The sequence below is a fragment of the Balaenoptera physalus genome (assembly GCF_965194825.1).
Source record: "Balaenoptera physalus genome assembly, chromosome: 3".
Taxonomy (NCBI): domain Eukaryota; kingdom Metazoa; phylum Chordata; class Mammalia; order Artiodactyla; family Balaenopteridae; genus Balaenoptera; species Balaenoptera physalus.
The window spans coordinates 107,087,114-107,223,895 of NC_138890.1; the positions used below are offsets into that span (position 1 = coordinate 107,087,114).

Consider the following 136,782-nt stretch of genomic DNA (forward strand, 5'->3'; position numbering starts at 1 on the left):
CCTAAAATGTTGTTATGAAGGCCAACTTACATAATGTATTTGAAAGTAGATTTTTTAAAAAATTTGCTAAGTATTATACAAATGTTAATTTTTGTTGTCATTAAAATTACTAAATAGGATCTTAATATCATTAAAATTGTTAAAATTAAAAGACAATTTAAAATATTATAATTTCTTTCTGCTGAATAATAATTTATCCTAGAAAGTGTTTGCTTAACTCCCAAACTTAATCAAATCATGCAGTTGTTGAATATTATAAATCATGACCTAGTATTTTTTTTTTCTTTTTTTCTTTTTTGCTGTGCCACACGGCCTGTGGGATCTTAGTTCCCCGACCAGGAATTGAACCCTCTGCAGTGAGAGCACAGAGTCCTAACCCCTGGACTGCCAAGGCATTCCCGTGACCCAGTATTTTTAAAAACTTATTTGTGAATATTTAAATTTTTAGCAAACCAAATCTATCTGCTAATGATTATTAATATTACAAATTTATTTTCATTTTTAAAATGATCTGTTACAGACTTCCTTTAATCACTCACCCCTACTCTATGTTAAATATGTGATTTAATCAATAATTCCATTTTACATGAATTTTTAGGATCTCGCTGCTTTTTGAAATCATGATAGCATAAAATGTTTTCCTGTAATTAAAATGAACAAATTAGAAATATTGATGAATTCCTGTGGCTGAAGCCCCACAGGTAATCTCTTGAGTTGCAAAGTCTGCCCTGGTGACGCTTATGTACGAAGTAAGGTAGAAGACAGATGGGACTGATGATGTCAGTGAAATATCTGTGGAGGAACTGGTACCCCAGTGAAATACTGAAGGCAAAGAGGATGAGAAAGGAGAGGGTAATGGCCTGTGTAAAGAAGGAGAACTGGGGTGACCAGGCATTTTCAGAGACTCAGACCGTGGTGATGAGAAGAAATAGGAAATCAGTTGCTTGTGGGAGTCACTGTTTCCCAGGCTTAGGAGGGAGTGAACAGACATTGAGGGTTTTTAGCAAAAGAGTTGCCTACTAAAAGTGAAGTTCTGGGGGATTAACTTGTCAGTGAAGTCTTGAGCTCAATAGAGCGGAGAAAGACAGAAAAACTTCTCAGAAGAATATCAACAGTTTGGGTATGACTTGAGTATAATGGCAGTCATGGATAAAAGGTTAGGAAGTGAGTTATTACGAAAAATTAAAAACAGATTGTACTTGTCAGCTGATCCAACTGGAATACAGGGAAGTCAGAAAGGGAAGGAGTTTGGATTTTCTTTTCTGGGGTCAGGGGAGGGACTCGTGGATGGTATGGTCCACTCAGGTATAGAAATGTTGTGTTTAATCTGATGTGGCATCCAATTAGACTAGTCTTGTAGCAGACTAGGGCTGGAGTCTTGAAAGTGGCCTAGTTCTATGAAGGAGAAAGTGTGGGCTTGTATAACTAACCCTGGTCTCAGATGCAGAGCTCAGGAAGTAGACTCGTGTGCCATAAATCTTCCATTGCTATTGTAGTTCCATTGTATTGAAGACTTTTCTCTAAGAGGCCCTTTTGTTCAAATTATCAGGTAAACTTTCTAGTTTTGAAAGTCGTTTCAACCTTCACACTGTCAACCAACATACTTATATTCCGTTAAGTTCAACACCAAGAAAAGCTGTAGGTTTTCACATTTATTGTAATGGAATGTTCTTTGCAAAGCTTTAGCTTTGGCCACTTAAATGTCAACATTGTTAACAATACTGTCTCTAAATTAGATACCTACAGGAAAGCTCTTTTAGTTGGAAGACCTTGCATGTTATAATGTTCCTATACTTGAATGTATTAGTAATAAGAGGTAGATTCCAAAGTATATGTGCTTCTAGCCCACTATTCTAATCAGCTGGGTTTAAATTCAGTTTTGTACTTAAAAACTTTATGATTGGTTAGGAAAATCACCCCAAAAATGAACACATCCAAAGAGAATCTTAGGATTTTAGGCATTTAAAATGTCTTACATTAATCTTGGAATTGATTTTAATAAAAACACTGCTTGAGTTAATTCTCTATGTTAAAAACATTCAGCTACCTCCAGCCACTTTGTCAGTTTAGCAAAGGATCAGGATTTCTCCTTCCCTGCCAAAAATGGAGCTCTGGGTTTGTGGCTTTTTCCTGATATGATCCTGTTGTGTCTCTTTCTTGGGGCCATGTGTTTGTGTGATGGAAGATAATTGAGAATATAGGCTCCTTTCTCCCTTCTGCTTTACACAAGTCACATATCACGCTCCCACGCTCATCTCCATTAGTCTTCCTGGTTTCCTCCAGGTAGATTCTTGGGTCACTGAGAAAGGTACCTCCTATCAGTTGGGGTGTTCCCTTTTCAGACGTCCAAAACCTACCAGACAGTAGACACAGTTCTTCTAACTTCTGAATTTCTTTTTTTTTTTTTTTTTAATATTTATTTATTTATTTGGCTGCACTGGGTCTTAGTTGTGGCACACGGGATTTAGTTCCCTGACCAGGGATCGAACCTGGGCCCCCTGCATTGGGAGCACGGAGTCTTAACCACTGGACAACCAGGGAAGTCCCTAACTATTGAATTTCTTAAAACCAAAACAAAACAAAAGCAAAAAAAAACTTCTACCTTTCTTTGTCATCAAGCTAGAAAGGGCCAAGAAAAATTTATATTCTCAAAGTCACATCCTTTAAAATTATGATTTTTTAAAGTTATATACCTCCTCAAATAGCAGGAAGTTTACATTTATAGATCCTAGTATTATTGTTATCCCAATGCCAGAATCGTAATAAACATTTGTACATCTAAAACCTAATATATTTTAATTGTCCTGGCATTAGTCAGAATAGGATTTCTCACCAATGCTCACACAAACTCAATAAAAATAATCAGTGGTTGCTGATTTTCTTCCTTTTTACACACTTGGACACGCTTTAAAACACATAGTTGAAGTAGAATCTCTGGTTATTTAAAGTTTACGTGTAACAAAAAACTACCTACATCTCTACTATCTGCATATCTATTTCTACATATCTGAATATACATTGACCTATATCCATATCTATATACTATATATGTGTGTGTATGCATGTGTGTCCACACATATCACATTTATTTATTTTTTTATATCTTAAAATTTGCTCTTTATTTTTACCCAAGTTATACATGCACACATACCACATTTAGCAGCACTGAATTTATTCTTCCAGTCGTCCCAATGTTCAGGCAGCAACATATTTTAAAGATTGGATAATTTATGGTTTTCTTAATACGAAAACTGAAACTTCAACTGGAGTTTAAAATTGGAGTTACATCTAGAGTCTTCATTGTTGCCTCCTTTTTAATTATGGTAAAATGTAAATTGAAAAATAATGACTGAATATTTCATCCTGTCATATTTCACATGGCCTCAAGAGTGTGTGTGCAGAGTTGGTATAGGAATGTTGATAAATAAGTGCCAAGGATTAGCCAATAGCTTGTCCACTTGCAAATGTAAAGCATCTGCTCGGTTGCAAACCTTCCTGGAGGTCAAGGCGCATGGACAGGCTAGGAGGTGGAATTCCTGCAGGAGCCGCCTGGCCCAGGCTGCAGACGAACTCTTCTTGCAGAGGGACCTTACTTTCCCAATAGACGTGCTTTGGAGCTTATCCAAAAATGAGTCCAATTGAGCAATATTGACCTAAACAATTCTTTTTAGCAATACTTGTAAGAAGTTTTCAATCTAAAAATGACATGTAAAGTAGAAATCTGCATTCTTATTCTCCTCAAGCATTCGCACTCACTACTGGCTTCAACAAGGAAGAAAGAGGAACTGCTCAGTGTATCACTGTATATTGGGGCAGCCAGCCCCCAAAAGCAGTTGCTGAACTCAGTCTCAAATTAAATTGATAGGACGTTTTTCCTAAAGTACCTGCTTTATCGCTCAAGATGTCACCCATGTGAGTGAGATCACTCTCGTGATTGAAGTCCTTCCCTTTCACTTTAACTGGAGGAGCTCTGCAGGAATTTTCACTAGCCCCAAAAGGTTTGCAGTTTTTCAGCACAAGGCTACAGGATGTCTCCTCCTCCACCACCTCTACCAATCACTGTTATTTTCAAGCTATTGTAAATTGAGCACAGCATCCTTTATTCAGGGAAGCTCTCCTGGCTTGTGTCAATTCAGCCACATTGTTCTCTCTGGCAGGTAAGACTAATCCTATAGCTTTTTAACTTCAAACCTAAAAGAGGAAAGCAGCATCACCAAGACACACGTGAATATCGTTCATCTAAGTCAGAGGGCTATGTTGCCATTAGTGTAATCCAGTCACGAATGCTACCTCGAATTCCTGGGCTTCCCTTCTATTTAGAATGACTTCTATTTTCACACGCTAACACTCTGTGCCAAAATGCAGCCTGGGACTGGCCCTCTGACAGAATCGTGGAGAAGTTGTAATTATTGCTTAGTTAGGTGTCTGCTCCATTAGACCTGCATGAGTCACTTTTGTTCTTTTCTTTTTTTTTTTTGTCACAAGCCTCCTATCCCTTCAGATTCCTTTTCTCTGTGTAAAGGGTGAAGTCTCTGTAGACTGTTCCCACAGTGTCCTCAGTCCAATAGGTCACAAAGGTACTAACACACTAAATAGAAGTGGTACCCTTGGGAAAATCCATTTCTTCTGAGCTTGTTCCTGTTCCAATGAATGAGGGCCTCTTTGAGGTTACAAATATGTTTAGCAACATCTCCATACACATGATTACAGGTTATTTCATTCAGACTCCAAGGAGAAAGGCTTCCTATCCTGGACATGCATGAGGTGATGAATACACTCTCTTGGAACAAGGAAGCCTTATTTAAAGGACTCTCTGTATTCTGCTGAGTACCCTAATGAGCTATCCAGGCTGGCACATCAACGTGGGAGCAGGCAGAGAAGGCCGTTACCCTCTTTTCATTAGTCCTGCTCTCCTTTGTAACTCTGCTTGTTGTTGTCTCACAGGACTTCTCATTCCCCTGACTGAACAGAGGAAAAAACATGACTTTCATTTTATGGCCCAAACCACCAAAACCATCAGCTTTTATATATGGCACACAGGACATAAGAACCTGATCTCTTGCCTCTCGGCCTATATGAGAGAGTCTCTCCTGGCAGGGATTTTGCTGCTTCAAAGATGGATGCAGAAAATACCAATCTGAAAGCTTGAGGGATATGCTTGTTTGTTACGTTTGCCATATTTAATGATCCTCAAACCACGGGTGAATCAATTCAGATACAGTCAGTCAGGTTGGATCTATATAAAGAAAGTGAATCATTAAGATACTTATCCAGGTAACTTGGGCCCAGTGCATATTTCAAGAGTAACTGTTTGGAGTTTGCATTATTCAGATAATGCCTCGATTCTTCATTTCATGTAATATTTGTAGACTTGCCCTTAATGAGAATGTTTTCTTATCCTAATAGTCATGGACTTGAATTCACACTGCAGTTCATTTATTTGAGACAAAATTTATAATTACACATCTACAAATTCGTCGTATTTTAGTAACATAGAGCCTGTGGAGAAATAAAATCCAAAATTAAATCCACTTTCAGATAAAGGTGAAATAAGTTTCTTGCTTAAAATAGGCAGATATTTAAGGCCAGATGTAAGATTTCCCACATGATTTATGCTGATCTTTGCCTCGAGTCTCCATTTTCCTTTGTATGTGTAAAAACCTAAACTATACACCGGCATGATACTCAGAAACACTGCTACATCTACAGAGATCCAAGAAATAGACATTTAGACCACACGAGTATAGATAATTTATTTTTGTAGAGTGTCATTTGTGCCAAAATATGAAACACCTCATGGTTGATTTGATTACAAGAAAAAGAAGTAAGCGTGTCGCACTATTTCATTCAGCTGGTAGCCACAGACAGATGTAGGCAATTCAACGTGGAGCGCATCCTCAGCCCTTGAATATAATTTTACTCAAGGAACTGAGAAGCTCAGTGACTTTTTATGGCATTTAGCTATACCTTCATTTTTTTTGTGCTTGCCCTGCCTATTTAATACTTTTCCTTTTGAATGACAGGCTGAAAACTTTTGGCAGAGAATATAAACAAATTAGAAAAGTTGTGTACAGGCAAACTCAAAACCTCAAAACACCATTCTCATACTTCTCGAAAAAAGAAAACTGTAATTCTTACCTCAGAATTAGTCAGTCAGTGTAAATTACAGGATGTATTATAACATACACCTCAAACCTGTACCTCTTGAGGCAAGAACACAAAAGGCCTTGTTTCCTCCCGCCCATCAGCAGCCCCTCAAACGTCTTGGCATTCCGTTCTATTTGTTTTTTTGTTGCAACCTCAGTTAGAATGAAACCCTTGTGAATGAGGGTAAGCTGCCACTACCTGAGCCCAGATCAGTTTGCCTGGAGTTGGTGTGCAGGAATGTATCATGAAAGATCAAACACCACACGCAGCTGACACATTCTGTGCTAGTCCCTAGCAACTATGTGTCCACTGTATAAAACCTGAGCTAGTAATTTAAACCTCTGTACTTAAAAAGGCAGCTCCCAAAGCAAATGAACATGGTGTTTGAGGGTGAAGTGATAGGAGCCCTACCAAAATAGGCGATGAAATCCCAAATCCCGTTGTGTATTCCTGTGTTTGTGACCAACGTGCTAATTACACTAAAGAATTAACAGGGAGAAAATGGAAGATTCAGAGCTCTGAGTGAGGCCTGATTGTATTTACAAGGATAAAGAGACATGAGATGGGAGAAGAGAAACAATGGGTAAAAACTTCTCCATTTAGTCTTGATAATTAGTTAAGAAACATTTAAATTAATAACACAATCTGAGTAATGCAGCATGTGTGGCATATATCACATTTTAAATTAATTCTTGAAATAGTTACTGGTGTCCTACTTTATTTCACTTTTGATAAATTAGCTTACAGTCACTTTTTGATGTGTGTCCCATAAAGTAAAAATTAGTATGTCATCTGCCATTAACTACTCTTCTTGTAGCAAACTAATGTTAACATATATAAAGGGGAAGATTTAAAATAGATATTGAAAGTTGACCCTATTAATTTATAGGTTTAACAATGGCATTTGAGGGGAAGAAAGGGGGAACAACTTTTATTAGCTCTCTCGTATAGCTCTTTAGCAGAAAATCCCCTTGATTGTCCATGTTTGATATAAAATTGGTCACTTGCCTTCCTTATTCTTCATTGATATGATATAATAGGCATCTCTGGTATTTTGGAACTTGGAGAAAAGGCCTGAAATTATAGGACTGCCTTTAAGTGGCTAGCTTTTGTACTAGAATTGTGCAAAAAATTTACAATCTGCTGATTACACTGTTAGGGAGCTGCAGCCTCATTGACCTGATGTCATAGTTACCTTTGGAATCCTTAATGTCTCAAGGTAGACTTTCACATGATCAAGGGTTGTGCTTCTAAAAATTCTCTAATTTGATTTTGTCTGGATCTATGTGTGTATACGCATGTGTGTGTGCATGCATGTATTTAAGTTTGAGGAATTAGAAAAAAAACACTTTTGTGTGACCCACTTTTAAAAGCGGTGATCTTTCAGCCTAGTAGTGAATCCAGCTACTTTTCTTTGTGTTTATTTTTTTATTTAGTATGCTTTCCCATCAAAAGATGCAACCAAATCAAGCATAGGTAACAACTGTAGAGGACCCAGTATAAACTAAATAGTTATCATACATAAAGCTCAGACAAATGATCTAGGCACAATCAAGTGAATTTAAGAAGTAGCTGGAAGAATCATCAGCTTTATTTCTAAGTTTTCTAATTTGTCCCTAAAGGAAAGTGTTACAACTCAAGAGTATATAAGCACATTTTCATTAAATTGGTGGGAAAAAAATCAGAAATGTTTCTTTTGATTTACAACTCTGTCATCAGTGCCTGCATGTTCATGAGTACGTTCTTTTTAAAATATTTCTTTAAGGACTAGTTAATGATCTCTCACGTCTCCACACCCAGCTCCCCATCTTTGCATTAATTTGTCCATTCTAACAATATATATGTATGTTTTAATCATATATATTTAACCTACTCAGCCTTTCTTAAAGGACATATTTATGCATCAGAAAACCAAATAATTCCACTTTGTTCTGACAGAACAACTTACATTTCATTCAAGTGTCTCTTTTTCGGTGATATTCTTAGCAAGGGATTTTATTTACTAAATGACATTTCTGCTAACCTGGAGAGGAAGATATCCATTCTTCAAATACTGTCATTACCCAGCTTTAAAAAGACTTGATTGTACCATATTAGGGAAACAGTGTCAGATTTTCCATCAAACTTTCTCCCACTGTAATAACTGAGCATAAAAATGATCTTCCAGTGATGAAATGACTACAAAGCAAATTAATGCAATCAAGTCTTTAGTAACAACTCTGTCCATATCTGTTAAATATTTTCAAACTATTCTAAAAAAACACACCCAGAAGGCAAACTAACAGTGAATAGAAACAAAATGGTCAGCAGCGTGTGTCGCATGTTATTTGAATGGAAAGTAATTTATCGCGTCTGAAATAAAAGCTGTTTATTCTTGTGTTTCACTGTCTGTAACAATCTTTACCATTTATCTGTGAAAAAGTGAGAAACTGTACCACCATTAGCATATGAATACTTGACACATCAAATTGGCTGTACAATAACAGAAGGACATTTGCTATTGGTGTATGCACACAGACAAAGCAGCCATTTTGAAAAAAATGAAATGGGGTGGGTGGTTTAACCCTTTACTTATCTTTTAGGTTTCCCACTCCTGATTTTGACCGGAACAGTTTGGCAGTTAGAATCAGAATATTTTTATAACAAAAAAAGAAATCAGGGGCCATTATGCTTATGATAATTATATTGATACATTCACTCTACTAGAAAAATAGAAGCAGAATGACAATAAAGGAGTTTGTGTGAGTGTCTGCGTGTACATGCATGCGCAGGGTGGGGGGAGGGAGTGGAGCCTGGCGGTGAGTAGACGGTACAGAAATGAAACAATGCCCACGTACAGTTTTATTTCATGGCAACAACATAGTGGGCCTTGGGTCAGATGTGTGAAACTATTTCTCAAAGAAGCTGCATACATAATTGAGGCCCTCGAAGGGTTCCCAGTTGAAGTTGCCAGGCTACATTCATTTCAAAAGCAGAGCCATTTGTTATCAAATTTAAATTAACTCTCTGCACACTGAACTTGAATTTTAGAGCCCTGCTTACTCACAATTCTTGAAATAGTCGAAAAAGGAGGAAACGTATCTGGAGAGTGGAAATAAGATAGTCGCCACAAGGAACTGCAGTGATTCCTATGTAGGCCTGCAGTGTAACAGTCTTTTACAGATTAAACTGAGAAAGATCTATTTGGAATGACTAGAAACAGATCTGAATTTTCCCATGTGATTTTTGTAGATCCAGATTTATTGCAAAATCTTTTTATTTGTACATCTATATTTCAACTACATTTTTACCTTCATCAAGGGTACTAACTACATTCCCTCCCCCGATTAATTACCCTTTGCTGTGAAACTTAAAGACAATTTATAAAGTTGTACGATAGTTATACTATTTTAATCTAATATGTCAATTTCAGTTCTTCACTGTAATGGAATTCAGATTTTTTCCTAATCTGCATTGCTTTATGCATTATTTTAAGCAAACTTTATGTAACTCACTAGATAATTTTTTGGGTAACTTTGGCAATTGTAGATCCATTCATTCAAACAAACAAACAAACAAACAAAAACAAACCTAGTGGAATGTGTAAAATGTCTTGTGTTGGGACCTCTCCACAGCTACACAGAGGAGAAACTTTCTCAGCAAAGAATGGTGTGCATGTTTTTTCACAGGACGCACCGGACATAATTGCACATAATTCTCTGTGTCTGGTAAATATTTAAAGTTGAAGCTATCTCGATTATCAGAATTTTTTCATCACATATAAGTTGCAAAAGTTAATTAAAGGATGGACTTTTATTCCTAAATTTAATACACAAAACTAAATAGTCCATTCTAAATAATCCATGTATTTTTCCTCTGTTTTGAAAAACAAATTTAAAGGTTTTAATCACCATTCCTTCATCCTTATAAGATACTGATTTGCTATAATCAGGCAAACCTGTTTTCATTGTTGTAATGAAATTTTAACTTTCCAGTCTGAAATGCATAGTAAACTTTGCTTTTAAGGAACTAAAAAGCAAACAAACAAACAAAAAACAAAGGAAAGCAAAAAAAAAAAACCCACACAAACATGAAATATTATTAAAGGCTGTGATGTTAAGTGTAATCTTCCAAATATCTGCTGAAAGACCCCCATAGAACATGAAGAACATTTATTGTTCTCTTTAGAAATAATTAGTACTTGTAGAAGTACTATTATAGCCGTAGAAAACAGGAACTGATAATTCTAATGGCAATTTCTGTTAATGATACAAGAATAATTGATATGCAGTGTGAAAGTAGAGAAGAAAAAGATTTATGCAGTTTTAAATTCCTCTAAAATTGCTGAATGAACACATAGAAGTGGCTATTAATCTAATTTCCTTTTCTTCTACTAGTATGTGTTATATTAAAACCACAAACCATTTGCTTATTTAAAGCTCTCTACAGCTAACAATGCTAACGCTCTCTACAGCTAACAATGCTATAAGGTTAGTATGTCCTCCCAAGTGCTCTTTGAGAATCTTGTTTACTTACTGGTGGAAGTGGTGTCCCATACTTGTGAATCCTTGACAACATCAAAACATGGTGGAGAGTGCTAGATCTTCCTTCCTTCCATCCTTCCTTCCTTTTTTTTTTTTGGCAAGACACCAAATCTTATTAAATAGTAAAAGCTTTTCAAAAGATGAAACATAAACTTGATGGGAATTTGTGTGCTTGTGGTGACACATTTCTGCTATTCCACAGCTATACCCCAGTTTATCTATTGACTGTAAAGAGGCTGAACGGTAGAAAAATTAGAATAGATAAAACTTTGTAAATTCTCTTAGATTTTTTTCATCATAGAAGTAATGTGATTTGGCTGTGCAAGATTGAATAATTAACAATATTAGTTTTATATCTAATACTTATATTAGACTTTTGTCCTTTTGAATGTTTCAAATTACTTTTCATATGTAAAATTGTCTTAAATGACTTATCTTTTCTAGGGGATTATCAATATATTTGATTATTAACATTTAGAAGCGATTTCCTACCAATGGTTTGCTCCCATTTATATCTTATATTTTTGTTAGAATATTTTAATGTGCAGAATAGAAACTTTCAAAAAAGTATAAATTTTCCTTTTCAGCCTTGTTTTTGCTTGCCAAAATGATGTTTTTATTATTCTGCAGAATTATTTTAAAATTTAGAGTTATTTCAGTAAATCTAATAAGTACTATGTAAGCAACCTCTTTATCCTCCCATTTGATGGCTAGAATTACTCATTTGGTCCAGCAAGCTTATTTTGCATTTGAGGTTTTCTGTTTTGGAATTTGTGAAAATATGCTAACTTTTTCTAAGTCCAAAATTAAAATTTAAACTCAAGTGGTTATTAATGTTTGTTTTATTTGGTAATTTTATCACATATCATAGAAATAAAGTCGGAGATGACTAGATATCAAACTATCTCAAGTATTACGGCACATCCATATGATACCCTCATTATTCTGGCATTCAATATCTTTGGAAATTACCTAGTAGTAGAAAACCGACTACAATATGACTGGAAATTTTCTTATTAACATTCACTGCAAACGGAAGAACTTAAGTTTTAAAAGGACAATGAAAAAAATTCTCATTTCCTTCCCCTTTCTCGTCTTCTCTCTCTCTCTCACTCTCTCCCCATCTTTTACTTCTTTCTCAATCCGTTTCCTGCTTCTTTTCCTTCTCTGAGTCTCTTAAGCTAAGCCAATCAGCTCACGTGCGTCATGCTCTGGAGAAACTGTGGGACACATATGGCAGGGAACTGGTTTGGTAAACATATGTCTTCTCAGGCATTAGATGTCTTGCCAGGAATGAGATATTCCATTTTGGGGAATGAGGGTGGGAAATGCTTAACCACCTACAGATGTTTTGCAGCAAAAGCGAAAGAATTGCAGTCAAAGAGCTGCAAAATGTGTAATTTGGAGTTTTTCCAGGCTTCTTTTTTTAATAAGAAAAAAGTTAACAGCTTTCCTATTCATCTCTTTTGAGAAAATTTACAGTCGTTTCCCAGTTCTGCCCCATTCTGAAATAAGGACAAAAGGCTGAAACCGAAGCTGCCCATCTGCTCCATAACAGTAATGTTATAATGGGTGCTGTCCATTTTTATGCTATTGCTCCTGTGTGCCCAGGGGACTGGAACTGTTTAATTCACTGATTTCACAGCTCTGTTGTGTGTCACAAAAGGTTAAAAAAAATCCAACACACTTTTTAGCACCCTGTTTACAAGGACTCCCTGTAAATCTAACTGAAGTAACAGATTCCCACCCTGCCCCCCATGCCAACCTCTATTTTTCCTCCTGATTTGGTGCATTCAGATAACAGGTAATAGATGGAACTCACACCACGAACTTGGCCTTTACCGAAAGTGGATATTTCAGCTCTGCTGTGACTGTTACTTTCCGAAGCTCACAAATTCCAGGAGTAGATTTGAAAAGAAGGATGTTTGCCTTTAAGATCTCAGGATTAAACAACTCTGTTTTCCCAGAAGTCCAAGAATTAATGCTCTAGATTAGCAGAGAGTTGATGAAAATCTGCAGAGGAAGACTGACCCGGTCTCTTCCTCTCCGCTGGGCAGGAGGCTGAGCAGTGCCACCACGCACAGCTGCTGTGAGCTGGTGTTTTGCCAATGCCGTAGTGAATCCTCTGCTCTCGAGGGCATTTTCCTAGGGAGACAGAGGTAGCCAGGAAATACCCACTTGGGTCTATTCTGTGGTCTTCTCAGAGCAGTGATGTGGGGTGTTGAAGCTGGCACTATATTTGCCACCAGAGAGAGAAGGTGGACCTGGAGTCAGGGATGCTTCTCTCTCTTCCCACCAAAAAGAGCCTCCACGAGAATGTCTCAGGGCATCATATCCTTCCTGCAGCCCACATGTCATAATATGTTTGTCTAATATTTCAGACAGTTAAACTATTAGCCATAGATAATGTGCTATCTTGGTGCAGTTATCACTTCCATTTTTATAACATTAACCCAATTCACATCCAACTATGTTGGCTATAAAGATACCTATATATTCCCTTGAAAACTAGTTCATGAGTGAACAAGTGTGAAAGGGAGTGGGGCTCTCTTCATATGCCACTTTAAGAAATGTGAGTGTTAAAAAGTCAAACGTTTTCATTTCTTTTTTAGGTAATGATAGCAAATATTTATTTTGTGTTCATAGGTTACGTGAAGCTATTGGATGCTGCAGGCATCGGGAAAATATAAATTAGAAATGCTCTCTGACCTTAGAAAAGTTCCATAAAGTAGTATGTTTGTCTGTAAATACTTCTCAAACTCAATTTGTTCATTTGTTTGTTCGTTTATTCATTCATTTATACATTCATCCAAACATTTCTTGAGCATCTACTGTATGCTAAGCCTACTATATTTTCCTTCTTTGAGCTCTCTTAAGTATCTTCATGTACCAGGCAGACCTGTTCCACTCTATTAGATCTGAGAAATCCTTTATTTCATTCAAACTTTCATTCCATAATTATTGGAACCTCTGTTTCCTCCAAACCCCCTTTCCCCAAAACAAAGCAATGTCATAATACCTGGTATCCCAGAGTACTGAAAGATGAAGTTTGGCAAGCATCAGTGTAATATGGAGAAAAGAGGGGCAGTTAGGACTATTCTTGTTGCGTTCATTTCTAGGGGTAATTCTAGTGGACTTGTTAACCAGAATAACATTAATAGGAAAGCAAGTGTGTTATACTTCTTGAACGTGGATTCCTTACAGAATCAAAGTTCTGGATCACCAAGTTAGAAGCCTAGAATCCTAGAACTACTGGGCACATTGAGAGGGAGAGAGTAGTGGAGATGAGTAAACTGATTTTTGCATATAAATTCATCAACTGTTTCAACCAGGTAGACAAGGATAGAATTTATTTCTTGAAAAAATTGTTATGATGTTTTCTTTTAAGACGTATTCTTTCAACAACATATTAAACCTCTCTTAAAAATGCAGAGGTGTGTTAAATTTTTAGAACTTGAGGTTTGGACAATGAATAAAAAAAAAAATTGGTCTAGCCAATATGCCTGGATACAGGGCAAAATAATGGTATATTCCTGGTCTTTTATTTTTAAATTTGAAAGTTTTGTTTTTACTCTATCAGAGCTAATGTTACAATGAAATATGTCTTTGTGAATAGCTACTTTTTCTGGACCACACAAATTTTTTTGGTGCTCAGGATAAATGATAGTTTGAGCTGTCAATTCAACTTAGGATGCTATGCTGAAAGGAAATTAAAGTATGTACTTAACAGATCATGACAGTAAGAATGATATTCTACAGATCTATGTCATTTATGAAGAAAAGGGATCCAACTGGAGAAGTTTATGAATCTCCAAAAAAAATAAAGATCTCAACATAGAACTATTGCTATTATCCTTCTGATATTTTACTGAAAGTGAAACACATTCACCAATTCTCCAAAGGCAATTTCTCTTCACCTCAAATAAATCTTTCTTATAGGCCATATAAATAGAATTAAGCTAGTTTGTAATGTTTCCAGAATAAACTCATTAACATTAGTCTATTAGAAAATGATATTAAAGGATTTAATTGCCTGTGCATATTAAATATGCTTAAAATTTATGAAAATAAACATTTTGAAATTGAACAGATATTCTGCAATAATAGAAATGTGAATGTGGACTTAATACAAATCCATAAGGTGGTGTGGACACACAGTGCTACGATATATAATGTGTACCGCTAGGAAGCACACGGAAATTCCAGGGTATAGAATCTAGACCAAACAAGGGCAAAACTCTATTTTGAGTAGCATGTGTGGAATTGCTAATGGATTATAAATGGCAATTTAGTTTATTTAGACAATGTCTTTGGATGAATTATCGCATTTATGATAATGATATATTTATGACAAAATAATTTACAGCAATAGGCATGGTGTTCTGTTGGCCGGGCACTTACCCCCAAGAGAGAATGTGTATTTGAACATGTGTCTTCACACTTTCAGAATAACGTTTCAAACTTGCCTGACAGCTGCCAATTATCAAAAGTTTCTGTGAAATGAAGAATCAGTTAACAATTTAACACTAATTGGGAGCATAAACAAAACTAATGATCAAGTAAACTTAAGTCCCAAAGTCCTGGAACCTATCCTTGACTTTTGTTTTCTCCAAAGCTTCTGGGAGGATTCTTTTATGTTTTAGATTTGACGGCTAGGCAATAGTAAGAAGGAAAACTTGAAACTATTTTGGAAGTCAGGTAAGCATTTTTATACAAACCTTGCCTTTATTCTCACACAACATCTATGCAAGACTGTCTAATACATTTGTGAGAATGGAACAAAATTGCCGGAATAAAATCGGTCCAATTCAGAAAACTGAATCCAGGCTTAACTTTGTAAGGTAATTTTTTTCAAAACAGGGTTCCTCAGGACAGTTTGAGTGGGAACATGAATGATTAGTTGAATTCTAATTTTCTATGTGTTCTGTACTAGGGGCAAAAAATTGAAGAAAGAAACCATGAAAAATATACACATACTTGGGGAAATTTTGGATTACAAATACAAATAGGTTTTTCCAGAAAAACATTAAACCACAGAGACATAAAACTTTGAAGATGCGGTTTGTTTTAAAAAAGCCGTTGTGCTTTCTCTCTTCAGTTATTCTAAAAAACAAGACAAAACAAGCTTCATGAAGTAAGATGGGCCAGTTTCTGTGACTCTAATTTAGAAGGCAGAAGTTTCTGTTGCATAAGTGGTGCTGGGTCTAGTGTTCCTTTGATTTACATGTTGCTGGATTGGTTTTTGTCTTTTTTGACACCATTTTTCCTGTATTTCACTTCCCGGAGAACACCTCTGTTCTGCTTGAAGCTGCATAAATAGAACCAGAGCCAAGATTCCATCATGTGATGGGCTATGACCCTTTTACTTTCTGTCTGTGATTCAGCTACAGGACTGCTCGAGCTGGCACGCTCTTTGAAGGCAGAAATCGTGCCTTGTCCATTTCTGATTTCCCAGTAACTCATATGTAGCCCATGGAACACAGTGGATGATCAATCAATATTTTCTGAAGAAACTGAGTTGATTTCACAAAGCTTATAGAAGATGTCACTTAAACCTGGGCAAGAGGTTTCAAGGGCCCATGCTTGAGAGCAGTGCTGTCTATTGGAAATTTCTGCGATTATGGAAAGGCTGTATATCTGCAGAGTGACTAATCTGGTCACCACTAGCCACATGTGGCTGCGGAACATTTGAAATGTAACTCGTACAACTGAGGAACTGAAGGGTTAATTTCACTAAATTTTTATTAATTCAAAATTTACTTTAAATAGCAACAAGTGACTAGTGGCTAGATAGTTTTAAAGGATTCTGCTCCATTTGTCCCTCAGCTATGCCCCTCCCACCGCGGGAGGACACGTCCACTATAGCCCATTCTCTCCCTTAGAGACCCTGCTTCAGACGCCCAGAACGCCAGTGTTCCCCACCCAAACAGTGTGTTCCCAGCAGGGCAGGCCTGCTGCTAGTGTACATGCCCTGTGCCAAAGGAGTTTCCAGAGGGTGGCAGTTTGCTGTAAGGGGTGGCTGGGTGGAAGCAGTGTGACCAGGGCTTAGACAAGCAGCTGGACTGTCCCATATGTATGCATGCGGCCCCTTGCAGCACGGGAGGCTGGGACAGGAAGCTAGGCGTGGGGCGGGAAAGGGTGCAGCTCTCCCTAAACTACCATGTTCCAGCATCTATATTTAGCAGTTTAGTGATTTTATTACAAAATATATGCAAGAGATAAATTAACTCTTAGTACGTCATAGGCATTATGATCCAATGACCATTCATTTGTTCAGGCCCCAAAATATTTATTGAGCACCTACTGTGTTCCAGGCACTTATTCTAGGCACAAGAGATACAGCAGTGAACAAAACAAAGTCTTTGGCTTTCATGGGGCTTATATTCTTGTGAGGAAGATAAAAAGCAAATAAGCTAAATAAATGTGGATGTGCGTGTGTGCAGGAAAATTAAGGCATCCTGCCTTAAGGATAGAGAGTGACAGAGGTGTTCTTTTAAATAAGTTGTGCAGAGAACACCTTTCTGAAGAAAGGTCTGCATGAAAGGAAGAAGCAATGAAATATCTGGGAGAAAGAGTTTCTCAAGCAAGGGAACAGCAAATGCAAAGGCCCTGAGGTGGGGACATCCCTGCCATGTTCCAGAAATAGCAAGATCAGTCTGCTTGGAGCACAGGGAAGCTGACTGAAAGGAGGCAGGGCAGGTGGCTCGAGTTCAGATCACGCCGTGTTGTATAGGCTGAACCAGGAACTTGGATTTATTCTAAGTTTGATGGGAAGACACTGGAGGTTGCCGTCAGAGTTATGACATTTGCGTTTTAAAGAATTGCTCTGGCTGCTTTTTGGAGAACAGGTGGTAGAGGTGCAAGGGTGGAGGTAAGGAGATAATTCCCGTGGCTCTTGCAATAATTCAGGTGGGAGATGCCGGGACTTTGAGCTGTCACAGTGATGTCTCAGTGGCAAGACACTAGTTTAAAATGACACAATGAACTTCTTTCAATCCTGGCAGTATGGCTCTGCAGCTGCATGTGTGACCTCATTTGGAAATAATGTCAAAAGTCTAAATTTGAGATCTTCGTGACTGTGATTGCAGGGTTGAAAGGACCTTTTACTTACCCCTCTGAAGACTCTGGAACTGGCTATATTAGCCTCATAGAAGTGGTCGTACCTCTGTCTACATACCACGGCTGTTTTGTAGGTGCCAGTGGAGCCTGGACCCCCTACATTCCAACACTCAGTGGTCTGCTCACAACACTGCTGTTTCCAGTGCAAAGGCCCTGTGGATCTTTCTTGGGGTGACATGAATCTCTTGGTTTAGACATGGGTACAAAACCAGTCTCAAGCACTTTTCATGCCTTCCTGTCCCATCGCCTCTTCCTCTGCTCAGGCTTTCGGGTCAAGTAGAAAGATGTGCTCACACTTTGTGGAGAGAGGGGAGGATTAAACTATGCCAAGGCCCATATTTTCCCACTACAAAGTGTCTCCTCTAAACAACCAGCTTGAAGTAGCTTTCCCTAAGTTTTTCAAAATCTCCTGTAAAAGACAAGTAAAACTCTTTTTTTAAAAAAAGGAAAAGAACAGTTTTGTACATACATTTCTATGCCTTTTCTGAAGGTTTTTTATATTAATTTTTGTATTTTTTGAGTCACCCACTGTGATGTGAAATTTTTTTCCCTTCCTACTTTCCTCCAAGGACATAATATTATTGCAGCCTTTCTACTAAAAGATAAAATTACTGCCACAAGTAGCACGAAGTCACAGAGAGATCATATTCCAGATTGAATAGTTTCTGAACAAAGAGGATGCTTTTTAAAGATTCTACTAAATGTGACTTTTCAAGGGCCAGTGTAGGCAGTCTAGACGCTAAAATTACTTAGCCCATCTGCAGATGGGAGGGGCCATGGCTCTCTGGGATGACCTCTAGCTATACACAGGGCTGTGGGCTGACAGTAGGAAAGAGCTTACTGAGAGCTGAACTTCAGAAACATTAGTTCTCTTTCCTGTCCTATCACCTTGATTCTCAGTGACTTTCATATATGAAATATTACGTGGAAACATTTTTTAAATGTTCTATTTATCTTGTAGTTTCAGTGTTTCAAAGTACTCTCACATTCATTGCAAAGAAACATATATGAAAGCATCTTGTAAGTTGCAAAGCACTATGCAAATGGAAGTTGTTAGAATTGTTACTGCCTCATTTTTTTTTCCTCATAAAATCCTAGGAAAGGCAGGTGTTAATACAACCCTCATCATGTAAAAAAGAAATTGGGACAAGATCAGAAGATGTTAGCTCTGTGTCCTTTTAGTGAATGATTTGGGGCTTACAGAGAGCCAGTTAAACATTCTTTGTATCAACTTTCTTCTAACTATAAAACAGGTTTGATGGTAAATCTGTTTATGAATAGAAGAAGGATACTGTGAAGCCAGGAGGGAAGTGACATCATCCAATTTGCATTTGCAAAGACACAGAGAAGACATTACAAAAGAAAAAAGCTGGAGGCAGAAGAACCAGTTAGTAGGCGTTTGCAGTAGGTCGAGAGAGAGAAAAAGGTGGAGCTTGGTGAGGTTGGTAGACACTGGGGTGCAAAGAAATGGAGGTATTGAAAAGACATTTTGAAGGTAGCATTCACAGTTCTTGTGATGGATAGGAGAGGTTTCTGGACATAATTGGATTGTTGGTGGTGCCACGTCCTAAGATATAAAACAAAAGAGGAGGTACGGTTTAGGGAAAGAAGATGATAAGTTATAGTTTGGACATGTTGGGTTTTAGGTGTTTGGGGGGCATGTGATAGAAGTCCAATAAGCAGTTGGATATAAGAGTCTGACATAGAGGACAACAGATCTTTGCTGAAAATCTAAATTTGGGAATTAGCATGTTGATGGTAAGTGAATATTATACTACCAAATTGTGTGGAGCAGGAGAGGGTCTCTTATCTTGTGAACCAACTTAAATAATGCACAAAACCTTTTTGTATGCATCTATGTTCATTTTTCTGGAGAATGAGTGCATCGCTTTTTTTTAGATTCTCAAAGGCATCAGTGACTCCAAAAAAGAAAAAAAGTTGAGAACTTCCAGTATAAACTGAGAAGAGAAGAGGGCCTGGGACCAATCACTGAAACACACCCATTTGAAAGAAATAGTATTACAAGTATGTTTTGAAGGAGTGGCCAAATAGGTGAAAGGAAATTGAGAATCATGTAAGTCAAGGGGTGACAATCTTTCAAGAACACAGGTGTTGCCAATGAGGTCAAAAATTGCCAAAAGCTCAAATAAAAGAAGGATGGAAGGGATCCATTGGGTTTATCTTCAAGGTACTTATTGTGACCTTGTCAAGAGCGATTTAAAATGAAATGGTGGGAACAGAACTCTTTATGTTGAGGGGCAGATGAGAAGTGAGAAAGGGGACTCTCAAATTTTAAAACAAGAAAAGCCTAAAGCTTAGCTAATTTCAAGATTAATAACCAGGATTGATTTTTGTATTTTTCAAAAGTGGTAAATCAACATTCAACCTTTCTTGTACTCATTCTCCTTTCATTTTTCTTGGAACTCCTGCTTATTTCCCCTTATTATTTAGTGACATTCTGTTTCCTCTCTGAAAGAAAAGTCAAAGAAAAAAATCTGCAAGCAAAACCTTGTCCTTAGGCCTATATATAAACTAAAAACAGTAGAATTTATATTGGGTCTTAAAAACAAACAGACAGATGTATGTTTTCATAGCTACAAGACAGTACTCAAATGATAATTGAACTGAATTCGGTTATATTGAGGGAATCACCTGGCTGGATAACGGGAACAAACTCAGTAACTTCAGAGTTTGGAGTTTTCGGGCAAGAATCTAGACTAAGTCTAAATCATGCCCAAACTACTTATTGTAATTATCAACCAAATGGTTTGAAAAAGAACATCCTGGTAAACCAAAAAATGAGTTGTTCAAATTTTTATTTTTTTAAAAGATTGCTTTGGCATCATAGAGGCAAAACATTGTTAAAGATAGCTTTTTAAAAATAAAACTATTCAGTGAAAAGGATGAGGATTATGCTGAAAATGTGGTTTGTTTTCCTTGATAACACAAAGCTTTAAGACACTTTTTCTATGAAGTCTATTAGGACGGAATTGAAAATTCTTCCCTCCCTTCCTCCGCATACTACCATCTTAGTTCATGAAATACTTTCATGTGCTTACTCTTTCGTATGTCCGTTTCACTCAACTACATCTTAAGCCTCTTGGGAGCAGGCACTGTGTCATATCATCTTTATATTCCCAATCACTAGCACATGGGACATAATAAATGCATCGAATAAATAAATGATTTTTTTTACCCAAATTTATGAGTCTCATTTTGAATTTCCACTTGTGCAATAAGAATTGGAGTTTTTCTATTGCCTTGTAGTTAGCGATGACTATTTTTCCCACAATGCATTTGGATCATTATTAATAAGACAATGGAAAAGAAAATGTCACAATTCACTTGAAAGGCAAAGAGCAAATAAACAGCAGTTAAATAACAGACATTAAATGTTGCACATATGTCAAGTAATAACAAGAATACTTTTCCTAGAATTTGAAACACTGATGAGTGAGATTGTTATGGCGTTAGAATTTTTTTAGGCTAAAAAGGCGCCTGATGCAGATTAATAGTTATGTGCATTAAAAGAAAGAAGAGAACAGTGAATTGGTAGAATTAGTTCTACTGACAGAAGACTCCATGACTTCAAAGCTTGTTATTTGACATTGTACAAGAGTGATTGGAATGCATATGGCTGGGAGAGAGAATAAGGAGTTTTCTTTAGTTGCAGTAGCTACACTTTTATAACATCCTGCGTCCTCGGGGATCACAAGTGGACCCCTTCAGGAAGGACTTACTACAACACTAAAACAAAACATAATTCAACAAAGAACAAGATATGTACCCACCACTGGGTAATTCACTGAATTGGACATTTATTTATTTGTCCAACTCTATCTTTAGTCATAATGAAAGGGGCAATGAAAATTTTCAAGTGATTCTGATCTAATTATAATTAGCAATGACGCATGGAAATACAAAACCTCTTTTTCACATTCTAAAAAACTTTAATGTGGCAAGATGCACTTGGTTAACATTAAAAAACCAAAATTTGTATAACATGCACCCAAAAATTCTTGTCGAATTTTAAAATATGGAATGATGGTTTTAGCACAATCATGTAGGGTCACCAAGTTATACATCTCTGCAATACTTAAGAGAATTTACTAAAAAGTGTCAAGAAATGACAGTGGTCTTTTGTCTATTATGTCATCATACATCTTTTGGGTGCCAGGCCCTGATATCACTCCTCTAGTGATAACAAGCAAAGAAGCAATTTTAAAGACGTAAAATGTGGGGTTTTTTTTTTCTATAGAAAACCATGCAAATATTTATCTGCTTATTGGAATTCTGTGTGCACTTTTCTATCTATAACATCTGCCAGGAAATCTTACAAGAATATGTTTGCTTGTGGAATTTCTGACCCTTGTTCTTGGATGATATACTGTGATGTCAATAATATTTGCAGCTACTGTGTGAACAGCTTTTCCTACGGAGATTCTTAAGTCAGAATCTGAGAGTGAGGAGAAGGTTCTCTTTCCCCTGATCACCTAAGCACTTCAAAATGAAGTTGCTATGATGGATTTTCCATCGTTAAAATTAAAGTACTTGGCAAAGGGTTACCTCAAGAGGATGGCTTTCTGCATACACCTCTACTTTCGGAGCAACATGGCTAGACTCCCTCCCCAATCCTCCCACCCACAAAAGAGAAAACAGATCATATTGAGTGCTATCTTTAAAAATGAAGATTTGAATGTATTGTTTTATTTTATCTCAGTTATCCTTCCATATTTATATAGCTAGCCCTGACCTCACCTGACCTCCAACTCAAAGGCCAACCGCCTGCTTGATAGCTCCACTGGAAGTTTCACAGGCGTCTCAAACTTAACAAGTCCAAACCTTGATGCTTGGCCTGCCCCTTCCAACCACTTCCTTTCCCATAGCCATCTCCCTTGTAGCCAACTGCACCACCATCGACACAGGAGTCCAGGCAGAAAATCTAGGAATCATTCCTCACTAAATAATTCCTTTATGTGCAGTTAACCCTTCGGAAATCTTATTAGTGGCGCCTTCAAAACACATCCTGAATATGTCCGTTTGTCAGCGTCTTCATAGCTACCACCTCAGTCTACACCACCATCTCTCACTTGAGTGATGGCAAAAACTGAGCTTCCCGCTTCCACCTTGGCTGTTGTATAGTTTATTCTATGCTCAGTAAAGAGTCTTTTACAAATATGAATTAGAGCGGACATTTAAATAAAACCCTCGAATGGCTTCCCACTGCTGTCGCCTTCCACAGCCTGTGTGCCCTACATGATTTGGCCCTCACCTGCCTCTCAGACCCCGATTCATTCCCCTCTTCCTCTCCACTCACTGTGTTCCAACCAGAGGGCCCTCCTGTGAACACACCAAGCTCACAGCTCCTCAAGGCAATTGGATTCCCTCGAATGCCCCAGATGTCCACATTTGGCTGCTTTTTTGGGGGGTGGTACAGGGGGTTGGTCATTTGGGGGTCAACTCAAATGTCACCTCCTCAGATGTCTTCCATGACCACGTAATCTAAATCTTAACCTGAAAACTTTCTATCCATTACCCTGTTGTTGTTATTTTTCTTCTTAGCTTTATCATAATCTGATATTTTCTTTTTTATTTCATTGTCCAACTCTCTTAGCTGAAAAATATCCTCCATGAGCACAGGCATTTGATCTGCTTAACCCCAGTATCCATAGCAGCTGGAACAGCTTTGTCCCATAGTAAACACTCGTTAATATTTGCTGAATTTATAAATAAATGGATGGAGCCCCAGAAGTTTTAAATAAGTGTATTTAGAAATTTAGCAATGAATAACACTATACTAAAAGTAACGTGAGGCTGAGCCCTTGTGGAATAATTAATGTTTCAACTGCAAATGGCCTGATAAATCCAGGTGACAGTATTTTGGTGGTCAAAATACATTGTACTAGCTCTGGGAAATGGATCCTGGAAGTATCATAATACACAAAATCAAAACTTTTGAGGTTGTTGGTTGAGATGAACCATTTAAAATTTAAAAATCTGGGAATGGGATAAAAGAGACTGACCAGAGAACAGATACATAGAATAGAGTGAGAGCTGTTCAAAGTTCTGACAGTGAATGATAACCAGGGAAGTAGAAATTCACCAGGTGAAAAGAGCAGCCTTTAAGAGAATCTGTATCGAGGCTGACTTGAATTGGGTTGTGATTATGATGAAGGTTTAGGAGGAAGATCAAGAATTATTCTTATGTAATAATGTCTTATAAATACAGTAAGTATTAGAAAGAATTCTCTTTTTAAAAGGATCTCTCACTTTTGATCATGATCGGTAACTCTCCCAGAAGCAGAGAAGATAATACTCTTAGAGTATGAAAAACAAAGCTTCCAAAAGCAAAACACAGAGTGTATAAAATTTGTGAAAGGAAGGGTGATATCCTGACAAGGTCCAAAAAAGGATATAAAACATTAGATGGTGACCTGGACTCCTAAGAGTCGATACCAAATTCAGAGTTAAAGACACACACAAACAGTCCTAATTACCCGTGGCAACATGGCCAGTGTTAACCCTGGATGCTTCTCATCACCCAGCAGTCAGAACTCAATGTGTGAATTTGGAATAGAAACTCATTTCACTCCCACACAACATAATTATGAGGTAAATTTTCTGGAAAAACAATGCATGTAATAGATTCCAAACTCGAGTGGAAGTGATTTTTAAATTATTTGCTGTTTTGGGGTTATTCAAAACAACCAAACGTTGATTTCATAGCTATATCATCACATATTTGAAATGAATGAAAGAATAAATGAATTTATATACAGTGAAACATTAGATTGGGTGGTAATTGGCTGCAAATAGAAAGATGAGGCAGTACGATATATAAGTTCTCATTGCTAGTATAACCGCGTTTTAAAATTTATGAATGTTATATATAACATATGTATACATATATAAAACCAAATGAATTTCAGGCTAGAATGCACCTAATACGTTATCTGTCCAATCCTTCATCATTGTGGGCTTAAATATTCAGTTTTATCATTAAACATGTACTCAAACATGTGATCAAAATTACTGTGTAAAGTGTGACTAAGGAAACTTAACCTGGAGAGGTTCTGGGTTTTGCTCAAGGTCACACTGTTGGTTTAGGGTGGAGCTGACATGGCTCTTGACTCCTATGGGAATAGTCTCCTAAGAAAAGTACATCATCATATCTATCATTAGATAATCCAAACCTATTTAGTTAGAACTATTTGAATACATTATTTCTCTACCAGGTGATTATTTTTAATTACATTTGAATTACCTTTTCATTGTCTTCTAAAAGCACCTGTTAGGGGAAAAAAACAAGAAGTTTAGGCCATTTTTCCCAACATTCTATTTACAATAATTCAATAAAACCCTAATATTTGAAGGGAGTATTTTTTTAATTTATTTTATTGAAATACAGTTGATAATGTCGTGTTAGTATCTACTGTACAGCAAAGTGATTCAGTTATACATATATAAACATTCTTTTTCATGTTCTTTTCCATTATCACAAGATACTGAATATAGTTGAATATAGTTCCATGTGCTATACAGTAGGACCTTCTTTTTTATCCGTTCTCTGTATAATAGTTTGCATCTGCTAATCCCAAACTCCCAATCCATCCCTTCCCCACCACTCCTTCTTGGAAACCACAAGTCTGTTCTCTACGTCTGTGAGTCTGTTTCTGTTTCATAGATAAATTCATTTGTGTTATATTTTAGATTCCATATATGTGATATCATATGGTATTTGTCTTTTTCTTTCTGGCTTACTTCACTTAGTATGATAATCTCTAGGTCCATCCATGTTGCTAAAATGGCATAATTGGTGAATAGTATTCCATTGTATATATGTACCACATCTTCTTTATCCATTGACGGACACAAGTTGTTTCCATGTCTTGGCTATTGTACATAGTGCTGCAATGAACACTAGGGTGCCTATATCTTTTTGAATTATAGTTTCCTCTGAATATAAGCCCAGGAGTGGGATTGCAGGATCATATGGCAACTCTACTTTAAGCTTTTGGAGGAACCTCCATACTGTTTTCCATAGTGGCTGCACCAATTTACATTCCCACCAACAGTGTAGGATGGTTCCCTTTTCTCCACACCCTCTCCAGCATTTGATATTTGTAGACTTTTTAATGATGGCCATTCTGACCGGTGTGAGGTGGTACCTCATTGTAATTTTGATTTGCATTTCTCTAATAATTAGAGATGTTGAGCATGTTTTCATGTGCCTGTTGGCCATCTGTATGTCTTCTTTGGAGAAATGTCTATTTAGGTCTTCTGCCCATTTTTTGATTAGGTTGTTTGTTTTTTTGTTATTGAGTTGTATGAGCTGTTTGTATATTTTGGAAATTAAGCCCTTGTCGGTCGTATCATTTGCAAATATATTCTCCCAGTCTGTAGGTTATCTTTTCATTTTGTTTATGGTTTCCTTTGCTGTGCAAAATCTTGTAAGTTTGATTAGGTCCCATTTGTTTATTTTGCTTTTATTTCTATTGCTTTAGAAGACTGACCTAAGGAAACATTTTTTTTAAATTTATTTATTTATTTATTTATTTATTTATTTATTGTCTGCATTAGGTCTTCATTGCTGAGCGTGGGCTTTTCTCTAGTTGTGGCGAGCAGGGGCTACTCTTCATTGTGGTGCGCGGGCTTTTCATTGTAGTGGCTTCTCGTTGCGGAGCACAGGCTCTAGGCGCACGGGCTTCAGTAGTTGTGTCATGCAGGCTTCAGTAGTTGTGGCACACGGGCTCTAGAGCGCAGGCTCAGTAGTTGTGGCTCACAGGCTTAGTTGCTCCATGGCATGTGGGATCCTCCTGGACCAGGGCTCAAACCCGTGTCCCCTGAATTGGCAGGTGGATTTTTAACCACTGCACCACCAGGGAAGTCCCAACCTAAGGAAACATTGGTACAATTTATGTCAGAGAATGTTTTGCCTATGTTCTCTTCTAGGAATTTTATGGTGTCATGTCTTATATTTAAGTCTTTAAGCCATTTTGAGTTTATTTTTGTGTATGGTGAAAGGATGTGTTCTAACTTCATTGATTTACATATGGCTGTCCAACTTTCCCAACACCTTTATGAGAGACTGTCTTTTCTCCATTGTATATTCTTGCCTCCTTTGTCAAAGATTAATTGACATATAATTATTAAGTTCCATATAAATTTTAGGATTATTTGTTCTAGTTCTGTGAAAAATATCATGGGTAATTTGATAGGGATTACATTACATCTGTAGATTGCTTTAGATAGTATGGCCATTTTAACAATATTAATTCTTGAAGGGAGCATTCTTAAGTTCCAGACATATCTTTATTCTCTGGCTCACCTAACTATGGAAGAACTTGTATACTTAACAAAATTATACTGTAAATTCAGCGTCCTTAAGGTAAAAAAATATGTTTTAAATATGCTATAAGAATTTGTCACTTTATCACAGATTTTTTTGAACCAAAGGTATATGTCTTTATTTCTTTTAGGAACTCTGGAACACAGAAGCGACTGTTGACACCTGATGTCCTTTTGGCAGATGACCAGATAGAATCAGCATTAACAACGTGCAGAAAATGCCAAATCCAGGGGAAATGACAGATGTGCCAGATGATTTAATATGGAGTAAAGATAAAGGTTAACAGAAATGATCTTTCCCTCTTAGTTTGCAAAATAAGTTGAAAGTGCTTTTTGCCTTTGCAAAATACTTTACAAAGCATGGCTTTAAAATGAAGATAGTGGTTTTTATACATGTTCTGTAAAAGCACTGTTATATACCTGATAGTCACACAGCAGTTTCTATTGGTATATGTTTAATAGTGAAAAAGGATATTTAAACCCAATGTTTGGGAAAAAGCTAAATAATGATAATCAGAAAATAAATTTCTTCCACTAGGTTGAGCAATCTTAATCAAACCCGAGAATGTTTCAGGGATAGGCTCATAGCCAGTCCTCTTTTCTCACTTGTCACCAAGGGAGCTTGGTGGCAGAAGAGGGAGGATGGGCATGAACCCAGCATCAGGCCGACTGACAAAGTACTGGTTGTTGCCTCTGTGCTCACTTATTCCTCTTCCGTTTAATGAGGTGGTCTTAATAACTTTCCTTCGATTTGAAAACTACTAAACAGCCAATGCAGAGAACTTTAAAAATGCAGAAAAGCACAAAGGAAAAATGGAATTGAAAAAGTCATCATCAAAATCTTCCTACCCAGATATAATTCCTGTTAAGATCTTGGTATATCATTACCATTAAGTTATGCCATATATTCTGCTTTTACTTTTCTTATCAATTACGCTGTAACCAATTTCCCATTTCAATAAATATTCTTCCACAACGTCCCTTAACGTGGCTGCATGCTATTCCATTATATGGGTATACTCTAACTTACTTAACCAGTCTCCAATAATTAGAGATCTGGAAATTTATTTGGGGGTATTATTAATAATGTCAGCACATTAATTTTTATACTTTGGTATTCTAACTTTTTTCAAATAAGGATACCAAGTAAAGGAAGAATAATTAAGGAAGGAGCATCTATTCTGTTTTTATGAATAAATGCATGAGTGGTTACAGAAGTTATGAAAAGTGTCTTTTGTCATTCAGCACAGCTTGATATAATATTGAATTAATCATTAAATTAGTTCTAGTTTACTAAAAGAGACCGGACTGGATTTTTTTCAACTCTGTGTTATGGCTCTACCATGTAATCACAGTATTAGAAAAATCAGCACAATTATTTGTTGCTGATGTTTTTATTCTCAATAATAAATGTAAAGTTTGTACAAGAATCTTCTTTAGAAGCCTATTAAATACAGAGGCACTGGGGTTGGCCTTTGAATTAAAGTGAAGTTGGAAAAAAGTTATGGATCCCTATGATCTCCTATGACAAAGGGAACCAGTAGGAATCATATTTTGTTGCCATTCTTGTACCAAACCATATATTTTTAAATGATATTGCAGTTTTTAGTAAAAAGGAAGGAGTCAGACAATTTTAACAGGAAAAGGAATAAAGACTGTTCCACTACAACGCCTGTTAATGGTGGCTAAATACAGTGATATAGTAGAGCTCTATTCAAAGGTGGATATAGGGAGTAAGGATAAAACCCAAGTAAATACAATTTCTGAAATATAATGATTTTAACCATAAGATAACTGAATTTGTTAGCAAACAAGTTTCTTTCCAAGTTTATTATTTGTAAAACTACAATATTCTTTCCCCCCAAAACAAGACTGACTTTGCACTTTACTAAACTATTATATGTGAACTCGAACACACACACACACACACACACACACACACACACACACACACACGCAAAGAATGTCTGCAAATCTGTAAAATCTTTCTTTACTACCTTGACGAGTTCCACTGTAGTCAATTATCTTTATAAACTAGAACATTATGAGTAGGGAAGTTCCCATATTAGAGTGATGAAACTGTTAATAATTTCATATTGGATGCTATCGCTCTTCCAGGCACATGTATTTCATAGCCAATAACACAAAATCAAGAAGTGCATCCACACCAAGAACACATTTTGTTGCTATCTTCTAAGAAAGGAGATATTATTTCTTTTCCTGGAATTAATTTCTTAACTCACAGCTATAGTAACTTCCATTTTCTTTCACCAGACCTAATACAAATTCCACACATATTATGGATCAGAACATAAGCTTTTTGAAAAGTCTATATGAACCAGCTGTTTGCAAGTTTCCTTTTTTTGTTTTATTGGTTAGCTGCAAACGGGTTTTTACATAGACCCAGAAATTCAGAGAGAACTCTCTGTAGCCACGTCTAGCACACGGTGTGGTATGATATTGGAAGAAGAGTACATATTGTTTGCAAGACCAGATTCTTTAAAGCAGATGCACAGTACAATAATCTGATAATAAATACCCAAAAGAAGCTGTACATTATCCCGTCTTTGAACACTTTTTTCATTATACAGGTCATACAAATACTGTGTGCATTTTGAGACTATCATGACCAGTGGATAATGATGTCAGCAGCACTACAGTATTAAAAATATGAAAAAATATTCCCATTGCTTTTACTCTCTATTTGGAGTTAAAATGTTAGTATCAACTTGAAAATGCTATATTCTTTGTTACCAGAATATATCTCCATAAGCAACCACTGTTTAAGACACTAAAACACCAGCATATATATATGTGTGTGTGTATATATATATATATATATATATATATATATATATGTTATGTATTTATATAAAGAAAGTTACATGCCATTTATATCACAAGTTAAACTCATACTTACTGCTTTTGCAAAGGATTTTTGAATTATAATGACAATTTCTTAGTTTATATGCAAGGTGATTTTTTTCCCTGCGTCTGTTCCCAATCTTTATATTCTCTAATCACACAAGCAGAAGTGCATGTGATGCACAATAAAATGTTAGCCATAAAATCTGAAATAATTCTTGCATCTTGATAATACTGTAGTTTAACACAAAAGCAATGCATTCAGCCTTTTCCATTCCCTGAAAACCGCAAACCCCTATTAGCCCTCTCAGTACACCTGCAGGAAACAAGGTTGGTAATTTTAAAGAAGTAGTCCAAAATTCTAATAACATAGTTGGAGGGATTCTAATTGAATCCCTGAAAACAGTAAAAAAAAAAAAAAAAAAAACTTTTTCCTTACTGAAAAACAGTAAGGAACTTAATTTCTACAAAGTAAGTCTCTTGGATAATCATTAAACAAAAACTTACATAGATTAGAAAATGAATAAATGAGTAAATAACCACAGCAGCCGTGCACTTTATAACTATCAACCTGGAGTCAGATAACCTGACTATGAGTTCTAGGTGGAGAAGAGGAGAAGAGGGAGTTCATGGATGTTGATTTTCTCTGCTCTGCTCTCTCCTAGGTGTTTGTACGTCTCATCTCACGTCTCTATAAGGCAGACACTGTGTGTTCCATTCAACAGTCATGCTAATGGAGGCTCAGTGATTTGATGTAACTTGCTCCTAAGTGGCAGTGCTAGGACGGGCACCTGAATTTGCAGGCAAGAGCCATCCTTGGTCCATTACAATATACTTAAAATTGAACTTTTTGTATTTTGTTTCCTCAGGTGCGAAAGAGGGACAGGAATGCTGCATTACCTATCTCCTAAGGTATTTTAAGGATCAAATGCAACATGCAACAACTTTCAAAACGCTGTGGAGCTCTACAGAAATAAGAATGAGCGGAATAAACAGCTAGGTTTTATTAGCAATAAAAGCCACAGCCCATACTCCACAGCACTTCCTTCTCCCTTTACTTTTTCCATTTGTTCTTCTAACACCTCTCCTCTGATTCGCCACTTCCCTCCATGGTGAAAATCCTTCTTTTTGGCAGCTTAAGTTTGCCCACTAGGAATACTGAGCTTGGACCCTAGAATGTACCATTTTTCTCTCTTCCTGCTTAGTCTGCAACTCACTGTGATAGGGCTTTGCCCCCCACACCCCCCGACTCTACTGAAACCCTCAGTTTCTTCATAAGCGCATTTGGTGCCTTTGTCCCAATTAGGAAAAATGCATCCCCTCCTCTGGGGGATGATTTCATGAGCAGAATGAAGGCTGGTATCCTGGTTCAGTCAACAACTTGTACAACTATCTTTGGCCAATGAACAGTGCTTTGGCAAGGTCATCAATGACCTCTTACTGGCAAAATCCAATGGACATGTTTCAAACTTCATCTTACTTCTTTGTGACACTTGACACTGTGGAGAATTCCCTCCTAGAACCAATCTCCCTTCCAAGTGAAGCTGATACCAATGTTTCCTGATTTTCATCCTAAAGTTCTGGCAGTTTCTTAGCCTTCTTCACGGGTTCTTTTTCTCTAGCTCAGTGGTCCCAGACCTTTTTGGCACCAGGGGCCAGTTTCGTAGAAGGCAATTTTTCCAGGGCTGGGGTAGGAGTGGGGGGGATGATTCAGGCGGTAATGCGAGTGATGGGGAAAGGCAGATGAAGCTTCGCTCGCTCACCCGCCGCTTACCTCCTGCTGTGCGGCCCGGTTCCCAACAGGCCACGGACCGGTAGCATCGGTGGCCTGGGGATTGGGGACCCCTGCTCTAGCTGCTTCTAGGTTCTATCTGTCTTGAGCCTCTTGTTTCTCACTCCATGCCAATAATGAGCTATCAAAAGGTGACACTATATGGGGTTTGGGCTAAGTTTTGCAGCAGGCTGTAATCTTTGGATGCAAGGAACCACCCAAACCCGGCCCTTGGTGGAAGAGTCGGCGTGCTCTGAAACAAGGCATTGGTGTCACTCCCATTTACATGGTTCACCCCGCCTCCCTTGTATCACTCCACCCAGTAGGGTCCTAGAGGATGTCCTGTGGCCATAGTGTGGGGAGAACTAGTGGTGACCAGGACCATCCCATTCATCTTCATAACTAGCACTTGTCACAAGGCCTGGTACACAATAGGTAAGGGGAAAGTTTCATTGACCTGAATGAATGATTCTAGCCATACCACTGGGAGGTGCTGAGTGACCTAGGAAAGGCCACTTCAATCCCTCTGGATTGCAGATTCCTCATGTGTAAGATGGAGAAAATAGTAATAACAATGCTTTCCTGGGGTTTGTGATTTTGAGAATGAACAAATATTTTTGAACTTTGAATTGTTATACAAATGGAAAGGTTAAAAGATTAGGAAATTGCCTCTGTTTTGTTTGTTAACAAACGTGCCTAGAGTGTAATCATTTAATGACTAAAAGAAAAGATTCAATTTTCTCATTGACAATTTTTTGTTCAATAAAGTGGATAACCTAAATGGTAAGAATTCATATTATTTTCTATGGAATTCAATTAAGTTACTTTCAGCTTGAATCAAGCAATGATAACCTTTTAACAATTCTCTGTTTCCTGAATTCATCCTGAGGTTGAATAATGTACTCACCTCTGCTCTGTCATTTCCCTGAGTGGCGCATGAACTTGTGGCTTCTGCTGTCACCTCTGTGCCGCTGACTGTACCTATTGCCATCTGGCTTTTGTTCCCACGAATTCTCGAAGTTGTTCTCATCAAGGTGACCAAAACATCCTTTCTGCTAAATCCAGTGGACACCTTGAGCCTGCGCCTTCCTTGACCATCTTAGCAGAATCTGACACAGTTGACCAGCCCTCTTCATTGAACTTTTGCTTAGTTTGGTGTCTGTGATGTTGCACTCTCCTGATTTTCCTTCACATTAAAAAAAAATTTCCCCTGATTCCTTTTCTGCATTAGTTTTCTCTTGGGGTTATGTCCTGGGTTTGTTGGTTTTCACTCTACATCCATTACCCATGCAGTCTCATGCATTTTTAGGCTTTTACTTATGATCTACATTGGCTATTCTCAAATCTCTTCTCCAGTCCAGACCAGTCTTCAGAGTTTCACAACCAAATAACTGTCTTCTCGACAAAGCCAGTTGTCCACAGACAGTTTAAGCTCAACGTGTTCAAAATTGAACCCTGAATTCCTGGTGTAATGAATGGGCTCATGTAGAAGTTCAGGTTCCCTGCAGGGAGAAGACACCAGCTTAAGTGTCTTGTCAGCAGAAGGAACAGAATTCAGAGCGGCTGCACATGCCATTCCTCCCACCCGGAATCCTTCCTCCATGCCCCATCCCCTGGTACCCTGCCATCTTTGTTCAGTTCATTCCTACTAATCCGAAATTTCTAATTTCGATGTTACCTAGTCCTGGAAAATGTCCCTGACCCTCAAAATCTGAGTAAAGTGCCTTTCCTATGTGTTTTGTCAGAAATCAGTCATTGATACTTTTCCATCATTGATGTTTGTCACATTTTATTGAAATCATAAGCATTTCTGTCTCCCTCATTAGGTTTTAAGCTCCCTGAAGGCTGGGACCAAATCTGTTGTGCTGTCTCTGCAACCACAACTCCTAACACGGTGCCTGGAGTGGGCAGTTCTCAGGAAGAGGGGGTGGACTAAGCACTCAACCAAAAGACATCCTCTACACACTCCTGAACTCTACCCAGGCTGCTATCGTATAGCCTAAAACACTTTTTTACACTTATTTTTTTTTAAATTTTTTTTTTAACTTTATTCTATAAGTTTATTTATTCATTTATGGCTGCGTTGGGTCTTCGTTGCTGTGCACAGGCTTTCTCTAGTTGTGGTGAATGGGGGCTACTCTTCACTGCAGTGCGTGGGCTTCTCATTGCGGTGGCTTCTCTTGCTGTGGAGCACAGGCTCTAGGCACACGAGCTTCAGTAGTTGTGGCACACAGGCTCAGTTGCTCCGCGGCATGTGGGATCTTCCCAGACCACGGCTCGAACCCATGTCCCCTGCATTGGCAGGCGGATTCTTAACCACTGCACCACCAGGGAACTCCTACACTTATTTTTTTATATATCTTTCTAATGGACTGTAAGCGGTTTGAGGGCAGAGGCTATGACTGGTTCATATTTTTATGTCCCAGGGCCTAGGACAGCACCTAAGACAAATGAGTGCTCAGTGAAATGTTCATTTACTGCATGAATAAAATGATAGAGGGGGAAAGAACTGGAGTAATCATCTAGCCTATTATCTAGCCTATTATCCTTACGTGTGTTGCAAGGAGCACTAATCCTATAAGACATTTTACGTGAGGGGTTGGCAAAACTTTTCTGTAAAGAGCCAGATAGTAAGCATTTCAGGCATTGTAGGCCCTCCATTGTTGATTTTTTTCTAACTCCCTGACTTTGTAGAGGAAACCAGACCCAAGGAAGAAAAATAATTTTCCCAAGGTCACAAAACTGTTCATTTCAGAAGCAGCAGTGAATCTCCAAATTCCAAACTCTCACAGCAATGTTTATCCATATGAAAACTTTCACCTTCTTTATAGACGTCCCACTTCCCCTACAATGGCGAACCTCAACACCTCCTATGAAGATATGCCCAGTCCTTATCTGTGCCCTGCAGGCTGCCATCTGGATTTTATTCCCAGTTGCAACTACTGCTTTTCTGTCTAGCTAGAGGAAGTCAATTGACTACTTGACTGTTGAACTGATTATTTATTTGCTCATTTATTAATTTTTTCTTTTAACAGAAGTATTTAGCTGGCACTAACCAAATTTCCATCTCATATTTGTTAAATATTCATTAAATCTCCACATATTACTATGCCTTTTCTTTTTAAAGAAATGTTAGAAATCTTTGATGATAGCAATATTATCATCTTGCTGTAGACAAGTGTCTGTTACTGTTTTAGATCCTGACAACCTGGGCCAAGGTGACCGTGTTCAGTTCCTAGTGGGGAAATGTATCCATTTTCTTGGCAAGGATGTAAGAATGCACAATGGAGAAGGATTTCTAATTTTTTGGACTGAGAACAACTTAGTCTCCTAGCTACTCGTGACTTTCTCCAGAGGTGTCTGTGGTGTTTGATTCTGTTCCCAGCTATCAACAATGGATTAAAGAAATGAAGTAATAACATTAGGATTAAGTGACTTTTCACTGAGTTAAATTCTCTGTAAAGCATTACACCTACAAATTTCACTTTAGACATGTTGTCAATTATTTTTTGAAAGGACAGAAGGAAATATGTGCCACTTGGTGTTTTTCTAGCTTCCTAACCTTTTCTTTGCTTTTCTTACATTGTCCTCTTAAGTGTATCCTGACCCTAGATTCCCTCCCCACCCAGCAAACTCAGAACCCCAAAGCCCCCTTGGCATCCTCCCCAGCGATGGTTGAAGGCTGCTTCAGGGTAAGTTCTGTGGGGACCGGTTGGTCCCGCAGTGAAGGGAGAAGGAAGGGTCGCTCCCTTCAACCTCTCCAACAAACTGCTGTGCTTGCCACACCCGGGCCAGAACCCACTGTCAGAGTGCATTCATTTCTTTCCTTGCCTACCCAGAGCTACTGCCTCTGTTCGAAAAAGTTAAGTTTTTTTTTTTGAAATGGAGATGAAATGTACAAGTTATTGCTGACCTCTGAAGTTTTGCTTTTCCCATTGCTGCTAAATTTTTAAAAATAAGGTAGATGTAGTTTTATTTCCATCTGTTTTTAATTTTAGTAGAGGTAAATTGTGTGCCTATCTATCTATCTATATCTATCTATCTTCTCAAACTCCTTAAGTTTAACTTCTTATCCCAGCACCTTCTGGCTCCATGATTTTAAGCAGGTTATTCAACTTCTATACTTCTCAGTTATCTCATCCTTAAGATGGGGATAATATTAATGCCTTACATCTAGGGTTGTTATAAGATTAAATGAGATAATACTCACAGAATGCTTGGACCAGCATGTAATTTGTAGTAGTAAGTGTTAGTTATTTTTATTATTGTTATTATTATGATTACTGGTACTTTATTATTATTTAAGAAGTAAGTTCTGTGTCTATTGTGAAACAAAGAAGGAGATAAATTCTAGCAGAAACAAAGGGAACAGTAGTAGGAAGAAAAAGGTAGATATGTCTAAGTCACCAGGAAGTGAACAAAAGGAAAAAGATATAGACCACTTTTTTTTTTTTCTCCAATCAAACCACAAGAGACTGTAGCACATCCTTCAACCAAGCCCCATCTTTAAGTTTTCCCACACAAGGGGATTAGATTCTGTAGATGGAGAATACTCAGTTGAGGAATTCTATGGTTAAGAAGGCTTCTGAGGACTAATTTAGTTAACTCACTATTATGCTTAACATTACTTCTATGGGGAAATGCATTCCAGATTATAAACAAACCAAACTAGAAAAAAAATTTTGAAATGAGACCCATCAGTAAACTAGGACAGCCAATAAAATACATTTCTGATTGAGAAGTAGAAAGGAACATTGGTGCCATTTAGATGGTTATGGTCTTGTCACCATCATGTTAGATGTTTTCTTCAGCTTTTTTTTTAAAAAGGAAATCAACATGAATTTTAGAATGTTAATTCAATTTCAAACAAGGGTAGAAATAATGTCTTTGCTAAAAATTTGTAATTGAAATACTTCATTATATTTGTCTTTCTAATGGAATAATAAAAACTTTAAACTTTTATTCAAATGAAAATTCTTAATGTATATAAAGTATATAATGAATTTGTCATTATAATGAAAATCAAGAAATATTTCCAATTTTAAAGACATGAGAAAAGGAGCAAAATCAAAATGATGATTATCAATCTTTGCAGAATAATCTGAGGAAATAATTATTCCAAAAGTGTACAGTTGCTGCTGACATTGAGTGCTGTACAATGTAAATGTACAATGTTCTTCTTAATTTTTTTTCAAATTTTACTTTTAGAAAAATTATAATTTAACTTTTCTTGGTTAATATATCTTGATATTTACATGATAGAAAAATAATATACTTAAGGAAAGATTTAGTTGAGATTTCAGAAGTTCGGTCTTTTCAATTATTTTCAATTTTATGCAGATAATAATAAAATACTATGGAACATTGGGGTAGAATATCTTTTTTTAAGCTAATAGTAGCTCATGAGGCATCTCAATCATTTTTTTTTGTATTGAAATTTGTTAATTATATTCCATTGGGTAGATGCAGATGGGATGGAATAGATTGTGTTTCTAGAATGGGAACACTACATCTACAAACATCAAGGCCATTATAGCAGAATCACCTTTGGAGATACAATCCCTGAGTTACACTTTGCCAAGGGCTCTTCTAGTGTGGTAGTCAGCCCCCAAGATGGCCACGAATGATCCTTGTCTCCTGGTATTTATGCCCTTATGTTAATTCCTTACATAATGAATAGAGTTAACTTGTGTAGCAAGTAGGATACAGGCATACCTCAGAGACATTGCAGGTTTGGTTCCAGCAAATAAAGGAACCACCTAATATTGCAGGTTTATTCCACCGCAATAAAGTAAATATATCAATAAAGTGAGTCACGCAAATTTTTTGGTTTCCCAGTGCATATAAAAGTTATATTTATACTATATTGTAGTCTATTAAGTGTGCAATAGCATCTAAAAGAACAATGTGTATAATTTACAAATACTTTATTGCTAAAAAATGCTAACCATCATCTGGCAATGCAGGATTGCCACAAACCTTCAATTTGTAAAAACAATACCTGTGAAGTGCAATAAAGCAAAGCACAGTAAAATGAGGTATGCCTGTACTGTGGAAATGACAGAATGTAACTTCTGAGTCAAGGTCAGAAACATTGAAGCTTCTATCCTGTTCTCTTGTATCACTTGCTCTAGAAGAAGTTAGCTGTTATGTTGTGCAGACACTCAAGCAGCCCTATGATGAGATCCATGTTGCAAGGCACACCTCACACTTGAAGGACCCTGAGCCAGAACCACTTCTGAATTCCTGCTAAGTTTGAGGAAATTTGTTATGCAGCAAAAGATAACTAACATCCTCTATCTTCAAAACACCTGTGGGAATTCCCTGGCAGTCCAGTGGTTAGGACTCCACGCTCTTACTGCCAAGGGCCTGGGTTTGATCCCTGGTTGGGGAACTAGGATCCACATGCCGTACAACATGGCCAAAAACAAAACAAAAACAAACAAACACCTGAATTGTGGCCTGTCTTTGGCCATGGTTTCTTCTGGCTACTATTTATACAATTAATAACATCTTTCAGGTTGCAGTGATGCTTGCCCTTTGTCATGTCAAATGTCTTCCACCAATCTCTACATGTTGCCCTTTAGCCTCTCTTTCCTGCATTTCCTTGAAAGTTTACATTTTAACATCTAGCCTATTAGGGAGTTTAGGTGAAACCTCCAGAACAACCATTTCCAACATTTGGTTTGTCATAATTACTCAAAATTCTTCACCAGAAATAAAGGCAGAACTAAAAACAACTAAGGGAAGTACCATTAAAGAAAACATAGAATGGCATGTGAATGTTCACTGGCTGAAAGCTTAAAGTGGCACTCATATGTATTGGCTGACTGGTGGTGAGAAAAGACTATATATTCTTTTTTTTTTTTAATTTATTTTTATTTATTTTTATGGCTGTGTTGGGTCTTCGTTTCTGTGCGAGGGCTTTCTCTAGTTGTGGCAAGCGGGGGCCACTCTTCATCGCGGTGCGCGGGCCTCTCACTATTGCGGCCTTTGTTGTTGCGGAGCACAGGCTCCAGACGCGCAGGCTCAGTAGTTGTGGCTCACGGGCCTAGTTGCTCCGCGGCATGTGGGATCTTCCCAGACCAGGGCTCAAACCCGTGTCCCCTGCATTGGCAGGCAGATTCTCAACCACTGCGCCAACAGGGAAGCCCAAGGCTATATATTCTTTATATTATATTTGTATCAGTCAGAATAGGTTAGATTTTGCTGTAATATAAACAATCCGCAAATCTCAGAGATTTTATAAAACAGATTATTTCTTTCTTTTTTTTTTTTTTATACAGCAGGTTCTTATTAGTCACCAATTTTATACACATCAGTGTATAACATGTCAATCCCAATCGCCCAATTCATCGCACCACCACCCCACCCCCTCCGCGGCTTTCCCCCCTTGATGTCCATACGTTTGTTCTCTACATCTGTGTCTCAATTTCTGCCCTGCAATTAATTATTATTAATAATAATGAGATTATTTCTTGCTCACTCTATTTTTCCATGGGTTGACTTGGAATTTTGCTCTGTATCATCCTCACTTGAGTCGAACAGAAAAGTAGTTGGAACATTTCCAGTCACCATGGCAGAAGGAAAAAGCTATAGCAATTTATATTCACTTTTACTCAAATTCTATTGACCAAGTAGTCACATGGCCATGCCTAATTTCAGTGAAGAGGAAATACAATCCTATTGTGTCCACAAGGAGAATATTTTATTAACAGCACATATGCCACAATATGTATACAAATTAATATCAAATATTTCTGAGATGACTGTATGGACAGTGCTGCATGAGACAGACTTATAATGTGACTTTTTTCAGGCAGAGGGGAGGAGGGGTTGAGATGGAGACAAAATGCAGTAGAGAGAGTACAAAAGAATCAGAAAAGGTTACAAGGACAATTAACTGCATTTATTTGTTATTTTGTGTATTAAAGACCAAATGTCTTAGGGCACAGGGAAGAGGAAAGGATGACAGTAACTAAATGTTTGAAGAATCAATGGATGAATGAATGAAGCCCTAGAATTTTGCGTATTTCATTAATGGCTCCAGGACCCTATAGTTGACCCAGTCCTTGTAATGGTCTCTTTATTGACTGGCTACCAACCCTAGGGTGCTCAGTACTAGCAGTGACCTCGGTCAGTCTTGAATCCTTGAATCCACAGAAGATTGTGTTTATTCAAGTCTGGACCATACTGACTTTGGCACCTAGTCAGCTTGGCCATTTCTCAACACTCTGAAGACCTTTCCCAATAAAGTTGTGGCATTTTCTTCCATTGCAAAATTCATGAGAGCCATAACACCAGCCACATGGAATATCTACCATTAACTTATGAACACGATTACAAAAGGAATATATTTTCTTTGTATAGTCATTATATTGAGATAGATGATAATTCTGCTCGTATCTTTTCTCTCTTATTTTCCAATTCTTTGACTTACTCTACTTTCTGAATCATTTTCTTAACTTTATCTTTTTACTTTTCTGTTGAATTTTTAATTAAGACTGTATTTTTCATATTCAAAAGTTATTTCTTTTATTTCTTTTTCATAAAATTCTGTTCTTGCTTCTTGGACACAATTTTTTTCTCATATATCTGAAGATACTGACTATAATAATTTTGAATTCTTTTTCTGTGTTTTGTCGGTCACTATCTTTCCCTCTGTCTTTAGATTTTCTGTTTCTGTCTTTCACATGGAAGACTTTGCTTATGTGTCTGGTGATCCTTAGTTGCCTAGTCATATTTTAAACATAGAACATTATAAAGCTAAGGGAAAACTCTGCATGTACAGTGAGAGCTTACTGATGACTATACTTCACTGTAGGACTAAACCAGCATTTTCTTGGGAGAACCCAAATTTCAGTTTGTATAGGTCTTTTCTTGGGGATCATGCAATTTCTCTAGAGACTTCTCTTGAAGCCTCCTACCTAGGAAAGCATGTTTCTGGTTGCAAGCATTTTGAGAGCAGAGCCAGAGAAGGGGATAGAAGTTTTACAATTTAGTATGAAACTTTGATTTATTTCAGTCCTGTGTGTTAGCCTCAGTCTCTGCTATGGCTGGGATCCTTGAAACCAGAGCCAGTATAGTTCATTTGCTTTGGAGAATAACCCCCTCTCTTCTGCTGGGGAGAGAGTGAAAGTAGTGTGTGTTTGTGTGTGTGTGTGTAGGGAGAGAGGAGATCTGGGAGTTCACCCTGTCTGTATTCAAGCTTTTCACCCCTCTAGTTTCCAGCCCTGCACTCCACCCTCCCTTCTGCATTCAGTCTCTCAGGGCTTTTGGGCACACTCCTGGCTCCGTTCCTCTGATCTGTTTATACTTCTCTATCTGCTTTTCTTCCAAATAGTTATTGAAATCCCATGTTCACTATTTTTTTCTTTCTCATTTTCTTTTCTTAGAGGCAAATACCTTTGCTATTCTTTTACTATCATTTTGGCAGAGGTTGTGAAAGGAGAAGAGATAAGTGCATGTAATTAGTTCACCATTTTTTAACGAAGAGCCCTTTTGGTTTTTTCTCCACAAGCGTCAAGACAGTCAGAACTTTTCACAAGAGCCCTTGATCCTTAAATTCCTTTGCCCCCACCATTTTGCAAAGTAGAAAAACAAATTTACTCTTTGACCTAGTAACATGGATGAAAAATCTACATAAATAATTGTCCATGATAAAGGGCTTTCCTCTTCAGCTGTTTAATAGTACACCCTATGCACACCCACCACAATATTATTTTACGATTACATAGTTTAAGATTATCAAATAGGTTAAAAATGCTATTAGCCTCTGAATAAATGTCATACTGTTTTGCACTATTTTTTTTTTTTAATGGACCACAAAAAGGGAAAGATAGAAAAGAATTCTGTAAGTAATTTAATTTTTTTCTACCAATCTTTTCCAATCTCTCTGGAACCATTTAAAACAATTAGTATTTCAAGATCTCAAATTTCAGTATTTCATATATATATATTATAGTATATATATAATTTTCATTTAATAATGTAATAATATAATTAATAATTCTATATTAGCATAATATAGTTATAATTATTGTTAATATAGTAATTATAATTATTAATAAATAATAATCTCTTTGCTTATCATCTTGCTTTGTACCCAAGGTTAAAGCACTGCATGTATGTAAATGTTGATTGCTCAATACTTGCTTTGTTATAGAAAGGTATTTCAGTAGAATGTTTAGAAATATTCCTGATATATATGTAAATTTAGACTATTTTCTGATCACAACTGCCAGACTGACACCCTTTCAAAGTCAGTAACTTATCTATAAATACAAATTTCCCAGTAGAAGCAGTCTCACAGTTTTCAGTAATTTATCATTATTAATATCATTGCAAAATATTTTTAGAACATATTCTAGAGCATAAGCAAGTTTTCATCTTAGGGAAATTATAATTTGAAGTATGATAAGACAAATAAACATAAAACAATATAAATAATTGCTAGGATGAGGAACGAATATTCTCCCCAAAAAAACAAAGATGTGAAAAGGGGTTGACCGAGCTGGTAGGCACTCCTGTCACAGATGAGAGCATCACTGGAGAAAATACCAAGGATGAAAAGCTGAATATCTCCCGTTTCAATAGTTGATCATTTTCCCCACCCTTTGTCTGACCCAGAAAAGCAAATTAAAGCAAGCAGGAAATGAAAGGGTGTGGGTTCTAACAGTGGGCCTGCTTTACTTGGGCAAAGCACCTAGGTAAACTATCACTCATTTTTCTCCATCTCTAAAGTAAGTTGATCACTTACTTTATCACTTTTAGCACACCAGTAACAGCGAATAGTGTTACATGAGTCAGGTAAAAGAAAACCTTAGCCAAAACAAAATGAAAATATTTTGAGATTAAAAAAAAAAAAAAAAATAGGCTTTTCATTTCAAATAAACCTAAGGCACTACAAAAGGACCAGATAACATTATCAGCATCAGCTGGAGCACCTGTTGTTCTAGAGTCTGAATTGAGCATATCCAGAAGGTCCCCAGGCTCTTAGTTCAAGTTGCTTCAGATTTAACAACAAATAAGAGCTTCAGATGTCAAGATGCTAAAGAAAGTGTATGTTCTAATAAATGACTGATTATAAGATTGGGAAAAGAAAAAGTTTGTTCTGATTAGTAACTTTTCACTCTTTTATTTCTATCGTAGAATGCTGGTTGTTTATAATATTTTACCTAAAGTTTTGCTTCCAAAGTTGTGTCAAAGACCAAAAACATAGAATCATATGAGTATGTAAAAGGAAACAAACCAAAGGGTGACAAAGAGTAAAAATACATTCAGCCATTGTGAAAGGCAGTGTCTCATCTCTAGATTAATAATGTCATGAGTTTAGGACTTTAGGGGCAAGATAAATAAATTTTGAGACTCCATTCCAGAATATATAGACACAGTTACACTGAAGTACAGAACTCAAAGATTCTCAATCTTTTTCTCCTCAAAGTATTAGGCAACTACCTGACTGCAGATCCGCTCCCCTGCCCCACTCACGGAGACACACACAAAGGAACACTTGGAAACAGAGCAGGGCTGCCTTCATCCCATAAAGATGATGGCAGTTTTCCCAAGAATGGCACTTAGGGTTAGAAAAACCAATGATGGAGAATGCCTTAAAAAGAAAATCCACAAAGAGATATCTGACCCTCACCTCAGCTGTGGGCGCTAGAGAGAAGAGAAACAAAGATCTAGTTATTCAGACAACATTAAAACAAACACATGTACAACACTGATAAGCGTTTTGCTTAAAGAGAGAAAAGAACAGGAAGGGCTGAAAGTCTCCACACAGACCAATCTGTTTGATGAAAACATATTTCCTTTTTTCTTCTGGTCTCCTCTATAAGACAGTGTACAAAGTGCTCATTTATATATTCTTTGTTTTCATCCCAAAGCTAGAAGATCAAAGAGTTAATAAAACCTCCTTGCTATAGAAGGTCATTACAAAACTAAATGCAGCAATTCAAAGTGGAAAATAAAATGAATGCCAAGGAGATGTTTAGAGAAGTAACATTCTAGATGTATTCTTTGAAGAACATTTGCAGACTCGTTTGATTGCTTTAAAGCACGCAGGGCACAATGCGTGCTGCGCGGAGCTAGCATTGGCTGGCGGTTGCGTGCTTCGGCGCCCCGGCCAGGCCACTTGGAATCACAAGCGTATTTGATCGGGAATTACCTAATATGGTGGAAACATTCTTGAGTATTTTACACAGCAGAATGGTATTAAAAAACTTCTGTGTTTTTTCCCTTAAGCCTAATTAAATGTCCAAACATAAGACATGAATCTAATCATTTGAAAAATAATTCGAAGCACTATTTTTCCAAGAATTGAGTTGGATGCCAAGATAAGAGATTAGCTTGATGTTTTCCATTCACTATTGAGATCCTTCTTCTTTTTCTTTATTTCTTCTTTTTTGTCCTTCTTTAGTTCTGACATCCTTAGAATGGGAGGAAATACAGAATAATAGAGAGGTAGGCTTGAAAATTGTCAGTATTGCCATATTGATTTATTCAAAAGAGACAGGCTGGTACACTGGCTTTGCATTTCAATGTGACATGTCAGAATTTGCCATTCACTGTAGCCCTTGAATCTCAGCATTAGGACCCATTAGGTTTCTTCCTAAAAAAGAAGAGCAGAACCACCTAGAACATCAGAAATGACCGTCCTCCTTGTGGAGCCATGGCTATGTGGCAACATGCAGGCTGATGACTGAGGTTATTGAGAGTCTCTGACTGAGGTATAATCAAACAATTATTTTTTCAGTATTTAAAAACTTGGCAGATACAGGTTGTTTTCATTTTGACGAAGAGGGAGGTCTTTCCCAAGATAATTTGGGGGTGGATTGGAAAACTGGCAAAGCTAGGTGTTCAGATAATGATTCCACTCAGAAAAGGAGTATAATTAAATAACAACATAGGAACATAAAGATATGAGATTAAGTTTAAGCAATGAAACTTTTTAATTATTTGGGGCAAATAATTGACCTATTGTATCATAAAATGAAACTGTTTGGAAGTACCGTTGGATGTTGTGCTGATGCCAATAGTATTTTTTTTTTTTTCTTTTTGCATCAGTGGTGCATGTCACCTTCCTGCAAGGCAACCAGTTTGCAGATCTGGCCAGAGGGAAAATTACTGAACAACAAAATGAAAAGGAGGCGTAAGTCAGCCCAGATCTCTGAACCCTAGGAAAGGCAACTTCCCTCCCGCTCATGAAAGAGGACGATTGTGCTCAGTACCACTTATCCGGTGCCAACAATCTGGTAAGCCCTCTATTCAGCACTACACCAAGGCTACAGCAAGGTGACCTGGAATTTGGGGCCGAGGTCAGGGAAAGGTCACTGCCTGAAAAATGGAACTAGTCAAATGGAAAGAATCCTAGGAATGGGTGAGGTTAGTTACCCACAAAAGTAGCCCAATCCAAGAAATGGCATAGAAAACTATTTTTTATGACTCCAAAGTTCTAATTCTTTTAAATAATCTTGCTGCCCCTTGCAAGCTGGTGCTAGGATGCTCTGAAACATGGTCATAGGAATCAGCATTTTGTCACTAAAATTCCTACAGATTTCTTCAACTCTTCAGGTTCCCCAATTCTCTCCTCCCTTTCTTTCCCTTATTTCTGCCACCACCCCAACTTTAAAACTAAAAACCAGACACCATCACCCTGTTATCTGAAACTCTGTCTGCAAGCTGGTCAGTTTTCCCTTCCCCAACATCTTCCTGGTGCCTCCCTGCAAAGGCAGAATGTCAAATACACTGATAATGTACTTGATAACGTTAGGAGGTCATGGTATGCCATGAGTGCCCATTTGAAATAAACCCTTTCAAGGTTAAAGGAACCTTAATGCTTGGAATATTTGTTTGTCCTTTCATCGCTTTTCTTATCTCTTGTGATGCATATGAGTGCTTACAAGGTGCCTTATTTAGGCTCAGGGTTACTTATTTTCAGCCTTCCGAATTAAAAAGCAAAAAAACAAGACAAAAAAACCCAAAGATATTTCTTCCCCTGGATGGCAATGTGAAAACATTTCACAAATAAATCCACAGATAAAACTATATCACTTTAAATGTGAAAAGACTAGTACTTTGAAAGGAGTACTTTGAAAAGGATTTTTATTTTAAATAGGTAGCCAGAGCTGGTATGTGCAACTGAAATGTTTACTATTCATCTGGCTTCTTTTTCTAAGAAACCCCCAAATCATAAAGTTAGAAAGTATTCAATTACTTCTCTTCAATGTGTAAAAGGACAGAGAGGGAGATTTCAAGTTCTTTTTGTTTTATATTTGTTGTCAAGAATTCATATAAGAAAGTCAATTTTATATAAAATAATTTCACAAAATTACTTTTAAGAGAGTCAATTTCCATAGATCAATTTCAGTAGGTCATATAATTCTTTTAATATGAGCTCCTTACTTTTATTAGTGTGTTATAAATTATTTATCTTGGAAAAATACATTAAAAACAGAATTAGAATGTCTTTGGTTTATATAACTCACAGCATTAAGTTAAAATAGTACAATACATGTTATACAGAGAGAAATGTAAATGTAGCCTACAAGAACATTTTGAGTCAGTTTCACATTAAACATTGAATAGAAAAGTTGACTTATCTTAAAATAAAGCAAGTCACTACATCACTCTGCTACAGGCAAACGTTTTGTTTGTAAATAAAGATGAACTGACAGTGCTTGAAAGTGTAGTTCATCAAAATCACAACAAGAAACCAAATATTATGAACATGTAAAATTCCATGTTTATTTAATATCCATTACATAACTGGTTCATTGAAACCAGACTTTGTAAAGACAAATAACATTTCTGATGAACATGAACAATATCATATAGTTGAAATTCATCCTGTATTTTCGCATGCATAAAGATGTCATGATGCAAGAGTTTCAACAATAAAGACCTTGCCGTGAATTGGCATGGCATCTCTCAGCGCTTCAAGGCAGCACCAGCCCCATCAGCTTGAGAGGAGAGCTTAGCAGCTTTTCATTCATCAAGGGGTTCAGTGATCAGCATGTCCACACTCAGCTGTCGTGGAACCTTCCCCCAATATCTGAGTTGGTGTCCAGTGTGGTCTGTGTCATGGGTACCTTCTCAGAGGACACATCCAGAGCTTAGGAAGGGTATTCCTAGGACAGAAAAAAAACAAACAAAGCAAGAAACTAAAGGGAATATGCAGTTAATGTAAAAAGGCTCACTTTAGTCAAGGAGAAGTATGTTATGCTTTACAATATCAATGATTGTATTTTTATAGTTGCTCATATTTATTAACATTTACTATGTGCCAGGCATGATGTTAAGCACTTTTTTTCATTCACCATCTTATAAAATACTTTGAAATAAGCACTATAAGAGTACTTTAAAATAAGCACTATAATTATCTCTGTTTTTTTAAATAGGCAGATGAGCTTGACAGAGGTCAAGAAACATGAATGTGATTCACGGTAAGTAGTAGAACCAGAATGCCCTTTGTGGTATTAAACACAGTCCAGGGAAGGCCAGTTAGCTTCCTGTGCCCAACATTGTGGGTGAGCTGATAGCTTCCTCAAAGCCTTTCGTAGCCCTTTTCTGCCTTGCTTTTCTTTACTATGGAGGCTGGAAAACTAAAATTCTTGATATTCTAAAAAGACCTCTTTCTGTCTCTCTGATAATATTTCTCTTTTTCTTCCAATTTAAATAATTCAAACACAACACAGCTTTCCTTGCTCCTAGGAGTAACCATGTGATAGATTTCAACCAAGGAGAAGGTGAAATTGGTAGCTGGGGCTTCCCAGAATTTTTTTTTTTTTAAAGAGACAGACTTGGTTGTACAGCAGGTCTCTACTTATGAGGGTAGATCTCATGTTAAGTGTTCTAACAGGAAGGAAGGAAGGAAAAAAGGGAGAGAGAGAGGAAGAAAGGGAGGAAGGGAGAAAGAAAAAAGAAAAGAAGAGAAAAAGAAAAAAAAAAAAGAAAGAGACATACTCCTGGTCTCTTTGCCCCTCCATCCTTCTTCTTTATCTATCCTGGGTTATCCATCTTCAGATTTGTTAATACATAAGGGGAAAAAATCCTTTCTGCTAAGCCATGTTAATTTGGTACTTGTGGCTGACTATACTGATTACCTAAAACTACTTTTTAAAGTTTTGTGACTTATTGAGGGGGTGGGAGCAATAATCACTAGTATTTGTTAAATAAAAGGATAAACGATTGAGTCATATATCTTAATTGTGGTGTATTCTCTACCATATTTATTCAATTAAATTAATGTTGGGTGACTTTCCTATGAATGCTAAACAGTAGCACATCTGAAATAGCTATAAGTTCTTCTTGCTGTAAGTACGCAGGTTAAAAAAATAAGATAAGCCCTCCTGGGTTATGTGCACAGAAAGATGACTATAGACTTGATCAGAGGGCTCCAAAATCCAGAATTGAACTCATTATCAGGCCCAACAGAGAAAGGAAGGAGAAGAATCCGGGAGGGAAAATAAGAAATCTTTGCAGAAGGTGAGATACTCAGATTAAAAATTTTTTTCAATTAAATTGAACAAAACCCACTTTCTAATCCACTCCCTGTGTTAATGACTGAAATCCCATCTCCAGCGCTCATTGGGTGTGTGATCTTAGACAAGCTTGTTTCACCTCTCTGAGTTACCAACTGTTTTCAACCATAAAGTCAACGTTTTGCAACCCATCTCATAGGATTGCTTTTAGGATTAACTAAAGCAATGAATGTGACTTGCCTAGTACTGTGCCTGACAGTAGAATACAAGTAACAGACTTTAATTCCCCCCACCCCACCCCGGCCCCGCCAATCCAGTTCCACATCACTCATCCCCTTTGACAGAAGTTTGACTTCAAAGACTGCTGTCTAATCTCTGAAAGCATTTTTCCTTTTCTTACTTAATAGCCCAGTCACCATAAAAAGACCACATTCTGTTGGACACAGATTTTAGTGAAAGAAATGCCTCCTACGAAGATGTAAGCTTCCTGAAGGCAATAACCATGTCTTATCCATGTTCACATTCCTCAGAAACTTGAGTTTCTAAAGAATTTCCAGTTAGGATATCTGAACCAAAAAGAATGTTTGAGCCCACTATATTAACATTTAATGTTTTATCAATCCAAATGACACCTTTTTAAGGTACAATCTTGTCAGCACTTACTGTTCATTAAGCACAATGCTTGAGGACCCATAAAGCAATTGTAAACAAAAGCAACCCCATAGTATGGATAATAATATGAAGGCATAACAAAGCAAAAAAAAAAAAACCCAAAATATTTTATCATATAATAGTTGTTTACTGTGAACTATTCACTGTGCTAGGCGCCATCATACATTAGAAAGGAAAACCAAGGGTCAGAGACTTGACTGGCACTGACTAAAAGTGCCTTACCCGAGTTCGTCTTCAGACCTCTCATTTCCTAATGTCTGAGACCTGTGCACTTCACATACTGCATCCCAGAAGACATGCCAATTATGAATTTATGGGACAAAAAATGGTTTGGTTTGAGGACCTTAATTATTCAGATCTATAACATCAAAATTATTCATTGCTAGTAAAAAACAATAATAATGTCTAATATTACTATTGCAACATACAAAAGTCTCATTTAGTCTTCACAACATTTCTGTGAGGTACATATCATTACCTTCTCATATGAATAGATGTTGAAATTCAGGCAGAGGAATGACCTTTCCCAAGTGACAGACCTTAGACCCACACACTGACCCCATCACCCAGTCCAGAGTTCTTTCTACCATACTGCCATATTCTGCTCTCCATGCTACTTTGCCTGAACTTCAGTGAAAAAAAGGACAAAGGAAGGGATGAGGACGTGGAATTATTACCATTTTGGTCCTTCCTCCTTCCATTATCTCAAGTGCTTTCTGCTGAACAAGGATTTTTTAAAAACTGGGTGTCTTCTGAGAAGGCATTCTGATAAAGTATGGATTCAGTAAAGCAAGTCTTCCCACTGAGCATGGTTGGGCAAATATTAGAGTGATTTTCCAAAGGTCCTTAGTTCAAGCTTGGTTTTCAGTGCGTCCTTTTTCTCTTCCTTAACATCTGTTTTCAAACCAATAGTGAGTAATCACTTTATAAGCTAGCATAGCTCTGGGGTATTTAACAGGTGCTGGAACTCATGTCTAGGTCACCAGTTCAGATCCAAAGATACATGGTTCCCTCTTCTTCTAACCTATGACTTCAAGCAGTAAGACCCGACCAATATCTTTCAACTAGTATATTGTACCACAAAACCATTCTTCCCTACTTTGATTTAGAGGTGCTGGTGAGGAATCAACTAGGATTGTTACCACTGAGAACTAGCAGGGCAGTAACCATCATTCAGTCCATTGACACATAGCATGTCTTTTATGCTGTTAGAGGCAGGACAGCTGGATATAAGCAACCAGGTAAAGTAGGATAGCATATATTCCTTTAAAAAAATTCGTTTTGAGTTTGGGAAAGGTGAAATTAGGGTGAGCAGCAGAAAGAGAAGTAAGGAGTAGTTGACAAAGAAAGATAATGATGATCCAAATTTGAACTAAATCAGAAAGAATGACAAAATGAGTCAATAGCGAAACATGGAGAGGAGAAAGAGTCAAATGCCAAATGTATCAACTTTGAAGAATAGAGAACCCTGGACAATAAAGCAGAAGGTCAGCTAATTCAGCACTCAATTACTCTTAATTAGCTTTTTGATGATCTTTAAGTATTTAACAACTTTGTCTTCAGGTATTATTAAGGAAAGACGCCTGAATCAGGAAGACTCAATAATATTTACAGATAATATCCTGGTTCCTGGAGTGGACAAAAGATGTAAAGGTGTCGTTCACAGCCTAGCACTTGCAAAGGCTTGTTTCTGTTCGATTGTGCCATACCTTACATATTTCTTATTTTACTCCTTCTTGAACCCCTGTTTACAATTGTGAAATGCCATATTAGCAAGAGTGAACACTTCTGTTTCACTGTTCTCACTAACAAATATTTACTAATTTAATCTTTGCAACAAACCTCTAAGATAGGATCTATTATTATCCCCATTTTACAGATGAGGAAACTGGCATAGAGAGATCCGGCAACTCTCCAAGGTCATGGAGAGTGAAGCTAAGATTCAAACTCAGGCAGTTTTCTCCAAGTCGTTGCTCTTAACCATTATACCATATTTAACTCAGTTAAAATATTTTATAGTTTTCTAAGTATAAAACTTTAGTTACAAACAAAGCTATAGGTGTGTTTCCAAATATTTAGTGGTTCTGTAACTTTCCTGAAAAATACAAGTTTTTTATTCAGAAACTATGATTTAATTCCTAATCTATTTAGGTATGCAAATTATATTTTTAGAAATAAAAAGGATAATATTATTTTATCTACATCATTATAATAATTACTATATAAATATGAAAATTTCATGAAGAACCTAAAAATTGTAATATTTTAACTGGCTTTGTTCAAAAGCTAAGCCAGAGCTAATGGGGCACCTCTTTGAGGTATGCCTAATTTACAAATAACAAAAGACTCCTATATTCCTATCATCATTTCTGGACACTGTAAACATTGTTTGTATTAATGAAAACGCTAGTTCAGTTGGTGGCATTTCAAACAAGAAAGCAGAGGCTGTACTCTGGAGCTGAACATAAACATAATTGGAAAAGGTGATGATGAACTAAACCATATTTACACAAGCATTTGAAATTATGGCTCGTGAGTCCTGTAGAATAATTTTCCCCTTTAAAGACAATCACACACAGTACCCTATTGGTTCATTTCTTGGCATCTTATTCATGCTATAAGTCTCCCAGTTGGGTAGGAAATCTAGTCCATATATCACCACCATTTTTCAAATTAAGCTCATTTCCCTTGCTGAGTGCTTAGACATAGTAAAATCTCAGGATTTCTCAATTTGTTTCATTATGTTTTTGAAATCAGAATTTCAACCACTGGCAATTAGAATGACAAACTCCTAGACTTTATATCATGGTAGGGGAGGAATGTGCATGGGAGTGTGTGTGTGTGTGTGTGTGTGTGTGTGTGTGTGTGTGTGTGTGTGTGTGTTTCATTCATGTGCCCAAAAAGAGACTATTGCAATGATGACAAAAATTTAGGACTAGAGACTGGTAAATAAGTATTCTCTGAGAAAATGCAAATTTAAAATGAGGTGGACTTTACCTCAGTTGCATATTTATTTACCAGTCAAAGTCATAGAAAACCCAACCTCATTTCAGGCTTCTTGAAAGGTAAACCAAAAAATGATTAAGCATCTCTGATAAAAGTGTGCAGATATGGCTGGAATGCTGAATATTACAGATAAAAAAAAAGAAACTTTCTACACTTAAAAAAAAAAACAACAAAAAAAATACCAAAACTTATTCTGACCAAAAATCATTTCCAGGCAATCTAATGAGTAAATTGTGAACATATCAGCCTGAAGCTTTCCTGAAAGTTGCACACTTGAAGTTTCTATCTCTGGCCTTACTAGAAGCATGAACTTTCCATCTATATATCCCAGACATATACTCTCCAAGAAGACACCAGCATAAAGTACACTAGGGTAGTGGTTCTCAAAATATGATCCAAGAACTCCTGGAGTTCCATGGAAATCCTATATATGGCCTATGATTTAGGCCAATCAGTGGCAATGGCCATCCTCTTTGTTTTGGCATAAGCTAATATTTACTTATGATCTACAGTAAAATTAGACGTCAGCTCCTACTGCCTCATCAAAGAGAGCATTAATTCTGATGAATTACTTTGAAGGGTATGGCTGGAGTAGGAGTAGGCAGTGGATTCTTGGCTTTATCCAAGTGGCCTGAAGATTGAAGTATTTTTCCAGGCATGTTCTTGGACATCCACTTCTATGGCATCCTGAGATTTCCAGACTACTATATTCTTTGAGAAAAAGTTTATCCATTCTAAAGGAGGTAGGTTTCAAATGACTATATGGGGTGTAGTTTCCATTGGAATGATTTTTCTTAATCTTGGGCTTTTACCATTCCCATTGCTGCAGTGCCTGCCCAAAGGGACTGTGGTTCCTAAAGTCTTCAGACTGCCTTTCAGCACATTAACATATTCTTCCCAATCTCACAATGGTAGCACCTTAAGGGAAGGAGTTATGGACTTTTTTCTTTCTTTTTATCTTTCTTTTGTTGTATGCCTAGCACCTAAGAGTCTGCTCCATAGAATGATCTTAAATGAATACATGAAGATACCTAAAGTAGATGATTTGCTATAGAGTGATACTTGATTACCTAAATGTAAAATTATTATCACAAGGAAAGTAAAAAACATAATCCTAATGCTTTTTAGAAATGTCTAACCACCTCACGCCCTGCCAAAATGTTTCCTGATACAAAGGGCACTTCTGTGACAACCTCATTCCCCTGCATAGTCATTTGCGAAAGAACACGGGCTACCACTTTCACATCATTGTCTCCCTGCCTCAGATATATGATACTACATGAATCTAAAAACCTTCTCTCAACCCCAAGCTTTAGATCCACTAAGCTTAGGCGTCATTACCAATTCCATGCCATTTTATGATAGCATCTAGACCACAGTGCTTAAGCATCTTACAACATGCTCTTTCATGAGCACTCGTGTTTTGGAGAAGGTCACCAGTCTGTCATCATTCAGGGCTCCCAATGTCAGCTCACTTTTCTGCTGACACCTTTCTGGCCCATCAGAGATTGTGGAGGAGAGATACTGTGAAAAGACTATTTAAGTCTGATCATTGAAGCAATTAAACAATGCATCAGATTAAAATGGTGTCACTATCACCTTAACAACTTAGACTTCTTAAAGGACTGAAGGAGAGAAAGAAATTTGATAAACTTTGACTTCAAATTTGAGTTTTTGAGCTATTTAGCTCCTGAACTTAAAATTTCCAACTTGCATCTGTCCATACATCTGCATAATTATTCCCTCTATGTGGAATGTTCTTCTTGGCCCCTCCAAGACAGCAAACTCAGTCTTCTGGGACCATGTTCAATGTGATCTCCTCCGTGAAATCTTTCCCAGTTTCATCATTAAAACACACTCTTATAATTAATTTCTTTTTTTAAAATTTATTTTTATTATTATTTTTTTTGAATTTTATTTTATGTATTTTTTTATACAGCAGGTTTTTATTAGTTATCCATTTTATACATATTAGTGTATATATGTCAATCCCAGTCTCCCAATTCATCATAATTAATTTCTTACACACATTTCTCCTTGGTCAAATTCTAAGGCCTGTGTCTTGTTCATCCACATTTATCTACATGTCTACATAACATTGAGTGTTAGATATATTAGATACTAAGCAAACACTACGTTCAATGTAAATAATTAATGAGTGCAACCACCCGTCAGAGATTTCAACTCCTTCTCCCTCAAATGGATGTAGAATTAAGCCATGAAAAAGAAAACCACCTTAAAACTTGATAATTTTTTATTATTATTAAAGAAACCATTCATCAAGGAGGGATGAAAGATAAATTTCCCCTTTGGCCTTACATCCTTGTCCTTTCAGACTGGGCAAAAACCAAACACATTATTATTCAGGATAATTTAATTCTCATGGTTCTGGGCTACTTGATTATAATTATCTGCTGTAGCACTAATAAAGAAGAGAAAAACATATAAAAGGTAAAGCCATCTGCCTTGACAAAACCAAGTTCCAAACAATTCCAAGGTCTTCACTTTTCCATGATGATTATATATCCGAGGGGTCAACATTAGAACAGATTTCAAGCTCCTGCTCATTTCCTCAAGCAAGTATGATGAAACCAAAAGATCAAATAACGTTTTCAATTGATAATATCTCACTACAAATTCTTAATTTTTTACAAATGAATTATTAAAGTTGCAAACGGTAGTGGCTTTCTTTAAAGAATTAGTTAAAGCTCTCTTTAAGTACTTAAAGGATAATAGAGAACAAGAAAACTCTTCTGTAATTGGTTAAAGGGCAAAGGTATGTGTGCTGTTCACAGGGGGTGGGGGGCAGTGGTGGAAAAAATCCAGGTGACTTCAATTCAACTAAATAACATGACCCCTATTTGCTGAGTAGAAGAACCAAGCAGTAGGCCAGTGAAGGAGGTCTGACATGAAAGATGGGTGACTGCTGAGTCAGAAACCCTGGAAACAAAAGTAAGTGATTTTTTTTTACCAAAAAGAATCAATACTTTATATAGCTAACTAAGCTGCCTTCTCCTCCGTCAGCTAGGGTACAGGTAAACATTGAAGATACTGCAGGTTTAGTTCCACACTGCTGCAATAAAGTGAGTATTTCAATAAAGTGAGTCAAAAATTTTTTGGTTTCCCAGTGCATGTAAGAGTTATGTTTACACTATACTGTAGTCTATCAGGTATACAATAGCATGTATAAAAAAATAATGTACATATCTTAATTATTTAAAAAATAATGTACATACCTTCTTTATTGCTGAAAAAATGCTAACCATCATGCGAGGCTTCTGCGAGTCATAATCTTTTTGCTGATGGAGGGTCTTGCCTCGATGTTGATGGCTGCTAACTGATCAGGGTGGTGGTTGCAGAGGGTTAGGGTAGCTGTAGCAATTTCTTAAAGTAAGACAATAATGAAGTTTGCCTTGTTGATTCTTCCTCTCACAAATGATTTCTCTGTAGCATGAAATGTGTTTTGATAGCATTTTCCCCAAAGTAGAACTTCTTTCAAAATTGGAGTCAGTCCTCTCAAACCCTGTCACTGCTTTATCAACTAAGTTTATGTAGTATTCTAAGTCCTTTGTTGTCATTTCAGTAATCTTCACAGCATCTTCATCAGGAGTAGATTTCATCTACTTTGTTTTCTCATCCATAAGAAGCAACCCCCCACCTGTTAAAGTTTGATTATGAGATTGCAGCAATTCAGTCACATCTTCAGGCTCCACTTCTAATTCTAGTTCTCTTGCTATTTGCACATCTGTAGCTCTTCCTCCACTGAAGTCTTGAGACCCTCAAAGTGATCCATGAGGGTTGGAGTCAACTTCTTCCAAACTCCTGTTAATGTTGATAATTTGACCTCTTCCCATGAACCACGAATGTTCTTAATGGCATCTAGAATGGTGAATTCTTTCTAGAAAATTTTCAATTTACTTTTCCCAGAGCCATTAGAGGAGTCACTATCTATGGCAGCTATAGGCTCATGAAATATATTTCCTTAATAAGACTTGAAAGTTTAAATTACTCCTTGATCCATGGGCTGCATAATGGGTGTTGTGTTGGCAGTCATGAAAATAACATTAACCTTGTACCTCTTTCTCAGAGCTCTTGGGTGAGCAGGTGCATTGTCAATGAACAGTAATATTTTGGAAGAAGTCTTGTTTTCTGAGCAGCAGGTCTCAACAGTGGCTTCAAATATTCAGTAAACCATGTTGTCAAAAGATATGCTGTCATCCAGGCTTTGTTGTGCCATTTAGAGAGCACAGGCAGAGTAGATTTAGCATAATTCTTAAGGGCCCTAGGATTTTCAGAATGGTAAATGAGCATTGGCTTCAACTTCAAGTCACCAGCTGCATTAGCCCCTAATTAGAGAGTCAGCTTGTCCTGTGAAGCTTTGAAGCCAGGCCTTGACTTATCCTCTCTAGCTACGAAAGTCCTAGGTGGCATCTTCCAGTAGAAGACTGTTTCATCTACCTTAAAAATCTGTTGTTTAGTGAAGCCACCTTCATTAATGATCTTAGCTAGATCTTCTGGATAACTTGCTGCAGCTTCTATATCAGCACTTGCTGCTTCACCTTGTATTTTGGTGTTATGGAGGTGTTATGGTTTCAACCTCATGAGCCAACCTCTGCTACCTTCAAGCTTTTCTTCTGCAGCTTCCTTACCTCTCAGCCTTCACAGAATTGAAGAGAGTTAGGGCCTTGCTCTGGATTAGGCTTCGTCTTAAGGGAATATTGTGGCTGGTTTGATCTTCTATCCAGACCATTAAAACTTTCTCTATATCAGCAGTAAGGCTGTTTCACTTTCTTATCATTCATGTGTTCACTGGAGTAGTGCTTTTAATTTCCTTCAAAATTTCCAATTTTCCTTTGGATTTAAAACTTGGTTAACTGTTTGGCACAAGAGCCCTAGCTTTTAGCCTATCTCAGCTTTCAACATGCCTTCCTCACTAAGTTTAATTATTTCTAGCTTTTGATTTAAAGTGAGAAACGTGTGACTCTTTCTTTTCAATTGAACACTTAGAGGCCATCGTAGGGTTATTAACTGGCCTAATTTCAATATTGTTGTGTCTCAGGGATTAGAGAGCTCCGAGGAGAGGGAGAGAGACAGGGGAACGGCGGGTCAGGGGAGCAGTCAGAACACACATGACATTTATCAATTAAGTTCGCTGTCTCATGTGGGTGTGGTTTGTGGCACCCTGAAATAAATGTAAGAGCAACATCAAAGATCACAGACCAGAGATCACCATAACAAATATAATAATAGTGAAAAAATTTGAAATATTGGGATAATTATGAAAATGTGACAGAGACATGAAGTGAGCAAATACTGTTGAAAAAATTATGCCGATAGACTTGCTCCATGCAGGGTTGCCACAAACCTTCAATCTGTAAAACAAAACAAAACAAAACACAAGAGTCAGTGAAGTGCAATAAAGCAAAATGCAATAAAATGAGATATGCCTGTATATACTTTACTCTCCTTGAGACTCAGCTGCCTCATCTGTAAATGGGACCACTGTAACATCCTTCACAAATGATGAGGATAGGTAGACCTGAGATAACAATTCTTTCTGAACTCACCTGGAAAGGGTGAACACTAAGATAGAGGATGCTAGTGGGAATTGCATTATAGAAGAAACGTCTGAATGGAAGGCTGAGTATTGGAGTCTATTCCAATTACGATAAAACTATGGGATGACCTGGTGTTGATAAATAAGTAAATAGCTCTTTGTGTCTGAATCCTTACAGATGGACCAGGGGATATTTTCAGGACATATAAAGCAGTTGAACCTCCTAAGCAAGAGCAAAGACATAAAAGTCATTTGTGGGTCACAGAAACTAAACTGGCTCCTACTGACACACATCGCTAAAGAGGCATTATGGAGTCTTCACAATGGTGTTATTTAGGCATTAACAGAATCAGCCTAATTACTTCCCATTTCAACACTTGGACTTTATACTTCATTACTGGTTGTTAGTTATCCCTTTAGACAACTTAGTGACACAGATGCCTATTAGTCCCATTGTTGCAATAAAAGAAACTGAGGCAGAGAAAAGTTAAGGAATTAGCTCCCACCTGGCTGGAATTTTTAAGCGTATTAAATGCTTACTCTGTTTCACCTCTTTCCAGATACTGTATAGATAGATCATAACACCCAGTTGACTGATGAGCCAGCTGGCTCCTGCTGCCCACCTCTTCTCCTCCTCCACTCCCCCAGCGAGAGACAGTCCTCAGTTAACAGAAAATAAGTGGACAAGACGATAAGAGGAAACCTTTTATTTATTTATTTTTAAAGTCAATAGTCCAGTGACCACTCTGTCATTCTGAAATTTTGTTCCTCATCCTCTAGACTATATACTCAGCTGAGTGGCCAGTACCTTTGGGGGCTTTGACTCTCTGTTAGTAGAAGGAAATTGTGCCTACATTCCTCTCAGGCCTTGCAGAAATACTTTTTATCAAGAATCTTTGGATTTCACAAAAACCTCTAGAATTCTTTTCTCAGACTGCAAGTTTAATTACAATTTAAGATTTGCAAGACACATAATTTCCCCTTAATTTAAATTTCCTCTTATTCTAGTAGCATTTTAGTTTTGTATTTCAGTGAAAGCTTGCACATGTTTAAAAAAATGATTGGTTAGAAAATTAGGCTTGCTATGTTTCCAAGTATTCAAGACTTATAAATTTAAAACTAAAACAAAACACATTTTATTTTCAAAAGAGAAAAAAACTACTTGTTTAGTTTTGAATTTAAACTTTAAAGTTTTATGCTGGGGAGTTTTTTCCCCACTTTTCTTTTTAACTAACTCATGTCTCACGAATCTGGTTTAATTTTCCTAATATTTATAGTTCCTGTTCAATAACCTTATCTAGTCATGGGAGTGAAGAAATATGTTTTATTGTTTTGCAAGTTCAGACTTAATGTGCATTGTTCACGAAGTGATGGGGAAAAGGCCATTTTGTGGAAAATGATTCAAACTAGTCACTTTGCAGAAATGATTCAAATAAAGAGGTGATATCCACTTGGTGAGTAGCCTGTGAACTGCACTCCTGACTTTGGGATTTTCTGCCCTCTCAAGGCTTTGGGTTTCCCACCTGTCCAGTGAGGGAGTTGGTCTCCAGCCCCCTCAGAAGCTTTATGATTTTTACCACATAAGTGACTATAGCCTTTATTTAATATTTGGGCTACTGTGCAAATATCACTGCAGTAATTTTTACTTAGTTTTTATCTTTTAATTAACTTATTTTATTTTTAACTTAAATGTGTTTTGAAAGGAAGTTTTGTTTCCCTGTCATACATAGAGGGTAACCTGAAAAAATTAATTTAATGAAAACCATACAGTATTATTAAGTTCTAGCTCCACATAGTTGCCTGAGGCTTGCCTTCTATTTCTTAAAAAGAAAGGGAAAACTGTTAGATAGTTCTTTGTCAGCACCAGCCTGAGACTTTCTTCTTGATATAATTAGAAGTCTCCAAAAACCTGAAATGCAGTGAATTTCTCATTGTGTCATCCAGTATTGATATGTTTCCTAAAATTATCTTGTACACACTAGTGGTACACATCCCTCCACCTGGGAAACACTGGGTTGCATGTTGTCCAAGGCCTTGGCCAGTTCTAACAATTTATTGTACTGCAAATCAGTAATTTCAGTTTACAGGCACACAAAAGACATAGAGGTGCATTCCTCTTCTGGTGCTTTGAACAGCTAAGATGCAAACATCTCGTAGGAAGAGCTGACTCGCCTCTACCCCATGACTCTGGGTAACTTGTTCAGACACGAAAAGGTAATGAGGAAGTGTGCATAAGAAGTGGTCAACTTGATTTGGTTGTTACAAAAGACCTTTATCTAACCATCAAATTGGAAAATGTCATTAAATCAGTCAAACTATTTTTGACAGAGCCGAAAAGCAAATGCTGTGATCAGTTTAACAGAGTAGCTGTATTTTGTTTGTTTTTGTTTTATTTTTTAGAGCTAATGCTTTTTCTTTTTTGTATTTTGATAGCAAATTGATGCACTTTGATAATACTGCAAAACTTAAGCATCTTTAACATTGTCTAACTGCCCAGTGACCATTTATGTGATGAAGGTAAATGTCTTAAAAACTGAAATGAATGGCTATTTCCACTTATAACTTTGTGTTTGTTTTTTTGCTATAAGCTTGTACAGTAAGAGTAAAAGCCTCAGTTCAAAACCTTTGCTTTCTCCTTTGTAGAGTGCTGCTAGAGTTACACAAGTGACCAAAGCTTAGAATCCTCTTGTTACCCAGCATGAAGTAAAACGAGTGATTAAAGCTGACTCACATAGAAAGTAGCAGTGGAAAATTAGTGGGGAAATTCATTGTTAGTTTTTTACTTCTACTGCCTACATAAAAAACACCATACTGACAACTGAGATATCAGTATTTTTCAGTAACCCATTTTACTTGGCAGACGCCCCAAAGAGTTCCATCCATCTGCCTGGGACTTGGAGGTGATACTTTTCATAGTATTAAAGCTGGTGCTAGTCACTTCAGATACTCACTTCTGAGTGAGGGAGAGGTAGCTCACCCTCACCAATAGCAGCCTCGAAAAATCCCCCTGGCACCTGCCACTATGAGATTGCATTTTCAGTTAGTGCAAACTTCTGCTGCTCCCTTATGCCTTCACCTACTTAATTCCTACTTCACGCTGCTTAGAAAACGGTGAACACAGCCCAGACCCACAAGTGGCAAGGCAAATTACCCACAGTATCTGCAAAACCAGACCCTGGGGTGGAATCTTGAAATTCAGTAGCTTGGTGTTTTGGAGAGCAAGGGCCTGGGAACCAGGAGACTGGATTCCAGGTCCAGCTCCATGACTGACTCTGTGACAGTGAGCAACTCAATTATCTTCACTGATTTTCAGTGTCCCATGCTCTAAAAGAAAGGGTGGGAAGGGATCTGGATAACCATTTCTTACTTTAACATCCGATGATTCTGTCTACTTCCTATGGTATTACACTGATATCTAGCATTAAAAATATTGTTCAATAACCTTGGACTTTAAAGTAGCAACCCAGTCTGGCAGAAGGTTTTAAAAAGAATAGGCAGCATAAACTCTCATCAAGTCATGCACTTTATTAAGGACTTAATAATAGACCCACAATAATAGACCCACAATTAGACAGACAGGTATTTCTGATTTGCTGGTTAACTCATTGACTCTGCTATGTACTGACCTTCAGAAAACGAAAGAATGATAGATATCGACTTAGCCATTAAGTAGTTGATCTGCAAACATACCTGCATTAATATTTTATTGATTGCATTTCATTTTAATTGTAGTGTGGTTAAAATTCCAATGAGATAAGTATCTTCCTTTACTGTGAAAACCCCAGAGAACAGTAGCTTCGAAACATTTATCATAACAATAAACATAGACTATTACCCAACAGTTATGTTTAAAGATGCCTGTGAGTGACTAGACTAATATAGGCTTTCATGTGAAACCAATGATTTGCATGGCACTTCACTGGGAGGTCATGTTTCCACAGATGAGCAGAATATTCCTAACCCAGAGGACTAGCTGGGAAAATACACCTAAACTATGATTTACTTTTCCACAGCAGCTCCATCCTACAACCTAAAACTCAAAGCCAAAGACTATGTTTTCCAAACATGTTGTCAAAACCAAAGGAATATATTTATTTATTTTAAATTTGAGCCAAAATATGATCATTTGTAATCACACAATTTTAAACTCTGATATTCTTTTTTCCAAGAGCAGTGGTCGATTTTTCGAAAGGTAGCAGGGAATAGTAATTTCAATCAGCCAACACCTGTTGATATTTGGCACTTCTAAATAAATAAGTGGTAAACTTCAATAGGAGTTTGGCTCAGCTTATTATTAAAGTTGCTCCAGAAAAATGATCTTCAGTTTGCTGGAGTTGCCTTCCTCTGGTCATTCAATCAGCACACTATTGAGAGCCTACTATGTGTCAGGCAGGTAGTAATCTTCTCATGTGCATTCCTTATCACACTGTATTTTTCCAATGAAATCAAATAAAAAGCATCTGGTGACTCAAGCTTAGAACCATATTTCAGAGGCCAAATATCAACCCACTCCTGCAAATGGAAAAGAAAAGGAAGTCGGAGCTAGTAACCATGAAAAAGTATTCTGTCCGAGATCCCAAGATCTCCTTCAGCTCTGCCATCACTTTCCTGAATTCTATACTTTCCACACCTCATTTTCTTCAGAGAGAGGAGGCAACCTAGCAAAGAGGAAGAACACTGCCTCCGTGGCCAGACACATTTGCTTTTGAAGCCTCACTTCTCCATTAACCAGATGTGGAACCTGGCAAGTTTTTTAAACTTTTTTAAGCCTAAGTTTCTTCTCTAAGTTGGAAATAATAATATCCTACTCAAGGTTGCTGCAGGGATAAGATGAGATAATGTGAGTAAAGCTCTTAGTACTGCATTTGCAAATGATAAGCACTCAGGAGAGTGTAGCTTCAATTTAATCTTGTCATTAGCAGAGCATAGAGATGACAGATGAACTAAGATTTATTAAGTTCCTAGTACTCCTTGAGCAAAAAAAGGTTCTGGAAATTACCCTGTCCCCATTCTTTCCCCACCCTCACCTCACCCCAGTTTCTTCTTTATGAATTTGAGAGCTAATTCTCTAGCTTATTACCATCACTCCCTTCATCTCCTCTTTCTAATTCTTCATGATTCATTTTAGAAATATCACTGTACATCAGCATAACCATCAGCAGAGAAAAACAGCAAAAGAAATACAGTAAAAATTCAAATCACTAACTGAAAGTTATTTAGTAGTAGTTACTTCAAGGTGGTGGAATTAATGATAATTTTTATCTTCTTGACTTATGCTTTTTTTTATGTTTTCTAAACTTCTACATTGACATAGAACAGAAAAAAGAAAAACTGTAATTTAAAAAGTGTGTGGGTGTGTGTGTGTGTGTTTTGTAGCTGAGGGAAGTTGCTTATAAAGCTCAGTAAAGTGTGGTTGTAGGGGATTGTCTGAAATAACTGGAGCATGCATGAGCATCAAAAGAGAACTATTTTTTAGCCAAAAGCCCAGGACTTAGGGTTCAAAGACATTGATTTCAATCCTAGCACAATGATTTAGTAGCTGTATGACCTTAGTCACTTAACATTTCTAAGCTTCATTTCTCTCATCCATAAAATGGGGTGGTAATATCATTCTCCAGTAATTCCTTAAAGATCAAGCAACATTGCATGTGAAAAACGTTGATATATGACACAGAGTTAGAGCTCAAATGTGTTAGTTGACTTATAACCCGAAGAGTATCTAAATGCTTTACAAAAAAGTTAACCAGAAAATTTAGACAAAACCCCTGCACTCATTAAAATTACCTCATGCATTTGGATGTTCCATCCATACCTGAAGTGTGACATAGTAAAAACTAAACTTAATATTCTTCCACATAATCCCTTCCCAAAGTAGCTCCCTTTCTTGTATTTATTAGCACTGTTGATGAAAAGATCCACTTTACAGTTCCCCAAGCTAATAACATCAATTCGTTCTAACTTCTGATTTTGCAATATTTGATCTGTTGCTTCTTCCAGTTGAGGTTTCCTCTGAAATATTGGTTTGATTTCACTCTTTTTCTCTCCTTCAGCGTTTCTCAACCTTAGCTCTATTGACATTTGGGGCTGGATTATTTTTGTTGTGGGGGTCTGTTCTGTGCATTGTAGGATGTTTAACAGCATCTCTTAACCTTTTGATTTGTGGACCATCCTGGACCACATATTTTGTGACCACCAAATATGTCCCTAGACATTGCCAAATGTCTCCTGGGAGGAGAATTCACTCCCAGTTAAGAACCACTGCTCTTCTTGGCTCATATCCCATAACAATAGCACTCTTGAGTTACACCATAGGTCCACATAATACTAACAGTAGTGATAGCGACTTTAAAAAATATTCACCCCAAATTTAGTGTTTGAATCTGTTTGTTATAATGAATCTCCATGTAATTTCCAGAGAGTGTACAAGAGGGTGCAGAGTATGCTGCATTCACATCTCAGCTATTCTCTGAATAAGACAGCGCTTCGTGTTTGCCTGTTTTGAAGGTGTTATGCATTATTAAGTGAAAACGTCTCCCACATCACTAAACCTCACTCTGGAAAGTAACCATTTTTTTAAAAATGGCCTCATTTGTTTATTTTATTTTGTTAATTGCATTCAATATGTATTTTTCCATATTATCTTCTTGTCTATTTACATTAGAACACATATTCATTGTGGTGTAGAATGAAAATGCAATATGTACCTGATACTATCTGTGATCCACACCAACACATTCACTAATGTGCTCATTAAATGTTAAGTAAGCAAGTATTATGTGGTTTTTATAATGCATAAATCCTTAGTAGATTATTATATACATGTTTAAGTATGTTAATGATGTTTAGAGGAACTGGTGGGTTTTCTACATGTACTAAGAATGCATTATTATTATTATTCCCATTTAAAATAATTAAATATTTGCTTTTGCTACACACAAATTTGCCTTCCCACATGTTTTTCAGAAGTAGCTTACATTCAGATAATTACGAATGCCTGTAGTTATATCCCTGGAGTATTTACTATGTTACACTTTGTGCTACGTATTTTATATACATTATCTCTTTAAAATAAACTGCCTCAGCAGAGACACCTAGAAGAAAGAATAGAGAATAGATGTGGAAGAGGGGTAGAAGACTTCATTTTAAATTTTTTTAGAAAATATGTATGTAATTCTGGTTCTTAGTCCTGACTGAGATAAAAAACCAGCTGTCTTCATTGTAAGGCTAAGACATTCCTGTCCCTCACTTTGCATTCACTCCTCTGTCCTCCAAAGTCTGGCTTATGTTCCACCATTTAATTAAAACTCTACCAGCCATATTCATCAACAGCCTCTGTGGTAAACCCGGTGGGTTTCAGTCCTTATCCTAGTGACTTCCTGACTTTTTTTTTTTAAGATCACTTAGTCTTTTTAAAATACTCTATTCTCTAACATGTATCCTCAAGCTAGATTTCTTGCCTGATCTGCAGACCCTAAATTTATCTGCACACTGGACATGACAACTTAGATGTCTTAGGAACACGCTTATAATTCGGTTATTAGAAACTGAATTCATCACATCTCACTACCCCAAATCTGCTTTTCCTCCTGTGTTTCCCATTTCAAGAAATGTGTTCATGATTACCTCCATTTCTTGAGCCAAAATTAAGGCATGATCCATGGCTTTTCCCTCTGCCTTAGCTCTATTATTCAATTCAGTCATCAAATCCTGTTAATTCTATCTCTTCAGTAGCTCTTAAACCCATCATGTTTTCACACTCCTGCTACCATCTTAGTTCTGAATCTCATAATCTTTTGACTATTTTATGCAGCAGTTTCCTAATTGGCCTTCCAGGTGGACAAGTACATATTAAAATAAACTGTTTATTTTCCTGAATTGACCAAGTACGTATGCTTACATAGGGAAAAGAAGACGCTTGACATAGCTGTCAGACCATGCATGACATGGACTGGTACAGCAAGACTGCAGTTTGCTGGAGATGCCTTCCTCTGGTCATTCATTCAGCACACTATTGAGAGCCTACTATGTGTCAGGCAGGTAGTAATCTTCTCATGTGCATTGCTTATCACACTATATTTTTCCAATGGAAAGAAGGAAAAGACATATGCAGGAAGAAGGCAGTGAGAGTACCAGTAAAGAACAAGCGGACATTAGGTTCAGGGGGGTGATGAAGAGTAGCTAAATACGATTACCAGGAGTCATACAGGAAATGCCAAGCACTGAGGTAAGAACAAGAACCAAGGATCAGCGACTATTGAAACAAACCAAGGTAACAGACAGATAGAAACCAGGGGGCAGCAGTAGCAGGGTTTATAGGATTCTGCAGAATATCTTATTTTGTACACAGGCCATTTTTAATGGACCAGATGCATACTTGCTGGTTCTTGTACAATGGCATCTTAAAAGTTGTCATGTAGTATCTTTCTTGAGATACATGGTCTCAAGAAGTGGGGGTAAAACGTTTCAACTGTGTATCAGATTAGGAGATTAGTGAATTGAGCCATAAATGGTCAGTAGAAGAGAATAACTGAGTTAGTTATTTGAGGGTAAAAGTAACATTTATGTCTAATTATATGTCTTTTGTATCTCCTCTACCTCAGCTTCGTTCTAGGATCTCTTAAGGCAAAGAATTTTGCCTTTAACCCATATCTATCTGTCTCTGCTCATAATTCCTGCTTGGGCTACATCAGGCTTCTCCATAGTTTAATTTTGCTTACTTTGAAAGAGGATTCTGTACAATTTGTTCCTGCCACTTGCCATCATATTAGAGAAAGTGTTGACATGATATGTTGATCTTTGGATAGAATATTAAACAACCTGTAAAAAGAATTAGTTACAGATAAATAATGTATATAGCAAAGGATGTCATTTTAGGTAAAATAAATACATGGAATTTGGGATTTTCTAAAATACTCCAATAACTTTCCTTGGACATCGATTGAAGTAATATTTTGTTTTCCAATCAATATTATTTTCTTACAAGTAATTCTCATGTTCTAGGTTTAAAAATTACCGTCTCTTGATTTTGTATTTTGTAAAAATTTTAGTGAAAGCAGGTAAAATTTTTCACTGTCTATCCAAATGTTACAGATCTATATAAATAAAAATTTGAGATCATATTCCTTGGATAGTTGATAGATAAAAGCAATGAATGAAGTGTAATTTGGAAATTGTATTGATTTTTCCAATTTAATGAAACCTAATGCACGTAAAATAAACATGGAGATTTGCAAGGTCTGTTTAGCTCTTCATTTTGAAGTGCTGAATATTTTTATCTCTTTTTTCTAACTATAGCCTCTAACTGATTTTGTGGGTTCCATTGTCCTCAGGGGTAGCTCTGAATGCTATCTTTTAAAAGATGAGGAGTTATGGAATGGATTATATGAAATGCTATATAGTGAAGAGTAATTCATAATGATTATAATAGCCATTAGTTAATAAATCCATTCTAATTGTAATTACTTATGTTAATGGATCAATAAGAGAAAAAGGAGGGTCTTTAAGTTGCAGGAGAGTGGGCATGTGGGAAGTTAACAGAGGGTAGACCTTGATAAAGCTATCAGTTACATGGCTTGTCCATAAACATTTGTCACATGTCCTTTGAGAAGACAAGATTCTTTTTTCTGATGAGACTACCCATGTCCAAATGGTTCAATGCCGACAAACTCTTGCAATATTTCCTCCAGACTACATGGCGAAACATCTCAAGGAACAGCTGGTTGACCTTACTAATGATCTGATTTCCTGTGAACTAAAAAAAGAGTATCGCACAAGCAGGGTGGCTGTGTCAGGACCTAAAAAAATGAAGGGTCTGAATTAACCAATATGTGTCTGGCTGATATTGCTATACCATATCAGTTTCTAGTGTTCTGTTGTCTCCAGGAAAACTGTCTTACATTTTAATCATACTTCATAGTTTGCAAAGGATTTAATATATATTATAACACTGGACCCTGAAGAAAATCCAATGAGATGGGTAGGGTAGATTTTTGCCAAGATATATAGATAAAAAACAGACATCTGGAAGTATCATAAATATGACGCCAAATTAAATCTCCCTTCAGGTAAGGAGTGTGGCCCGGATGAGAAGTTGATTGAGCATCTCAACCAGAGGAAGTCACAGCTGAACACCAAGAGATGATTCCACACAGAGAAGAAATCAGCTTTTTCAGCGATCTTCATCTCAATATCAAAAGATCCTTCGTGCTTTTCCAGCAAGAGTTCCCAGTTCCAGGAACCTAGGTATGGGTTTGCTGTCTAGGTATTGGCTTCTAAACAGCTTGATTTAGATCCCTTTCCCAACAGTCTGAAGGGGAAGGAGGTGTATTCATCTCATTAGATTACATGGAACATGAGAAATCAGGTGGAGGGAGGCTGTGGTGGGGCCTCTTCAAAACCTTTCCAATTCCTTTATCACTGAACTGGTCCTGGTTAAAGCTAACATTTTGTACTAAGAGGTAACAAAAGAAAATAATCTCACAGACACTGTAGAAAGAGAGATAGTTAACGTTGTACCTAAAGAGCTCTTTAACCCTAAACACAGTCAAGAAATAGTGAGGGGACTTGCCTAAAGCAACTGCATCTTCAGGGTTAAGACAAGGTCTTGGTCACTGACTGACAGTAGCAACAGCAGAAAAAAAATCATTGGCTAAATAATGAAGTGAGAGCAGAGAACGAAAGAGGGAGGAAAGAATACACGAAAAAGAAAAATAGGAGACATGGAAAAGTACAAAGTTGAACTTTAATTTTTTTTTCCATTTTGAAAAAGTACCCAGAAAAAAAATCATAACCATAGCTATTATATATAGGTTTAAAATTCAGGAGTTAGCTACATACCAACATAAGTTATAAATTTATGTCCAAGATCAATGGCACATTTTTCTTTCTGCAAATCTTATTTCAGAAACCCAACCATGCAGCGTGAGGATTGACCCTGGCAAAAAGATGGACATTGTTAAAAACTAAAATGTACCTAAGACTCTAAATAGAAATGTCTTCATTAACACATTTTTAATATTATATCTCTAAAATCAGAATAATAAATCATAATATGACAAGATGGAAAAACGTTTGCATTTCAGGTCCTGTAAAACACGTGTATTTCTGCTTTCAGTAATACATTCTACTTGCTGAATAGATTTCAGTTTCAATTTCATTGACATATGTTTGATAAACCTAAAGTTTTAAGCATGTTCTTTTAGTAAAATGTCAATTTGCACATATATTCAATTTGCTTCCAGTCTTTTTGCCATACATTTATTGACTTTTAGCTCAGTTCCTGAGGTTCTTAAAAATTATGTAGGGCTATTTTTCCTTCGTCCCTGATATGGGCACTGATCTAACTCAAGTTATGCACCTAGAAATTTAGTTGTAAGTAAATAAACATAATATTCACTGTAATAAAAATAGAACAATAAAAATAACAACCTGGAGTTATCTCAGTCCTTTACTCTATACTGTACAAGGCACCTTGACAGGTGACTCAGTCATCCTCTATTCCAGAATAGAGTTGCAATATGGTGATTTTGCCCCTTATTATGTATTTTAATAAATTTTTTGCTGTAGCAAATTGAAATCAATCAGCTCACATAGTGAGATCTACTTGAGACAAATATATTCAGGTAATTTTGTTATTTTGCTAACAGTATCCCCCCATTTACCTCCTTACTCCATTTTTATCACACACAGTAATAAAGGGAAGAGAAAACCTTTGGAGATTTTATGACAAAACACACAATTGTTAAATGGAAATGTTTGCTGGATGGATCCTATTTTCTTTAGAAAGAAGTATTTTTCATTTTACCTCTACCTTGAACAATTGTCTGGAAGTATTCTGATGTTGGTTTAGTCACCTGCCCTAAGTCACATGGTTTGTAGCACTGGTAGAGACAAAATCTAAAATTTGTGGTGTTCACCTCATTCAGGACTATATCGATTTTTAACAGGAAAAAGTGGAAAATTATTTTGAATTAAACCAGGGATCATAAACATCAGCAAGGAGATGAAGAGGACATTCTCAGTCCCCAAAATCTTTATGGTCAACTGCACATGGTCCCAATTACGTAGAGAATTCTGAAACCCACTGTCTGAATTTTTTTTTTTTTTTGATAATGTCTAGCATCCATTCTGATTGATTCCTATATCCATTCTAATTGGTCCATTTATTGTTAACAGCTTTAGTGAAGTAAAATTGATATATAACACACTGTTCATATGTAACTGTATATTTTTTAAAGTTTGCCCATGTGTATTCACCTGTAAAAACCATCACCACCATCAAGACAACAAACATATCCATCACCCCCAAAAGTTTCCTCATGCTTCTGTAATTCCTGCCTCCTGATCCTTGCCCTAGGCAACTACTGATCTGTTTTCTGTCACTATACATTAGTCTGAATTTCCTAGACTATTATATAAATGATTTTGGTCTTGCTCCTTTCACTCAGCATTATTTTATTGAGATTCTTCCATGTTGTAAAATGTACCAATGGTTCGTTTTTTGTATTGCTGAGTAGTATTCCATTATTTGAATATACTACAGTTTGTATATTCATTTACCTGTTGATGGACAATTGTATAAATTTTTAGGGTTATTAGAGCTATGCAGGTTTGGGCTTTAGATAGATGTACAGTTATGATTGCATTCTGTCTCTTCATTGCATTCATACTCTTCTAAGCCTAATTAGCAGTTCATCATAGTGTAAATTTTGAAAGAAGTATTTCTGTTTCACAAATGACAAAACATCAACATCTCAGGATTGGTAAGCTATTACACTTCTTTTGTTTAATTTAGGCTGGGTCTATATATTAAAGAAATTGATCATCTCCATCAGTCAGCAAGGTGTTTGATTGACCTGAGTAATCAAATTAGTGAAAATGGCTGATCTGAGAGCTTTGAGAATAAATATAGCTTTCTGCTGAGTTTCATTGATTCTTTCCCTACTTGTTCTTTTGTTTCTATTTGTTGGAGGAAATTATGTAAAACTTAAGCATTGTTAACCTTTTTTTAATAAAAATTAATTATAGCCTTATATCTATAACAAAGAGTGAGAGATATATATCATCGGGGAAAAAACTTCCATTTTTATTTTATAATTTTAAGAAGTATTTTAAAAAACTAAGAATGGAATTTTTTGAAATTTGAAAAATCTCTTGAAGTTATTTTTTCATTTGGTTGAAGGGTATAGGACAAAAATGGGGCAGTATACTAATTTCATTCATTGGCACTATAGGAATATACTCATATTTCACAGGTATGCCATTATTAATGCCCAATCCTGTAGTCCTTTTTCATGCAGAACTCCCACTGGAAGTACCACATGAGAAAGAAATGTAGGATGAAACCTGATTATTATAATTCACAAGACTAATTATGACTCTGAGTTTTCCTGGATAAGCTAATTCCTTCTGCACCCTGGGATCAGTAAGCACAAAAGTAGTCTCACAAGGATTTCACTGCATTTAACGTTACATATATTTATAAATAAACCCAGAGACATTAAAGAGTACTTTGGCTCTCTGCTCTTTTCTTTGTGTTTTGTTTTTAAAGTTATAAAAACTTTAAGTAAGAGAATGCCACAGGTGTAGTTTCACTGAAAGATAAAATTAAAAAATAAGGCACACACCAATCACGTATTTTTTTTGGCACTGACTCATTTGTTTTAAATAGACTGTTTATTTTTATTGGCATCACTGATGAATAAGACTAAAGAGGGACATGGGAAAGCAAGGATTAAAGAGAACTTGAAAGAAAGGAGAACCACAAACAAGAGTTGGAAGGAAAATAGAGAAAGAGGAGGACTGCTGTAAGATAAAAGAAGGCTGGCAGGAGGGGCTCTGCTTAATTTTCCTTCTTTTAATTTTTTGTGGAGAGCTTTGTGAGTGACAGAAAATGATTAGATATTCTTGAATGATCTGAAATCTGTGTTTGATTTTTTGGTGTGACAAATCTCACTAACAGTGATTCCAGAGTTTTTTATGATGCCACTATAAACACATCCCTCCAACAGCCTTTTTTATTCAGTCACCCATTGTACATCTATCTGAGAGGGAGTTTCTTTGTGTACTGAGTAATTTCCATGTTGTGAGGTTTCTTGTCTTCAGTTACCTCCAGTTTTATGCTTTAGTCAGAAAACTCACATAGCATTCAAAAAGGAAAACTCAAAGCAATATAGACTTTTGTGCCTTTTACAAAGAATTAGAGCTGTGTGCCCCTACCAATATAGCAATATATTATATAAGGTCAATACTCCTTTTCACACGCCTCTAATACAGATGCATTTTATGAGGTGGAACAGCAAACACTGAGTCACTCTAGTAGAGATACACAAAACAAGTAATTATCGCTAGTTGCAGAAAAATAATTATGCAGTTGTGTGATGAAAACCAGTTTTTAACTGGGAGGAGAAATTCTACCAAAAAAGCATGTGGAAAGGCTAAATGTTGTGCTCTGGAAAATAAGCCATTCTATAAAATCTCCTAATGCAGCTGTATCATCCAGAAGAGGTACCATACTTTTTTTTATAAGAGCACATTGCACACTGGATGTAATACACTATGCTCCTATACAAGGCACATATTATTACTGCTATTTTCTGTTGACTTTTCTGTCAAAGTAACCATTTTCTCTATTATTAATTCATCTAATATTTTAGCAAGAATACCCTTTATTGTCACTTAATGCTTACCAGCCAGTCCTTGATTATGATTCAGGAGACACCTAGGATCACTAGCAGTTCTTATTTGGAGTCAGCTATTACTATCATAAATGTTACTGCATATTATCTGTGTCTAAGATATATAAAATAGCATTTAGTTTAGGCAAAAAAAGCTAACAGGGCTTTGTTTGTAACGCAGCATACTTTTCTTTACATGATATAGGACACCAGTGAGATGTGTACATTTTTGCAGAAGGTATTTATCTCAGATATCTACAGTGAGTTCCCTCTGCCCTGACATAGACCTAGCCCCCATTGAAGCCAAGAGGATTTTGTTTCCTTACAGTTAAGCATGGCTGTTCTGGGCCCTTTAACTAAATCCACCACCATGAATGAACTTAGAGCAGAAACAGCAAGTACAGCTACATTTAGGCTTATATCAGCATTTCTGTTTAATACATTTTAAAACTATATTTTAAGTAATGTGGAGGTTATGACATGAAGTGACAAAACCCAAGCATGTGAGCTGTGTGAAACTATCTTTAGCCAGGATTCCTGGGCCAACGTAATAAAGTATATGGGCTAAAGAAAGAGGCTCAGCTTTGCCTGCGAATTTTCAGGAGTGTGAAGGCTCTTTTTAAAGTCTTAATATTAAATATATCTTATCTATACACCTTAATGGCATCTGTGACCAGCAAACACGCCTGTGAAGCTTGAGGAAGTTTCCATACTAATCCTTTCAATTGCTTCTTGCTGCTTTGTCCCCTGTCCCCAGCCCCACAGTTGCAAACTGGCCTCTATACCACTAAAAATGAAAAGAACAAACCAACGAGACATCCTTTGGGGCAATTTCTATGGTTGGGTTCAAGTAAAATGTAACTTTTCTGACCGAGATATTTGGTCAAGATAGAACCCTTAAAAATCCATTTTTTAATATGATGACCAATACAAACAAAGGACAAATATATCTACATCTAGCATATCTGTATACATATATCTATATACTCTTGTAAAATATAGACCTTGCCATTGGTAATATCTTTGGGGCATTTATTAATTGTAAATCTATCTTTATCTATCTCCTCATTTCCTAATCCATTCTAGAGCTTGATAGTATTAACAAATACATATGTTGATGTGATATATTTCACTACTGTTAATAATAAATTATTATCTACTATATTTTAAATGTTTTGGTAGACTAATAGTTTCCCTCAACAATTTTAATGATGCAGCATAAGCATAAATACTCAAATTGTGTACATTGGGTTTTTAATAGACATTAAATATTTCTAAATATTTTCCTATTTTGCAAATTATTTTATTTTAAAAGAGGTAAAGTTTTCTTTTAAAACTTGGAAAAATAAATATTTATTGCTAATCTCATATACTTATTTCAGCTTAGAATATATTAGTGATTATTCTGGTTATTTAATATTAATAATTGCTCTTTTAAAAAAGTTGATCTCTCATTTGGGGATTGGGTTTTAAATGTAATGTTAAGATTAGCATGATTAAGTACTTTGAATTCTTAAATACTCATTTTAACCACTTTTAACAAAATCTAAGTTGAATGCTTTTAAAAGTTCTTCTAAAACCATTGTCAGTTTTATTCTGTAAAATCTGCTTCAATAATTAGTCTAGCCCTGTGAATGAACTGCTTTTAATAGAGTGATGGAAAAAGAGGGGAGGGGAGATGCAGGAGGAGAAAAATGTCAAGTGAATCAATATGATTAATTAAATTAAATGTGGATTCATAAAACTCATATTCATAGATTTACACAGTATATTCACAGTGACATTTAAAACATGTTTTAAAAATCCCTAAATAAAGTCCCATGTACATGAAGACATTTTCCATCTTTAAGAAAATTTTTTAAAAACTTAACTACATAATAGAATCATACAACTTTACTGCCAACTACTGTACATTTTAATAGTTTTTTGACAGAGAAACAGGAAGAATTTTAATATGTGAAAGTTTTAAAGGAAATTAGATGTATTTTTGCTACTTTCGAAGATGTTTATGCTTAAGCCAATAGATAATCTTGACTGCTAATGTAACATAGGTTTCCTTGTTTTAAATGTGTACGAAGGTCATTTTCGTGTTAACCCATTAAGCTTATGACTCTATGCTGTTCTTCTATTGGATAACTACATTGTTAAACTTAGCAGGTCAAATGTTTATAAAAACAAAAGTTAATTTTCACTTTTGTTTAAAAAAGTGACATACCATGTAGAGGAAAGGAAATGGTTCTTAGGTTTCTGAAATATATATATATATTTTAAAATTCAAGTAATACAAAAATAAAATACCTGAAGCCTACTTGTAGAACTACCTTCTATCTATGAATGATAAAAAATGACAACAGGGTCCTTAACATGGCACAACACTTAAAACAAGAGATTTGGAGAGAATATTCAGGTTCAGACGGTACTTAATGGTGTGAATTGTATGTAAGTCAATTTAACTTAAGAAAATCAATAGTCTTTAGGTATTAATTCTGAGTTGTTTATGATTACTTCCTCCCCAAAATCTGTTAATGTTAGTGAGTTTCTCCCCCAATACTGTGTTTCAAATTAGTATAAAGCTTTCTATTTCTGCTTTCGTGAGGGGTATATTATATCGCTTTCACAAAAATCCAGTCATAGCTTAGATATTTTAACAAACGACAATTTTTTTTTCCCTGTGAAAAAGGTTCCAAGATAAAGATTTTACATCACTGAGAAAATGGAAGAAAATTGAGAGAGTACTTTATTTCCTTTAGTAGCCTGCTGTTGATAATGAAAAACAAGACAACAAATGTAATTGGTAAAACAAACCCCAAAGGAAGTTTCAAGTATCTCTAACAGGGGAATATTCATAGTTGTAAATAGCTCAATTTTATCTCTAGAACCTAAAATATGTATCCCTGCCCCCCCCAACCCAATCTTGCATCCAATTTCAATACTTCAGCCTTATCAAAGTAAACAAGCTATTGTAAGAATAGAAAATCCAGCTAGGTTGGAGGGCTGCTGCCACTTCCCTCTCTTCCTAGCACAGTTTGGTGCCAATAGCTTTTGGAAAGGGGAAGAAAGAAAGGTCCGCTACTGCGCTGTGTGGAAGTAAAGGGGCAGAGGGGCATCACTTCAATCTCTTGGCTCTGGTCCTTTCTCACTCTCGCATCCCCAGAGAAAAGAGATGCTCTTCATTCACAAAACAAAACAAGAAAATCTCTATAATTATTTTTGGCTCAGCTCCATTGAAATTCATTCTCCTGGAAGCATCTCTGTTTTAGATTAAAACAATGCTTAGAATATTCATTCTCTTCTCTCTCTCTCTTTCTTTCTCACTCACCACTCCTGCCTAACACCCACCCCCAAGCACCACTCCCCGCACCCCCCTTCCCACCATTTTTCTCTTGCTTTCTTATTTCTCAGTCTTGGTTTCTCTTGCTCTCTGTCCCTGCCTTTGGTTGAATTTTTTTCTGTCATGCCAAAGTTATATCTCAGAGGTTTTTAATATCAATGCCTACAAGTGCCTACTCAAGGTCATCATGTTTAATGTCAGTTGTTCAAGTCTCATACCTTCTTCCAACCTGGAAATTTCCCCAACCTTATGTCCCCAATAATATCTTATGGTTGTTGATTTGTGATCTGATGTTTCAAGCCAAAAAACAGATCACTTCTAGTCTTATCTTGTTCAGTAAAATTGGGAACAAAATTACTTTCTCTTTCCTCCAGCCTTCTCTTCAATACCCAATCCTCAAAAGATGGACAACATCTTCATTGCCCATAGGACGTGGTAGTTACTGAATTCCAGTGGTAAAGCATGGAAAATTATTATTTTAAAACTCCATTAGTTAGTTACAGACAAAATTTAGTGCCCCAAACCATATAACTATTAAAAATATTTTTTTCTATCGCTAACTTTAACTTTTATTTTATTTTCCTTAAGGGCAAAACATTTTTACCATTTTCCTTTTTGTTAAGGCACACACACACACACACACACACAAAATTCAGCAAATGGAAAGTAGAATTCCTGCTCCAAATAGTTTGTGTGTACATATTAATAAAAGTTATTAATGTGCTGTGAAACATGGGATTCTCTTTCCTGAAACAGTGGATTCATTTGGGCTACCACTACAAGGCAAGAATTATATTTATGATGTTTTACATTTTGCGGAATTCCAATTTCTTATACCTTTTCATTCTTGGTGACAAAAATTTTTGATAAACCTTTCATAGACAGAGGTAGATCTGATACCTACTTTCATTAGCATTAATGTGTCTTTCTATTTCTCACTTTCTAATTTGAATAATTAATTTGTGCTTGTTTCAAATTCTTGGTTGTTAGCAAAGGCATCCAACCTTAGTACCTATCACCCGTGGAGTGTGCATCATATTTAGGGGTGCATTTCTGCTCCTTTGAACACTGAATGTTTTGTGTGGATACTGTAATCACATATAACTAAGTCCTAGCCTTCCTGCACTATCTTGACAAACAAAACAAAATTCTGACAGTTGCCCAGATGTGAAATGTCTCTGGGATTTCCTACCTGACCAATAACAGAACAGCAATCTTGTAAGCATTTATTTAAGAGTTTGGGAATCTACTTCTAAGACCTCTCAAGAACCCTGATTACTGAACTCTATTTGGTTTACCGAATAAAGAGAGGGAAAGAAAAAAAAAAAAGGAAAACCACACACACTGCCATTAATTACACTGTAAACATTTAATAAATATTCTTTCTTTCTATCCTTTGCCCTTTGCAAAAGGAAAGGTGGTAATTTACATGTACTATGCCTCTTTCCACTCATTGTTCTATTTCTTTTCTTTCTGGCTTTCTTTTACTTCTGTAGAAAAGAGGTGGACCTGTTTGAGAAGACAGAAATGTTTACCTAGTACATTTTTTTCCTTCATATAAAAAAACAGCCTAGGCACTTTCTACTTTGTCTTATGACCTTTGTTAAACCTCTAATTCTGGAAGCTGCATTTTAATTACAAAATATTGTAAAGGGAATATAGTAAGTATACACAGCCCTTGATTCTTAGCCAAATGAGAGAAAATTTAACAGCAATGTATGGTTGCAGGAATGGTTATGTTTGGGATCCATATGCATGTTCAACTCACACATTCAGGCAGTGCAATAAAGCAGGGAAAAAACAGCTGATACACAAAAGGGACCGTCTAGACAGTACCCCATCAGTCTGGCTAAATTTGGTGCTGGCATTCCCAATGGGATTGTAATATAATTGTTCTGGTGTCTGCGTTCATTCCCCCTGTCAAACACCATTCCAAATATACATCCTTCTCCCCCCAACCCTATTTCTTCCATAAATATGAAGCCCAAACTCTGCCATGCTAGAAAGAGGGTTAGATGGCCCAACCTTAAGAAAACATTATAATTAAGCAAAATAATGTTATTTAATTCCTTTAAAAAAATCCTCCTGTTACTTCCTAACTCCAAATAGAATTAATTTCAGGCCAATTTAAATAATTTAAATTAGAACATGGAAAAATTTTAATGCAAATACAAATAACCTTGAAATATTGAGCACTTTAGATGAAAGCAAATAGGTCTTTTTACCCCTTTATATTTATTAACCTCTGTTAGAAAATTTAACAGAAATCAGAGATGTGAAAGTATAATGATGGACATGGATCATAAATTCTAATGAAGAAAAAGCTAATGAAAACAATGTTAAGTGAAAGCACTGAAAAATGCAAATTGTGTATTTTTTTTCTTTCTTGGGTTTAAAAGCCATAATATTTTTTTCTCTCTAAACATCTTTTGAAAGTTAAATTTCTGTTAATTTATATAGGAATTATTTAATATATTTGGTTTTTTACAAAGAGAAACCAGAAATATTTATACACTGATTTGTAGTAACTATCAATTAATATTTTTAGGAATGTTCTGGTTTAAGACATTGGGAAAGTGAAAAGCACTACTTACAGAATAAAATAAATGAAAAAGCCCAACATTAAAATGAATAAAGCACAGATTATTGACAAAAATGCTTATAATCTAAGCACTTTCAAACACTGAAATGAAAGCTGTCAGAATCCTTTTTTTTTTTTTAAGGAAAATGCAGATTTTAGGATTGCCATATAATATATTAACCAAATATACTTATTTTATTTAATGTTCTAAAGTGTCACCTCTGGGTATTGTTTAGATATTAAAATTGACCAGGAAAACTTTTTCAAAAACCTTTTATTCTTTTAACTCCAGGAAAAATTATCTTGGGAAAGAGGTTGGGATGTTTGTTTTGTTTTGTTTTGTTTTATTAATTGTGGGCCTATATTTGTACTTCTATTTTGGAGGTTAATAATCCTTTCCCTGATCCTGTATACAGAAATTTGTCTCCCATCTCCGCAATTCTGAGATGCTAGATTACAATCCCAAATGAGCGAAGACAGTCTCCCCACCCCCACCGGGACCTCTCTAGCTAGAGCAAATTCAAAGAAAATACTTCAGGCACTAGATCCTGGCTTTATGCAACTTCAGGAGGCTGAGGCCAGCCCACCAACCAAAACAGGGCACACTAGAAATGGCTGTTCCAGGAAGGAGCAAGACACAGGGCCTCAACTCGCACAAAGACAGAGCACAAATGCCCAGAAAATCACCACCAAAGGGATCAGGAAATATTCAGATACATTTTACAGATGTCTTAAAATTCTCAGGTGGAAATGAAAGATTAAAGATTATAAATGTCTTAAAATTCTCACGTGGAAAAATGAGATTAAGAGATTGTATCCTTACATTTTTAATTTAAAAAAAATAGTGATTTTATATTTTTTCCTTCTTTGTATGAAATTATTCTTCTGACTTTGCACGTGGGTACAAGAAACACAGCCGTTAAAAAAGGCAACATATTAATATTTGAGCAGCGTCTGCCTGAAGCTGGGTGGTTTGCTTGTGACTGTTTTTTATTCACTTTATTTTATATTTTTACAATATATACTGGTAGAAAGTGAAAGAAAGGCACGCCGTGGGCCTCTCTGAGATGAAACAGTGTAGCAAAATCTGAGTTTTATACTTGGTTTTCAAACTATCGAAGAACATCCAATGAGACCTCTTAGGTCTTAACTGGATTAAAATGAATATATTTGTGCTCCGGCTCTTTTCAGCTAACTAATGTGCATGTGAATTGAGAGTGTGCGAGGGAGCGGGTGAGAGCAAGTGTATGTGACACTGGGAGAGGCTGCGGGCTCGGGCTGAGGTTGCCTGTGTGAAGGAGCGTGCAGGACGGTGTGGGCTGCCTCCAAAGAGGGAGACGAGTGAAAATTAGCAGGCCTTGGGCTCTGGTGCGTTTTGTCTTGACGGGAGCCAGAAGAGAAGCTTAGTTAGGAGACGAGGAGGGAGGAGAAGGGTGGGGGGGAAAGAGAGGGTGGAGAAGGGGGTGTGGCGTGTGTGTGTGTGTGTGTGTGTGTAAGCGCTGAGGTTTCAGTTATGCTGAGCTCTGGGTTTTTGTTTTGTCGGTTCCTAGCCTAAACAGACTGGAATTTCAGGTTCAGGTTGGAGTGCATGCGTGCGGAGGGATGGTCGTTCGAGTTTCTTTTTCTGGCCCTTCACCATGGTTCCTGCTCCGAATGTTACTGCGGCTCCAGGGGGGGGTGTTGGGGGGAGCAGCAAGGGATGGGGGTCTGTCTGCAGCTGCCCCTCTCACACTTGAATAAAAGAACTTTTTTTTTCAGGGGTAGAGGAGCTGTGAATACCTTTCCCAATAAGAGATGAGGCATATTGAAAACTATATTAAATTACCCTGATTAACAATTTAGCCACGAACAGGGGAGCTTTGGGAGATCTCTATAGGCAGGACTGGGGGCTATTCATGCCAGCAGCTAAGAGGTCGAAAGGTTTCTGAAGTTCACAGGCTCAGAGCCTTTGTTATGCTAACAGACAATCTCAAATCAGCTGCCTAGTGGAGTGTGAAATATAAATGATTCCTTGAGAACTTCCAATAAGTTGTCACTCTTGCTCTCCAAATACCAGGACAGGCTGCTAATTTCTAGCAGGCCCTTTTGCAACATCGCTAGCCCTAAATGAATGCCTTTGTAGTTCAAATATTCTTTTCACGGGAGCTGTCCTATCATCATAGCCCAAATGCATCTTGGTTTTGACTATTAAATGAAAATCAAGGCTCAGCAGTGCTTGACTTTTCCAAGCAGCCCGATGTTTGGGAAGGGTAGTGGCAGCTCTCATGCACAAGTTAGCACCCACTGCAGGAGGGCCAGGGCATCAATAGCAGCCAAGACCCCAGGAGTTACCCCAGCTCGCATCCCCACCCTCTATCAGGAACAATGCTCCGGGAGAGATTTACGTGGCTTCCCTCAGGCTGGACTACCTTCTTCTTTCAACCACACCAACGTTTCTCTGATTTATGAACCCTAGAGTGTTCAAGAGGACAGCCAGCTGACCTGCCAGCATCTGACTGGTCACTTGGAAGCATCAACTTTGGAGAGGGATGTATTCATTCATCAGGGCAGGAGAGGCCAAGGGGAAGAGGGCAAGGTGTGTGTCCAGGCCATGCCCCTAGTATCAGATGCCTGTGGATATTATTTTATCATTTGCCCATAAGAAGGATATAAACATGGCTTATGATCTTGGGTATGACCTTTGAGCATGTCCAGATGGATAGAAAAAAGGTCCAGGCTCTCGGAGTCTGAATTACAAAGCTTTTTAAATAAGAAAAACCACTCCCCATCCTAAACCCCAGACAAGTTGGGGGGAGTGAGACTGAGAATCTATCTTGGAGAGTGTGCCCAAATCAAACATTCTAGTGAGAAAGGACAAAGCTAATTTATGTGAAGAAGAAAACACAAAAAAGAGAGGACAGACACCAAAGAAAATTAGAAAGCCATCTGTATCAGTCTTCACAAAGGAAGGGATAAAACCTTTACAGTAATAACTTGGGTCCTAAAAATTTTGATATTTCTGATTCCACGTCCTCAACTTCTTTACTGAAATACAAAAAAGTCCATGATATCACAGAAGTCTCTGCTTTTTCCAAACAGAGCAGGTTTGATTTCTGGCAAGGAATGGAAAAAAAAACCAATCAAATGGACTGTATTTCTTGATATATTCTTAGAGTAAGTTTATAAGCATATAAATACATAGAAGCAATGTATTTTAATACACCCTTAAGTAACTTTATAAAGCTTGATGATACAGCTATACAGAAAAACAAGGGCCTCGATTACCTTTCATCTTCTTCCTCTCACTACAATGATTTACAAGTATTACTAACCACAGTGATTTTAAAATATTACCTCAAAAATGGCTGGGGAGTTCATTTTGATTGGTATAGAAACTGACTTAAGTAAATACTTTTTTCTGCCTTAGGTATACTAAGACTTACCGCTATATATTAAAAAATTAATTAAATATAAATAAGAGTGGTGGTGTAATGTGCACCAGTTTTGAAATCATCTAGCTTACATGTTTAAATCTTGTTTTTCTTAAAGCCAGGATACAACGTACAATGGTAGAGGACTCTGGGATTCAACTCAGAGAATTTAGCCGTCAGAACAGGAGAGAGTTTAGGATTCAGATCCTTATTTGTTCCAGATCCTTATTTGTTTCGCCCAGTAAAACAATCTGCAAATCATATTGACTAGAAAAATTAACTCAGATTACTGACACAAAAGGAGTAAAAGTTTGTGGTTTCTTCTGTCAAATACCAGAATTAGACAATAGTTCGTTATTGATCCACTCACACCCTTTTCGGAGGGACTTAGGATCGTGGTTACCCTTATTTCAGAGATAGCAGAATGGTTGGCTTCAGATGCACATCTCATTAGACAAATAGGAAGGCAACACTGATAGCTAAAAGTTCAACGGATGTGACACAACTTGCTTAAATTTAACTCTTCACCCCCCTTTCCATTTTTAAACATTTAATTAATATTAAACTGTAAGTATCTGCATGTTATTGACACATGCTGGACGTTCAAAGGAGAAACACCTTCCCTGTGCTTCCAAATACTTATTTTACCACTTCCAAGTATCCTCTCTCTTTCTCGTCTTTAACACATCAAAACAGGGAAGAAAGCGCTTTTGTGTTATAACTACAGAGAAAACATTGGAGAATGTGTCAATGCTATGAATACCAGCACCAGTTTGGGGGCTGGTTTGTTTTTCCCCCTGCCGGGGTATTTCTTTTCCCTTTGCTTTTGAGTCTCTAAACTCTGGCCACTTTGAGAAAAGCAATGGTTGAAATGAAAAGTTAGGACAAATTGCGCGAAACCTGTGTGTTGCCAGAATATGAGCAAGATGAAAGCAGTGTTGGGACATTACAGAGCCGGGGCAGCTCTCTACACACACACAGAAAATTAAAATAAAATAAAAAATAAAAGCTGGTCTTTTAAATTCGTCCTTAACTACTTCAGATCTAAGAGAAAGGGAATGCGTGTTTAAAAAAACAAGTTTCTAGGGTTGTCATTGCTGCAGAGTGAGGGTGTTTGTTTGTGTGGGGAGAGAAGAATGGGGAGGAGGAGGGCAGATAACTTTACTGACATATTAATTCTTTGGATAGCAGTAAATGAATGGTCCAAATAGACATTTGTTTCCCTTAATAGGTTTTGTACAGGTCTCTTACAAGCTGTGGCATATGCTTCATTTATATGTATATTTATTTAGAAGGATAGAGAATAATAGGTGTAGTTTGTCTATAGTCGCAGTTATTATTTAAAGTCCAAAGAGGTTACAACTTTTTTCTACTCCAAACACGGATACAGAGGTCTCTTGTACATGCCTCCTGCATTATGCTGAAGGCCAATTAAAAATGAAGATAATATTCTAACTATCGAGCCTTGGGATGAGGAAGAAGGAGGCTAAAAGGCAAAATGACTCCAAGATGGCTGCCTCCGTCTTCTTCCCCCTCCTCACGGCCTGTTTTCCACATAGGAATTCATGTAATATTTTGTTTACAAATCACACTGTAGGTCATTTGTGAATGAGGCAGTCTCTGAGGCACCAGCATCTACCTAGCATACCCTCACGATGCCGTCGAGGTATGGAGAGAGATTAAAATGCAAACATTCAAATGTATTTAGATGTGTACATAGTGATTGGACTCACACATACACACTTGAATGTGTGAACAACACACACGGCTGCAAAAGGGATAAAAGGCTGAAATCCTTCTTAATTCTTAGGACAGAAGGGCAAAGGAGGCCGCCAGGCCGCCACCTTCCTCCCTCAAAAGTCCAAAAATGCACTGTTCATGGTCTGGATTTGATTTTGTAAAAAAGATATATCTTACTGATGACTCTCTCATTAGGCGGACTTCTGAAGTCTGGGGAGACAAGATTTCCATAAATTATCTCTCTAACTCATCTCATGCTGGTGCAAAATGCAAAGCTAAAATTGTTTGTTTTTTTTTTTTAATTTTTTGCATTAAAAAAAAAAGAGTGTACCATGCTCACCAGCTTCCTGACTGACATGTTAAAGGATTAAGAGCACTAGTAATTACTGCTATTAATTATAATAAATATACTCAATCATAAAATCCCACCCATAAAGCTAAACTAAAAATAATGTCAAGAATAAATAAAAGTATATTTGGGGCTTTCTAACAGATTTATAGCAGGTTACTGTGTAGACTGGAGTGCACTAGGCATAGAACAAAGCAAGTGGTTTAGTTCCTATAGGAAATATATTAAAAAGAAAAAAAAAAGAAAAAACCCACAACCCTTTATCTAAAAGCCATCAGGGACAAGCACTCAATACAAGTTAACAAGCAGGAACTGATAAGATAACATTTATATGAGGTCAGAAGTCAAATGCCAGTCAAAGGCTTTTAACCTCTTGGGTCATAAACAGGAATAGTTAAAAACAAGAGGTAGTTATTTATCGGATTTTAAGGGTACCTTATCATTGCCGGAGAATCACGGATGATGAAACTAATTAGGATTTATAGAAAAAGAACTTTGTAGCTGTTCAAAGAAAATTAACCTACCATAATTCTTCAGTTGGTAGGGAGAAAAACAAACAAAAAAATCCCTTCTTTTTGGGGGGGAAAATACATCGAGCAATTTAAACAGATTTAGTAACAAAATCTCTCTCAGAAACAATAATTTATAGCTAATGTACATATTGATTAATATATGGTGAATAATATACCTTATAAATTCTGTATTAACAATCTAACCACAAAAATAAGCATTGCGTAATTTATTTCCAAGTTTTGATCTTTTTCTTTTACTCCCCTTTCAGACCTCCTAAATTAGACAGAATATAACTCTGATATCACAATCCTTCTTGTCTCAGAATGCCATCATTTATAAATTGAAAAAAATATGTATTCTAATAGCAATTATTTTAAAACATCAAAATATCAAAACTACTTGATTAAATTTTTATCTTAATCTATTCCAGAGAAACAGATGTCTCTTTATTTGCTGTCAGAATATTTTCCTTTGTTTTGATTTTTGTCCTTTTTTGTCTTTTCTTAGGCTGATATTCCAAACTCCCAAACAGTTCCTGGTCCTAGAGTCCGTGCTGGCTTATATTTTCAAAGCATACCACCCCCTTTTTTTCTCTATTGCAATAAAAGAAAGCAGATCTAGATATTTCTTTCTAGAGAGAGATAGAGGGATTGTTGTTAGGCCTGCTAAGGCCCACTGTTTCTTTAAACAGAGTCCACAATACACTAGGCGAACATTGTGGATTTAAAATGCTTTTAAATATTTATCAGAAGTATTTTATCATCATATTCAAATGACACCTGGAGTGCACTCACCTTTATTGACAATCTCTGTTCTGAAAGTCCATTTGCTTCCTTAAAGCCCCCCAAGCAGAACAAGGACTACCCGTTTTCATTCAGTTAATGTTTAGTAAAAAACCAAGCAACCTTAATCAGCATGCTGATTGCATCGTCAACTAACAAATAATTTACTACTCTGAGCATTGCATTCCATTAAAAGCTCATTAAATTTTCTGTTCTCCAATGGGAGGTTTAGCTTTTGAACTGCATGCTTTTGCTTCGAATGATCATTCATTCAATTTTTGCAAAATGTTGTGGGTTTTTTTTTCCTAAAGTATAGGTGAGCATTTCAATACCTATAGACTGCAGACCCATGGAAACACAGCCCAAGGCTTGAGTATGTTCCATTTGATTTACAAACTCTGTTTCATAAAAATTCAACATAATCTCTTGCACTTTTAGGAAATCCTGAAATCACTGGGTGTATCTGTGGTGATGTGTGACCCAAACGTAGCCCCAGAAATATTAATACAGAATATAAAATATCAAATCCCTTTTAGAAGCTTAAATTTTCCATTGCTACGTATTATAGTTATTGCTATTTTTATTATTTTTATCCTTATAAATAGCTGTTTTCTACTAATTCAAAAAGGAGTATGACACCACAAAGCCCTTACCGTATTGTATTCGATGCCAAACTTAATACCTCGGGTGTGTGTATGGGGGGGGGGGGGGGCGGAGGGGGGGGCCTAAGAAATCCACATTTTCTGGGGTTTACCCATTTTTTACAAACTCAGAATCCCCTGCATTATTTTCATGCCCAGACTCGTCTAGGAAAGAGTATATTTATTATTTTTAATTTAGGGAAATGTAGGAAAATCTCCAGCCCCCAAATTAACATGCATCTTTGGATTGCTAATTGTGCTCATTGCAAATTTAGGTCATCTTGCATGAGTGACTCTAATGTAGGGCTGAGATTGCCATGCAGCGCAGTGGATTCCTGATTCCCCGCGCTAATCCTGAACTCGGTGATTGTGTCAGGTGCAGTTCTGTATGCTCTAGCAGCTGGCTCATCCTCATCAATGCAAATAAGGCAACTCCTACAATCAGAGCCTTGCGAGTGTGAAGCCTGATTGCTGAGGGCAGGCTAAAGCACTACACAGACTCTCACTTTCAAATCACGCTAAGTGACAAGACAACTGCAGTGTCCCTCCAGTTCAAAATCAACCTTTTGAAAACAAAACAGGAAGAAGAGGGTGGCTACAAAGAAGAGGAAAACCCCAGTGTCTGCGAAATGGACTTGTTTAGATGGGCTTTATTTAGGTACAGGGATAACGTAAAGTGCATTTCAACGAATAATTCTTTAACTCCTGTTCAAGATACTTTGTTTTAAGGGCTGCAGGGGATGCAAAGGTGAGGGAGACACAGTCCCTGCCTTTGAGGAACCCTACTATTTGACTGCAGAAAATTGTAAAAATTAACATAGTAGCAGAATCATTATTAAGGCGAAGTCACCAAAATCTTAAATGAAAAACCACAGAGCATATTTTTACAGGAACTGCTTAGAGATGGCATTATGGCATAGACGTTAAGAGCAAGATGTTGGAAGCTTAGGGTTCAAATCCCAGCTTTGTCACTTACTTGCTCAAGTTATTTCACTTTTCTACAACCTTCACGTCATCCTCTGCAGAATGGCGGTGACACAAGCACCTTGTAGGGATCTTAGAAGAAGGAACTGAGATGATGTATGTAGCAAACGTGCCACAGTGCTTGGCACATAGTAAGTGCTCAATAATGTCAGCTGTGATTATTCCTACTTCCTCCTTAATGTACAAAGAAGGGGGGAGGAGGGGATCCAGAAATAGCAATGTGCCACAGTTTGAAAGGCACTTATTTGATCTGGCTCTAAATTCCCACTTTACATGTAGCATTTACCCTGTGCAAGTGAAAATACTGTGAACGTGAAAAAGCCCTGCACCTCTCAGTGGTGTCTGGACAGCCCTGGCAACTTGAAACATGAAGGAGAGAAAAAGAAATCCCTGTGCTTTTCCTTTTCTTCTTTTCCAAACACGTGTGCAGACTTCCCCTGCATTTCAGCCCCACCCTCTTTATTTTACTGCCTAATCTATAAAGGAGGATTAAGGGCAACATGCTGCTTTGGCATAGAGCAGATTCTGGGTGAGGACCTGTAGGTAGAGTTTAATGAACACAATTTTCTAGCACTGTGAGTGCATATTTTTAGCTACACGCTGGGCTCCAGTGTTGGCTCTTGAGACAGATGAACAGACCCTTTGCTCAGACTTGGGTGTTGCTCCAAGAAGAACCTTTTTCAGAAAGTAGTCGGGGAAGAAAATGTCTTCTCTTTCCCTTACTCCTAATTTGCAGCCTGTAGATTTGGATTCCAGGTAACTGGTCCCAGTAAGTGGCACGGCGACATGGAGATACACCACTGTGGGAAGCAAAGGTACTTCTGGGCCGGGGCGGATCTGCTTTCTCGCTAGAGGATGGCTGGTGCTGAAGTGTGCATCGCCATGTCCCCCCTTGGAGAGCAGGCCAGAGGTAGTTAACCTTCCTGGGGGAGGCTTGGCCTAGACAACATCATAGACACCATATCCCCCCTGGAGTTACCAAACAATAAAACTGCTTCCTTTGCCAAACACAAAGAATGGTCTGGAGTTGGATATTAGCAAACAGCAAACCACATAAAGAAGAAAGGGCGTGAGGGAGGGAGAAGGAAGAAAAGGAGAATAGGAAGGAAAGAAGGAAAATTACATGAAGATAAAGCATAAAATAAGATCTCTTTTCTGCTTTAGTTTGCCAGGGAGAGGGCAGCCATCCAGTCTTGTCTTGATTTTAGCCAGTGCCTTGGTGGGGATGGGGGAGGTGGAGAAGAAGGGGTTTTGATGTGATGCCAAGCAGGGCAGGGATGAGGCACCAGCTCTTGTGGAAATAGCTGAGACTTTAAGACCTTGGCATTGGGAGAGTGTGATCAAGATGGTGAAGTGAGTTGATCTCTTACATTCCTGCTCAGGACCCTCTCCTTCTCTTTCTAATAGGATTAACAGATATTTTCCTAAGCAGAAATCAAAATGTGTCAAATCATCTGAGACAGTCAATTTGTTCACAATGCCCACATTCTTGCAGTACGGATGCAGCACTATTCAAAAACAGTTTCATTTCAAGAGATACAATGCAGCGGAGAGGTAAACATTGATCTTCATAATCTTACACTCCTTTCAGACTGCTTAATTTTTCCCGGTGATTTTCCCCTCCTCTTTCACTCCACCCCCAAGCTCAGCTTCAAAACATTTTGTACAAAAAAGACATGACTTCCCCAGAGGATTGGGGTCTCAGTGATCCTGATGATGCACCATGTGCTCTCCATTATTCCTGCGAGCTCCCTGAATATGTTCCTGCTTCCTGCCTCACAGCTTCTGTCGTCTCTATGTTTGCATCATGTACAAATCCTCCTCGAACACCTGCAAAGGTTACCTCCACCTCTTCCTCCCTCCTCATCCCAAGTTATCAGGACTCCTTTGCACCCCACTCCACCCCCATTCTTTCTCCTTTTATTGTTATTATTGCTATTATCCTTCTCTCCACCAGCACAGCCCTCTGCGGCTTCTCCTTAGGGAGGCATTAAGTTGCCTTCCTTTGTGCTACCTTAAAACTGCTTGTCCTCCTCCGGCTCCCTTTGAACGCAAGGACCAGTGTCACCTTTGGAACAATGAATGAAAGTAGTTAGAGTGGGGTTCCAACTTCACATTCCTCAAACTCTCTTGTATTTTCATTCCCCCCTCCTCCTTCCTTCTCAGTGAGACCCCGTAAGATAGCAGCAATTAGAAGCTCTGAAATGAATAGAAACAATAGCTACTGGTATGTTTCATTCTTGAGATCTGAATAGTAGACATTTAGCAAGCAGAATAAAGTCTCATTCCCCCCCCCTTTTTTTTTCTTACCATTTGTATATTCAGTGTATATGTGTAGTTTATTTTTCAGTGGGTTGTTGACAGTGTTTTCTGTAATAATGTGTTTTCCATTGATGTATTTTAGGTGTCTACTTAACTATAATGCTCTATGTGATCATGGTGTCAAAATATAATGAATTGGTCCATTCTACCTAGAAAGCCCTCTCCACCATTTTCCCTTCCCACCTGTTAAAATCCTACCCATTCTGCAGGATCCAGCTCACAGTCAAATCTCCCCTGAGCAGTTGTCCCAAATCCTCCCAGGAGAATTCTTCTCCCTCCCTCCTGGCTCCCATTGGGAGTATTGATGCCTCCGCTCTGATTGGAGTCTGCTTTGAAATCCAGCTATTGTTGATATATGTTTACACAACTAGATTATGAGGCGGAGGACAAAGAACTTATGTCCTCCTTTCTGGACCCTCTGCCATTCCTAGGAGGGTGCCTGGCACAGCAGAAGGACTCTGTTACCTGAGGATGAAGTGTGGATGACTGCCTGGGCTTTGAGCCTGAGAAAAGCCCACCAATTCCAGTTTGGGTTCCCTCTGGATCAGGTGAACATCAGACCACTTCTGGCCCACTTCTCCCACCCCATTTCCACTTACACTTGACAGTGATTTTGAGACTTTCCTACATTAGAATTTTTAATATTTTTTCATCTAAATGCTCATCTTTAGTAAATATATAACTAGATGGATTGTGAAGTGAGGGAATTAAAAAGTGCTATCTTTTATCTGAATGAATAAATCATTTATATTAGCTCTTCTGTTTCTAGGCTGGTCTGGAATTGGCAACAAATACCAGGACATCAGTACTCTTTGACATGGTGTATTCATTAATTTATTATTTTTTTAGTGCTCTGACAAATTGTTTACTGTGAGCCAAATGTCAATTAGCATTGGCCTGAAAAAGGAGTTACTGTGCTACACGTGTTTGTATTTAGCTTTCGAGTCATCCTGATTATTTTGGCTTTTATTTGCACAACATATTTATCTTCAGAGACTCACCAACAGCACCACACACACACACACACACACACACACACACATACACAATACTACTTAAAATTTTAACATTTTCTTAAAACCGTACCTTGTTGGCAACCCTATCATTTTAGTACTGAATTTTTTTCTCCTGATAAGGCAAATGACACTTTAGCCTTAGTTAATGTAAAACAGGAAGGTGTTAATCTCATTTTCAACATGTCAGCTCTTCCAGGTAGGGTATTAATACGCAAGATCCCCTGCTGGCAGACTCAAGAGAATCTTTCTGGCTGTGAAGTCAAGTCCAAACCCGGTAATTTTTGCTTTCCGTTATTGTATGTGCTCAGGTCTGCTTCATTCACTGAAAAAGATATATCAGTAGCTAAATGCACATAAAGAAGCAAAGAGATGTTTGCAAACTATTGACTGAACTCTGTACTCAGACACTATGGTACGATGGCTTTAAAATATTCACACACTACAAACATTTGGGTATGTTTGATGATAAATAGCAACTAGGTAAGGCATATTTAAAAGACCCTCTGAGATCTGTAATTTTGCATCAGAGGACTCCAGCCCAATGTCACCATTTACTTAGTTTAATTTGCACTCTTTGAAACAATAATTGTAAAGAATTAAACAAGGAAAAGCATGGACCATGTTGTAGGAGGTATTACAGAATTCCATGTCCCACAAGAAAAAGGTATTGAAGTAATGTAGGAATCGAACTTTTAATTTATTTACTTTTTGGTCAGGATGTAGATATGAAAAAAACAAGGTTTTCGTGGTATTGAATTGGTATAGACAGTGTTAAGAAAATTTATTTCCCCCAGAAATTATTAGGCATTTGGGGGATTTGTCCTACTTACTCTATTCCTACAAACACTAAAGGGAGTTTTTAAAGGACAGTTTCAAAAGAGGTCAGAGACAGCAAAAAAAAAAAAAAAAAAAAAAATCAATAACTACAGTGAATATAAAAGAATATTAAACTTAAGCTTTCTTCTTTGTAAATATGATTAATAGGTTTTTCAAGAAAATGTCACATGCTTCCAACTTAAGGAAGAATTAGAATTGGCATTTTAGTCTCACATGGGAATGGGATTTTATGTGGTTTGTAAAAATCATAGATAAATAGATTATAGATGTTGATGAACTATTAGTTTATTTGAGCTAAGAATATGAGAGAAGCAGAAGGACTAAAGCCAGATGATGCCATAGGCAAAAGAGAAAAAAAAAAAAAAGATCATTTTACAGGGGTGGGCAAGTAAAAGAGTAGTGGCTGTGAATGAAAAGGCAGGGGACCCTGGAAGCGCACAACCAGCAAGGCTCCTAGTGAGTTCAAGAGAGATTTGAGAGGAGAAACAGTGATAATGACACTTAAGAGGTTAACTTTTGCACCATGTCCTCCAACTTGCTAGTCACAGGTTCTTGTTTCGTGGCCGGGATGAGTATTATTATGCCCATTTTCCAGATGAAGAAACAAGTGCAGAGAGACCGACTCCTTCGAGTCACGCAGAGTTATGTGCAAGCCTCAGCACTGTGATTCTTCTTCCTCCTCCTTTTTTTTTTTTTTTTTTAGTTTGAGATGGGGGCTTGAAAACTGTGGAAGGAAGGGAAGAAAGATGAACCAAAAAGATGTGAAATAAGGACAGGAGCATCACAGAGGAATTCGGAGTGGTCCAATGTATCCGGAAAAATAAGGCAGAGAAAAAGTGAGATGATAAGATTCTTTTCTTTTATTCTTGTCCAAGTTAATAACATGCACAGTGCCTGTTTTTATTCATCTCCTGCCTGTATATATTTTCCCACACACCATTCTATAGTTATATAATTCATTTCCTTGACCACTGGCTCAATACTTTATCACTTTACCAGTTTCTTTTTGTAATAGCTTTTTATACTCCTTGCCAGTGAAGGTGTACCCCCAGAAGAAGAGGATGACAAAAGGAAGGGGAAGGTGGGCAAGAGAGACCTGGTAAACAGGATCACTGTTAGAACTACATCTCCATTGTTCCATTTCCCCAGTGGGCATAATTATGCATTTCCCCTTAAGCATGAGGCCATGCTATTTTCTGTGTTTAGCTTTTACCTGGAACATGGATGAACTCACTTAAAAGTATAACAGGATTATATTCTAGCATTGTTCATTGCAACCATGTAACTGATATTTTATATATTGCATCTTAAATCTCCTTCTGGAAATGTAACACAGTTATAACCTGTATAATTTGTATCATTGTTGACATTTTGATTTTGTTTGAAAACAATTTAGTACAACTTTCACTGAAGATCTTAAGCCTCACAGGTTAGCAGGCTTGGGGTAAGATGTGGAAATAGTGGGAGAAAATAACTCATCAAAGCAATTAAATGACTTGCATGGGATCACACAACTGGCTGAGTCTGAAATAGAAACTTGGATTTTTATTCTAGGCTCTGCATCCTATACATTGCTTCCCAAATTCAATTCAGTCAGTGCTAAGGGCTACAGAGGATTGCTTTGGAATTCCCTGCTCATGGGCTTATTCTTCTAGTAGGGTATGTCCCAAACAGTTCTAGAAGGAAAATTTTAAAACATCTTTTGGAGGGAGAGAAATTCGAAGTCAAAAAACCCCAAATCCCAAAACAAACAACCCTACCATCTGTTTGTTATTATGCAATAACAGAGATGAGGTGCAAGCAAATCTTTCGCTATAAGTAGTGAAGAAAAGACAAAACCAAAAAACATTGGCCTTATTTTTCTGCCTGTCAAAATAAGTAAGGAAATAGACAGTCGAAGAAAAACATGGGCACTAAAATGATTTCCTTACTCAAAGCTGCCATCTCCTAATATTTTCCCAGTCAACAAATACTGAGTACTCATTTCCTTTTAGGCAGTGTGGTAGAGTCCTGTGAAGGAACAAAACAGACATAATCCCCGCCCTATTGAATAAACTAATTTGGGTTCTACTTTCAAAATATAAGCAATTTACTTATCAGCCACTCATACTTCAGTATGAATTACTTTAAATGAATAGTTTTCTTGATGCTTTGTTCTAGGAGGATGTTAATTAGCAGTATGTCAGTTTTATTGTTTATGGGGAGGATTCAGGGCAGTAAACAGAGGAAGAACAATAAAAAGTGGTAGATAATTTTAGACACTGGAGAAATTTGGGAGGGCATACCAGAATGTGATGCCACAGTAGAAAGTTTGTGGATACCTTAGTTTCTGGATATCTAGAGGAAATTAGGTAGGAAGGTGACCAAGGAAGACTTTGTCTCCTAAGGATTTTGGTAGCAATTTCTTGACTCAGGAATCTGTGAATTTATAAACTTGATTCGAGAACTCTGGATTTTATCAACATTGAGTGATATATGCAAAATATCACCTTTTGGTCATCTTTTATGGGTGGTAGTTCTACGCTCAGAAAGATTAAAACAAAACAAAACAAAAAAGACTCTTGCATGCTCTTATACAGACTATATCAAAAGCCCAATAATTGATATTTGAGGTAGGTGTAGAGCATTTTCTTGACATTTTCCACCAAAGTATCCCTTAAGTGGTAGTAGAGGTAGAAGTTTCAGGTGGCAAAACTACATCAACAGAATTAAACTAGTGATGGCAGGGAATGGGAGGACTGTTGAGGATATCCCAAAGCAGCAAGTTTGAAATGTCTTTAAAATATCGTGGTCGTTTTCCTAGATAATTTAAGAAATTGTTGAATGCTACCCTATAATACGTCCATGTTTATTTTTCAAGACAACAGTGCTTTAAATTACGTACTCGTTATTAGTAAAACTGACTCTCTGGGAAGAAATGTCTTGATGACTGTGTGGGTTTCAGTCTGCCTGCACACGCCTACACGCGCATGGGTATGTCTAGAGGGGTTCGCCGAGGAGGACACTAAATGCGAGGTTTCGGTTGTCTGAGCAGTCACAATGCCATGATTTAGTTTAATTAGGTGCACTTTGAATTTTCTTGTAAGGGTGATTACCTGTCTCAGGATTCCCAAAAGGATTTTCCATGATCTACGACTGACTGCCAGCAATATGGGCTCAGATGGGTAGGATAGGTGGAAAATATGGGGCCCAGCCTTCCAGGTCAAAAAAACAGCATGACACCCTGGGCAGGTGAGGAAATGAGTCTGAGTGAAGTATCCTTGCCAGCCAGTTCCCTTATGAGCTATTGACAGAGTTGTGCCATCCAAAATTTCTTCCTCTTCTACCAGACAAAGCGGGCTGGGTGTGAGAGAGTAGGGAACACAGAGAATCTGAGCCACCTCTGCCATTGTCTAGGTTCCTCATCCCATCGATATTTATTAAGTATATGGCAGACATTGTCTAAGACTCAGGGGATATAACAGTGAAGACAAAGTCATGGTAGTAGGCAGAACACTGGCCCCCAAAGATGTCCCCGCCATACTTTCCCAGAACCTGTGACTATGTTACCTTACATGGCAAAAGGGACTTTGCAGATTGATTAAAGGTACGGACCTACAGATGGGAGACTCATCCAGATTATCCAGGTGGGCCTAATTTACTCACAAGTCCTTAAAAAACCTGAGAACCTTTCCAGGCTGCGAGTTAGATGAGACAGAAGAAGGAAGATTCAAAATGTACGAAGGGGGGCTTCCCTGGTGGTGCAGTGGTTGAGAATCCGCCTGCCAGTGGTGGGGACGTGGGTTCGATCCCTGGTCCGGGAGGATCCCACGTGCCGCGGAGCAACTAAACCCGTGTGCCACAACTACTGAGCCCGCGTGCCACAACTACTAAAGCCCGTGTGCCTAGAGCCCGTGCTCTGCAACAGGAGAAACCACCACAATGATGAGTCCCACGCGCCGCAACGAAGAGTGGCCCCCGCTCGCCGCAACTAGAGAAAGCCCGTGTGCAGCAACGGAGACCTAACGCAGCCAAAAATAAATAAATTAATTAATTAAAAAAAAAATGTACGAGGGACTCAACTGCTGTTGCTGGCTTTGAAGATGAAGGAAGAGGCCATAAGCCAGTGAATGCAGATGGCTTCTAGAAGCTAGAAAAGGCAAAAAAATGCTTCTAGAAGCTGGAAAAGGCAAAAAAATGGGCTATCCCCCAGAGCCTCCAGAAAGGAATACAGCCCTGCTGACACCTTGATTTTAGCCCAATGAGATCTGTCAGATTTCTGATCTCCAGAATGGGAAGATAATACGTTTTGTGTTGTTTTAAGCCAGTAAATCTATGGAAATTTGTCATAGCAGCAATAAGAAACTAATACAATCCCTATCCTCTTTGTGCTTGTATTTTAGTAATACAACAAAGTAAATACAATATAATACAATAAAAATATGCAAAAGGTCGTTTAGATATTCTAATAAGGCTGTGATGGAAATGAAGTAATATGATAGAGACTCTAATGGACACGACTAAAAGCTTTTCAATGCTTCAATGCTTTGAGAATGCGCCACTGTGTAAGTGTTGGTGTAAAGACTAGCTTCCCACATAAGAGTTCTTTGATCTGTCTCCTTTGCATCTAAACTAGAGCACAGGCATACAACTTGGGTTCCATTAATTAGATACACCCATGCTGGACTTTGAATCAGGTGCTGTGATGCAAAAAAGGACAGTTTGGGAAATTTTTCATCTCACTTCTCCATCTTTCCCCTTTCCCTCCCCCTCGCCCCCCCCCCCCAATTCCACAATAGTAGCTGAGGCTACAAGGTAGTACATGGCATAAAAGAGCCAACTTGTCCTTAGCAGCTAGAGTTATTCCTTTATGAAATCAGTTCTGCAACATAGTTTTGGGTGCTAGTATAGGCGAGGAAGAATTTTCCTTTACCCTTCTAGATTCTTTTGGCTGGTCTATTAATTCAATTGACATAAGGTTGACAGGAGAAAAACAAATTTAATTACATACGTATGGGAGCCCTACAAAGACAATGAGAGGCTCCCTGACAGCCAGGCAATTGAGGCTTATGTGCCATTCTGAGCCAAGAAGGAGGTCTAGGGCTTCAAAGGGAAGGAAGACAATTCACAGGAAGATGGGAAGAGCAAATGTTCGGTACATAAAACGTTTGCCATGCCATGCAGAGACAATGGGATGGGACTCAGAGGACTTTGGAGAAATAGGCCCTGTGGGGTTCCCAGCTTACCACTCCTTGCTCATAACTTTTTGTAGTTAGCTCTGGTGATAGTTCTCTTCCTGGACCCGGCCCTCTACCTAAATTCTTTTAGGCAGTTAACGGGGAGGTAAAAAAAAATTTCTTCCTGCGTCATTTGGGCTCAAAGTAATCCATATTCCAAAGTGGCACATTTGGGGAAGGCTTGTTCTAAACCTCTTCACTAGTCTGGAAACTTAACTCAAGCTTAGCTCTCCAGCCCTTTCAACAATTCAGTAAGCCACAAAATATCCTTTTATTAAACTCCTTTTTTGCTTAACCAACCGGTGTCACCTTTGATTGCTTGCAACTGTAGGCCCTGATGGAAATAGAGAGTAATCAGAAGAGACCAACTTGAGACATAGAGTCAGGAAGGTCTCTCTGCAAAGGTGATATTTGAACTGGAGCAGAAAGAATGTGAGGGAGCAAATAATATGAACAGCTGGGGGAAAGCTGGAGCTGAAGAAGGAAGTACAAAGGCCACTGTAAGGAACTGGGGTCCTGGAGAGAGCAAGACAAACAAGGCCCCAGCTTTGGTGGAATTTACCTCTGTTGGTAGTATTTAGACAGTTAAAGGTAGGCAAATAATGAGTAACATAATTTCAGATAGTGATGTTATAAATAAAATGAAAGAGAGAGTTACGGGCTGCAGGCAAAGGACTATTTTGGATAGGGTGGGCAGGAAAGGCTTCTCTGAGCAGGTGATGTTACTCAGAGATATAGGCGATTTATAACTTAGAGAAAAATCCTTTGAGTACACTATTGGGACACTTTGCTTAGAGAAGTGAATTTCATAAGGGTTCTTAAAATAAAAACAAATATTGCAGGGCTGTCTTTGCCAAGGTTAGCGATATTGGGAGACTCAAACAGATGCTGCCCCTAGAGACAAATTAAAAAAAAAAAAAAAAAAACTTATTGTCCACTTTATTTATTTATCTATTTATTTATTTGTTTGTTTATTTTTGGCTGCTTTGGGTCTTCGTTTCTGCGTGCGGGCTTTCTCAAGTTGTGGTGAACGGGGGCTACTCTTCGTTGCGGTGCACGGGCTTCTCACTGCGGTGGCTTCTCTTGTTGCAGAACACAGGTCTAGGTGTGCAGGCTTCAGTAGTTGTGGCGCACGGGCTTAGTTGCTCCGCAGCGCTTGGGATCTTCCCAGACCAGGGCTCGAATCCGTGTCCCCTGCATTGGCAGGCAGATTCTTAACCACTGCACCAACAGGGAAGTCCCGACAAAGATTTTTAAATGTCAACTGATTTCATCTTTTTTGCTGATGTTCTCAACCTTAAACTTGCCAAATACATGACTACATTTTTAGGGAGAAAATTCCTTACATTATGAACATTTTTCTCCAACTACAGATCGGCTTAACTTTTGTTTCGGATAGCTGCTACATGAACAAATACTAAAAACAAAATACAGAAGACAAAGACAATGTTGGTTCTTCATCACTTTGTCAGCAGCTCTTCTGGTTTGATGGGCTAGACTGTCAACAGTGGAATAAAGGCAGCACTAACAGAAAGAAACCTCAGCTTCCAACAACAGTGTTCCAAATAATCTGTCTGCAGGTGGAAGATGCTAGTTTATGAGAGCATGAAAAATTAATTATCAATGAAAAGGCATTTACTTCTTTCACAGTCCATATATTTATTGACAAATAAATGTTCTTTGTCTCCCCAGAGGAAAGAATTATTCTCTACAATTGTTTAATCAATTTACTGACATGAGTCAAAGCTTTGAGGGGAAAAAAACAAATGTACTTTCTCAGATAGATCCCAGAAAGGATAAGGCAGGTGGATCTCTGGTATGTTTGTTTTTCAGTAGCGTAATTATATGGACTATCTTTTCCCCACAAAACCAGAAAATTTTTCCAGCAAAATGTAAACAGACTTACTGGTAAATATGGCAAAGTGAATAAATAAATCTACTTTTACTTTTTTCCCAAACCCCAGAAATGGCAGTAAGAGACATTTTTAGGAAGCACAAACCAACAAGGACAGAGAGAACAGAAGAGCAGAACAAACAGAACAAACAAACAAGCAAACAAACAACCTAGAGGCTAGAAAGCAAGTGAATGAGTGGTAAAGAGAACTTAACGGACCTGAGAATACAGATCCTGAAGCCAACAAAGAGGAAACCCATGGACTCACTCAGTTTTACAGCAGAGATTAGCAGCACTAGATGCTTCTGGAATGGGATCGAAGGGGGATGGAGAGATGGGTAAAGTAGAAGGATCTGCTGAAAGTCTAAAAAGCAGCCAAATCCCTCCACCACAGCACCAATTCCCAGCACCTAGGCAACCATCACCCCCCTCTCTTCCCCCACCCAATGCCGCAACCCTGTCAGAGGGCTGGAGATCTAGTCTCTGGGGAAGGTAAGACATAGGGTCTCTTGGCTGGGTGGGGGTTAAAGGGGAGGCTAGGATACAAAAGCAGGGAAAATAAATAGAAATATGCATGCTAAATGCTGAAAACCTTAACACTCTTTACCTACCCACCTTCCAGAATAGTAGCTGGCAGACTTTTACCCTCAGCCAGGAGATTTGAAGATCTTTACCTGCACAGTCTGACCAGCTCAAAAGAAGAAGTTTAAAGATACCAACATTCTATGCCCCCCAACTAAACAGCCAAGCCAGATCACCCCAAAGTAAAACTGTTAGATTAGCCACTTCCTTACTTCCAGCTCAGCACCCCTACACACACACACACGCACACACAAATACACACAGATGCCTATGTCTTTATCATTGGAGAGAAATCTTTAATTTGAAAGATAAAGATACCAAAATAAAGCAACAAATAGTAGCAGCTTGGAGGAAACACATTCTCTACGTGAAGAAGAAAACCCCCAAACAAAATAAAACATAAGTCACATCATTAATATCCTCAGAAGGGTAAAAAAGATATGGCAACCATGAAACAAGAATAGGATACTATAACAAATTAGAACATTAAAAGAACAAAACAAGGTATTGGAATTTTAAAAAATATATATATTTGTGTGATAATAGAAATTATAAGAACTGGAAGATTAAAATTTCTGAGGAAATTTCCCAGAGAGTAGAACAGAAAAACAGATGACAAAAAGAGAGATGACTAGCCCAGGAGATCCAAACTCCAAATAAAATAAAGAACAGAAAAAACAAATAGGGATGGGTGAGGGAGGAGATGTATTCATTTTCTGTTGCTGCATGAAAAATTACCACTGACATAGCACCTTAAGACAATGTACATTTACTATCCCACAGTTTCCATGGGCCAGGAGTCCAGTACCCTTAGCTGGGGTCCTCTGCTCAGGGTTTCACAAGGCTGCAGTGAAGGAGTCAGCTAGGGCTGGGGTCTCTTCAGAGGCTCAGTGTCCTTTTCTAAAGCTCATGTATTTCTTGGTCGAATTTATTTCTTTATAGCTCTAGAACTCATGGTAGCTTGCTTTTTCAAGGCCAGCAAGAAAGAGCAGCTTTTACCTCTAAGTCCTGTTTTAAAAGGCTTATCTACCAGGTCAGGCCCACCCAGGATAACCTCTCTTTTGATTAATTTAAGATCAACTGATTAGGGATCTATACTACATTTGCAAAATCCCTTCACCTTTGCCGTGTAACATTATATAATCATGGGGGTGCTATATTATTCTCTGTGCCATATTCTGTTGGTTAGAATCAAGTTAAAAGTCACATCTACACTCAAGGAGAGGAGATTCTACAAGGGCATGTATACCATGGAGTGGGAATCATGGGGGCCAGCTTAGAATTCTGCCTACCACAGGAGAGGAGAGAATAACTAAAGATATAATACAAGACAGTTATCAAGCTTGATACATGATTTTCCAGACTGAAAGAAATCACTGAATGCCAGCATAATGATAAAGATAGATCCACATCAGACTTTCAGAAAAACAGTGAACCACAGCAAGAGCTGATAAGCTTCTACTGCGGGACATGTCACAAACAGAAGATCAGAGATGAAAATAGCATTGAATTTCTAAATAGAACTACTTCAACCTCAAAGGTAATGGAGGAATGCCTTCAAAATTATGAATCAAAATGATTTCTGCACTTGAATTCTATACTTAGAAAAACTATCAATTTAGGTTCAGGATAGAATAAAGATATTTTCAACACATAAGATCTCAATTATTTCTGATGTACCTTTTCTCAGAAGAAGGCCTGAAAATTTACTCCATCAGAAAGGGGAGAAAATCAAGAAGGAGAATACAGGAGAATTAGCAGAGGTATAAGGCAAAGAGAATCCCAAGATGATGGTAAAGGAAGATTCCAAACAACCATAATGCAGGGTTGAGAAAGCAACACACTCAGAATGGGGAAAGTTGGAAGGCTTCAAGAAAGATTTCTTCTATAAAATGAAATTCAGAATGGGGAATGAAATTGATAGAATGTTTACTGCATCTTAATGTACTTGAGAGAAATTTAGACAATTGACACAGAGTTTTGGCTTGAATTGTGATAGATAAGTCAGAGAAAACTAGGAAAATGGCAACATAAAATGATTATCAAAAATTGTGCAGGAAAAAGAAAGAAATCCTGATTTACAACATGGCACAGCTATGAATAATGTTTACATAGTAATAATAATGTCAACCCAAACGTGGGGTATAAATATATATGGAGAATGAGAGAATGGGAAGGTCGTGCAGGTATTATAGGGGCACGAGGAGGGAAGTGAGCTAGATCTTCAACTTCCGTTGCAATAGATCTGTAGATAATACCTGAAACTGTGGAAACAAGAAGAGGCTATGCAGCATGCTATTTGGATTCATGGAGGTGAATATCAACAGACCAGCTCAAAATGGTGGAAGTATTTTGGAAAAGAGAAACTAGAACAGGGAGGGAGGGGGCAGGAGAATACCATTTCTCCACAACACGGCTTATAAATTTATTCTACATTTTAAACTGTGCATATATGACTCTGATGAAAAATACAAAATAAGCACAAACAGAAATTATTAGATAAAGCAATTATCTATATAACTGCTTTACTTATCATTCTAGATATACTGACTATTTAATTTCCTTATATGTTCACTACAGGGTAATATTCATTTCGTTGTTGTGTTTTAAAATCAAGTTTACCAGAACTTAAACATCAAATGAATTTTTTCTTTTAAAGCGTTTTCTTTAAGAAGTTAAACACTTGGTCCAAAGTTGTTGCAACTACCCGAAATATTTTTGGAACTGGTTTTAGAATTTCAAAGCCTGTGGCCAACTTCTTTAAATAACTTCAAATGTGTCAATTCATGGATTTAACGTTTCGAAAGAACCAGAAATCATATGAAATCACATTAGATTTGAGTGGTCAAGCTAGCTCAAGCTATTCCGGGTAAAAATCAAGGTATGAAAATACACGAATACAACTGATTTTTTGGATGGCTTATAAAGTAGCTGTAAAGGGGACTTTAAAAAGGGGAAGGATTCCAAAAGTATTCTGTCTTTGATGCATAATTATTATAATATGTGTATGAGGCTACATGTTTAGTAAGGTACTCTCATAAAGAAGTTAAGGATATTCTTCATAAAGCACACAAACAAAAATCTCTATTAGAAAGCTGCAGATGATTTTAGGGGAAAAATGCCAAATGAGATAATATTGCTTAAATGTGGTAGATGTTCCCCTCTCTTCTAAATCCAAGTAAGACTGACCCACCCACTGAAGTTAGAAGAGAGCTTTATATAACTATAACTTATTTTTTTCTCTCTAGAGAAGAGATGTGACTAGAAGTATACCCATGTCTTTGAATGGACTTCTACCTGCTTCTAGGTAAGTTTTCTAAGACAAGTGGAACAATTGCTGTCTCATGAGCTCTGGTATTGCTGCATTGGTGAATCCAAGCCCTCCCTTCCTTTCTTCAATGTTAAGTGACATAGCTGACACGGTATCAAAGTCTTCCACTCTTTCTCGGAAATGCCTAACTGAACCTCACCAATAGAGGACCTCTGACACCCCATGGCTGATTTTGATCACATTCTCAATTGTGGGGACCTTGTGGGCATCCAGCTCTTCCTACTGAGTAAACTTTTCTAAGCTTAAGAGAATATTACCTGAGTGAACGAGGAGACTGCCAGCTGTCCACTAGTCTTCTTTCCTCTTGGGCCAAAAAAAAAAAAAAAAGACTACATTTCCCATCCCATCATGCAGATAGTTTAGCTAATGGAACATGAGTAGAAGAAATATGTACCTCTTCCAGATTTGGCCCCTTCTGCCATCTGGACACAGATGATGAGGAGGCTCTAGGGGATGGTGGATCCAGAAGTTGGAAGGAGCCTAGGGTCCTAGATGACTGCTTGTAGTAGAGCTGCCCCTGCCAACCTAGCAGCTGCCCTGGACTATAATATAAAGAAGAAATAGTTTCTTTAAGAAAATTTGAGTATATTCTTTAAGAGAATTTGAGAGTCTCTTTGTTACTGTAGCCTAGTCTGCACTCACTAATAAACTTGGCTTCTCACATGGAATAAGGGACCCAATTTCTGACCCTTGAGAGCTTACAGATGGAAGAACCCCTCTTAAGCCAGAGCTTCCTACTTGAAATATGAAAAATGGAAATGTGTGCTTGTTTTATTTTTAGTTAATACAGCTCTTCTAATTGGTAAATTATTTTAAAATAAAAGATATATTACTTAGAAGTAATTTTTTAAATGTACAAACAGAAAACATATGATTCAATGCATTGCTATCCAAGAAATAAAAGTAGGCTATAATCTCAAGAAGACATGACAGAAATATAATTAATATAAAAGAAATGTATAAATTGATGTGTTAAACATTATCAGAAGAAAGAGTGTATTTACACAGGGGGTTTGGCTGGAGTAGGCCTTAAAGGCAGAAAAAAGGTAAAGAAGCCTGTGTGATTTGCCGTGACCAGTGTAATGTCTTTCTAGCATGAAAGTAAGATCCTGAGGTCAGAGATTAGCAGGCAACAAGGTCACAAACAGTATAATAATAATTATAATTAAATGGCCTGACTTAGAAAGAAATAGGTAATTGTGGATAGAGAGACAGCAGAGAAGAAAGTAGAGGAGAAAGAAGATGGCCAATCAGTAGAGCAGAGGGGAATGTGGAAATCTGGTTTGAGGTTATTGGCAACTGTTCACTCGTCAGGCTCCCCATGCCTTCAGAATGTATTCTGCATGAAGCATGAAGCCAAAAAAGAGTGGGTCTTATTATTGTTGTTTTATTGTTTTCTTCCAGAATTCCTGCTTTTTTAAATAAACTTTTTATTCTGGAATACTTTTAGCTTTACAAAAGAGCTGTGAAGATGGTATAGAGAGTTCCCACATACTGCACACCCAATTTTCTCTAGTACTAACATCTTACATTAGTATGGTACATTCCATACAATTAATGAACAAATATTGATACAGTATTATTAAACCAAAGTTCGTACTTTATTAAGATTTCTTTAGTTTTTATCTTGTGTCCTTTTTATGTTCCTGGATCCCATCTGGGTTACCACATTACATTAAGTTGTCGTGTCTCCATAGGTTCTTGTTGGCTGTGACAGTTTTTCAGACTTTCCTTGGTTTCGATGACATTGACAATTTTGTGGAGTACTGGTCAAGTATTTTGTAGAATGTCCCTTAATTGGAATTTGCCTGATTTTTTTTTTTTTTTTATGAATAGACTGGGTTTATGGGTTTTGGGAGGAAGATCACAGAGGTAATGTGTAATTCTCGGTGTATCATATTAAGAGTACATACTATCAATGTGACTTATCCCTGTTAATCCTAACCTTGATCATCTGTTCGAGGTGATGTTTGTCAGGTTTCTCCACTCTAAAGTTACTCTTTTTCCCCCTTTCCATACTGTATACTTTGTAAGGAAGTCAGTATACATGGCCCACATTTAAAGAGTGGATGCTGCGTTCTACCTCCTTGAAGGATGAGAAAGACTAGCATCTAGATAAATTACTTGGAATTCTTCTGCACAGGAGATTTAGCTATTTCCTCTTATTATATATATGTTATATGTATATATATATGTCATATATATATATATATGACATATATATATGTCATATATATATATATGACATATATATATGTCATATATATATATATACACGTATATACAATCAGTATGGACTCACCGCTATTTATTTTATGCTGTTGGTTACAATCCAATACTATTATATTTATTTAGTTGCCAAAATTTTTCCAATTTGGCCATTGGGAATTCTTTCAGTTAGTTCCTATCTCCCCTTGACATATGCTCATTATGTCTTGTCTTTTTGGTTTTGCTTTTGTTTTCAGCACTTCCTTTACTTTTGGGCACTGTAAGATGCTCCAGACTCATCTTGTATATTTCCTGCCCCAGTCTGGGAATTGACCATTTTTCCGAGGAGCCTTGATTCCTTTTATTGGAATGGTGTTAGAAAACATGATCTGGGCCCTAGGTATGCTCATTTCCACTGGGGTGCCCTTGCTCTAGGTTCTGTCAGTTAACAGAGCAAAGAAATACATGTGTGTACACTAACCCCTGTATATGTACGTACCTATAAACCTCTCTCTCTATATCCATCTATCTCTGTTTTAAGCTAAATATGCATTCGTATTGAAGTTGCCAACTCTAATCCATTACAGTATGACTCATTCTAGCCTTCTTCCCTGGCTGAGCTGAAACCTCCCACGACAACGGTGAGGAACCTGGCTCCTGCCGTCCATCATCCAGTTGCTTAATTGTTCAATTCTAATATCGTACATGTACACTGGTTTCAACATTGTTAACCCATAACCCCATTGGAAACTTGATCAACTAGAATCCAGTGCTTATGGACAGCTGCTTTTGCCTTACAAATTCTACTAATTTCCAAAGTTTCTTAGGTCAGAAACTTATTCCCTGACTACCTTTACAAAAATTTTTCATGCATTTGTAGTACAATTAAATTCTTGCCTCATGATCTGCATTCCATCCTGGGATCCCCTGACCTCCTAAATGATATTTTTAAATTTGTGCTCATTAAGGTTAACTCTTTGGGCTGTAAAGTTCTGTGGTTTTGACAAATGCCTGGTGTTACGTAGCCACCATGACAGTAGCATACAGAAGAGTTTCACCACCTTAAGATTCCCCTGTGCTTCTCCTAATCAAACCACCCACCTCCCCCAAACTTCTGGCAACCACTGATCTTTTCACTGTCTCTATATAGTTTTGCCTTTTCCAGAATGTTATATAAATGGAATCATACATTCTATAGCCTTTTCAGAATTTCTTCCACTTAGCAATATGCATTTAAAATTTATCTTTGTCTTTGCTTGGCTTGACAGCTCATTTCTCTTTATTGCTGAATAGTATTCCATTGTATGAATGTACAACAGTTTGTTTATCCATTTACCTATTAAAGGGCGTCTCGGTTACTTCCAATTTTGTGTAATTATGAGTAAACATGCATATACAGGTTTTTGTGTGGACATGAGTTTTCAAATCAGTTGAGTAAATACTTAGGAGCATGGTTTGCTGGATTGTATGGCAAGATTATGTATAGCTTTGTAATAAATAAACAAATTGTTTTCCAAAATGGCAGTGCCATTTTTCATTGAGAGTTCCTACTGTTCCAAATCCTCACCAGCAATAGATATTGTCATTTCTGGGGGATGTTAGCCATTCTAATAGGTGTGTAGTGGTATCTCATTGCTGTTTTAATTTGCATTTGCATAAAGACAAATGATGTTGAGCATTTTTTGATATGTCTACTTGCTGTCTGAATATCTTCTTTAGTCCACGCTTCTTTTTAATATAGTCTTTCCTTAGAAGGAATAAAATATCATATTGTATATTTCCTGAGCCCAGAAGCCGCCATTGCTGAATGTTTGACTGGATTTCATGTTTTTTTAGTTACAGTCACATTCTAATTTATCCTGACTGGTGTTTTCAGAATGATCAAAATCTCTGTCTCACCTTTAGACTTAGTATCTTGGATTACTTCTAATGCCCTAATCTTTTTCTTTAACTGTTAATTTGTATTAGTTTAAATCTCAAAGGGCAATCTTATTTCCAAATTCTTAAAGTTAGAAAGAAAGAGACGACTCCATTGTTGCCTCATAAAAGTCCTACACTTCTCTTTCTTTAAAAATATTATTCTATTTAACGATAGCCATACTTCAAATATTTTAGCACTGGTTGACTTACATCATAGGTCTCCTTTCATTATCCTAATATTTTCTTTTAAGCTTTTGTTTAGTGCAGTGGTTCCCAAACTTTGGTGTGTATCAGAATCTCAGAGAGCCAAAAAATAACACAGTGGTACAGGTTCATTAAGATAGGACCTGGACCTTTGTATTTTTATCAAGATCCCCTGGTGTTGTTGATATCTACCAGAGTTTGAGAACCATAGGTTTGGTGTTTGGAGCTGAGGGCCAATCTAACTCTGAACCGAAAACACACAAACAGCATATCTAGAGACTGATAATAGCTTCAGAGGCCAAGACCTTTTTTTTTTTTTTTTTAAATTAATTAATTTATTTATTTATTTATTTTTGCTGCGTGCTGGCTTTCTCTAGTTGCGGCGAGCGGGGGCTGCTCTTCGTTGCGGTGCGCGGGCTTCTCATTGTGGTGGCTTCTCTTGTTGCGGAGCACAGGCTCTAGGCGCACGGGCTTCAGTAGTTGTGGCGCACAGGCTTAGTTGCTCTGCGGCATGTGGGATCTTCCCGGACCAGGGATCAAACCCATTTCCCCTGCAATGTCAGGCAGATTCTTAACCACTGAGCCACCAGGGAAGCCCCAGAGGCCAAGACTTTTGTCTTGCTATGTCCCTAACCTAATACTTCACTGGTTTTTTGTGCAAGATTTTTGTCTAGTGTTGAAATTAAACATCAGTAGACTATTTTTACAGTATAAGATGATGTTAAAAACTGGCTTATTCTGCAAAGTTCACCAAAGGAGCATTTTTAAACCATCTGGACACATCATACCAGCTTAAATTAAAACTGTTAAAAGATGTGCACCAGAATTTGCATTTTAAGAAGTACACTATAACATACAGGGTAGACAATCCATACGTCTTTTCATATTACTGGTTCACTACTCTTGTATACAATAAAAATTAAATGGCAGTTGTTGTTTTTTTTTTTATAGCAAAGCATTAACCTAAATTGAGAAGACTAGATTCAACAATACAGCATTTTATAACCAGAAAGCAACTATTTCTCAGATATTTTTTCTTTAAAAACTCAAGTCTTCATGTGCTTTGTGTCCTTCTAGGCTATGGCTAGTATTCAACATAAGTTAAGATGGCACAGTTCCATGCCAAAGAAAAACACTTCACCACATCAGAACATTATTTGCATATTCGTAAGATTCTACCTTCAGGCAAGAGACATGAGCTCTTTTTCCTGCAAACTATTACATCAATAGAAATATACAAATAAGCATCAAGAAAAATGCGAATAAGGATTTAAAATGAAAAAATGTTCACTCACCAGTGCACAGTTCAATATCAGGTGGAGAGTATGCTTGCTTGATTGCAAAGTAAGTTTTAAAGGGAAATAATTATGCTCATTGTTGATATAAATATTTAAGCACCATTATTGCTAATAATTTCTAATACTGGTGAGTGTACTTGTGAGCAATTGTTTGAATTTACTAGAAAATATACTAACATGAATTTTTTTGGAAAATATACTTAAATTTTACCTGAGGGGCTATTTTTTTTTAATCAAAATAACATACCAAGGCTGGTTGAAAGCACTTTGCTTTTTCAAAGGTCTCTCCAAACTCAATTGTAATCCAGAAATGAGTATTTTCCCATGAAAATATCAACTGCTTGAGCCACATTTGCCAGAAACTAGATTATGCTATTCATTTTACCAGTAGCTAATAGTTACTCTCATGAGATATTATATTTCCTTAAATTTTTGCTGTGAGGATAATTTTATAATCACTACCAAGCAGATATAAATTTTTTCATCCTTTTAAGAAATTTAAATTCCTCCTCTTAATCTTATTTTCAGCATATTTGGATGTATCTAAACTTTGTCCTTAGTCAGTCAATCCACATCAGATAATTTCCATCTTTCCTCTAAATTAAAAGGGATCTTATTCCTTCCATTTAATACTAATCCTGGAAAGCAAGAAATACATGAAAACAACCAAAATCTTTAATGGCTTTGATTTGTTAATCACTGAAAAATTTCAAACATTTCTACTTGACCCCTCTGAAGCACTAACTGTTATATTGTGGCGTAAGCAAAGCATTTTGAACAGCTGTAGGACACAAATCCTATTAGTGAGGGAGAATCTTTCTAAATCACTTTTTGTGTATAATACTTATAATTATTAATTGACTGATTAGGAATAAAAGAGGTCCTCCATAGTTAAACAAAAAGTTGACTTCCTTAAACATAATCATACTATTCCATTTCAGCAATTCTAATAAGTCAGTTTGAGGTGAGGTTATCACAATTTCCATAAACTAAGACTGCCTGAAGTTGTAGCTGGCTTAAGAAACCAAAGACAGCCTGCTGCAGTTGGCAAAAATGCTGACTTGTGAGGCCCAGGTCATTATTTATTGGTGTCTAGACTTAGAGCTTCTTTAACCTTACACTTTAACTTCAGGGCCTCCCCAAAGGAACAAGTTTTGGGGTCAGCAAAGTCCTTTGGTTGTATTTTCATCAGAATTGAGGATCAGTAGGTGGGACACCATGCCTCAACCCTGGAATACATTAAAGAAGGCCAAGAGCACTTCTGCACAGCTTTTGAAGCTGCCATCAGGTTGTTAACTCACTCCCCAGCCTCAGAGCACAGGGTATTGACTTTATTCTTTACACGGGTTCCTTGCAAAGCAGTTGAGGGGGTTTAAAATTCCATTCCTGACCCATAAGACCTTTGCTGATCCTGTTCCTGTACCCTGGGCAAACTCCTTTCCCCATTCATACACTGCAGCTATATGTCTATTAACTAGACATATTGAAAGGGACTTTAACTTTTCTTCAGTACACATCTGGAACAGTTCTCTCAATTTAAGTTCTCATATTCATGCTAAGACTTTGATATATTCAGGCCGTAAGTGAGAAAATAGACTACATTTAACTTAATTAAATTCTTATTGTCATTCTCAAATACCAATTTTAAAGGATTTGAATGTACCTGAACTGTAAATATTTTTTTAAATAAAATAACCAACTCAAATGATATATGAAGAAGAAAATATCCAAAACTCTCATATGCATTTCAGAAGAAGTAAAGTCCTCTCATGGGAGTTATTGTTGAAACTGTATTCTTGTTTAGTAGTTAAACCAAGTCATTACACACTGCAGGTCTTTCTTGTACATCCCACATTTCTCAGCAAGAATCCACTCTGCTTAACAACTTTATTCTTCATTCAAGAAAGAAAACTGGCTTCACCATTGATAAGTAAATTAAAAGTTAGCTTTAGAAAACAAGAGCCATTTCACAAATAACATGGAGAGAGTAATTTTCATACTTGTGTGTCAAAAGATAAGTCTTGAGTCTGCCATTTGCTTGCCTAAAATACATAAAGTTACTTCATGAATAGTCACATATGAGACTTTATTACAATTCTAAAACTTGAGTTCTTTACCCCCCGAATTTAGAAAACACCAACTTGTTTGGCCTAAGCACCACAGAAAAGGGGCTTTGGTATTTTGGTGCCAGAAAAAGAATGATTAGTTGAAGAGGAAAGATGATTTCTGAAACAAATTCAATGTATGTGTTTGTTTATATGTATGTGTGTTTATGTGAATGTACATATATATTTATCGGTTACATTAAAAGAAAATACTGCTGACATGGATTAGTATCCTCACATGCAGATAGAGCTGAAAAGGCTATTTCATAATCAACAATATATGTAGAAGTATGGATGAGTGAAGTTTGGTTTGTGGCTACAGCTCTTTTGTAGATCCTGCTGCTGTTTGTGTCTTTGCCTCTTAGACCCTGTCTACACCTAAGGACAGAGCATTCTGACCACCAGTACCAACATCCATGCACCATCTCCAGGGTGGCCAGATTGGCAGAGACCCAGGCATATTCTTCATCTTGATTAATCTGCCGTATAGATAAACTGAGCTGATTGAAGAGTTGTAGTCCAAACTGTTCTCAAAACGTTCTTGGACTTTATATATGAAGATACGAAGAAGCTATTTATAATTTTTAACTTAAAGGACTAAGATAGTTAGATAACTTAGTTTTGCCAAGAAAAAAGAAAGAAGAATTTCGGAGAATTAGTCAGTGTTATAGACTGGATGTTTGTGTCCCACCAAAATCCATATGCTGAAACCCTAGCTCCCAATATGACTGCATTTGTAAATACGGCCTTAATGGAATTAAGGTTAAATGGGGTCAGAAGGGTACACCCTAATCTGACGGAATTGGTTTACTTCTAAGAGGAGGAGAAGACACCAGAGAGCTTTCACTCTCTTCCCTGTGAGGACACATCAAGAAGGTGGCTATCTGTAAGCCGGAAAGAGAATCCTCACCAGAAACCAAACAGGCTAGCACTGTGTTCTTGGACTTTCCAGCCTCCTGAACTATGAGAAGATAAATTTCTGTTGTTTAGTCCCCCCAGTCTGTGGTATTTTGTTGTGGCAGCCCGAGCACACTAATACAGTCACTGAAAATATATTCCTAGGCACCCTGGGAGACAGTAGAGCAGAGAAGAAAGCAGAAGATTTGATTTGGTTTGACTGTAAGTTTATTATATATAACAGGTAATGGCTACATTATCTGTCCCATCCAAACTCAAGCAGATAGGCAGAGCAAAGAAAAGTTTTTAACTATCAGTGAAGAAGGCAGCGTTACACCAGAAATGAGTCATTTAAAAAGTGCTCTGGAAACAAGTCTCCTACTTAGGTCCCTTTATTGATACACTGTACTTAATTTCTGAAATTGCCTAATTCCAGAAGGGAACCCAAAATTATTAATACATTCTACGCAAATGTACCCTGTAGTCTTTTAATATTTTATTGTTTAATTATTTTTTGATAACATAAGCATCTGCAAAGCCCTATTCAAAATAAAATGTGGCATTTATATTTATTTTTAGTTGGAATACTTTTTGATTAAGTAGAAGAATATCAATATCCTGGGGTATAAATAGCTCTAGCTGAGAGCAAACAAAGGCTTTCGGGTGCTGTGTAGTACTGAGCCAATACGGTTATCATAAATTTCACTTCTAAGAAAAGACATCAGTGTTAACAAAATTGTTTAATTTGCTTAGGCCGGATGAAACTTGTGCCTCTGCAAATGATTTCATGAGCTTTATGTTGAATAATGCTCTAGAGAGATACTTTTTTCTCCATTTATACCCTAGTAGGAGTTAGCTTCTAGTTTATTTCAAGTACATAATATATGTGAAAAAGTGCTTGCAAATTAGAGGAATTATTGTAACACAAGTCTGCCTTAAGACATACAGGCACACAAGTTAAACAGGAATTACATTCCTTAGCTAACAGATTTATGAAATGTAATGAAATTTTGCTACCGGGTAGTAAGGATAGGCGGTATAATCTATTTCAATGGAGAATCGAAAAAGTAAGTAGAAGACAATGTTGAGAAAGAAAAATGAAGTACGAGTCAGAAGCCCTGTATGACCTTGAACACTTGACTTCTCTAAACCTTAGTTTCTTTATCTGTAACATAGTTATTCTAGGCCATATTACTATTAGGATCAAATTATAGAATAGATGTGAATGTGTTTTATGCCTTTCAGAGAACCATGTTAATTAATAAAATGTTGTTATATAAGAGGTAGGGGGCTATCCTACCAAGGCATGTGTTAATGAAGAAAATCCTTGCTAAGAGTCTCTGTAAAACCCAGGTAAGTGTTCTGGGAACTGTCTTAGGGAAAGTGGATATAGCAAAGCTTCTCAACCACAGTACACATGAGAATCACCCAAATCTGGTGAAAATACCAATGCCAGGATCCTATCCACCATGCATATTTAACATAACAAAGTTCACAAGGGATTTTGAGAAACATCTTCATTTAAGAATCACTGGTCTAGGGACTTCCTGATGGTCCAGTGGTAAGACTCCATGCTTCCAATGCAGGGGGCCTGTGTTCCATTCCTGGTCAGGGAACTAGATCCCACATGCTGCAACGAAGAGTTTGCGTGCGGCAGCTAAAGATCCCACATGCCGCAACTAAGACCCTGCGCAGCCAAATAAATAAATATTAACAAAAAAAAAGAGTCACTGGTCTAGAGCAGAGGTCAGCAAACTTTTTCTTTAAGAACGAGGTAGTAAATATTTTAGCCTTTGCAGGCATGTAAGATGTCTTCTTTGGTTTTGGTTTCTTACAACCCTTTAAAAAATGTAAAGATCTTTTAAAATTCCCCAGCCATACAATAATAAGCCACGAGCAGAATGAGATATTAGAGAATGAAAGAACTCACGTCATAGCTTGTAAATTAGTACCTGATACATATACAATATATTGTCACTCTATGGATGATTATTTTTTCATTACTGAGAAATCCTTCAGTGTGGAGCCTTGTCTTATTCAGCTTTGTATCCCTGGAGTCCAGGACATTTCCTGGCACATCACGGTCACTAAGTATTTGCTAGATGAATGAATGGAAGAGAGAAGGTCTATTAAGAAATACTAATATTAGAGATGATAGCATCTGCAGAATCTTTCCAGTGATAGAGGTTATAGTTTCCAAGTTAATTTACAAACAGTAAAAAAATCAATACAAGCAGTAAAAACAAATAAAAAACAAAACCATAAAAAGACCCCCAAACCCCAAAAAAACCTCTACTGGCTTAATATTAATATTTGTTGAATTGACTATGTTAAGCAGCTATTGGCATACATCTATTTTATCTGTTGTTTGGAAGAAACATGACCCTGATTTTGTGGTATCTGGGGGAAGATGGAGGTTCATTTCTTGGGTGCAATATTTAAGGAAATTTCTCTGGAGACCAAGTCTGGGGATGGGAATGCAAATTTACATTTGAGAAGATCATAAGGTTGTCTCTAAAGGAGAAATTTGTTTGGGGAGACGTTTGATTTCTAGCATGATGTACTTAAGGCTCTGGATTAGTACTGGGTATTCTAACTTAGTTAAGTCTTTAAGTGTGGCGAGTCATATGAATGCATTGTTTATTTAATTCAAAGCTATTTTTATTGAGCATATAAACATGGTGATGAAATATGACACATCATAGTGGCTTCACAGTCATCTAATTGGCTTAAAATAGGTCTTTAAAGAATTAATTGATTTTCCAGCCTTACTGACATATAATTGACAAATAAAATTATATATGTTTATCATGTACAACATGATGTTTTGATATACATATACACTGTAAATGATTAATACAGTCAAGCTAATTAACATATTCATCATCTCACATAGTTATCTTTTCTGTTGTTGATGTAAGAATATTTAAGATTTACTCGGCAAATTTCAATATAGAGCATATATAATATAGTATTATTCAAATATACAAGACAGTATTAACCATAGTTACTGTGCTGTACGTCAGCTCTCCAGAACTTTTTCATTCTGCATCACTAAAACTTCATGCCCTTTAATCAACATCTCCCTACTTCCCCCCGATTTCAGCCCCTGGCAACCACCATTCTACTTTTTGCTTCCTTGAGTTCGACTTTTTAGATTCCATATATAAGTAAGAACATACAGTATGTGTCTTTCTGTGTTTGGTTTATTTCACCTAGCATGTTGTTTAGTTTCATCCATGCTGTCACAAATGGCATGATTCTTTTTTTAAGGCTGAATAATATTTCATTGTATGTATATACCACATTTTCTGGGTTTTTTTTTACATCTTTACTAGAGTATAATTGCTTTACAGTGTTGTGTTAGTTTCTACATATATATACATATACATATATCCCCATATCTCCTCCCTCTTGCGTCTCCCTCCCACCCTCCCTATCCCAACCCTCTAGGTGGTCACAAAGCATCGAGCTGATCTCCTTGTGCTATGCTGCAGCTTCCCACTAGCTATCTATTTTACATTTATACCACATTTTCTTTATCCATTCATTTGTAGATGGACACTTAGGTTGTTTCAGTATCATAGCTATTGTGAATATTGCTACAATGAACATTGGAGTACAAATATTTCTTCTAGATACTGATTTCATTTCCTTTGGATATATACCCAGAAGCGGGGATGCTGGATCCTATGGTAGCTCTATTTTTAATTCTTTGAGGAATCTCTATATTGTTTTCCATAATGTCTGTACTAAGTTACATTCCCACCAACAGTGTACAAGTATTCTCTTTTCTTCACATTGTTGTCAACCTTTGTTCTTTTGTCTTTTTGGTAGTAGTCATTCTAATGGATGTGAGGTGATACCTCATTGCGGTTTTGATTTGCATTTCCCTGATGGTTAGTGATGCTGAGTAATTTTTCATATACCTGTTGGCCATTTGTATGTCTTCTTTTGAGAAATGTCTGTTCAGGTCTTTTGCCCATTTTTAACTCAGATTATCTGGGGTTTTTTTTTTACTATTGAGTTTTACGAGTTCCATATATCTTGGATATTAATACCATATTAGATGTACGATTTGCAAATATTTTCTCCCATTCCATAGGCCTTTTCACTCTGCTGATTATTTCCTTTGCTCTGCAGAGGGTTTTTACCATTTGTCTTTTTTTGCTCTTTTTGCCTATGCTTTGGGATCATATTTAAAAAAACAATCATTGTCCAGAAAATAGGTCTGTTTTATGTAGTTCTGCCTTCTAGATATAAAAATCTGATATCTCAGATCAAACTGAGTGTCCACCTTCTTCATCTGATTACGACTTTGCTTTCTCTACTGAGGTGCATTGTCTTTCTTAGTAAAACTTTTCAGTAGTTTCATAGCTCACATTGCCTAGATTTCTTTTTACAACATGTATACTCCATCTTGCAGGCCAACATCTTTTCGGGCATTTGACTATCATTCATTAAAATTCAAGGGAAAATTTCTTTCTGAATTGCTGCAGGAGCCTGAGATCAGCTTCACCAATGCCTCAGGTTCCCTGAATATATGTTTATCCTGCTTCAGGGCTGTTCCCTTGTCTCTAATGTTCCCTTGATTTTCTTAATAGTATCGGTTTAGATATTGATAATGTTGAACTTGACCTGAGCCCTGTGCTCCTGGGAAAAGTTATGATTAATAAATCTCCCCCAGTCCTTCCCCCAGCTCTTTAATGTTTCAAGAAAAAGCTTACTGCAAAGAACGAAACTTTCTCTTCTTAGATAAGAATCAGTGATGCCCTCCTTGTTTACCTGGGGTGAGGCCAGACATAGACCCTTCAATTTCCCATTCTTCATCTCATAAATGATTTGTTGAACTGTTTGTCCCCACTGACCAGTCTGGACAGAATCCTTGACCTGACCAAACTTTAGTCAGGCTTCTCTCCCTCCCCCATGCACCTGAACTTTGCTGCACCCCTGGGGCTTTGTAAGGCTTTGAAGCAGAACAGTCCCTCCTTAGCAGCCTCTCCAGGTGATCAGCTGACTGCAAGAAAAGTCCTTCCTTGATCAACTGTCCCATCACCCCACCTGCTCATCTCACTCCCCCAGACCAGTTTCCCTTTAGCCTTTTTCTCCCTCCCTATAAAAAGAAAATTCCTTTCTTGCATGGCCTTTCAGATGTTTGCAGATCTTACAGTCTGAGCTTTCTCCTATTGCAACAGTTCCCTTCCCCAGCTGCAATGATCCCTTTAATAAAATCTTTATTTATTCCAGCAAGCTTTCTTACCCTCAAGACTGGGTTAGATGCTTCCCAGAAGAATTCCAGGGCATCATGTGCTTATCCTAATCAGAGCACTAATCACACTGGGGAACAGGGCTGTGTTCTTGCCTTGATTTCTCACTAGAATGTGAGCTTCTTGAGGTCAGTCTCTGTGTCCAACTTACTTTGTAGCCTTGATCCCTCGTAGAGTTCTAGGACATTTTAGAGGTACAAGTAAGCCTTAAGTACTTAATTATTTAATTAAATTAACAACCAGCTTTTTTCCCTGTGAAGATGGACACCTGCTCTGAGAACCTGTTTCTAACCAGTCATTTCCATGGATGAATGAACTAGGGGCATGGGAAGGGAGATCACAATGAAGATTATTCCCCTACGTCTGCGTAAGAATAACTTTAACACCCAGAAGGGGTGATTTAGATTAGACAAAGGTTTGCCATCCTCCACTGTCCCTTATAAAACTATGTGGGAAAGCAATTTTGATGATTGTTTTAGAGGCCATCAGTTCTAGAAAAATATCCCAGAAGAAAATAGGGTTTTTTATTCCTTCTGGCTCAAAATAGAGACTTATATACTTCTGGAGATGGAAGAAATACTAGCTTCAATTTATCAAACACATAAAATGTTAACTGTGCCATTTGATCGAACCTTTATGACATACATCACCAAGATATGATTTATATTACACCAGAAATGCTGCTTTCTCATTCCCTACTTCAGTCAAGACATCCAACCTAGCCTCAAGGACTCCAGCTTAAATCCTCAAGGAAGATAATAAAGTAGGCTGGTTCCTATATTCAGAAACTGTCCCTGACTTGAATCAAAATGTCTTTAGGATGCCAAATTTTGTTTGCTTGTTTTTCTAAAAGAATCCTCCATTCCTGTTATTCCGATTCCTTCCCTAAGTTTCTGATGCATTATTAATCTCAGTTAGATCTGTGACTTTCTGATACTCAAACCATTTGCCTGGGAACTTGTCTGATCCACCTCAGTGCTTTGTGGCAACTTAGTCTATCTCAGTTCTCACTGTCTGGCCCTGAGATACTACCCATTAATTTCTAATCCACTCATGCACCCCCAATCCATAGCTAATCCTGAACCTGATGATGGCTTTACTCCAGCTCATACTGACATTCCACAGGTACAGGCTGCTCTTCTTCTTCTTCTTGTGTAAAGGTCCCTCCATGCTCACTATGGCTCTTTGTTGGCTACTTGTCTTGCACTTTTGCATGCTGCTACTCACAGTTCTAGAAATGTACCACATAGTTCAGAAATAAAACATCTGGAACACATCTACATATTTTAGTTTAATTTAAATTCAATCAAAGTAATAAATGTACATAGTGTAAAAAGTCATTGGAGAATACAGTATGGAAGGGGGGGGGGGATTACAGTGGAGAAACATGACAAACTGTACCCAGACTGATGATCAAGTCCAACATCAACAGTGATAAGTCATGTTGACAGTACATACCCCTGATATGATATGATGAAAAGGGTACTTTACTGCTGAGGTCTTCTTCCCCAAAGCCCATAACCCTAAAATAATCATGAGGAAAACATCAGACAGTTTCCTTAGAGAGGCATTCTACAAAATACCTGACCAGTATTCCTCACAACTGTCAAAGTTATTTAAAAAAAAAAAAAAAAGTCTGAGCAATTGTTCCACTCATGAGAGCCTATGGAAACATGACAACTAAATATAATGTGGTAACCAGGATGGGATCCTGAAACACAAAAAAGACATTAGGTAAAAACTAAAAAAATCTAGAGTATGGACTCAGACTAATAATAATGTACCAATATTTGTTCATTAACTGTAAGCAAGGTACTATGATACTAAAGTACAATGTTAAATAGTAGGGGAAACTGGGTGTGGACTATATGGGCACTGTGTAATCTTCTCAAGTTTTCTGTAAATTTAAACTGTTCTAAAAAAAATAAAGTCTATTTTTTAAAAAGGGTAAATGGCATAAATAATTTATATGACTCAAAAAAAAAAAAAAAAAAGGAAAAACAGCAGTTCTTGCCATCATGTCCTAAGTGGCAACAATTTTCAACTCATTGAATTTTTTCTCATGGCTTTACTATATTTCTAAATAGTATGCTTTTGTGGAAATTTTTCCATTTATCCTTTTTTGGACACTTTCCACTGACTTCCTGTGATGGCAGATGAGGACTTAGCTCTCTTCCACCATGTCTCTTCTTCCCATTATATTTATGTCACAAACCTTGGCTAATACATGTTCAGTGTTCACATTACTATAATTATGTAATCTTGTTCACTGTTAGGCTAAGTTGTGTTCTGATTACTTTTTCTTATGAGGCACTGTTTGCTTTTTCTGAAATTAATAATTGTTTCTTTTTTTTCATTTGCTTGATTCTCTATGTACGTATTGCTAATTCTTTCCCAACACTCCAAAAGTTACATGATTAAAACCCTCATGATATTATTTTCTAGAATAACAGGCATCAGAAAACCAACCAGTTTCATTTTGTCCTCGTATCTCCCTCCTGCAGACCTCTATTTCCTTGTTCTACTCTAGATGCATGCCTCAGCTACCAGTCTAGGACTTCTCTTTGTCATCCTTCCAATGAGTTCCATGGTTTTTGGATCAGATATCGTCTTTCTTGGTTTATTTTCTCATTTAGATGTAGCACATTCTTTAGTACCTTTTTTTTTCTTCTTTCAATCTTTTTTTAAATATAAGATTAAGATTCCACTTTTGTCAACAGTATGCATGCACTTAGTCTGAAAAGAAAAATAGTTTTACAGGTATGTTAGGAAAAAACACAGTCTCCTTGCTTGAGATCCCTAGAAAACTGGGTTCAAGGAAAAAGCTTATGTTATATATATATAAATATAGATAGTGGTACAATACCAGAAACCTAGTAGTGAGAGGAAAATAAAAATAAAGATGGGAAAGAGGGGGAACAACACGGTGTTCATCACCTAGCTAGTCTCAGCTTTGTGGTAAGCGCAGCAGATTGCTTGGTCTGTAGGATGTCTTCAGAGAGGTCATAGGAAAAGAAAACAAGTTATGTAACAGTTTTTGTCTCCCCTTGCTTAAAGTTTGCTCCACTGAATATCAATTCCTCAGCATTTCCAGATTGTGCCATCCAGACTGTCTAAGCAGCTGCTGGGGAAACCAGAAACTAGGAATACAGTGGTGACATCCAAAGTTTAAGACATTGCACGCATAGTCAGCCAGTGAGTGGGTGTATGGTAAGGGCACGCTCTACCTGCCCACCAGCAAGCTGCACTCTTGTGAGCCCTGCCAAACACTAAGCTTCTGGGGGTGCATGAATGCTGATTAGATCCAGTGGCTTCTTGCACTTCACTGGTGACAGAGGTGAGCCCAGGGGAAGGAGGTGAAAGGCCCCCTCACTCAAGGAACCAGTAGACACTGCATCAGTCCTCAGCATTCTGCATTGTAGGCAGAATGCCACAATGACATGGTCCTTGCCATGGAGGTGAGCAAGGCTGTCTCCTATGATTTTCAAAACCTTTTCTCTATGGCCCATGAGAATGCAGTTGGTGTCAGGTGATCTAACTGAAGAATCATCAATAGCATCATGCAGGTTGCTGGTGAATCCAGGGAGCTCATAAATTTGATCTATCTCATATCTGCGTCTCTGCCTCTCTGTTGCTCCTCACAAAATGCAAACACTTTTACCTCTTTAAGCTGATTGTTTTCATATTTACTTCCTTTGTGTCTAAATGATATTATTGAAATGCCAACTCCTGATTTCTTAGTTTGAGGCATTTTCTCTTAAGTCCCACTGAAGAAGATGAGAACTTGGTTTTCTTTCTACCCTTCTGCTTGTATCACATGAAAGCACCCTTCAAACATTCAAGCCCCACCCATCCTGCCAATGCAATGTAATTTTGGCTAAAGCAGTAATCAGTGTTTATCATTTAAATAGTATTAAGGGGTGGAACTTCCAGAATGGCAGAGTAAGTGCTTCTGAAAATCCACTCTCCATAAAAGCAATGAGAACAAAGGCAAAAATTCTCAAAGCAACTTTTTCAGAACCCTGTAAATTAACTTGAAAGAATCTAAGGAGTGTTTATTCAAGAAAAACTGCTGAAACTTGCTAAGAACATAAGCTTCCTGCATTTTAACTTGCCCTCCTCCCATCCTCCTCTCCCCAGCTCCACAATAGCAGCCTAGCAGCCACTTCATGAAAGGGCTGATCAGGTGTGCAGCTCCTTAAAATATTTCTTCCCCAGAGAATTGCTACTATTTGATATGTATGGAAGTTTGTAGAAAATCCTTATTCAGAGGGTTAGTCATTTGATCTATCTCATATCTGCGTCTCTGCCTCTCTGTTGCTCCTCACAAAATGCAAATAAATTTGGCTAGACTCAGAGCTTGTTCAGTGGGAAAGGTCTTATCCTTAGGGTGTTTATCAAAAACAATCAGAGGAAATTGTTCAACATGGCAGCTGCCTGAAGCAGCAATACCAGTTAGGGGAAACAAGATAATGACCAAAAGACTTTAAAAGAATATCTGGGAAATAAGACCATTTGCACGCCCAGAAAAAAACCTGAGAACACCCTTATCTCTCACCTCTGTGGAAGAAACCTGAGAATATCCTTATCTCTCACCTCTGTCTGACCATAAGGTTCTGTGCAATCAGGAAGTTAAAGCTAACACAGGGTGGTAAACTGCCAGAGCCCCAATATACACACAGAGACCTTAGGCAAAAAATAGATGTCTTATTGGTTCAAGGCATTTAAGGAAGTCTATGTCCAATCATTAGCTGACTACAAAGGTAACAAAGGAGAGATGTCAGTAGCTAAACACCACAATATATACAGACTTGATAGAATTTGTCCAGTAAAATTCAATAAACAAAAAGTAGCAACAAAGTAACAGCAACAATAAACTCTAGAGGAAGTGGGTTCCTGAATTCCAGAATTGTCCCATTATATCTTTGTAAATGTCCCCTTTTCAATTAAACTTATGAGACATACAAAACAAAAATGAAACAAAACAACAAAGCCCCACAAAAATATGGCCCAACCACAGGGAAAAAAATAGTCAATAGAAATCGTCCTTGAGGAAGCCCAGATGTTTGGGCTACTAGACAAAGACTTTAAACCAGCTCTTATAAATATTTTTAAAGAACTAAAGGAAACTGTATCAAAAGAATTAAAACGAAGTTTGAGAATAACATCTCACTGAACAGAGAATATCAATGAAGAGACAGAAATTATAAGACGATCTAAATAGAAATTTTGGAGTTGAGAAACAAAATAGCTGGAATGAAAAATTCACTAGAGGGACTCAACAACAGATTGAATTTGCAGAAGAATCAGTGAATTTGCAGGTAAGTCAATTGAGATTATTTAGTCCTAGGAATAAAAAAGGAAAAATGGAAGAAAAATTAACAGAGCCTAAGAGAACTGAGGACACCATCATTTCAAGGGACCCTCAATAAAATATTTAATTTGTCATCAGAAACTATGGAGGACAGAAGGCATGGGGATGACATATTCAAAGTGCTGAAAGAAAAAGACTCATTCAAGCATTTAATATCTAGCAAAACTATCCTTCAAAAATAAAAGAGAAACAAAGACATTCCCAGATAAACAGAAACTGGAAGATCTGTGACTTAGAAGGCCTGAACTACAAAAAATAGTAAAGGGAGTACTTCAGGCTGAAATTAAAGAACACTAGACAGTAACTCAAATCCACATAAAGAACAATCTTAAAGGTAACTATATAAAAAATATGAAAGACAGTGTAAATATAGTTTTGTTTGTAACTCTTTTTTTCCTCCTAACTGACTTAAAAGATAACTGCATAGAGCAATAATTATAAAACTGTGTTGATGAGCTTATAATGTAGAATATGTAATTTATATGACAATAATATAATATCACAAAGGAGGGGAAAGGGAACAAGAGCTATACTGGAGCAAAGTTTTTGTGTTGTATTGAAATTAAAATGGTACTAATCCAAACTAGATTGTTTAAATTAAGATGCTAATTGTAATACTGAGTATAACCACTGACACAATAACTCAAAAAAAAAAAGACAAGTGAATTAAAATGGTATTTAAAAAATATCTATTTAGCATACAAATAAAAGGAAGTAGTGGAGGAATAGAGAGACAAAAAAATCTTAAAACACAAATATCAAAGTGGTAGGCATAAATCCGACCTCATCAGTAGTTACATTACATGTAGATGGATTAAATACTCTAGTCATAAGGCAAGGATTGGCAGAATGGATTTTTTTTAAACCCCATAGTCTAACCATGTGTTGTGTAAAGAGACCCACTTCACAAAGACATAAATAGGTTGAAAGTTAAAAGTATACAAAACAGAAACATCATGGAAACAGTCACTAAAATAGAGCTGGAGTGGCTGTACTTTAAACACTATCTCAGCTGGGCCAGGAAGGAAATCATGATTACTCTCTTTAGTGCTTAACTTCTATTTGTCTAGAACTAATATTTTTCTTTTCTTATTTGCTTAATTTTCTATGTATTTATCTATGATTACATCCAAACTTCTATCAAAAAGTCTACATTTGCTCTCAAAATGTTCAAATGCATCAGATACTCAGAAATTAATATTTCATCTTCCTAATGGAGTTTCTGAAGAACCTTCTGCCATGCTCCAATATGAATGGGTTATCCTCTCTATCTGAAATTTTCATCCTGAGATCTCCCTTCACAAGCATCATGTTTATTACCTTCATCTCTGTTGGGTTGGAAGTACTGTTTTTGGTTTGCCAGGTTTTCTTGGTTTGTTCCCTCATTTTGGTAGAACTCAGCCTCCAGTAGCCTCCTGAGAGAAGGGAACAAGGAAAATACATTTTTTAGAACTTGCCTGCCTGAAATTTATTTATTCTACCCTGAAACTTGATTATAATCTGGCTTGATATAGAATGTTAGGTTAGAAGTCATTTTCCTTCAGAATTTTGAAGGTGTATCTCAATTGACTTTGAACTTCTTCTATTCCAATGAGAAGTATACAACAACTTTGATTTTTGATTCTTGTTATGTGACATATTGTTTTTCTAAAACACTATCTCCAGTGTACTAAAATTTTATAATAATATGTCTTGGTATAAGTCCATTTCATCTTTTTGAGGGGGCACTCTGTGGGATCTTCTTAATCACTTCCCTAAGGATGTAAGGTAAAGATTTAACTTACATGTAAAATTAGGTGATCAGTGCAAGGCACACAGGAATAAAATACAATTACCAAAAGCTAAGTGTCTCCTAGTCACTGATCTAGGAACACCATGGCATAGGTAGTTCTTGGGTAACTCAAGAAAGAGAACGAAGGGGTGTTTAACACAAATGAATTGTTTGCTTTAACAGGTATTTAACCCCAATTGTAGTGACTAAGGCAATGAAACAGAGAGATGGGCATAATGAAGTTTTTATGGGTAAAGTTGGTAGTTCTGAGTGATTTTAAGAAAAGGTTTCCTCGTATCAAAGTATAACAGACTTTGTAGCCTTAATCAAATGTTCTAATATGAAATAGTCTTTCAGACTCAGAATGCCTTTTATTTTTTTTTCATGTCTACAGACATCTGTCATTTTCATCTCAAACATATATAAATATTTTTTGTAAGGTATAAATCCTCTGCAAAATTTTGTTAAATTTAAATAGGATTGGAATAAAATTTAAGGAAATATGTTCTTTTATCAAAATCCTATTGCTAAAATTTTTCCTTTTCTTTTAAATTTTTTCCAGAAGCTGAAATCAAAGCATTCATCCTAAAATATACTACTCTGTGTGCATGATTCTTTTTTTAGAGGATATACGATAAAAGTAAAAAAGATTAAGGCAGAAAGGAAGGGGCTATGTTTAACTTGAAAATTTGGCAACTGTTTTGATTGGCTATCATTTTATTTGCAGTATTTTATCTCTTTAAATCTTGCAACATAAAGATAAATAAATTACATGTGGGCAGAAAAATATTTAGTGTCAGCTTTTCCAAAGTACACTTTTCTTCTTTTCCAATCTGTGACGATTGACAAAGGGCATTTTAAGAAGTTTTATTCTTTCCTTCTTATCTCGTCTTGAGAGATGAACTTGGTAGGCACAACTATAGTTAACTGTTCTATTCCCAGTTACTTTAATTATTAGGGTAAAAAATGTTAATTCCTAGATGCAGGAATACTTCAACAGTTTATTGAACTTCACCAGAGGGAAAACGCTTCTAAGGATATGGTTCATTAGGCCTGTGCTTTCAACCATTAAATTTAGACATTTATATAGAAACTAGATAAATGACACAAAGCAAAAAAACTTTAAAGTGAGAAATTTAACATGTCCATGATAAACTTTCATTATCTTGACGTTATTAGTGAAACCAAAGGCTAGTGAGTATTGAATGAGCCTTGCAAACTCAGTTTTTAAAATCATATATTCTTTGAAAAATAATTTTTGGTTGCAAGATTTAAGAATATCACATTTCTAGATTCTCAAAAGATATTCTTGAACTTTCTCTTATTCAACCACTGAAAAATTGTTAATTTGTTAAGTACATAATGAGGTTACTTGGTTGAAACAGGAAGGAAAAGAAGAACAAGGTTGAAAAAGAAAATGAAGTGGTAACTGCTATAGAAATTTGGAAAGGAGACAGAAATTATCAAAGATTTGGAACTGTATTTTAACACTGACCAACTCAAGGAACCGATATGGGACTGGAAGTCCAACTGAAAAGTATTTATTTACCTGAACCACTACTGGTAACAATGTGCCATTTTGAATTGAGAGAGTACTCACCTCTTAATATTCTGACACAGTTTTACCATTTATTCTCACATCTAAAAATAAAAAAAGTCAAGTTGTCCTGATCTTTTGAATTTAGCATTTAAATCCTGAATTCCCACCAAAGGGTACATGTTCTTCCGAGCAGAATAGTCCTAAAGATTTAAGATTTTAATTCTATTTAAAAGGAGAACCCTGGCATTTTTCTTCCCACTTAACCCTCCTCCTCTCATGACAATATAGTCTGCAATAACCAGCTGAGTGATAAATCATACAGAGCCTAAATTAATACCATGAGACTTTTTAATGTTGACTTTTAACTCACAAAAGCACAATATCATATGAGAGGATTATACCACCAGAGTTCAAATAACCACATTAATAACTCTATTGTGATTGTGTTAAAGCGTATATGAATGGTTTGAATGACCACATGCTCTTGAAGGCCATACTTTGTAAGCATAAATTAGTGAAAAAACAAATCTCCAAGGTGCCGCCAGGAGTGATCTCCCAAATTATTTCAAAGCACACAATTCCTCTGGGTAGTATTCACTGTGGAAGTTGTTCTCATCATGACAAATGCTAAAGTTGTCCATGAAGGGCTTTCCTTCATCCAGTGCAAAGCAAAGAGAGCAGAAGGAGACAGAACTCAAATTTATATAGTTCTCACATTGTAGCTTTCCAAACTTTATTATGAAAATTTTCAAGCCTATAGATAAATTCGAAGAACAGTAAATTTATATTTATTTTTAAAATGTTTTATAATTGTACTTTTGATAACTTTAATCCAGTAATTATTTATGAGATTTCATATGTTCAAGTGTTTGAGTGTTTGTTTAATCGTCTGTTAATTTTAAATTTTATTGCTTTATAGTAAAAGAATGAGGTATGTTTAATTTTCACTTTTTAAAATTATCAGTGTTTTCTTATGATCTTATTTATAATCAACTCGCATGAAGTTCCATGAATTCTTTTTTTTTTTTAACATCTTAGTTTCTGCTTTATAACAAAGTGAATCAGTTATACATATACATATGTCCCCATATCTCTTCCCTCTTGCATCTCCCTCCCTCCCACCCTCCCTATCCCACCCCTCTAGGTGGTCACAAACACCGCACTGATCTCCCTGTTCTATGCGGCTGCTTCCCACTAGCTATCTATTTTACGATTGGTAGTGTATATATGTCCATGCCACTCTCCCACTTTGTCCCAGCTTACCCTTCCCCCTCCCTGTGTCCTCAAGTCCATTCTCTAGTAGGTCTGTGTCTTTATTCCCGTCTTGCCACTAGGTTCTTCATGACCTTTTTTTTTTTTTTTTTTTAGATTCCATATGTATGTGTTAGCGTACAGTATTTGTTTTTCTCTTTCTGACTTACTTCACTCTGTATGACAGACTCTAGGTCCATCCACCTCACTACAAATAACTTAATTTCACTTCTTTTTATGACTGAGTAATACTCCATTGTATATATATGCCACATCTTCTTTATCCATTCATCTGTTGATGGACACTTAGGTTGCTTCCATGTCCTGGCTATTGTAAATGGAGCTGCAATGAACATTTTGGTACATGACTCTTTTTGAATTATGGTTTTCTCAGGGTATATGCCCAGTAGTGGGATTGCTGGGTCATATGGTAGTTCTATATTTATTTTTTTAAGGAACCTCCATACTGTTCTCCATAGTAGCTGTATCAATTTACATTCCCACCAACAGTGCAAGAGGGTTCCCTTTTCTCCACACCCTCTCCAGCATTTATAGTTTGTAAATTTTTTTTTTTTTTTTTTAGTTTGTAGATTTTGATGATGGCCATTCTGACAGGTGTGAGATGACATCTCATTGTAGTTTTGATTTGCATTTCTCTAATGATTATGATGTTGAGCATTCTTTCATGTGTTTGTTGGCAATCTGTATATCTTCTTTGGAGAAATGTCTATTTAGGTCTTCTGCCCGTTTTTGGATTGGGTTGTTTATTTTTTTGATATTGAGCTGCATGAGCTGCTTGTAAATTTTGGAGATTAATCCTTTGTCAGCTGCTTCATTTGCAAATATTTTCTCCCATTCTGATGGTTGTCTTTTGGTCTTGTTTATGGTTTCCTTTGCTGTGCAAAAGCTTTTAAGTTTCATTAGGTCCCATTTGTTTATTTGTGTTTTTATTTCCATTTCTCTAGGAGCTGGGTCAAAAAGGATCTTGCTGTGATTTATGTCATAGAGTGTTCTGCCTATGTTTTCCTCTAAGAGTTTGATAGTGTCTGGCCTTACATTTAGGTCTTTAATCCATTTTGAGTTTATTTTTGTGTATGGTGTTAGGGAGTGTTCTAATTTCATTCTTTTACATGTAGCTGTCCAGTTTTCCCAGCACCACTTATTGAAGAGGCAGTCTTTTCTCCATTTATATTCTTGCCTGCTTTATCAAAAATAAGGTGACCATAGGTGCGTGGGTTTATCTCTGGGCTTTCTATCCTGTTCCATTGATCTATATTTCTGTTTTTGTGCCAGTACCATACTGTCGTGATTACTGTAGCTTTGTAGCATAGTCTGAAGTCCAGAAGCCTGATTCCTCCAGCTCCGTTTTTCTTTCCAAGATTGCTTTGGCTATTCGGGGTCTTTTGTGTTTCCATACAAATCGTGAAATTTTTTGTTCTAGTTCTGTGAAAAATGTCAGTGGTAGTTTGGTAGGGATTGCATTGAATCTGTAGATTGCTTTGGGTAGTATAGTCATTTTCACAATGTTGATTCTTCCAATCCAAGAACATGGTATATCTCTCCATCTGTTGGTATCATCTTTAATTTCTTTCATCAGTATCTTATAATTTTCTGCATACAGGTCTTTTGTCTCCTTAAGTAGGTTTATTCCTAGATATTTTATTCTTTTTGTTGCAATGGTAAATGGGAGTGTTTTCCTAATTTCACTTTCAGATTTTTCATCATTAGTGTATAGGAATGCAAGAGATTTCTGTGCATTAGTTTTGTATCCTGCTACTTTACCAAATTCATTGATTAGCTCTAGTAGTTTTCTGGTAGCATCTTTAGGATTCTCTATGTATAGTATCATGTCATCTGCAAACAGTGACAGCTTTACTTCTTCTTTTCCGATTTGGATTCCTTTTATTTCTTTTTCTTCTCTGATTGCTGTGGCTAAAACTTCCAAAACTATGTTGAATAATAGTGGTGAGAGTGGGCAACCTTGTCTTGTTCCTGATCTTAGTGGTAATGGTTTCAGTTTTTCACCATTGAGGATGATGTTGGCTGTGGGTTTGTCCTATATGGCCTTTATTATGTTGAGGAAAGTTCCCTCTATGCCTACTTTCTGAAGGGTTTTTATCATAAATGCATGTTGAATTTTGTCAAAAGCTTTCTCTGCATCTCTTGAGATGATAATATGGTTTTGATCCTTCAATTTGTTAATACGGTGTATTACATTGATTGATTTGCATGTATTGAAGAATCCTTGCATTCCTGGGATAAACCCCACTTGATCATGGTGTATGATCCTTTTAATGCGCTGTTGATTCTGTTTGCTAGTATTTTGTTGAGGATTTTTGCATCTATGTTCATCAGTGATATTGGCCTGTAGTTTTCTTTCTTTGTGACATCTTTGTCTGGTTTTGGTATCAGGGGGATGGTGGCCTCGTAGAATGAGTTTGGGAGTGTTCCTCCCTCTGCTATATTTTGGAAGAGTTTGAGAAGGACAGGTGTTAGCTCTTCTCTAAATGTTTGATAGAATTCGCCGGTGAAACCATCTGGTCCTGGGCTTTTGTTTGTTGGAAGATTTTAATCACAGTTTGAATTTCAGTGCTTGTGATTGGTCTGTTCATATTTTCTATTTCTTCCTGGTTCAGTCTCGGCAGGTTGTGCATTTCTAAGAATTTCTCCATTTCTTCCAGGTTGTCCATTTTATTGGCATATAGTTGCTTGTAGTAATGTCTCATGATCCTTTGTATTTCTGCAGTGTCAGTTGTTACTTCTCCTTTTTCATTTCTAATTCTATTGATTTGAGTCTTCTCCCTGTTTTTCTTGATGAGTCTGGCTAATGGTTTATCAATTTTGTTTATCTTCTCAAAGAACAAGCTGTTAGTTTTATTGATCTTTGCTATCATTTCCTTCATTTCTTTTTCATTTATTTCTGATCTGATCTTTATGATTTCTTTTCTTCTGCTAACTTTGGGGGTTTTATGTTCTTCTTTCTCTAATTGCTTTAGGTGTAAGGTTAGGTTGTTTATTTGAGATGTTTCTTGTTTCTTAAGGTAGGATTGTATTGCTATAAACTTCTCTCTTAGAACTGCTTTTGCTGCATCCCATAGGTTTTGGGTCATCGTGTTTTCATTGTCATTTGTTTCTAGGTAATTTTTGATTTCCTGTTTAATTTCTTCAGTGATCTCTTGGTTATTAAGTAGTGTGTTGTTTAGCCTCCATGTGTTTGTATTTCTTAAAGATTTTTTCCTGTAATTGATATCTAGTCTCACAACGTTGTGGTCTGAAAAGATATCTGATATGATTTCAATTTTCTTAAATTTACCAAGGCTTGATTTGTGACCCAAGATATGATCTATCCTGGAAAATGTTCCATGAACACTTGAGAAGAATGTGTATTCTGTTGTTTTTGGATGGAATGTCCTATAAATATCAATTAAGTCCATCTTGTTTAATGTATCATTTAAAGCTTGTGTTTCTTTATTTATTTTCATTTTGGATGATCTGTCCATTGGTGAAAGTGGGGTGTGAAAGTCCCCTACTATGATTGTGTTACTGTCGATTTCCACTTTTATGGCTGTTAGTATTTGCCTTATGTATTGAGGTGTTCCTATTTTGGGTGCATAAATGTTTACAATTGTTATATCTTCTTCTTGGATTGATCCCTTGATCATTATGTAGTGTCCTTCCTTGTCTCTTGTAACATTCTTTATTTTAAAGTCTATTTTGTCTGATGAGTATTGCTACTCCAGCTTTCTTTTTATTTCCATTTGCATGGAATATCTTTTTCCATTACCTCACTTTCAGTCTGTATGTGTCCCTAGGTCTGAAGTGGGTGTCTTGTAGACAGCATATATACGGGTCTTGTTTTTGTATCCATTCAGCCAGTCTATGTCTTTCAGTTGGAGCATTTAATCCATTTACATTTAAGGTAATTATCAATATGTGTGTTCCTATTCCCATTTTCTTAATTGTTTTCGGTTTGTTATTGTAGGTCTTTTCCTTCTCTTGTGTTTCCTGCCTAGAGAAGTTCCTTTAGCATTTGTTGTAAAGCTGGTTTGGTGGTGTAGAATTCTCTTAGCTTTTGCTTGTCTGTAAAGGTTTTAATTTCTCCGTCAAATCTCAATGAGATCCTTGCTGGGTAGATTAATCTTGGTTGTAGGTTTTTCTCCTTATCCCTTTAAATATGTGCTGCCACTCCCTTCTGGCTTGCAGAGTTTCTGCTGAAAGATCAGCTGTTAACCTTATGGGGATTCCCTTGTGTGTTATTTGTTGTTTTTCCCTTGCTGCTTTTAATATTTTTTCTTTGTATTTAATTTTTGATAGTTAGATTAATATGTGTCTTGGTGTGTTTCTCCTTGGATTTATCCTGTATGAGACTCTCTGTGCTTCCTGGACTTGATTAACTATTTCCTTTCCCATATTAGGAAAGTTTTCAACTATAATCTCTTCAAATATTTTCTCAGTCCGTTTCTTTCTCTCTCCTTCTTCTGCGACCCCTATAATTCAAATATTGGTGTGTTTAATGTTGTCCCAGAGGTCTCTAAGACTGTCCTCAATTCTTTTCATTCTTTTTTCTTTATTCTGCTCTGCAGTAGTTTTTTCCACTATTTTATCTTCCAGGTCACTTATCCGTTTTTCTGCCTCAGTTATTCTACTATTGATTCCTTCTAGAGAATTTTAAATTTCATTTATTGTGTTGTTCATCACTGTTTGTTTGCTCTTTAGTTCTGCTAGGTCCTTTTTAAATGTTTCTTGTATTTTCTCCATTTTATTTCCAAGATTTTGGATCATCTTTACTATCATTACTCTGAATTCTATTTCAGGTAGACTGCCTATTTCCTCTTCATTCGTTTGGTCTGGTGGGTTTTTACCTTGCTCCTGCATCTGCTGTGTGTTTCTCTGTCTTCTCATTTTGCTTAACTTACTATGTTTGGTGTCTCCTTTTTGCAGGCTGCAGGTTCGTAGTTCCCGTTGTTTTTGGTGTCTGCCCCCAGTGGCTAAGGTTGGTTCAGTGGGTTGTGTAGGCTTCCTGGTGGAGGGGACTGGTGCCTGTGCTCTGGTGGATGAGGCTGGATCTTGTCTTTCTGGTGGGCAGGACCATGTCCGGTGGTGTGTTTTGGGGTGTCTGTGACCTTATTATGATTTTTCGCAGCCTCTCTGCTAATGGGTGGGGTTGTGTTCCTGTCTTGCTAGTTGTTTGGCATAGGGTGTGCAGCACTATAGCTTGCTGGTCATTGAGTGTAGCTGGGTCTTGGCATTGAGATGGAGATCTCTGGGAGATTTTCACCGTTTGATATTACATGTGACTGGGAGGTCTCTTGTGGACCAGTGTCCTGAACTTGGCTCTCCCACCTCAGAGGCACAGCCCTGATGCCTGGCTGGAGCACCAAGTCTGTCATCCACACGGCTCAGAATAAAAGGGAGAAAAAAAAGAAAGAAAGAAAGAAGATAAAATAAAATAAAAGTTATTAAAATAAAAAATAATATAAAAATTTTTTTGAAAAGTAATTTAAAAAAAAGAAAGAAAGAAAAAAAGAAGAGAGCAACCAAACCAAAAAACAAATCCACCAATGATAACAAGCACTAAAAACTATATTAAAAAACAAAAAAACAGAAAAAAACCGGACAGACAGAACCCTAGGACAAATGGTAAAAGCAAAGCTATACAGACAAAATCACACACAGAATCGTATACATACACAGTCACAAAAAGAGAAAAAGGGAAATATATATACATATATATATATATATATATATATATATATATATATATATATATATATATATACCATTGCTCCCAAAGTCCACTTCCTCAATTTGGGATGATTCATTGTCTATTGAGGTATTCCACAGATGCAGGGTACATCAAGTTGATTGTGGAGATTTAATTCGCTGCTCCTGAGGCTGCTGGGAGAGATTTCCCTTTCTCTTCTTTGTTCGAACAGCTCCTGGGATTCAGCTTTGGATTTGGCCCTGCCTCTGCGTGTAGACGCCCTTGCCTGAGGGCATCTGTTCCCGCCCAGACAGGACGGGGTTAAAGGAGCAGCTGATTCGGGGGGCTCTGGCTCACTCAGGCCGGGAGAGGGAGGTGTACGGATGCAGGGCGAGCCTGCGGTGGCAGAGGCCAGCGTGATGTTGCAACAGCTTGAGACGCACCATGTGTTCTCTCAGGGAAGTTGTCCCTGGATCACGGGACCTTGGCAATGGTGGGCTGCACAGGCTCCCAGGAGGGCAGGGGTGGATAATGACCTGTGCTTGCACACAGGCTTCTTGGTGGCTGCAGCAGCAGCCTTAGTATCTCATGCCCATCTCTGGGGTCCACGCTGATCTCCACGGCTCGCACCTGTCTCTGGAGCTCCTTTAAGTGGCGCTCTTAATCCCCTCTCCTTGTGCACCAGGAAACATAGAGGCAAGAAAAAGTCTCTTGCCTCTTCAGCAGCTCCAGACTTTTTCCCGGCCTCCCTCCCAGATAGCCGTGGCGCACTAGCCCCCTTCAGGCTGTGTTCATGCAGCCAACCCCAGTCCTCTCCCTGGGATCCGACTTCCGAAGCCTGAGCCTCAGCTCCCAGCCTCCGTGTGCCCCGCTGGCTGAGCAGACAAGCCTCTCGGGCTGGTGAGTGCTGGTCGGCACCAATCCTCTGTGTGGGAATCTCTCCGCTTTGCCCTCCGCACCTCTGTTGCTGCGCTCTCCTCCGTGGCTCTGAAGCTCCCCACTCCGCCACCCACAGTCTCCGCCCGCAAAGGGGCTTCCTAGTGTGTGGAAGCCTTTCCTCCTTCACAGCTCCCTCCCACTGGTGCAGGTCCCGTCCCTATTCTTTTTTTTTTTTTTTTAAACTTTGGGTTTATTTATTTATTTATTTATTTATGGCTGTGTTGGGTCTTTGTTTCTGTGCGAGGGCCTTCTCTAGTTGTGGCAAGTGGGGGCCACTCTTCATCGCGGTGCGTGGGCCTCTCATTATCGCAGCCTCTCTCGTTGCGGAGCACAGGCTCCAGACGCGCAGGCTCAGTAATCGTGGCTCACGGGCCCAATCACTCCGCGGCATGCAGGATCTTCCCAGACCAGGGCTCGAACCCGTGTCCCCTGCATTGGCAGGCAGACTCTCAACCACTGCGCCACCAGGGAAGCCCCCGTCCCTATTCTTTTGTCTCTGTTTTTTCTTTTTCTTTTGCGCTACCCAGGTACATGGGGAGTTTCTTGCTTTTGGGAGGTCTGAGGCCAGCGTTCAGTAGGTGTCCTGTAGGAGTTGTTCCACATGTAGATGTATTTCTGATGTATTTGTGGGGAGGAAGGTGATCTCCACATCTTACTCTTCTGCCATCTTGAAGCCGTCTCCCCATGAATTCTTGAAAAATATTTAGCCTCTGTTGATGGGTTACAGAGTTAAAAATATACATATACATGTAACAGTTAAACTTTAAAAACTATGCTGTTCAGTTACCATATAAACTTATTAATGTTTTACCAACTCAACATATCAAATACTAATAGAATTTTTATTGTGTATTTTATAGTTGTTTATACATTTTGATGATAGGTTATATACACAACCACTTATGTCTGTTACAGAGTTATCCTTTATAAAAACAAAATAATCAATCTTTACCCTCTTTAGTGCTCTTTCCTTACCTTGGGTTCTACTCTGACTAGCATTAATAATATCTGCTTTTGTTTTTCTTTTGTCCTTTTTTTTTTTTTTTTACTTTGTCTGACATAGTATTATTTTACCTTAAAACATTCTTACTTTGTTTGACAGTGTGACTCCTTGTAAAGAGCACATAATTGACTTTGTATTTTGACTCAATCTGAGAATATTTATGTATTTTAGTTGAAAAATTTAACCCATTGATTGTTACCATCATAGCTGACATCTTTGTACATGTTAACATGTCATTTTGATTTTGTTTTTATGATTCTTTGATATTTCTATTGATTCTTAGTTTTATCTTATGAAAACTAAAATATACCTAATTATTCTAGCAATTTTGATAATATCCATTTTTATCATTCTACTAATGATTACCATCATATTAAATAAATAAATTCATGTTTCCTTATTGATTACTGTATCAAAGAAAGTATAATATGTAATACAAAGAAATTAATACCCCTATCCACCCAACGTCCGGGTTATTCTTAAATGTTTTTATACTATACGTCCTTTTTTTAAAGTGATCTTTGCTTCTTGTTTCGAAATCATTTTAAAAACTTTTCATTAATTCTATATTTCATTGTCTCTGATGTTTACAACTAATCCTTCAATGCCTTATTAAGTTTTATATTTGCCTTGTCTCTCATTTAGCTGAAATATCTTTTATTTTTTATCAGTGTATTTGTTTATTTTATCTCAGTTTATTTAAGGAGAACAGATGAGTGGCATATGTCCTAAGGCCTTTCATAACTGAGACGTATTTCTACTGCCTTCACACACAAATTTGTTTTTGTATGAAATCCTTGAGCCTCAGTCTTTTTTTTTTTTTTCCTGAAAACTGGATGGTGTTCTGTTTTCCTCTAGTTTATTATGAGATGTTTATTTTGTTTATTATAAGGTGTCTAAGACAAGCTCAATTCTTATTCTAGGATAGGAAATCTGTTTTATTTTTCCTAAAGCCTTTAGGATCTTTCCTCTTGCTTGGAATTCCCTACCCAATGTCATGGGAGTATATGTAAAGAGCAGTCTCTTTTTATAGTGATGTCTTTTCATTAAGGTGAGACTGTTCAATCTATATATATCAGTCTTTTTTCAGACCAGAAATTTTCTTCTATTAGGTCTGAAGTGTCACTTCTCTTTCATTTGTTCTCTCTCTTTCATTTGTCCTCTGCATTCTATTTCTATGATCTTCTCTTTCGTAGTTTAATTTTTCCTTTTTTTTTATTATAGTAGTTACCCTAGGGTAGCTTCCTTATTGCCAGAACATTTTTCTACATCTGCAGTTTATTACTTATGACAATGTCTTCAATAATGCAGATGCATTTTTAAATTTCTTTCTGATCTTTCACTTTGTTCCCAGCCAACTCCCCTTTCATCCCAGTCTGTTGTCTCATCTTTTACTTCCTGATTCATAGAATCTAAATTTTCCTGGATTTAGGGAAATACAGGGAAAAGCTTTAAAAAATTTCCTGTAGTAAATGTTCTTCAAAACTGTGCTGTCCATTTGTATCATAAAAGTGATGTTTGAATTTGACACTGCAGAAAATTTTCATAGGCCTCATTTTTTTTTTCTATGCATTTACAAATTAGGAAAAATCTATCTAGTCCAGTCTTCTCCTCATTGTCTATCTGGTTGTTCTTGGATCCATTGTCTTAAATATTAAGTTGGAGGGCTGGCTGATGTGTATAATTTTTATCCACCTTTCTGGATATTTAAAGTCTCTTTACTAATGTGGATCTGCTGGTCAAAGAAATACCTTGATCCTGCTGCCTGAGTATCTTACTGTGACAAATGTGGTTTATGCTTGGATAATATGAGGCAACTATGAGTCATTCTCTTGCCATGGCTCTTCCTGGTAGACCTCCTCTTTAACATATCCAGATATAAATTGACACCCACTTTAAACTTCTGAGCCCTCCCAGCTCTTCTTTTGGAGTTCCTATCAAGTTAAATAGAGAGGTGAAACTTCAGGAATGGGTGTGGGGAGAAGTGGAGCGTGAGGAGATTGCAAATAGAACTGTCCTCCCTAGAAAGCACCTTCTGCCCAGCGTGAAGATGGTTTGCTTTTTGATGGTTGATGTGGACCTCTTGTCTTTAAGGTAGGGAAACACACCATAGGTGGATATATGGAAATCTTCCACTTTTTTTCACCCAGAGCCTGACCTGGCACTATAGCATCCTGTGCCCACATCTTAGAAAATGAAAATTTCCATTATTCTTGCTCCACGTATTGCCTTCGCTCATTTGTCAAAGATAAGTTGACTACATTTATGAGGTCTATTTCTGGGCTCTCTATTCTTTTCCATTGATCTATTTACCTATTATTTGGCTAATACCACACTGATTTGATAACTGTAGCTTTACATAAAATCTTGAAATTGGGTAGTGTCAGTCTTCCAACTTTGTTCTTCTTCAATATTATATTAGCTATCCTGGGTCTTTTGCCTCTCCATATAAACTTTAGAATCAGTTTTTCGATATCCATAAAACAACTTGCTGGGATTTTGATTGGGATAGCATTGACTCTATTGATCAAGCTGGGAAGAACTGATATCTTGACAGTATTGAGTCTCCCTTTCCATGAACATGAAATACCTCACCATTTATTTAGTTCTTTGAATTCATTCATCAGAGTTTTGTAGTTTTTCTCACACAGCTCTTGTGCATATCTTGTTAGATTTATACTTAAGTATTTCATTTTGGAGGATGCTAATGTAAATTGTATTGTGCTTTTAATTTCAAATTCCACTTGTTCATTGTTGGTCTATAAAAAAGTAATTGACTTTTGTTTCTTAACCTTGTATCTGGACAACTTGCTACAATATTAGTTCTAGGAATATTTTTGTCAGTTCTTTTGGATAGACAATCATGTCACACATTACACAAAAATTAATTCAAAATGGATCACAAAACCAAATGTAAAATGTAAAACTATAAAGCTTTTACAAAAAAATATACAGGAGAAAAGCTCTGGGACACAAGGACCAGGCAAAGAATTCTTAGGCTTGATACCAAAAACATGATTCATAAAAGAAGACTGATAACTTGATTTGATAAAAATTTTAAACTTTTGGTCAGTAAAAGACTCTGTTAAGAGGATGATAAGAGAAGCTACAGAGTGGGAGAAAATATTTGAAACCACGTATCTGACAAAAGATAGGTGTATCTTCGACAAAAAGATATTCTGCATCTAGGACATATAAAGACCTCTCAAGACCAACACTAAAAAGGCAAGAATCCAGTCAGAGCATGGGAATTGTAAAAGACATGAAGAAACAGTTCATCAGAGAAGATATACAGATGGTAGATAAACACATGGAAAGATGCTCAGCATCATTAGCCATTAGGGAAATGTAAAAAAAGCATAATTAAGTATCACTAAACACCTACCAGCATGGCTTAAAAAAACAGTGACACCACCGAATGTTGGTGAGAATGAGGAGAATCTAGATAACTCATACACTGCTGGTAGAAATGTAAAATATACATTAGTGGTACAGCCATTTTGGAAAATAGTTAAATAGTTTAAAAATAATAAAATAATTTAATAGTGGTCTTAAAAATCTAAACATGCAGATATTTTCCAGCCTAACAAATGTACTCTTGGGCA

General features: G+C 37.1%; 1 long non-coding RNA gene across 1 annotated transcript; it reads right to left on the reverse strand.

The window, feature by feature from the left end:
* Positions 1–39,150: 39,150 nt before the first annotated feature.
* Positions 39,151–95,394, reverse strand: LOC309659024. The gene is made up of 3 exons (XR_014262513.1): positions 84,886–95,394; positions 66,210–68,425; positions 39,151–57,307 (listed from the first exon to the last, which is right to left on the reverse strand). It is a non-coding gene; the product is annotated as an uncharacterized lncRNA (long non-coding RNA).
* Positions 95,395–136,782: the final 41,388 nt, after the last annotated feature.